Source organism: Lynx rufus, unplaced genomic scaffold (assembly GCF_022079265.1).
Source record: "Lynx rufus isolate CCGP_SWC_20201006 ecotype Redwood Valley unplaced genomic scaffold, mLynRuf1.p SCAF_5, whole genome shotgun sequence".
Taxonomy (NCBI): Eukaryota; Metazoa; Chordata; class Mammalia; order Carnivora; family Felidae; genus Lynx; species Lynx rufus.
This window is the reverse complement of record NW_025814867.1, coordinates 52,592,385-52,724,936: the sequence shown is the minus strand read 5'-3', so window position 1 is coordinate 52,724,936 and position 132,552 is coordinate 52,592,385. Positions and strand designations below refer to the sequence as shown.

The 132,552-nt window shown below is 40.4% G+C and overlaps 1 protein-coding gene and 1 long non-coding RNA gene across 2 annotated transcripts; one reads left to right on the top strand and one right to left on the bottom strand.

The window, feature by feature from the left end:
* Positions 1-61,046: 61,046 nt before the first annotated feature.
* On the top strand, positions 61,047-120,375 carry RARRES1 (retinoic acid receptor responder 1). The gene is made up of 7 exons (XM_047100410.1): positions 61,047-61,202; positions 62,564-63,286; positions 80,513-80,575; positions 83,304-83,487; positions 88,050-88,186; positions 118,991-119,053; positions 119,617-120,375. The coding sequence occupies exons 1-7, from the start codon at positions 61,047-61,049 to the stop codon at positions 119,764-119,766; spliced, it is 1,476 nt and encodes a 491-aa protein (XP_046956366.1). The 3' UTR covers positions 119,767-120,375.
* Positions 120,376-126,180: 5,805 nt separating this feature from the next.
* Positions 126,181-128,784, bottom strand: LOC124527047 (uncharacterized). Its single transcript, XR_006965793.1, has 3 exons — positions 128,503-128,784; positions 128,353-128,416; positions 126,181-126,568 (listed from the first exon to the last, which is right to left on the bottom strand). It is a non-coding gene; the product is annotated as an uncharacterized LOC124527047 (long non-coding RNA).
* Positions 128,785-132,552: the final 3,768 nt, after the last annotated feature.

Below are 132,552 nucleotides of genomic sequence, written 5' to 3'. Positions count from 1 at the left end.
GATCTTGGTTCCAGATATATGGAAATTCTTTGTATTAGTGTTACAAGTTTTCTGAGTCATATTACTGTATGACCTTTTACTAGTCAAGTAATTTGACTTACTTTATAATTATCAAGTGATGGAAAAATAAGAATGAGGGCATAGACACAGTTGGACTGGCCAGCCATTTTCATTGGTGTGGAGATGGCTGCAGTCTTCAGAGTAAAGTTAGCCCCACAAAAAGAAGAGAGGATAGAGTTTTCTCAAAATCTTAAGGTCCAGATCCAGCCTTCACATGCCTTTACTTCTTACCACTCCTCCAGAGGGCTGTGTGGTTCAGAATATTCCTCTTACCTCCATCTTATGTGGAAGCCAAGCTGGAAATCCCATAGTCCCTTTCAGTGCCTTCTTTCCCTCACAGTGTGAGTTTCTAATGTGGGACAAGAGTGAAGAGTGTCTAGTTCTGCTTGGGAGCCCAAAAGCAGTAATAAGTGAGCTTGATCTCTTAACCCCCCTGTTAAAGTATTTACAGCAAAAAGCAAAAGCAACACCATATACAAAGACTAAGAAAGGGATACAAAATCACATCAACTGCCGTATCAGCTTCATTATATTCTATGTGGAAGATGTGTAAATGAAAGCTTTGGAAGTCTGGTAAAAAATAACTATATTGATTTAAACCATGGGACTAAGTAGCATAAGATAAAATTGCTCTTATATTTTAGAGCTGAACTGGCAAAACTACTGGCCCAGATAATGGGGAGGCACCCACTAGGAGGTCTGGGGGAGCCTTGGCTAATTCATCTACTAATCATTCTTTAGCTGCTTCCTTTAGCTTTTTGGGGTTTTTTTGTTGTTTTTTAGGGTATTTTTGGGCATTACCATTTGTGGTCTGAGAATCTGTGTCTCCCACACATTTTGGTACCTGCCTTTGACTGTCTCCAGTGTAGAGAAAGCTCTTCCTCACCTTTCAACTCTGGGACTCCGGTATTGCTGTTTTTCATTCATTAACATTTCTCTCAGCAATGGATTGCAAAGAAGTCCATTCCCAATATCTACTTCCTTTGTCCAGAATAAAAAAGTTGAAATGATGTTCTTCCTTAAGCATGATTTTAAAAGTTGATTGAAATAGAAATGATTTTTCAGTGAGAAAAGACACGCAGTATGTGACGTGGACTCATTGCACATTTCTGCACCTTAATTTTTCCATCAGTAAAAATCATGTTTGTGCCCTGCATACTTTATTTGAATGTCAAGGTGACTGTGAGAATTTTAAGCATGTTAACGTCTTCATATGGAAAAAATATGAATGACAATGAGCAGTAAATACTAATCTTAATGTTTTTTAGATACAGAGTCTTGCATTTAAAATAATTAAAGCCTAGGGGTGCCTGGATGGCCCAGTCGATTAAGCCTCCCACTCTGGATTTTGGCTAAGGTCATGATCTCACAGTTGGTGAGATCAAGCCTCGCATCGAGCTCTGTGCTGGCAGCGTGGAGCCTGCTTGGGGTTCTTTCTCCCTCTCTCTCTGCCCCTCCTCCATTTGTGCACACATGTGCGCGCTCTCTCTCTCTCTCTCAAAATAAATATTTTAAAAATAATAATAAAATCATAAAATAACCAAAGCCAAACAGTAGTCTTCATGGATCTGACCCTCTGTGGTCAAACTTTTTAAAAGATCTGAAAGCATGCTTACATGCTCAATAAATAATGTTTTTTGGGGGTTTTTTTTTGTTCTTTTTTTAATTTTTTTTAATGTTTATTCATTTTTTGAGAGAGATACAGAGCGTGAGCAGGGGAGGGGCAGAGAGAGAGGGAGACACAGAATCCAAAGTGGGCTCCAGGCTCTGAGCTGTCAGCACAGAGCCCGACGCGGGGCTTGAACCCACAAACCGTGAGATCATGACCTGAGCCGAAGTTGGACACTTAACCGACTGAGCCACCCAGGCGCCCCAATAATGTTTTTTATCATATAGGAAAACACCTAGAAAGTGTTTAGATTTTATTACCTCTTATGGAATAATTCTGTTGTTTTCCTCATTTGTTTATGGCAAATTTGAGTCCTGAAAGAGCAGAATACATAATTCACTGGGGCTTCAACACAAATTAGTAAGTAAACAAAAATTAGATAGTAAATTGCTATCTTGAAAGAACTGGTTAAAAAAAAGGAGAGATTACAAAAGCTACTGTGTTAATATTTATGGCTATTCCACTGAATGAATATATTTATTACAAATATAAAAATTATAGAAATATTGGAAATATATGAGGCAATATGACAAAACAATAATAAAGAGAAATGCAATAAAGAATAACAAGATAAGAGGAAAAGATAAGAAATTAATAACAACAAAACCAGCCCCATGGAAAAACAGCATTAGAAAGTAAAGATGAGCATGCCCCTAAAGAAGCACAAGAGATTTCTTACTGGGAAAATTAGAAAATGGAAAGGAGAGAGCTCTTACACTAAGAGGTCAGAGCCACTGACCCTCAGATCCCAGTGTGACTGTTAGAGCTGCATGTGCATGGGTGTGAAGTGTTAAGAGTAAATATATGTTTCTATTCACATGAAGACCCTCAAATGGGTACATTCTTACTATGTTTTGAAAACTAATTAAAGAGAAGGGACCTCCCCTTAAGATATGAAATTCATAAGTATGTCAGGATGAAGAGGAGAAAGGCTGGCATATTGGGAACACAGATAGGTACCATGCCCAGGATGAGAGACCATCCCAAATTTCCCTAAATTTCTAATGCCAGTGACTACATTTATCCCCTACAGACTTCAATTTTTAATAAAAATATGTCTATCTTACTGTAATTGTCTTTAATCTATGTATGTATTCCTCTTTCAACCTATTTCTATGTTCTCCTCTTTCTGTATGTTTCCAGCTATACATTCATCCATATGCCTACATCTTCCTATACATTTGTCTATCTATTTATCTACCATGGTTATGGAAGTCTGTTTTATAGACTAATTGCAAAAATTAACTCACCATATTTTTCCTCATAACAGGTGAAAGGGCTCATGAAAGAATATGTAATATTAAATTTTATCATGGGAAAAACTCAAAAGAACTGGGGAAAATATACATGCATACATACTAAGCAACAAAAACTTTGCACATAATTATGAATTACATATTGGAGAAGAGAAAGACAAAGAATGAGAAAATATTTTAAAAATTAAGCTATTGGAGGAATAGCCATAGGAAATGTATAAGGACCTTCCTTACACAGGTTGTGGATTTACTGTCTTCACCTAGTCTGTGATAATTTAAAGGTTTCCATTGCAGAGGTGCCTGGGTGGCTAAGTTGGTTAAGCATCTGACTTTGGCTCAGGTCATGATCTTGCATCGTGTTGGGTTCGAGCCACGCGTCGGGCTCTGTGCTGACAGCTCAGAGCCTGGAGCCTGCTTCGGATTCTGTGTCTCCCTCTCTCTCTGCCCCTCCCCCACTTACAATATGTGTCTCTCTCTCTCTCAAGAATAAATAAACATTAAAAAAAAGTTTTTTTTTAAAGAAAAATGTTTCCATTTCAACTCGCACAATGTGAAGTTTTGCCGGTAGATGGCGCAGGAGAGACATCTCAAGCTGGAAGGATTTAGCCAGCAGTTGGCATGTGCTTGTTTCAGGGCTTGGTGTGTGCATAGCCTCTCCAGCACCTGGCTCCTGCAGCGCAGGTAAAAATATCCAGGAACCTACAGCTTAATAGAACAAATCTATAAAATTATTACTGTAACAAAAGTATACAACAAAGATACCTCTGAAATGTAAAGAGGAAAAAGAAAAAAAGGATGAGTAAAAATTAACCAGCCTGTTAGAAGAACAATAAGGACATATGAGCATACCAGTACAGAAGCAGGGAAGATTTTATAATTTGGGAGGTAATAAGGTCTTCTCTACTCTAGGGTTGAAATTTAAATCAACACACACCTATGTCAAAGAGATCATTGTAAAATCTAGAATGAACAAACTTACTAGACACTGGGCCATCTGCTGTCATCTATTCAAGTGTGATTTGTCTGTGAATACTGCAACATTGGCAGAGTCCATGTGTGGTTCAATTCATACATCTAAGCCTAAACACACTTTTATTATCTGTTTCAGATCCCTATGTATGTGTGTATGTGTGTGTATGTATGTATCTCTTTTTTGAGAGAAGCGATCTCCATCAAAAAGAATGAAATCGTCCCATTTGCAGTGACATGGATGGAGCTACAGTGTATTATGCTAAGCAAAATAAGTCAGTCAGAGAAAGACAAATACCTTATCATTCCTCTCATGTGGAATTTAAGAAACAAAACAGATGAACAAATGGGAAGGAAAAAAGGGAAGAAAACCATAAGAGACTCAACTATAGAGAACACAAATTGAGGGTTGATGGGAGGGGATGGGCTAAATGAGCAATGGATATTAAGGAGGGCACTTGTGATAATGAACAGTAGGTGTTATGCATAAGTGATGAATCACTAAATTCTACTCCTGAAACCAATATTATACGGTACATTAACTAACTAGAACTTAAATAAAAATATGGGGGGAAATCCCAATAAGAGAGAGAGAGAGAAAGAGAGAGCAAGAAAGTGACCTGCCACATATAGAGTACATTAGTGAATATGTCAGGAGGGCTGGCCCATGGAAGGCAAAGACAGTTCTACCTGTCTTAAAATGCCTTCCTCATCCATCTCTACCATTCCTGATTCACCACAAATTTCTACTACTAAAAATTTAAATTATACCTGGGTTCTGTCAAAAAACAGGATTGATACTGACGTCAATTGGTAAAAGTTGTTCCTGTCTAACCACATGTCCTGAAAAGTCCTCCATATCAGTTCTTATAAGATCTTACTTATTCTTTTTTTATAGCTGCATAACACTGTATTGTATATACGTACTGTAGTTTATTCAACCACTATTCTGTATTTGTTATTTATTAAGCTTTCCATGTTTTGCAATTACAAATCATGTTACAATGAATAATCTTGTGCGTATGTGTTTTCATATTGTTGGAAGTGTGTGTGGGAAGTCTGTGTTCAGGCTAACATGCAATTGTTGATCAAAGGATAAGTGTATATATAGTTTTGTTATATTCCAAATTTCCCTTTAGAGGGGTTGTAACATTTTGTGTTGTAAATATGTGTTTTCCCACAGCCTCACCAAGGGAGTATACTGTCAAGCTTTTGAATTTTTGCCTATCTGGTTCAGTGTGTGCAACATAAGACTTATAAAAATAACATGAATAAATGTATACAGTAGTAGATATAAATTCTTAAAGGCAGAAATCATTTGCTTTTGGATTGGCATATTCAGCTATTTAGAGCATCTGTCTCCCAATGTTCTTTCTTTGTTGCTCATCAGAGGTAAGCTGTCTCTCACAGCCACTAATGCTGTTTGGCCAGTGGGGGTCACTGTAGTGCTACTTTAAAGGATAGATTCTGGTACAGCCCTCTCAGTTCAGGTATCTTAGGACAGTAACTAAAACTCCACTGCATGTATTCACTACATAAACTAGGCAAGAGTTTCCAAGGGATAAGTCTTTTTTAAAAAAACCCAAGACTGGGGCGCCTGGGTGGCGCAGTCGGTTAAGCGTCCGACTTCAGCCAGGTCACGATCTCGCGGTCTGGGAGTTCGAGCCCCGCGTCAGGCTCTGGGCTGATGGCTCAGAGCCTGGAGCCTGTTTCCGATTCTGTGTCTCCCTCTCTCTCTGCCCCTCCCCCGTTCATGCTCTGTCTCTCTCTGTCCCAAAAATAAATAAACGTTGAAAAAAAATTAAAAAAAAAAAAAAAACCAAGACTAATATGCTTAGCAGGAAAAAGCTTTCTGAAGAGCTAAAGAAAAATAATTTAGCATGTTCTGATTAAACTGTGTGGTAAGTTTTGATCTAATAACTAAAATTAGCTAAATTAAAAACAAAATTCATGGGCAATGAGAACTAAACCATGATCATGTGGCTCATTAATACATATAAATATTAACAGATTTGAGGGTTTTGTCCTTGATGAAATGACCTCTACAGGTCCAGAAAAACTAGAGGGGGCCTTACCTTCACTCAGCAGACTCCTCTCCAGCCGAACACAACGGGTTTTTCACTTAGAACAGTCTCCAAACATGAAATGCAAATTTCTTAGCTCTTGCACTCCCTCTGCTAACACTGCCTTCATAAAATTGATCTTGTTGTCAATTCCTAAAGCATTTATGCATTAAGAAAATTGGCAAGGATGATCTTAAGGACCGGAGAATCCTTGCATTACTTGGTGGACTAAGAGAAGAGAGAAATCTTAGCAAATCTAGAATGTTAAACTATAGATTTTGAATATTCATTACTTCAAAAAGCAGTTAATTTTCAAACCAAAAAGAAAAGATATAAGTTCACAGATTAGAGCTGCTTTCAGGCATATTTGTTATCAAAATTAATCACATGTCATATAGATTGTATTTTTAAATAGATACTTTATCAGCAGAGTCCCACCAGAAAAATGAGAGCATAGGACTAGAGGATATATCAAAAAAAGGTTCTAAGAGTCTTAATAAAGATCGCCAAAGATGAGTTGAGAATAGCCAAACTCCCCATCCTAAAATAAGCACAATATTCAGTAAACAGAACCATGATCAATAAAACTGGCAACATGATACACACTGAGTTCTAATACCAACAGTTAAATCTCTTATAACCTTCAGCCAAGCATGCCTAAGAAATCATCTCCATTCCGAATTTCTCTGCACTGTGGAAGTTCTGCCAAACGCTGTCACCTGCTGGCTTAGTACCATTTGGGTGTTACAGCCTGTGTTCCAGTTGCCACACAGTCCTGAGTTCCTGCTTATGCTCTTATTCCAAGGTCACCTGAAGTGCAGTTTTCGAAAAGGAATTCCCAGGAGTGTCCTCTTCCTTCCACTGTGCTTGCTGAATGTCTGTTGCTCATCATACGTGACCACAGGAGTGGCTCATCTCCTTGTCTGTGTGTGGCCCTGTGGCCTCTGTGTGTGTCTAATTTGAGAATTCTAAGTTTTCTGGCCATGGCCTCTATGTTCTCCCCACAAGCAGTTATAGAAGGAGGAGTTTCTGCTCTGTAAATGTTAAGCTATTTTTTTAAAGGGAAGATTAAATTGTATAGGTGGTAGAAGATGACAGTGAGCTTAGAAGAGTTACCATTTTATTACCTTTCCATTTCTTGAACAAGAATTTCACTAAGTCTACCTAGCAACCTTGAATTTAGGAGTTGAACTGCTAAATCATTCACAACTGTTTGAGAGGAATAGTATTTTACATAGAACTCTTGAAATTTTTCAGAAGCTGAAATTGAAAATCAGCTGAGTTCCTGAAGAATCTATTGCCTTTCTAGTCTGCGAATGCATTTCAATGAGCAGGTTGAAGCAATCTAGGCATTCCAGTTTTTCTAATAAATACGCATATGCCAACTATTTATACATACATAATAATATTAGGTGCTTACTGTGTTCCAGGAAGTTTTAAGCACTTTACTGGTATTATCTGACATAATCCTCACAACAACCCTATGAGATAGGTACTTTTAATATCTTCATATTATAAATGATGAATTTCTAGTAATCATAAGGAAAATGCAAATTAAACTCATCATGAGATAACATTTTACACCTGTCAGAATGACTAAAACCAAAACCCCAAGAAATAACAAATGTTGCTGAAGATGTGGGGGGGCAGAAAGGAAGCCTCATGCACTGTTGGTGGGGATGCAAACTGGTGTAGCCACTGTGGAAAACAGTATGGAATTTCCTCAAAAAATTAAAAATAGAATTACCAGGGGAGCCTGGGTGGCTCAGTTGGTCAAAAGTCTGATTCTGGATTTCAGCTCAGGTCATGATCTCATGGTTCATGAGATTGAACCCCATATCGGGCTCTGCACTGAGAGTACAGAGCCTACTTGGGATTCTCTCCTGCCCTCTCTCACTCACTCTACTCTTCCCACTCATGCTTGTGGTCTCGCTAAATTAAACAAACTTTTTAAAAAATTAAAAATAAATAAAAATAGAATTATCATATGATCCATTAATTCCTCTATTTACCCAAAGAAAATGAAAACACTAATTTGAAAAGATATATGCACCCCTATGTTTATTGCAGCATTATTTACAATAGCCAGAATAGGAAAGCAACCCAAGTGTCCATCCACAGATAGACGGATGAAGAAGTAGTATATATATTATATACTACTATATATAATACTATATATAGTATATGCTACTATATATACTACTATATATAATATATATACACAAGGAATATTATTCATCCATCAAAAAGAATGAAATCTTGCCATTTGCAACAACGTGGTTGGACCAAGAGAGTATAATGCTAAATGAAATAAGTCAGAGAAAGACAAATACCGTATGATTTCATTCAATTTAAGAAACAAAACAAATGAACAAAGTTTTCAAAAGAGGCCAAAAAAAAAAACAGACTCTTAAATGCAGAGAAGCTGGTGGTTGCCAGAGGGGAGGTGAGTGGAGGGATGGATAAAATAGATAAAGGGGTACACTTTAAATAGATTAAGAATGCACTTATCTTGATGAGCCCTGAGCAATATATTGAATTGTTGAATCATTATATTGTACACCTGAAACTAATATAACATTGTGTTAATTATACTCAAAAAAAGAATTTAAATAAATGATGTATTTCTGGCTATGTAAGTAATAAAAGGTAGAATGAGGAAACTAAGTAATCCAGAGGTTCTGGGAAATGTAGGGACTCTACCAAGAGCAGGCAAGATGGATCAGCCCAGTGGACCTACACAATACCCAGATAAAAGAGTATCCCTGAGTATGTGGCCTAATGGTGGAGCCTATGTTCTGAGGATAGAAAGCCAGAGGTTCATGCTAGGTGCCCCTTCTATGGGAGAAGAAGCCTCCTATTGACCCTACTAATTAGCCTGGGCTAGTAAAGAGGTAAAACAAAAGAAACAGGAAACCCTAGCAGGACTTCCTATGACCAGGACTTGAAAGCAGAGAGGGGAGAATAGAGACCTTATATCTGTCTTCTATGGATAAGGCAAACTCTCCCTTATGTTCTCACTATACTGGGCCAGATTGCAGCTTCTAAAGGACTCTCCTGGGAGGCAAAGCCTCCCTCATGGGAATAAGGTACAAGAAACTCATCCTAGGGAAAGCAATGGGCCACATGTCAAATAACTGGGCAGTAGTCTTACATTCATCTTTGATTTCATGACTTTTAGGGGCTGTGGGAGAAGTGTCCCATCATATTCTCCACAAGAGTATACAGTTTCCATACATGCAAATCCAACCTCCAGCTGCAGCTCTTTGCTTCAGGGCTGGTTATGGACACCAGAGCCCACTGGGCCTGTGCAAAGGGTGGACTGGAAATTCCAGACAATTAATACCAGTTCTTTAGTTGGGTGATAAATATCACATCCTTCTTGCCACTTGAGTGGATAACTCTGAAGTACATCTTCTACACTTGTTCCAAAATTCCCCAGAAGAATTTTGCTCTGATTGCCCATTCTAGTAATATATGATAATATATCCTTTTAAGGGCCATCATTTCTTCCCTTCTTAGTGTCTTCTGGGATCACCTCCTGTGTTGAGGGTCTCCAAGACCACCCTTCTCAGGTTCAGTAATTCTCTAGGAGGATTCACACAGCTTAGTATATGGTCGTACTTATGGTTATGATTTAACGCAGCTAAAGGACAAAAAGCAAAAAGAAAAGGTGCATGAAATAAAGCCCAGAGGAAACAAGCTTCCAAAATGTCTCCTCCAGTAAATCACACAGGATGTGCTTTATTCCCACAGCAACAAATTGTGACAGTGTGTTTGAAAAGCTGTCTACCAGGGAAGCTCATTAGAGACTCCATGCCCAAAGTCTTTAACAAAAGTTGATCATATAGACACCCTCTGCTTGCTATGTGCCCAAATCCCAGACTCCCAGAAGGAAAGGTGTTTAGCACAAATCACATTGTTTGCATGCAACTTAGGCACAGTGAGCCACTTACCAGGGGTTTGGGAACCGTCTCAAAATCCAAGTTCCCTGATGCCAGCCAAGGGCCAACTTTGCAAGCAGAATAGCAGTCTTAGGCCTGGTGTGTTAATGCTTTTATCCACATAAAGTGAACCCTGATACAAAGATCTGAGGACAAGAGATATCCCAAGTAAATTTCTTGTCTTCAGATCTTTGTGTCAGGGTTCACTTAATCCATACTAATCCTGGAGTATGCTCCTCCTCTGAGATTACTGGGCAGTAATCATGTCGTAAACTCAATATATTTGATTTTTGAAAGTTACTAATGTGTCACTCTTTTTAAAAATTCTTTGGATTCATATATAATAATAATATACAAACCAAAAAGAACTGAAAATGTAGTATAATGGATAGATCTCTATTCTGGGAGTAGGGATCTTGACTTTAGTCCTTTCATACCTCACATAAGGATTGGCTAACATCAATGGATTTCAGTTTGTTGCCACCAAAGACCCCTTGTTAATTCCTGTTTTTATTAATTTGGGCTGCTATAACAAAATGCCGTAGATGAAGTAGCTAAAAATTATGTAAATTTATTTCTTACAATTCTGGAAGCTGGCAAATCCAAGATCAAGGTGCCAGCAGATTTGGTGTTGGGTTAGAGTCCACCTCATGGTTCTTTTCACTGAGGCCTTACATGGCAGAAGGGGCAAGCGAGCCCTCATGGTTATCTTTTGTAAAGATACTACTCCCATTCGTGGGGGTTCTGCCTTCCTGATCTGAGCACCTCCCAAAGGCTCTCCCTCCTGATATCGTCACATTAGGGACTAGATTTCAACATAAGAATTTTAGAGGGAAAGCAAACAATCTACAGAAATCCTCTCCCACAATAAACCTCATATTTCTTTGATTTTTTTCTAAAAAATTGTAATTACCTTTATTGAGGTATAATTTACGTTCGATAAAATTTATCCCTTGTCAATGTGCAAATCAATGATTCATGATAAATTTATACAATTATGTGATCACCATCCCAGTCAAGACAAAATAGACATCTCCCCAAAAAGTTTCTTCATGATCCTTTACAGTCAATCTTTTCCTCTACCCGCAGCCCAAATACTAGACATTGACTGATCTGGTTTCCTTCTTTATAGTTTACCTCTTCTAAATTTTCATGTAAATGGTATCATAAAATATGTAGTCTTTTTTGTCTATCTTCTTTCACTTGGCAAAAGTCATTTAAGATTCACCCATATTGTTGTGAGCACCAGTTGTTTATTCCTTTTTATTGCCGAGCAGTATTCCACTGAATGAATATAGAATGGTCTGTTTATCCATTCACCTGTTGATGAACACTTGAGTTCATTCCAGTTTGGGCTGTTGTGAATAAAATTGCTAAGAACATTCTTGGAAAAAACTTAGTAAAAACATATGTTTTTATTTTTCTTGAGTAAATCCCGTGAGTAGGATTGCTGAGTTGTGTGGTAAGTATATATGTAATTTTTTAAGAAGTGCAGGACTACTATGCAAAATAGCTGTGTCTTTTGCATTTCCAACAGAAATGTATGAGAAATCCACATCCTCTTGGACACTGTATATTGTCAGGTGTTTTTCTTTTAGTTTCAGCCATTCTAATAGATGTGTAGTAATAGCTCATGGTGATTTTACTATATATTTTCTTGATGATCATTGATATTAATTAAACAACTTTTCATGTGTTTATTTGACATGCATGTAACTTCTTTGGTGAAGTATCTGTTCAAATCTTTTCCCCATTTTTAAAAATTGAGTTGTTAGTGTTCCCAATATTTAGTTGTAAGAGTTCTTTACTTATTTAGGATATAAGTCCTTTAATCAGATTATATTTTGTAAATGTTTCCCAGTCTGTAGCTTGCATTTTCATTTTCTTAATGAAGTCCTTTAAAATAGCTTTATTAAAATATAACTCACATATCCTACAATTTACTATTTAAAGTATATAAATCAGTGGATTTTAGTGTATTCACAAAGTTGTGCAACCATCAGCACAATCCAATTTTAGAATATTTCAACACTCCAAAAAAATACCTAGTACTCATTAGCATTCACTCTCCCATTTCCCCTTACTGATCCCACATTACCCCCACCCCAGGGCTCTGTAATCCCTAGTCTATTTTCTGTATCTCTGGATTTGCCCATTTGGAACATTGCATACAAGTGGAATCATGTAATATGTAATATGCTGTGATTAGCTCCTTTCATTTTGTAAAATGTTTTCAAGTTTCATCCATGTTGTAGCATGTATCAGTACTTCATTCCTTAGAATTGCCAATAATAATCCATTGCGTGAACATATTACATTTTCTTTATCCACTCATCAGTTTATGGACATTGGGTTGTTTCCGCTTTTGGACTATTATGAATAAGCCTGCTATGAGCATTCTTATACAAGTTTTTGTGGACATATGTTTTCACTTATCACTAGTAATATATAAGGGTTCTAATTTCTCCACATCCTTGCCAATACTTGTTATTATCTTGTCTTTTTTATTTTAAGTCATCTTAGTGGGCATGAAGTCATACTACTTTGCTTTACATTTCCTAATGGCAAATGAAATTGAGCACCTTTTCATGTGCTAATTAGACCTCATACATCTTCTTTGGAGAAATGTCTTTTCAGAGCCTTTTCCCATTTTTAATTGGATTATCTTTTTATTATGGAGCTGTAAAATTTCTTTATATATTCTGGATATAAAACCCTTATCAGATATATGCTCTGCAAATATTTCCTCTCATTCTGTAGGTTTTACTCATACTTTTTGCAGAACAAAAGTTTTAAATTTTGATGAAATTCAATTTATAAACTTTTTCTCTTTTCTCTTAAAGTTTTGGTGTCATATCTAAGAAACCATTACCTAACACAAGGTGACAGAGATTTGCTTTCTTCTATGAGTTATAATTTTACTCCTTACATTTATGTGTTTGATCTATTTTGAATTAATTTTTGTGTGTGATACAAGGAAGGATCATAACTTAATTTTTTTTTGCATTTTTATATGTAGCTTATCTAGCACCATTTGTTGAAGATCATTTTCCCCCCATTGAATTGTCAAAAATCAATTGATCATAAATGTAAGGGTTTATTTTTGGACTATAAATTCTATTTCAATGATATGCATTTCTATCTTTCTGCCAATACTATACTCTTTGTAGTAAATTTTGAAATCAGGAAGTGTGACTCCTCTAGTTTGGTTCTTTTTCAACATTGTATTAGCTGTTCTGGGTCTATTGTATCTGTATGAATTTTAGTATCAACTTGTCAGTGTCTGTAAAGCAAACAAACAAACCAAAAAAGCCATCTGGGATTTTTAGTAGTGGTTGCACTGAATCTGTAGATCAATTTGAGGAATACTGCCATCTTAACAATATTGTCTTCTGATCCATGATTATGGGATATCTTTCTATTTATTTTGATTGTATTTAATTTTTTCCACGTTTTATACTTTTGAGTGTACAAATCTTGTACTCTTGTTAAATGTATTTCTTACTATTATTTTTGATGATATTAGAATTGTTTTCTTCATTTCATTTTCAGATTGTTTCTGATGTATATAAGTATAATTGATTTTTATATATAGAACCGATATTTTATCCTGCAGCCTTGCTGAACTCATTTGCTAGTTCTAGTGTGTATTACTGGATTATTTGAGATTTACTATACACAAGATCATGTCATCTGCAAATAGAGATCATTTTACTTCTTCCTTCCTGATCTGAATGCCTGTTATTTTTCATGCCTAATTGTCCTGGCTATAACCTCCAGTAAAATGTTGAATAGAAGTGGGAAGAGCAGACATCCTTGTCTTGTTTTACCATTAAGTATAATGTTGGCTGTAGGATTTTTTTGGTAGATGTCCTTTATCATGTGAAGAAATTTACTTCTTTTCCTGGTTGTTGTGTTTTTATCATGTTTTATCATGTTTTGTCATGAAAGGATACTAATTTTGTCAAATTTTTCTGTGTCTATTGAGAGAATCATGTGATTTTTACCCTTCATCCAATTGATAGAGTATATTACATTAATCAAATTTCATAAATTAAACTAACCTTGAGTTCTTAGAATAAATCCCATATGTACATGATTTATAATTATTTCTATATGTTCGTGGATTCAGGTTACTAGTGTTTTTTTGAAGATTTTTGCCTCTGTATTCACAAAAGATATGGGTCTATAGTTATCTAGCGATGTCTTTGTTTTTGGTATCAGGGTAATCCTGGCCTCATAGAATGAATTGGAAAATATTCCATCCTTTTTTATTTGAAAGTTTGTGAAGGATAGTTATTAACTCTTTAAATGTTTGGTAGAATTCACCATTGAAGCCATTTGGGCCTAGGCTTTCCTTTGTGAAAAGTTTATTTATTTACTCAATGTTTATTTATTTTGAGAGAGGGAGAGAGACAGAGTGTGAGCAGGAGAGAGGCAGAGAGAGAGGGAGACACAGAATCCAAAGCAGGCTCCAGGCCCTGAGCTGTCAGTACAGAACCCGATGCAAGTCTTGAACTCACAAGCCATGAGATCATGACCTGAGCCAAAATGGGACACTTAACTGACTGAGCCACCAAGGCACCCCTGTGGGAAGTTTTAAAATTACTAAGCTTTGGGGCGCCTGGGTGGCTCAGTCAGTTAAGTGTCTGACTTCTGCTCAGGTCATGATCTCACCGTTCATGGGTTTGAGCCCCGCGTCAGGTTCTGTGCTGACAGCTCAGAGCCTGGAGCCTGCTTTGGATTCTGTGCCTCCCTTTCTCTCTGCCCCTCCCCTGCTTGTGCTCTGTCTCTCTCTCTCTCTCTTTCTCTCAAAAATAAATAAACATTAAAAATTTTTTTTAATTACTAAGCTTTTATTTATTGTTAGTCTATTCAGATTTTCTCTGTTGAGTTAGTTTCAGTAGTTTGGGTCTTTCTAGGAATTTTTCCATTTTATCTCTCTAATTTGTTGGCATGCAGTTTTTTAAGGTATCCTCTTATATTTCTTCCTATTTCTTCTGCATGTAGCTGTCCACTTTTCCCAACACCATTTGTTGAAGAGGCTGTCTTTTTACCATTGGATATTCTTTCCTACTTAGTTAAAGATTAATTGCCCATATAATAATTTATTTCTGGGCTCTCTATTCTGCTGTGTTGATGTTATGCCAGTACCATACTGTTTTGATTACTATAGCTTTGAGTTTTTTTAATGCTTGGAAAGTTGTAATAGTTTAATCTATCAGCAAATGCCATCATTCCCAAAAACAAAAACCAGACTCTTTAATTATTAATGTTAAAGCAGTTCATATTTAAAATTACATATTTACAGAATTCAGTCTTTTGTGACTGATCATTGTGTCATGTAGATGAGGTATGCCCTTGATAATTTGCTACAGTACATAATGAAATACATTTTTCTATTAAAAAGAGATCATTTCAATCTTTTTGGTTCACATTGCCTTTTTAAATCAAGATATAGTTATTATTGATAAAACAATGTTAACTTATTAACAAAAAAGTATTTTCATTGATTGAGTGAAGAAAACTATATGCACCATGATAGTCTGAAAACCTGGAGGGTCTACTTAAAGCACTCAAAGCCTATGAAGCTGAAGAACCTATATTGAAAAAAAAAATAGTCACACTTGGGATTTGTGTTTCTTTGGACAGCAAGTAGTTGAGTCTTCTTTTTTTGTTGTTGTTCCATTTAAATATATACCAATATATTTTAGTATGTAATTTACATATGAACACAATGTAATAACTATTTTGTTAATGGCGATGATCACTGCAGCTTTGTAATATAACTTGAAGTCTGGAATTATGATACCACCAGTTTTGTTTTTCTTTTTCAAGATTTCTTTGGCTGTTCGGGATCTTTTGTGGTTACATACAAATTTTAGGATTGTTTATTCTACTTCTATGAAAAATTCCGTTGGTATTTTGATAGATTGTATTATATGTGTAGATTGCTTTGGGTAATGGAGACATTTTAACAACATTTGTTCTTCCAACCCATGGGCATGAAATGTCTTTCCATTTCTTTGTGTCCTCTTGAATTTCTTTCATCAGTGATTTATAGTTTTCAGAGTACAAGTCTTTCACCTCTGGTTAGGTTTATTCCCAGGTATTTTATTATTTTTGGTACAATTGTAAATGGGATTATTTTCTTAATTTCACTTTCTGCTGCTTCATTATCAATGTGTAGGAATGCAACAGATTTCTGTACATTGATTTTTGTATCCTGCAGCTGAATTCATTTATTAGTTCTAGCAGATTTTTGGTGGAGTCTTTAGGATTTTCTGTATATAGTACCATGTCATCTGCAAATAATGAAAGTTTTACTTCTTCCTTACTGATTTAGATGCCTTTTATTTCTTTTTGTTGTCTAATTGTTGTGGCCAGGACATACAGTACTACATTGAGTAAAAGTGGTGAGAATGGACATCCATGTGTTGTTCCTGACCTTAGAGGAAAAACTCAGTTTTCCCCCACTGAGTATGATATTAACTGTGGGCTTTTCATATAAGGACTTTATTATGTTGAGGTCCATTCCCTCTAAACCTACTTTTTTGGGGAGTTTTATCATGAATGGATGTTGTACTTTGTCAAATGCTTTTTCTGCATTTACTGAAATAATCATATGTTTTAATCCTTTCTCTTATTGACGTGTTGTATCACATTGACTGATTTCATATAAGCTTTTACATATTGTATTATGTTTTTTATTTATTTCAAAGGACTTTCTAATTTCCCTTGTGATTTCTTCTTTGACCTGTTAGTTATTTAGGAATATGTTGTTTAACTTACACATATTTGTGAATTTCCCAACTCTCCTTCTGGTATTGATTTCTAATTTTATTCCATTGTGCTTAGAAAACATGCTAGGTATGACCTAAATCTTTTTAAATTTACTGACACTTTCTTCGTGGCCTACTATATAATATATCTTGGGGAATGCACCATATGCACTTGAGAAGAAAGTGTATTCTGCTGTTGCTGGGGGGAGTGTTCTAGAGATACCGAGATCTAGTTGATTTACATTATTGTTCAAGTCTTTTATGTCATTCTTGATTTTCTGCCTAATTCTTCTATCCATTATTGAAAGAAGGGTATTAAAGTCTCCAACTATAATTATTGAATTGTTTATTTCTCCCCTCCTCACATGGCCTTTCCAGAAGTCTCATCGTCTATATTCTATGATTATATATATTTTTAATTTTGATGAATCCCAGTTAATCTATTTTTTTTCTTTTATGCTTTCTGCTTTTTGGTATCTTATCTAAGACATCTTGCCCTTACTCAGGATCACAAAACTTTTCTCCTCTTATTTCTTTTCATAAGTTTTACCATCTTAGCCTCTATATTTAGATCTATCTGGGTTATTTCTAGTTAACTTTTATATGTGGAGTGAGGTAAGGGCCAAGGTTCTTTTTTTTTTTCCTTTTTATACATCCAATTGCTCCAGTATTATTTATTGGAAATATAATCCTTTCCCCATTGAATTACCCTAGTACATTTGTAAACAATTAATTGGACATATATACATGGGTCTACATCTGGACTATCTATTGTATTCCATTTATCTGTAAGTCTATCCTTATTCTAAAACCATTCCATCTTGACTAATGAAGCTTTTTTGTACATCCTAGAATTAGGAGCATAAATTCTACAGATTTATTCTCCTTTTTCAAAATGTTTTGGCTATTCTGTATCCTTTGATATTCCACATATATTTTAGAATCAGCTCATTAAATTATACAAAGGATGCCTATGTTATAAGAATACCATAAAATTCAAACTAAAATTACAGGAAGGAGGGATATAAAATCATTTACCTGGAATCAGTCCTTCACCCTTTTTGTAAGAGTCTGTGTAAAGACTGACTAATACTGCAGAATCATAGAAGTATTGTAGTGTAGTGGTGGGGTGGAATCTGAAGCCCTTGTTTGGGACTCAGTTCTGCTACATTCATCATCTAAAATCCCTGAATCTTGGGGCACCTAGGTGGCTCAGTCAGTTAAGTGTCCGACTCTTGATTTCGGCTAACATCATGATCTCACGGTTGTGAGATAGAGCCCCACATCAGGCTCCATGCTGGGCATGGAACTTGCTTAAGATTCTCTCTCTCCCTCCCTGTCTGTGCCTCCCCAGCTTGTACACACACTCTGTGAAAGAAAGAAACAAAGAAAAAGAAAAAGAAAGAAAAAATTTTTAACAAAATCTCTGAGTCTTGATTTCTCCTGGACAGAATCAATAATTTTATCCATTCTTTTTTTTTTTTTCTTTATGAAAGAGAGAGGAAGAAAGAGAATCCCAAGCAGACTCCATGCTGTCAGTGCAGAACCCAACACTGGGCTCCTTCCCACAAACCATGAGATCATGATCTGAGCTGAAATCAAGAGCAGGATGCCCAACCAGCTGCCACCCAGGCACCCTCCATTCTTTTCTGATTATGCAAACTATACCAAAATTCAGTAGTTTAAGCAATAACCAATTTATACTATAGAGAGAAATACTTTGTAACTGGGGAAGACTTGTGAAAACATAAGAGATTATTACTACTGATATTTTTTTTAATCCAGGGCACCTGGGTGGCTTAATCAGTTAAGCATCCAACTTCAGCTCAGGTCATGATCTCATGGTTCGTGGGCTTGAGCCCTGTATCAGGCTCTGTGCTGACAGCTCAGAGCCTGGAGCCTGCTCCAAATATGTGTCTCCCTCTCTCTCTGCCTACCCGCCCCCCCCCCCCCGCTTGCACTCTGTCTCTCTCTCTCTGTCAAAAATAAATAAAACATTAAAAAAAATTTTAATCCAGACGAATTTAATTTTTTCTAATTCTAGCCTATTAACTTGGAAAGGAGTAAAATAACATCTAACACAATGCAGTATGAAACGTTCTGAGCTAACATATTCCTGACCATTGTCTAACCAGCAATATCCCATGTACACTCACCAGAGAAAAAAGGGGGCATAAATCCCCCTGTCCCCTCTCTCCAGAAAAGACAAACTGTGACAGGTCAGTACCCCTGGGAGGAAGAATATAAAAAAAGAAGATGTCAACGCAAGATGACACAAGAAAATAGAGATAAGGAGAAATGTAGCTCATTCATTCTTTTCCCCAAAACAACTGTGGCTGTCATGCTTCCCACACCTTGTCAAATACTCCTGTGTGGCTCAAGGATGATCCAGGTTCTAGCCTGTCCCTACAACTAACTTCTACATCACCTTGGACAAGTCAACTTCACCTCTTTAGGCTTCAATTTCCTTATTTTTTTCCAAGCTTAATTATGGTTTGGCTAACTATATATATTTAGGTATACAATGTGATGTTTTGAATTTGGTGTATATTGTGAACGTATTAATACAATTGATCTAATTAACATATCTGTCACTTCACGTAGTTTTCATTTTGTGTGTGTGTGGTGAGAACATTTGAAATCTACTCTTTTAGCAAATGTCAAGTATACAGTACATTATTGTTAACTATAGTCACCATGCTGTACGTTAGGTCTTCAGAACTTACTCATCTTAGAACTGAAAGTTTGTACCCTTTAGTCAATATCTCCCATTTTCTCCCACCCCCACCCCAGCCTCTAATAACCACACTTCTACTCTGTTATTGTAAGTTCCACTTTTTTTTTAATTCCGCATATAAGTGAGATCATGCTTATCTAGCTTATTTAGCTTAGCATAATGTCATCCAGGCTTATCCATCTAGTTGCAAATGACAGAATTTTCTTCTTTTGTAAGGCTGAATGGTATTTCATAGGTACTATGGTATCTCATAGTAATAAACAAACACATAAGAAAAAGTCTAAAGGATGAGTGGCTCAGTCAGTTAAGCGTCTGAGTCTTGGTTTCAGCTCGGGTCATGATCTCACAGCTTTGGGTGTTCAAGCCCTGCATCAGGCTCTGCACCAGCAGAGGGATTCTCTCTCTCCCTCTCTCTCTGCCCCTCCCCCCTCATGCTGTGTCTCTTTCAAAATAAATAATAAAAAAAGAAAATTTTAAAGGATGAGATTTTAAAATGAAAACAATATTTTAAATGTCTGATTAGCTGGATACCTCCTGTATCATTATCAGTATCTCAAGTCACAGTGTAGACTTTGTCAATAAGGATAGTAAATGTCAATCCATTTTTCAGATAGTATTCTTAATCTAAAAGTTTTGTGTGTCGGTTTTTGTTGCCGGGTTTTCTTTTTTCTCTCACTGGGAGAAAGAGGCATGTCTGCCTAGCCATTTCCATGTTCATTTGTCCCTGCTATGCAGTTTAGCTGAGAGTCAACAGACAACCTTTGTCTCTTACCCCCTGTGTTCTAAGATACAGCAGTTAGACATATGGAGATCAGAATGATAAGTAGTATGTACAGAAAAGAGTTAACATGGCAGGCCTAAGCTACTATCCTTGAAAAACTCCAACTTGCAAGGTTGCTCCTTCTCTGGCATCTAGAACTTAGATTTCAGGAGGGTTCCCACCCATTAACTGATAAATGTGCCTCACTGAACCCAACTGTGCAAATAATGTAGCTTATGCTGAACATCTGCTTTCCTTCTGGTAGTCTGGAATTTGAATATATGCTAGGTAAAGAATACTGTGTGACCAGCCCTCAAGAAAAGCTCCAAGCATTGACTTCTAATGGACTTCCCTCATTGGCAACATTATATATGTATTGTCACAACCTGATGCTGGGAGCATTCAGAGTGTCCTGTGTGACTATACTGGAAGAGGACTTTTAGAAGCTTGTGCCTGGTTTCCTCCAGACTTCACCCAATGCACCTTTTCCCTTTGCTAATTGTGCTGTCTATCCTTTCTCTGTGATAAATCAAACCCATGTCTCTGACTTATGCTGAGTCCTATGGGTCGTCCTAGAGAATAACTGAACGTGGTTGGTCTTGGGGACCTCATGGCATGGCCTGCTAACAATTCTTGACATAAGCTTACCTCAAATTGCAGCCTTCCCTTTGTTGGGTTATTTGAAAAGAAAGAGCCTTTGTCAAACTTTCAATTTGTGTGTGAAAACAAAAATAACCCTCCCCCCCAAAATAAAATAAACCCACATACTGTATCTTAAGAACAATATTCAAAGAAGGCAATACAGGGCACCTGGGTGGCTCAGTTGGTTAAGCACCTGACTCTTTATTTTGGCTCAGGTCAAAGTTTGAGCCCCACATCAGGCTCTGCGCTGACAGTGCAGAGCGTGCTTGAGATTCTCTTTCCTTCTCTCTCTGCCCCTCCCTCACTTGCTTGGTCTCTCTCTCTCTCTCTCTCTCTCTCAGAATAAATAAATAAACTTAAAAAAATAGAAGGCAATACAAATCTGTGCCACTAGCTGATGCAAGTTTTGTTTTTCCATGACTGTTGGGCTTACTCTGTATACACAGGATGAACTCAATAAATGCTTACAAACTGAATAACATACATTCTGCAAATGTAAAGTGAAAATGGAATCGTTTCATAAATTTTTCCAAATGTGTAACTAAAGCAGCTCTTAAATTCACATTAGGGAAATTGTGTGTTTTTTAATTATGCTGCCAACTGTCCTTTAGATGAACCAGTTGCACTTTGTCCAGACCTGCTCTGACACTGCCTAAAAGTAAACATCTCTCACTCTTTAATGTGGACTCAACTATAATGTTCCCTGTTATGAAGTTACTTTGAATTTAGACTCTTCTACTTTGGTATATATTGAAATAGTTCTTAAATTAATTGAATTATGCCACCCTAGTTGTAACCATGATGCTGAAATAAGAATGAGACAGTCCACATAAAATTGAACAGAACTCACAGGAATTGTGTTGAATTAAAAAAGAAAAAGCCAGTATCAAAAGGTTACAGACTGTATAATTCCATTTATACAGCATTCTTGAAATAACAAAATTACAGAGATGAAGAAAAGATTAGTGGTTGCCAGAGCTGGGGTATGGGGGAAGGAGGTGGGTATAAAAAAATAAAATAAACAGAATATGATTATTAATCAGGAATGTAGAAAGATGAAATCCTATATGTCACTTATTTTTAAAATATTTATCATTACCCATTTGATCTTTTTCATTTCCAACCATATATAGTTTTCACCTTGGTGATGACCTTGCTGGGTGGAAAACATAATATCTTTAATACATGAGTTAAATCTAAGATGATGTTCAAATGGACTGCAGGTAACTGTTTATGTCAATAATAAATACAGTAGATTACTTTTAAAACCCATACTTTGGACTTTTTATTACAGATGCAATTGCTGGCTTACCATAAATCAATGTGCTTAAAGTGCCATATGATATCAAATGTTTAGCTTAACAGCATAAAATTGAGCCGAAACTGTAAAACATGTTTTATAGGTGCTATAAAATCTTGAGGCTGGAGGTCCCGATTTTTGCATTACTCTGATCCATCAAGTCCACTGAAAATTCCAGATAGCCAATATACTTGGGAATTGCAAATTGGCTTTCAGAGTTTTGCTCACTTTGGTTATTATGACCTCCAGAGACAGTATCTTCTGTTTCCTAACATGAAGAGAGGAGCACAGGCTAGCATAGGACCCACAGATTTAAAACCTTGAATGCTTTACAATGCTCTTCTGTTACTCCATCTTGCTGAATCTGGCCTCTCCCCCACCCCCACACCCCTCAGCCCCAGTCCCTTGTGGGCGCCTCTTTAGCATCTGAAAAAAGGCCAATTGATATAGCTAGAAGGTATTCATTGTTTATCTTAAAATGTTTGTTTTCTGCCAGTAGTGGACGTGGAAAGTGGACGCTCCTTCATTTAGCAAATGGAGTTACCGCTCCACTTCACGGCATTCTGTGGTTAAGCAACAGAGAAGAGGTGGGGTCAGTGAGGAAGTGAAGATGGAGAGATGTGAGTAACTGTGAGGAACCTTTAAGATACAGAAGGAATCAGAGTTGGTGGTGAAAATGGGTGAGTAAGAGAGAGAAGTCAGATATGATGCCCAGGTTCTTGGCGGATGGTGGTGCTGTTGCCTGAGAGAAGAGGAGAGAGAGAGGGAGCTGGGGCAGTGAGTAAGGGAGGATACGTTGCATTGGAGATGCTCATAGGTAATCTGGTGGCAATTTCCAATAGCAATTGGTTGTATGGATCAAGACCAAAATACAAATTAAAGGAATCAACTGTAGTAAGCACCATTGATAGTGTTTTCTGTTGTTGCAAATGCAGTCCCCTCCATTATAAAACCGTGTATCTCACGGATCCCTTCAAAGAATTACCAGATTCAGCCCTCCATCTTTATTTATCCATCCAGCCATTAATTTCTAAGCTTAAACCATCTACTGCTCACCTTTTATAACTGGGAAAGTCTGCTACTTTTCCTCTTTAATCTGTGGAATCCAGAACATGGATTCTAACTAATGCCTTAATATGTTGTCAGACATCAGCACTGACGAAATGAAAATAGTCAATAAAGAGGACTATCACAAGTTAGTAAAGGGGCAAAATGGAATAATAAAAAAACGTACTAATCCAAAAAAATGAAAGGAAAAAAATGTAATACAAAGCGGGTGGGTTAATTAGAAAACAATATAAGTCACTATAAACTCAACTAAGTCAATAATTAATATAAATTCTCTAAATCCAAGTAAAAAGCTAAAACTGCAACACTGGATACAAAAAGCAATAGACACTCTTTTTATTGCAGTAGAGTCGACACACAATGTTACATTAGTTTCAGTTGTACAACATAGTGATTGGACACCTCTATATGTTATGCTACGCTCACCACAAGTATAGCTACTATCTGTCACCATAAAACATTATTACAGCACCACTGACTATATTCCCTATGCTGGCCTTTCATCCCCATGACTTACTCATTCTGTAACTGGAAGCTTGTACCTCCCACTACCCTTCACCCATTTTGCCCACCCTTCTAAGGCCCTCCCTATGGCAGGCACCAGTTTGCTTTCTGTATTCATCGATCTGTTTCTGCTTTGTTTGTTCATTTGTCTTGTTTTCTGGATTCCACATATAACTGAAATTATATGGTATTTGTCTTTCTCTGTTTGACTTATTTCACTTAGTGTGACACCCTCTAGGTCCATTTATGTTTTCACAAATGACGAGATCTCATTCTTTTTAATGGCTGTGTAATATATATATATAGATAGATAGATATAGATATAGATATATATATATATATCACTCTTCTTTATCCATTCATCTATCAGTGGACACTTAGGTTGCTTCCATATCTTAGCTATTGTAGATAATGCTGCAATGAACAGAGGGAGGCATATATCTTCTCCAATTAATGTTCTCTTTTTCTTTAGGTAAATATCCAGTAGTGGACTTACTGGATCTTATGATATTTCTATTTTTAATTTTGAGAAGGAACCTCCATACTGTTCTCCAGGTTACACTGCCACCAACAATGCACCGGAGTTCCTTTTTTTTCCACATCCTTACCAACACTTGTTATATCTTCTCTTTTGGATTCTAACCATTCTGACAGGTGTAAGGTGATATCTCACAGTGGTTTTGATTTGCATTTCCTGATGATGAGTGATGTTGACCATCTTTTAATGTGCCTGTTTGCCATCTGTGTATGTCTTCTTTGGAAAAATGTCTATTCAGGTGTTCTGCCCATTTTTAATTGGATTATTTGGGTTTGTTTGCTTCTTTGTTTTTTTGATGTTGAGTTGTATAAGTTCTTTATATATTTTGGATATTAACCCCTTATTGGATATCTCATTTACAAATATCTTCTCCCAATCAGTAGGTTGCCTTTTGCTTTGTTGATGGCTTTATTCTCTGGGCAAAAGCTTTTCAGTCTGATTTAGTCCCATTTGTTTATTTTAGCTTTTGTTTCCCCTGCCTGAGGAGATAAGCCAGGGTCAAAGAGATTACTATGTTTTCTTCTAGAAGTTGTATGGTTTCTGGCCTCATATGTAGGCCCTTAAACCATTTTATTTGCATTTTTTTATGTTTATTTATTTTGAGAGAGAGAGACAGATTGTAAGTGGGAGAGGGGCAGAGAGAGAGAGACACAGAATCTGAAGCAGGTTCCAGGCTGTGAGCTGTCAGCACAGAGCCCGACGAGGGCTGGAACCCACATACTGCAAGATCATGACCTGAGCCTAAGTGGACGCTCAACCTACTGAGCCACCCAGGCACCTCTGTTTGCATTTATTTTTAGATATGGTGTAAGAAAGTGGTCCAGCTTCATTCTTTTGCATGTAGCTGTCCAGTTTTCTCAACACCATTTATTGAAGAGATTGTCTTTCCCCCATTGTGTATTCTTGTCTCCTTTGTCGTAGATTAATTGACCGTGTAAGCGTGAGTTTATGACTGGGCTATACATCATGTTCCACTGATCTGCTTGTCTCTTTTTATGGCAGTACCATACAGTTTTGATAACTAAAACTTTGTAGTATATCTTCAAATCTGGGATTATAATACCTCCAGTTTTGTTCTTCTTTCTCAAGATTGCTTCAGCTCTTTGAGGTCTTCTGTGGTTCCACACAAATTTTAGGATTGTTTTTTCTAGTTCTGTGAAAAATGCTGTTTGGTATTTTGATAGGGATTGCATCAAATGTGTAGATTTCTTTGGGTCTACTTGCTCTTTTAAACCATGGCTTTTTTTTTTTTTCCTGTGCCCCAGAGCAACCCGGGCTAGTATAGACTGCGGATCTAGGGGCTGCTGAGGTGACAGACTGACTTTGGCACCTGGACCCTGTTCCCATCTGTACTGTTAAGGTGGAGAAGGAACACAAACTGGTGTTCGCCAGCCCCTCTGAGCCTGAAGAGAGTTCCAGCACCTCCCCTGCCATTTGGCAAGGTTCTAGGGCTGGTTCTTTTATACTGTAGTTACTCTTTTAAACTGCTCTTTTTTCCTGTACTATAGGGCAGATGAATCTACTCAAGGTTCCTAGGTACTGTCCCTCACCCCTGCAGTTCATAGCATCAGGGGTGGGGGTTCCCTTCATTACTGTGTCTCCATCTCTCTTGCCATTGTCTATGTGGTCTCTCTACCTTTTGTTGTGCACAATCTATTCAGTCAGACCTCAGTTCTTTTTCAGGAGGAATTGCTTTAGAAATAGGAGTTGCTTTAGAATAGCAATAGAATTGCTTTAGAATTGATGTGTCAGTGAGAGGTGAGTTCAGGGTCTTTATACATCCCTGTGTTGGACCCTCTCATTCAACTATAGACACATTTTTAAGTTTATTTATTTATTTATTTGTTTGTTTATTTTGAGAGCGACTAAAAGAGAGAATGGGCAGGGGAGGGGCGGAGAGAGAAGGGGACAGAGGATCCAAAGCCAGCTCTGTGCTGACAGCAGATAGCCCAATGCGGGGCTTGAACTCACAAACTGCAAGATCATGACCTGAGCCAAAATTGGATGCTTAACCAACTGAGCCACCCCTAGACACATTTTAAATATAATAACACAGAAATATTGAAACTGAGATATTGGAAAAAGAGTCATCATGCAGACATTCACCCTAAGGAGCTAGTATAGCTATCCTAATATCAGACAAAGTAAACTGTGAGGCAAGAAGCCACACCCCAAAGAAAGAGGGACACTTTATAATGATCAGGGAGTGAATCCAGTAGAATATAACACAATCCCAAATCCTTGAACATCCAATAACTTAGCTTCAAAATACAAAAAGTGAAAAATTGAAAAATTGACAGATCTGAAATCCACTGAGGGAAATCACTGATTAAGTTCAAAACTGATCTGAGTGAATTACTACTAATTCTGAACTCTTTATCACAAAGCACATGACTTGCCTAAGCACCAGTCGGCCATGAAGTTGCCTCAGGGACAGTTGGATAGGGGCAGCAGCTGGACAGTGAGCTGTATCCATCCTGCTAGATCTCTTGCTTAGTGAGATCTCTATAAAACATCTCCAGCACTTCAGTTGAAACACTGTGCAGCCTTTTGTAGCAACGTGGATGGAACTGGAGAGTGTGATGCTAAGTGAAATAAGCCATACAGAGAAAGACAGATACCATATTTTTTCACTCTTATGTGGATCCTGAGAAACTTAACAGAAACCCATGGGGGAGGGGAAGAAAAAAAAAAAAAAAGAGGTTAGAGTGGGAGAGAGCCAAAGCATAAGAGACTGTTAAAAACTGAGAACAAACTGAGGGTTGATGGGGGGTGGGAGGGAGGGGAGGGTGGGTGATGGGTATTGAGGAGGGCACCTTTTGGGATGAGCACTGGGTGTTGTATGGAAACCAACTTGACAATAAATTTCATATATTGAAAAAAAATAAATAAATAATAAAAATAAAAAACATATACAGAGAGAAAAAAAATAAAAAATAAAATAAAAACATCAAAAAATAAATAAATAAATAATTTACATTCCTCAAAAAAATGAAATTTGAACACAAAATTTGTTCAAAGAGATCCTCTGAAATTTAACAAATGAAAGATTAGGTTATTTGAAGATGAAGGAAGAAAAAAAATAAAACAATAAAACACTATGCAAATATTACATCCTTACCAAGACTGTTACATTCCATCTGCAATTTTCTAAGTGAATTCTATTCAATGTCAGCAGATCACCAGGCCAGGTCCCAGCCTTAGGATTCTCCAGTCCTGGTCTTATTGTCAAAAGATAAACATAATGTGCAGTTGCATCTTGGTACCTGGCCCGTCAGGAGTCCTCATCAGAGACTCATAACAGTGAAGAGCTCCAGGATTATGGTCCAAAGGATCATAAATATGTAGAGGATTTTAAAATGTGGGTCTCTTCCCCAGTAAGGAGCACATTACTCAGTTCCCTGTGTCATCACTAATTTCTGCCCCAAGAGCTGTTTTTCATGAGGATCCCTTGACTTCTCGATCCTGTCTGTTGTCACCCCACACATATGACCCTAATATACATTGCCCACTTGGGCAAACTCTCAAGTGATTGGTCATAATCTCTGCATCAAAACTTTTTTCCCCAGGAGGAGTAAATTACTCTGCTACATTTGCCTAACTTTAATCTTCAAAGATGGGGACCATTCTTTTGGGGTATCCCTTCTCCCACTGCCTCTCTGAGATGGGGCTTTGATCCTGGAGTTCACCTACTTCCTTTCACCCAAGGAAAAAAAGCCTCCTCCCCTTACTTTTCTTTAGTCCCTGGGACCTCCCTTGGGTTCTAGCCACTCCCCTGTCCCTAGAATTCTTTGTATTTCTGCCATCTCTGTAGGATCCTGCATAATCTGCCTCTAGTGGTTCAGGGAGTAAGCTCAGCTTCTCTTGCTGAGGGTAGGTCTGGGGGGTGGGTGCAACAGTGGGCAGGCTGTTATTAACAAACATGGCTAGATATTATCTTGAGATATTCATCTGTGGAGTTTTTTCCCCATTTCCTTGTACAGTGAGCAAGTGACCCCATGGAAGAGTAAAGTTCATAGAGAGGAACTGAGAAGAGCTGAGAATGGTTAATGCTGAGCTTTGTGACTCTGAAATAGCTTTTGAGAATCAAAAGGTGGGGCTTGGGTCATGAAGCACATAAAGAAACATGGAACAAGGAGAGAGGCTAGAGGAATTGTCAGACAACCACATCCCGGTGTCTCTAGGGGCACTAGTGTAGGTCTCCTGGATGGGTAAGGGGAGGGACAGGGAGGAGCGCACAGGAAAGAGTAGGTCAGCACTGAAAACCTGGGGAGCATCTTGGAGCATTTCCCATTACCACCCCTTCCCCCAGGAGGCCCTCAGCTGGCTGCATATCCCTGGAGAAGTTTGCTCTCATACTCCCCTGAATGGTCACCCTTTCCACTAAGTGTTTTGAGATTCTCATGAGCCCCATGTACACTAAAACCTTGGATTGCAAGTAACTTGTTCTGTGAGTGTTCCGCAAGATGAACAAGCATTTCTAATAAACTTTAACTTGATAAATGAGTGATGTCTTGCAATATGAGTAATACTTGATGCTGAATGTCACGTGATCACAACTAAGCCAATGTTTCTTGAAATTCACTTTGATATACAAGTGTTTTGAATTACAAGCATGTTTCTGAAATGAATTACACTCACAAACCAAGGTTTTACTCTATATGTTAGGAATACTCTCAGCTCTAAGCAACAAAAAAAATGTGATCAACAGTACCTTAAACATCAGAGGTTTGTTTTTTCATGTAAAAGAAAGGCTAGAGGTGGGCAGTTGCTTCATAAAAATTCAGATTCCCCAAGAACCAGTCCCTGAGAACAGGATTCAGTTAGTTCTGGAATGATCTCCAGGGATTTGTAATTCTAGAATCTTCCCAAGCAATCCTAATTTGCAACCAAATGTGGAAGCCACTGTTCCATAGTTTACTGCACCTGCTATACTCTCCCCTATTCTGAGTGTTCAGAGCCCTTTAGCTTCCCCAGGAGCTGGCAGCACTATCAGTGATCACCTGATATTATTCATTCAAATGAATTCATTCAAAGTAATTGCTCACCTTTTAAATGGCAGACACCAGCTCTATGAGCGTTGTGAACTGGGCACTAGAAACATGAAGGTTTAATAACATTCTCAAAGTGGGTAGAATTTCCATAGAATCTATTTTAAGTACTTTTTTTTTCCATTGAGGAAGGATGGGGTAACCATCCAAGTAAACATGGTGCATTAAACACACTTTTTTGCCTCTATTTCCTCTCAAAACCTAATTACAATATAAAGATTTTGTTAAAGGCAACAAGAATGGAAAGAGAGATGTGAACACAGTGTTGGCAACTGGAAAACAGATAGCCAATGATGAATGACTCAGAGACTGGGCATGGGGTGCAGAGAGGAGGCAGAAAGCTAACAGATCAGCCTCATAGAGCCCCTGAAAGGCATAGGATCAGAGGCACCAGGAACTGCTCAGGAAGTGGGGTCCTGGTTCAAAGCCTGTACTAAATGCAAGGAGATCCCTAGATCACTTCTTCACCCCACCAACCAGGCATCTCCCTCATCCAACAGAAAACATACTGGAGAAGGAGACTGAGGGCAAGGTGGCATGCTGAATGAATGGTGACAATCACTAGTAACTCTTCCCCATTGCTTCTGAGAATCTTGGTGGCCCGGCTTGGACACCTGAGGCAGCAGCCTCAAAGTTTCCTTCTTAGGGAAACTGAGTTCCTCAAAGAAAAAACTTACAGACAATGATTACTGGGAATCCTAATCAAATATAGAAATTCAGAGGAAACCAAGACAGCACAAAGAGCAGAATAAACTGTCAGGAAAATCACAGTATCTTCAGAAAGGTAATAAAAGATAATTGTATCAACAAAAAAAGAATAGACTGGCTTGTAGAAAAAATGTTTCTTGGTTTTAAAAAAATAAAAAAACAAGAAAATTTTTTTCAATAGAATCCAAGCATGCTTTAAAAGAAACTACCTGAGAATGTACTCCACCAAAATGAGGGAATAAACCAGGAAAAAAGAAGACACAGGATTCAAGAATAAGAGATCCAACACAGGGAAGTTGGATGATACATCAGAACAGGCCAGTGGGCTCCAGAGGGATTATGATAAAAATTTAAAAATAACCAGATTATTTGACATATTTGAACTATTACGAGATTAATGGTTTTGACAAAGAGTTGGAAGAGCATTAGGGACAGGTATTAACCAAGACATAAGATAATTTTGAAATCCAGGGATTTCCTTTGTATAATAATGTTTTGTTATTAGTTGCTGCATGCCGTAACTGGGGAAGATACTTAAAGTAATCACAACAGTGTTAACTGAAGAGTGATTTAACCAAATATTATGATATATTTATATTGGAAGAAGGAGGAGAACAAGGGTGCTAAATCCTCATCTTTCATAGGAGGAAGTCAAGAGTTTATATCTAAATCTTAAAAATCAATAGGGAAGCATATTATTTAGACACATGGAAGAAAGATCCAGAAGAAACAGCTTAGCTAGTTGAAAGTGACACTTCCGTGTCTCTGATGAGAAGGGCCATGTGGGAAATGGTAGTCTGTCAGACCACAGGGGATTTTTCTGGTCAAAAAATCCCAGACTTTAGTGATTCTTTCTCTCTAGTTCACTGAGTTCAGCCAAAGTACTCCCTTGAGATTTGCCAAGTAGAAGCCCTAAGGAACACACAAACACACACAATGAACTTCATCTGAACTTTGTTCATCCTTTTTTTCTAAGCCAAAAGTGTCATAACAAATAGGGAAAGAGCCAGAGCCCACACAGAGAGTTGGGGTGTTAGCACAGCAGGTCTATTCCCTGAGCCTCTCACATCTGTGTTTCCCATCAACATGAAGAACTACGAGTGGCTTCACTAGCCACCCACCATAGCGGGCACTCAGTACATGTTTGAATGAATGAAAGAAAGAATGAATGAACAAGAAAACTCATTATTTTTCATGCACTGTGAATGTCTAACAAACTAGGACCAACACTATTTTGCCTCTGTGCTTCTTTCTGATTCACTCAGAGTTAATGGCCTGTTGTGTGCTTTGTTATATATGAAGTGGGCACCCCTAATGTGCAAAGAACACTCCTGCTTTCAAAGATATTACAATCTGTTTGGGAAGGCAAAATGTACATAGATGAGTTTAAATAATTAGCCACAGACAGTGGGTGCAAGAGGAGATGTTACTATGGGATTTGAACTCATAACCTGAATGAGGGTCTGATGCAAGGAGGCATGAATTTCCCAATACTAGCTGAAAAGAGTCATTTCCAAGTATTTTGCTCACACTGAAGATGGGAAATGGGAAGATGGGAAGAGAGTGTCACAAAAGTCAACAAAGTTGACAAAAGTCAACAAAGCACATTGGGGCGCCTGGGAGGCTCAGTCAGTTAAGTGAAGTGTCGACTCTTGATTTCAGCTCAGGTCATGATCTCAGGGATCCTGAGTTTGAGCCTGCATAGGGCTCTGCACTGATGGTGCAGAGCCTGCTTCGGATTCTCTCTCTCTCTCTCTCTCTCTCTCTCTCTCTCTCACCTTTCAGTGCTCTCTCTTTCTCAAAATAAATACCAAAAAAAAGTCAACAAAGCACAGATTTGGCTGGCGCCCTACAATCATTCTCATATTTGCCTTAGTGCTTTCTCTTTAAAGCAGGAAAATAACAGTTCCTCTGGTGATGAAATCTCACCAGTCTTGCTGCCAGGAGGGCAATGACAGAGGTGTTGCTGTTTTCCAGCTCTGCTTACTCCATGGCTGCAGATGCCAATTGATTTCCCCCTTTGGGGTATTTCTTCCCAAAGAAACATTGGAACAATGATCAAACCATTATACATGAGTAACTAAGAGAACTTTCACTGCTTTGAGCTCATTTTGGTCTTTTCTAAATTCTGGAACTCTGCCTCAACTCCTGTGTCCTCCCATGGCACCACATCCACTGCCAGCCCTACCAGGTCCCACGAGAGTGCCCCTTCCATGTCCTAGGAGGAATAACCTAATAAAGGAGAATTCTTTGTCTCACTCTGCACTTCAGCTTTAGAGGCTTAGAACTTGAGGTTCAGACCTCAAAACATAAAGTCTTCATTTCCTTAGCTCTGGCTACTTTACTATTATTTACTTTTGCAGAAATATCCAGAGATGCAGTACTCTTTAAGTTTTATAAATATTTCATTTTAACAAAATGCATACCCTTGGCATTTAAATGTCCCTGCCTTTGTAATAAGATCATTACAAGAGGAGCTGAACCTTTAAAAGGCCCTTGAACTCTATAGGATGGTTATTTCTGAGGATCTGGTTGCTTTTGTGTGTGTAGAGTGCTCATTTCTGTGTGCATCCACAACAGAGCCTGGCATAAAAAAGTCCCTGGATAAGTATTTTTAGATGAATGAGAAATAAAAACCTTTCACCTGATTGCCATAAGCTTATCCTACCACAATATGAAAACATTGGAGAGTTCTATTTTGTGTTCTCTTCAAATATACTTGGCCGTCCTGCAAGCTTACATAGACTCTACCTATTTTGTTTGAGGCTACCCTGGGAACCAGCTTACGCTGATTAATCTAGTGCCTGTATGTCTCAAGTGTAAGGAAAAAACCCTGTCTCCTGGCTCTTCCAAATAATCTCCTCTGTGAGGCCAGCTCCAGGAGGATGGGGCTCCAGCTACCATTTTCTGTGAACTGCACAGGCTCGTTAGCATGGTTTGTGGTGTAGGAAAATCTCTGTGTGGGAGAAAGCAGCTGGATTTCTCCCCTTAGATTTCATTGGAAGAAGGTCTGCCACCACCACGCTCCATTTAAGGATTCTGCTCTGGGGGCTGAGCACCTACTATGTGTCAGTGAGAAACAAGACAGACACAATCTCTGCTTTTAAGGAACTTGTAGTCTCGTGAAAGAGGCTAGAAGTTAGAGTCCTATGGGGCACCCAGAGGGACACTTGGCCCAGACAAGCATGGACAGTGTCCTCTAAGAACTAAAACCTGGCCAAAGCAGGTGGGCCAGGAGAGAGCTCCAGCAGGGGAACAGCATGTGTTAAGGCTAATAGGTAAGAGATGCTGTCACGTATTGGGGTTAAGTCTGGAACAGAGAAAGCAAAAGGAGGAAGAAGAGATGAGAGAGGGTGAGAGACACATCACAGAGGGGGCACATCACAGAGGAAGCATGTTAGGAGGTTTGGGCTTCATGTTGAGAGAAATGGGAAGTCACTGAAGTATTTTAAGCAGGTTAGGAACATAATTACATTTGCATTTTAGAAATATCAAACCAACAGAGCAGCTGTGGAAATGAAGAAAAACAGCAGAATTTAAGTCTTTTAGGAGACAGAATATATAGTTGTGAGGAGAATGGATATGGTGGATGAGAGGTCGGGGGATTCATGATGAAGCTACAGGCTCCTAGAATTAACAGCTGGATAAACAGACATGCCATTCCCTGAGCTAGAGCTCACAGAGGAAAAGCAGATTTGAAGAAGGTAGGAAGATGATAGATTCAGTTTGAACCTGTTGAATTTGAGTTACCTGTAGAACAGCCAAGAAGAGACAAATAAATGTCCGTTAGATGGCTGTGTGTTTAGGTGTAGAGTTCATCAGAGAATCTGGGCTGAAGACATGGACTTGGACAGCATCAGCACAAAGAAGGTAACAAAAACCATGGAAGTAGATGTAAAAGGAGAAGAGAATTCAAGGACAAACCCCCGAGGAGCACCAATATTTAAAAGCAAGATGAAAGGGGCGCCTGGGTGGCGCAGTCGGTTAAGCGTCCGACTTCAGCCAGGTCACGATCTCGCGGTCCGTGAGTTCGAGCCCCGCGTCGGGCTCTGGGCTGATGGCTCAGAGCCTGGAGCCTGTTTCCGATTCTGTGTCTCCCTCTCTCTCTGCCCCTGCCCCATTCATGCTCTGTCTCTCTCTGTCCCAAAAATAAATAAACGTTGAAAAAAAAATTTTTTTTAAATAAAAAAAATAAAAGCAAGATTAAAAAAGAGATGGGGAGAGCATAGGAGGCTCAGTCAGTTAAGCATCTGACTCTTGATTTCGGCTCAGGTCATGATCTCATGGTTCATTGGATGGAGCCCATTCAGGCTCTGTGCTGACAGCATGGAGCCTACTTGGGATTCTCTCTCTCTCTGCGCCTCCCCTGCTCACATTTTCTCTCTCTCTCAAAATAAATAAATAAGCAGAGAGAGAGAGAGTGAGAGAGAGAGGAATCTATAGCATAGATTAAGAGGAAACAGCCAGAGAGGTGGGGGAAAAAAACCAGGAGTCACAGAAACAAGGGAGCTAGACTTGTAGGTGTGGGTGGACAACATTGTCTAGTGATGCTGAGAGATTAAGCAACATAAGGGTGGAAAAGTATATGTTGGACTTAGCACCAAAGCAGTTGTTTTGAGTTGAATTGTGTCCCCAAAATTCATATGTTGAAGTCTTAATCCCTAGTACCTCAGAATGTGACTGTATTTGGAAATAGGATCTTTGAAGAGTTAATTAAGTTAAAATGAGGTCATATGGATGCACTTTATCTGATATGACTGCTGTCATTATAAAAAGAAGATATTGGGACATAGATAAACAGAGAAGGATGACCATGTGAAGACACAAGAAGGCAGCTATCTGCAAGCCAAAGAAAGAGGTCTCAGAAGAAACTGGCCCCACCAACACCTTGATCTCAGACTTCCAACCTCCAGAACAATGAGAAACTAAATTTCTGTTGTGTAAGCCACACAGTCTATGGTACTTTGTGGTGGCAGCTCTTGAAAATGAACACAGCAGTTGTGGTGACTTTGATGAGAGGAGCTGCTTTGAGAGGAGCGTCATGGGAGGTCAGGTGGCAGGGACTGAGGAGTGAGCAAGAATGAGGAAATGTCCAACAGTTATAGAAAATGATTTTAAAATTCTGGGGCACCACAGGATGGCTCAGTTGGTTGAGCATCCAACTCTTGATTTTTGGCTCAGGTCGTGATCCCAGAGTCGTGGGATTGAGCCCCATGTGGGGCTCCATGCTGAGCATGGAGCCTGCCTGAGATTCTCTCTCTCCCTCTGCCCCTCTCCCCCATTCACACACACTGTCTCTCTAAAATAAAAAAAATAAATAAAATAAATTTAAAAATTTTTTAATGATTTTAAAATTCTGTCTGTGAAGGGAAAGAGAAAACATGATGATACCTGGAGGAAGCTGTGGGTTAATGAAAGGGAGTTGTTGACTAGTTAGTTGCTGGACTAGTTAGTTGATTTAAAAGTAATACAGGGTGCCTGGGTGGCTCAGTCAGTTGGGTGTCCGACTCTTGATTTTGGCTTAGGTCATGATCCCAGGGTCATGGGATCAAGTCCTGTGTCAGGCTCCATGCTGAGCATGGAGCTTGCTTGAGATTCTCACTCTGTCTCCCTCTGCCCCTCTCCCCAGCTTGCATGCATGCATGCACTCACTCTCTAAAATAAAAAATAATAAATAAAAAATTTGTAAGTGATACAACTAGTCATTAATAGCTCTCCGACTGAAGAATCAGAGCATATTTCAAGAAGGTCAGTTTAACATTCCAAGGATAGAGTTTAACCAAGCTAACACATCCATTCTGGTCAGGTCCCCAGAGCAGCACTCTCCAGTAAAGTAGGCACTGGCTGCATGTACTTATTAAAATATAAATTAATTATAGTTGAGTAAAATTTAAAATTCAGTTCCTCACTCACGCTTGCCTGTTTTCAGGTGCTCAATGGCCACAAATGGCTAGTGGCTACCATATTAGGCAGGACAGATTATAGAATATTTCCATCATCACAGGAAGGTCAATTGGACAATCCTGCCCCAGAGTTATTTAAGTTGTTGTCAAGTGAAGAGCTGCTACAAACCCCACAGTGTCACACGGTACAGTTTCAATGAATAGGGGAAGGTCAGCAAGAGAATGCATGTCATTCCCAAGTCACATGTCATTTGAGAAAGATGCTTTTGGCCAGACACAGCTGGACACAGCCTGGTTTATGCTCCAGAGAGAGAACCCCTATGGCCCTCCCTTTTGCCATGGACTTTGAGATTGAGAGCAGGTGGTAGAACCTGACTAAAGGTGTAACTGGAGGTTTTTATGGCCAGGAAGCCTAGTAGTGGAGATAAATTCCTACCAGCTGACTAGGGGTCCCTGTCCTGGGGGCCAGGAAGGAAGCTGAGTCATGAAAGTCCTGGGAGAGACTCCTGCACCCTGTGGCTTGTTGCCAGGAACCGAAAGGGACCCAAAAGGGTCATCCAAAGGACAATCCTACTTATGTCTCCTCAGTAAGTCTCCTTAAGTTAGACAAGGACTAGCCTCTCTGGAATTTCCACACACTAGAAAGGATGAAATGGTTTACTTTTCTTTAACCATTGTATTGGAAGCTTTTGTTATTGTCGTTAAAATTGATTTATTTGTTCCTTTTCATTTTTTAAGACATAGTCATGTCTGACTGTATTTTTTTCTTTTGTTATTGTATTGAAATATACATAACATAAACTTTACCATCTCAGTAATTTTTAAATTTTTTTAAGGCTTATTTTATTTTTGAGAGAGAGACAGACAGAGCATGAGTGGGGGGAGGGACAGAGAGAGAGGGAGACACAGAATCTGAAGCAGGCTCCAGGCTCTGAGCTGTCGGCACAGAGCCCGATGCAGGGCACGAACCCACAGACTGTGACATCATGACCTGAGCCGAAGTCGGACATTTAACCGACTGAACCACCCAGGCACCCCTACTATCTCAACCATTTTTTTTTTAATTTTTTTTTTTTTTTTTTTTTTTTAGCGTTTATTTATTTTTGAGACAGAGAGAGACAAAGCATGAACGGGGGAGGGTCAGAGAGAGGGAGACACAGAATCTGAAACAGGCTCCAGGCTCTGAGCTGTCAGCACAGAGCCCGACGCGGGGCTGGAACTCACGGACCGCGAGATCATGACCTGGGCCGAAGTCGGCCACTTAACCGACTGAGCCACCCAGGCGCCCCTATCTCAACCATTTTTAAGTGCACACACAGTTCAGTGGTATTAAATACCTTCACATTGTGCAGCTGTCATCACCATCCATCCCCATAGCTATTGTCATCTTGTGAAACTGAAACTCTATACTCATTAATCAATAACTACCCATCTCTCCTTTCCCCAGCCCCTGCCAACCATCATTATACTTTCTGTCTTAATAATTTTGACACTCTACATACCTCATGGAAGTGAATCATACAATATTTGTCTTTTTGTGAATGGCTTGTTTCACTTAGCATATCATCGAGGTTCATCCATGTTGTAGCATGTTACAGAATTTCCTTCCATTTTGAGACGGAATAATATTCCGCTGCATGTATATACCAAATTTTGCTTATCCAGTCATTTATTGGTGGGCACTTGGTTTGCTTCCATGTTTTAGCTATTGTGAATAATACTTCTATAAACATGGGTGTATAAATATCCCTTTGATACTCTGCTTTCAATTATTTTAAGTATATACCCAAAATGGAATTGCTAGGCCATATGGTAATTTTATTTTTAACTTCTCGAGGAACATCTATATTGTTTTCCACAGCAGCTTATCATTTTACATTCCCACCAACAGGGGTTCCAATTTCTCCACATCCGTGCCATCTTTTCTTTTGTGTTTGTTTGTTTGTTTGTTTTTGTTTAGAGCAGCCATCCTAGTGAGTGTGGGGTGGCCTTACTGGCAGTTTTTTGAATACTCTAGTTGAAATATGTCCATCCAAAACTGCCCACAGAGCTGACCAAACCAAGGTCTGTAAGCTCAGCTCACACTATCAGCATGGTTTGCTGCAGCCCATCATGCTAAAGGGGCCTATTACAAACAAACAACATGCACAAACACACACAAACTTTAAAGAAGTTTTCATTTTTTAAAATGTGATTGTGGTTAAAAAGTTCTAACAGTATAGAAGTATGTAAAATGAAAAGTAAAATCTCTTCCCACTGCTCCTGACCTCCAGCTTTCTGCCTCCCAGCGAGAACCACAGTCGACAACTTCCTGTGTATCCTTATGGAAATTTTCTATTCATTCCCACACACACCTTGTTTTATACAAACTGGCATAACTGATCAGGATGACACTGCTGATCTCATAAGTTTTGTCTTTTGCAAATATATCCTTGTGTAGGGGTGTCTGAGTGGCTCAGTTGGTTAAGCGTCCAGCTTGATTTTGGCTCAGGTCATGATCTCACAGTTGTCAGATTGGGCCGGGCATTGAGCTCTGAGTGGGGCTCTGTGCTGGGTGTGGAGGCTGCTTTAGACTCTCTTTCTCGCTCTCTCTCTCTCTCTTTCTCTCTCTCTCTCTCTCCCTCTCCCCCCCCCCAAAAAAAATATATCTGTGTGTATGTATACCTACACACAATCCACTCCCATGTCATGGTATCCCCCCCATATCACTCAAGGGCTCTCACCTAAGAAGAACTAATGCAGTCACCTGTGGGTCATGTCTATATGAACCCACGTATGTATTTCACACAAATGAAATCTTACCTCTATATACTTTCTGTAACTTACTTTTTTCTTTAACCTTAAAAATATCAGAGTGTGATAATTTATGTGCCAATTTGTCTGAGCCATGGGGTACCCAGATATTTGGTCAGACATCATTCCTGGGTGTGTCTGTGAAGGTGTTTCTGGGTGAGATTAACATGTGAATCAGTAGACTGAGTGAAGCATATTACCTTTCCCAGTACAAGTGGGCCTCATCCCATCCTTTGGACGTCTCTGTAGAACAAAGGGTGAAGTAAGGGAGAATTTGCTCGCTCCCTCTGGCTGTTTTCCAGCTGGAACATCGGTCCACTTGGGCACTTGAACTAGAACTACACTACCAGCTCGCCTGGATCTCCAGTTTGCGGATGGCAGCTCTTTTAATGATTCTCCATAGAATTCATGACCTACTCTCGCTGTCCTGACTTCAAGCTGCTCAACATTTTCATCTGATTAGCTTTTTCTCCGAGAATGGGTCTTACCTCTACCAGTATCATCGCATTAGAAAGGACTCTCCTGGGCCCCCATAAAAGGCCCCTTGGGGACAGCAGAGCAGCCTATCAGTGACCCACTGGGGAAATGGAGCAGATGGCAAGTGGAAGGACATTCCAGACAGACTGCCTTAGTGACATAAACGGCAGGTCAGAAGGAAAGACCCTAAAGTGTTTCCTTCACCTTAAAGCTCCATATTCTATTGTTTGTCCTTCCCAACACATCAGAATTTGATCTTTTGTTTTTTCAAGAGAAAAATGCACAGTTTTATTTACTTTTCAATAAGCTTAAATCCTTCAGGGGTACAACATGGCAAGGAATCTATGTGCAATGGCCTTAGCAGGAAGGCTGCTTTACAGTTTGGCAAAAACCATGCCACTGTTTCCACGGCATGAGTTGTCTTTCGCCAGATTCCTCCTGGTTTCCTGCCAAGAGTCACTGAGTTGTACTTTATGCTCATACACACATTTCTTGCCCAAATAGAATTCAGCTTCATGTCAGGCATAAACAAACAACTTCAATTTTAAAAAGAGTTGTGTATTCTATCTGGTTCTGGAGACATTGCCAGCAAAAATAGCCCTGGACCACAGCCTCCCTGACATAGTTACTGCTTTAGAAGTCCTATTCCTGGCAACCTTCCACGGGTTCCAAGATGATGGACAGAGTAAATTTGATCTCTTTTGATAAGATAAGAATCTCTCTAATTGGAGAGGAACAAAGTACTTTTTCAATACCATTTGTCCCCAAATAAACTATGTTGATTGCTGAATAGAAGGTTGGTACAATATTATCTTGTTGTTACTATTTATTATTTTGTGATGAGAAATTAGCACTACAAAAAAAGTAATAGCTCCACTAATAATTACACCAGAGAAAAATAACTTCACTTCTCCCTGTTATGGTTTAAAAGAGCATATCAGTTTACATGGACATTGCCTCCAAATTCATAATTAATCCCCAAATGATGTAAGTAAAAGTTCTGTGGGTCAGTAAAGAGGAAAAGAGAAATTAATTTCATGAAGTATTAAGATTGCTTAAGGTAGGGCCCATAGCCATGCCCCCTCGGGCTTTGTAGGATCATTTTCTCAGGCAAAGTGGAGTTAGGGTTGGAGAGAATTCAAACAGGACAAAAAGCACATGGGGTACAGCAGGACATGGTAGTTATTATTTAGGAGGCCTCATGCCCCTCGAGTCAGTAATAACAATATTTAGCACTCCTGGGGTGCTGTTGAAACCTTGGACGCCCCTCAAAGCCCTACCATAGGCCCAGGCCACCGAGTTGCTGAGAAAGGTTATTGCTACAAGTATCATGTAACCCGATGTTCTTCTCGCTGATGAATAAATTGGGGAGAGGAAGAAACCAATCCTGAGTGCCACATGTTGTAGTAACACCCTTCTCACTGAACTTCTGGGTGCCTTTTCCTATATGTTCCTAGCAGGGCAGCAAGACTGACTCTCTCCAGACACATTCTGATTGTGTCACACCTCTGCTAAACACTCAGGCCTCCTGTCAATCTTAGAACAAAGACCAAATCCTAATAGGGTGTTCAGGACTTGGTATAGACTCCTGCCCACTTCACCATCATCTTCTACTTTTTCTCCTGCACACTGGTCTTCTGTAAACTCCTCAGGCATCCCCTGAGGGCACTTCCTGTCACAGAGCTCTGTACGGGCTGTTCCCAACCTTCTAGCCCCACCCACCCTTTGCCTTGGCTCATGGCTCACGCTGGTACTTGAGATCAAAACTGAAAGGTCTGTTCCTTAATGAACTTCCCGCCCCAGATTAGTTTACCTCTCCCAGAACCAAGTATCTTCTCCTCAAGAATTTATCACATATGCAATTATGCAGTCATGTGCGTGATTATTTGATTAACATCTTCCTCTTCCATTCAAATGTGATCTCCATGAGGGCAAGGCTCACGTATGTTTTGCTTACCATGTTTTTTCCTAATGCCTGGCACAGGTTCATCACAGACTCAATAACTGCTTGATGCCTTAATAAATGGTAGAGTGCTGTTCCATCCCTTATAAATGTAATATTTGGGTTCACTACCCACCATTGCAGCACAAGCTATAATCAACATACAGATTTTTATCTGTATTTTTATACTGTAAAGGTTGACTTATATACCTTGTTCTCTGGAATTTAATAGTATATTGATTACTTCAATTCATGCATCTCCATCCTTCAAAAAGAAAGAAAATGATCATAGGCTCATGGTACTCAAAGGGACTCAGTTATTTTCACTGGACATTTTTTTCCATTTTATTTATTTATTTATATATTTTTAAATTTTTATTTTTATTTAAATCCAAGTTAGTTAACATATAGTGGAATAATGATTTCAGCAGTAGAATTTAGTGATTCATCACTTACATATAACACCCCAGTGCCCATTCCAACAAGTCCCCTCCTTAATACCCACCACCCATTTAGCCCATCCCCCCACCCAATACCTCTCCAGCAACCATCAGTTTGTTTTCTGTATTTAAGAGTCTCTTTAGGGCCCTTGGGTGGCTCAGTCAGTTGAGCATCTGATTTCAGCTCAGGTCATGGTCTTGTGGTTCGTGGGTTCGAGTCCTGTGTTGGGCTCTGTGCTGACAGCTGGGAGCTTGGAGCCTGTTTCAATTTCTGTGTGTGTGTGTGTGTGTGTGTGTGTGTGTGTGTGTGTGTCTATGCCCTACCCCACTGGTGCTCTGTCTCTATCTCTCTCTCTCTCTAGAAAATAAATAACACATTAAAAAAAATTTCAAGAGTCTCTTATGGTTTGCCTCCCTTTCTGTTTTTATCATATGTTTCCTTCCTTTCCCCTCTGTTCATCTGTTTTGTTTCTTAAATTCTACATATGAGTGAAATCATATGATATTCATCTTTCTCTGACTTACTTATTTCACTTAGCATAATACCCTTTAGCTCCATCCACATTGTTGCAAATGGCAAGATTTCATTCTTTTTGATCACTGAGTAGTAGTATTCCATTGTATATGTATACCATATCTCTATCCATTCATCAGTCGGTGGACATTTGGGCTTTTTCCATAATTTGTCTATTGTTGATAGCACTGCTATAAACATCAAGGTATATGTGCCCCTTCGAATCAGCATTTTTGTATTCTTTGGATAAATACCTAGTAGCACAATTGCTGGGTGTTAAGGTAGTTCTATTTTTAATTTTTTGAAAAACCTCCATACTGTTTTCCAGAGTAGCTGCACCAGTTTGTGTTCCCACCAACAGTGCAAGAGGGTTCCCCTTTTTCCACATCCTCACCAACATCTGTTGTTTCCTGAGTTGTTAATTTTAGCCATTCTGACAGGTGTGCCTGGACATTTTAAACATCAGGCAAATGTTGAGCAGTCTAGTCAACATAACTGAGCTTCCTAATTTTTTCTACCATTAGAGACCCTCTCACTGCCCCAGAAGTCTAGTGAAATGACACTTGAATCTGTATTCAGTCTATTAGACAAAGAAATTTCTCCTTGCTTTTCATGTACTATCCCTTTGACTGATCGGGAAATGAAAATCAACCAGTGTACCTGCTCATTCTTCAGAGCTCTCTGTGCAGCCGATGGGTTCCAAGACCTCTTTCCTCTGAAATAAGCCACTCCAATTTCCAGCTTAATTCCTTTATCTAAAGTGGTTTTTCTTCTCAACTTCTGTGGAGCTGTCAAAGACAATGTTGTCTGAAAAGAATAGCAGGGATAAGCCAGCTCTGCCAAGTATTAGATACATTATAAGGCTGTGATACTGTTGTGACTGGTCCCAAGACTTCTGTTTCAGTAGCCAAGATCCACTGGGCACCAGAAAACTAACAATAATTGGAGACCCATGATGTAAATCCTGCACACTGCCTGGTCAAGGCAGTGATCCACTGTGGCTCCTAGGAAGTAGTTCTTCACTTGACCCACTTGAGGCTGCCTCTAGGCCAAGGCCCCTATTTAAGAAGCACAGTTGCCTGGTTTCCCATAACTTCTGAACCTCTCTCATCTTCTGGCCATTATCCCTTTTATCCTCTGAGCCAAAGGCTTCGTCTCTTCTCTTCCCTCACAATATCTGTGGTTGGCCTATTGTTGGGAAGACTACTTATTGCCCAGTCAGATTAGTGAGGAACCCCAGTTGTTAATGACTGACCTCACCACTTCAGCTCTCAAGGGCAGATGGTGCTCATTCTTCATCAAACCCAACAGTCTAATCTTCACTCCAAAGAGAGAAGAGAATGTTGCCTCTCAGCCCTGGGGAAAGTTATCTTCACATCCAGAATGGACTGAATAACTCTTTACCATCCGGAAAGAAAAAGACAATAAAATTTGAGTATTTGTTTAAAGAGAAAATTTATATCCTGCTTTTCAGATCATGATCCATTTAATACCCATAAATATCTCTAACACACCCACAAAAAAGGTGATCACATTCATTATTTTTAAGAATTCCCCACAGAAAGACACTCATTTTTTGTATTTCGTTTAATGCTCAATTTATTAAAACCTACAAGTTTAATAATCAAAACTTTGAAAATCAAATTTTCCTTTAAATTCAAGCATTGGTTATTTATTTAAATTACCTGAAGTTATTTAAGCTACAATGACATTTTAGCATAACTAATTTCTGAACAGTTCAAACATAAACATGATGACCACAAAACCCTTAAAACTATTCTAAAATATAACCCAACTTATTTCCTAAGAATTGTTTAGAGAGAGAGAGAGAGAGAGAGAGCATGTGCAAGCAGGGGAGGGGCAGAGAGAGAGGGAGAAAGAGAATTCCAAGCAGGTTCCACCCTCCCAGCACAGAGCCAATGCGGGGCTCCATCTCATGAACCATGAGATCATGACCTGAGCCCAAATCAACAGTTGGACTCTTAACTGACTGAGTCATCCAAGCACCCCATCTCTTAAGTACTTTTTATACTTCTTATGCCTTCTCAGGTTTGTACAAAATGCAGTGTTACTTATTTAAATACGTTCCAAGGACCATTCAATATCCCAGGTCGAAAGAAAAGGTTGGCGTATCACTCAGTGTCCAGTTGGGAAAACCAAACCCACTTCGGGTATGTCAGACATAGGAAGTTTAACACAGACATTGGCAGTAGCAGGACACCATCACCCTCCAGCTACCAGAAGAGCAAAAGGAAAGTGGTGTTACCAGGGTGCACAACCACTGAGTGTCCAGGGCTCCGGAGCACCCCTGCTGCCACCACTGCCTTGCAGGAAACCCGAAGCCCCCCCTCCCACCAACACACAGAGCCCACCCCGTCAGTACCAGAGCTGAACTCAATGGTGCCCTTCACTCTCTCTCTTCACAGTCAGTAACAAGCACACATCCATACTCAGTGTTGGTAAGGAAATGTAGCCAAGTGAAGAAATAAAAGCCTGCATGTATTACTGTTCTCCTACTCATTACTATCAACACAAAATTAAACATGCATGATTGCATTCACTCTTTTACTATAACTTCCTTTTGTTCACTTTATATTAACCTTTTAAATATCTTTTTTTAATACCTTTACCAAGATAGCTGAGGCTAAGAGAGCTTATGTAATGTGTCCAGGATGACATCAGTAAGCAGCAGATTTCAAACCTGATCTATTTCTAAAGCTCATATTCTCTCCATTACACAGCACTTTGTGAAACAGAAGCTCTGGTTCTGGTCATTCATTAATTTACTCTATGAACCAGTCCTCCCTTACAGCTTAGGACTTGTCTTTCCTTCTTTATCCTCTGTCATGTGGTTATAAGGTGACTTAAGTATGTCCTGTCTGTTCTGGACATGCTGCTAAATGATCAAGGGAAGAAAAATTCCTGTAATTGCATCAAAGTGGGAAGTAATTATTTTAAACATTATTTTTATACCTTCAAGAACCATTCTCTCAAGGCGTCAAGTTACCTTACATTTCAAGGTCAAGGTCAGCATAAAGAGTAGAGTACAACAAGAGAAATTATTTGAACAATGCAAGCCAGCACAGCTACAGTAAATGAGGATTCAAATCTTGCCAAGCTGTAAATTTCAGAATAAAGGATCTGCTCTTTCTTCACAGAATTGGCATGAGGATCAAATAAGAGCCCATTTAAAGTATCTGTCATAGAGCAAATACTCAAAAATGTTGGGGATCATTAGTAGTATTACTTCTGTCTGAACCAGCCAGTTCTATGGATCACCTATAATGTGTACAGTATTTTGATGCAAACTGGGGGTTAGTATAAATCAACAATCCTGTTTTTCAAATAATAAAAATAATTATTTCGAAGATAAACTTTATTGATAAAAATGTTGATTAAAGTCACAAGGTGCTGTTTTGAGTTAGAGGAAGAAGATGGGCTGGCAGAGGGTGGGGTGAGTCAGCTCAGAGAGACAGGGTACATGTGATGTGCTTCAGTGGAGAGATTCCACCCCCACACAACAGCCTGAGAAAACCAAATGAGTCAAATAGTCACTGAGTTCAGAACTATGACAGGGTAAAGTAAATTAAATGTACACCCTTATTAAGTAGTAAGTCAAATGGTCTAAAGCACTTAAAATGAACTTGTCTTCATCAAGAACCCAAAGGGCTATCTTGTTTTTAGCACACGAAGACTTTACCTCACCCCAATCCTACTTCTTCCAAATATAGCACACTTTAATTACTGTGGTTTCTTCATTCAGAGGGATTATATTCCCAAACTGAGGTCTGCTGAAGTCTTCAATGGCCTCCCATCTGTGGGGATGGCAGATCCAATAAATTGCAATCAGCCCAGTAGGATGTAGTAATGCCATAGTAAAGAAAATTGGACAGTCCCTGTTCCACATATTATAAAAACCTTTAAAAAAAAAAACAGGAGGAAAATTCTCAAGCTGCTGGTACACAGCCAATCTGTCTTAGTCAAAGCTGATCTCAGTTTCTGTAGACAGTGGCACAAATTGACAATAAATAATTCCTTTCGGTTCCTAATTCCTCAAGTACAGAATAAGTTAGCTAGGATAGCTCAGTGTGACCTAACTGGTAACTGCAGCCAATTGGATAGAACTTTTTAAAGATAATTTTAAAATATTATATATAATTGAAGTCTTTCTATGAAGCTTAAAAGCAGTGTTGCAAATAGGTGTTAGGTTAAATGCTAAAGTGAAAACCTAAATATATTGTGTTATAAGTATTACACCTACTATATAATTATATGTATTATATAACTGGCACATCTATATCATCCAAGTGTTTATTGAGAGATTAGGCTCTCAGATTTATTAAATGAGTCTTTCTTCCTGCATTCTTTTTTTAAATGTTTATTTTTTTATTTTGAGAGAGAGAGCAGGGGAGGGGCAGAGAGAGAGAGAGAGGGAGAGAGAGAATCCCAAGCAGACTCCCCACTGTCAGCACAGAGTCTGACTCAGGGCTTGAGCTCAGGAACTGTGAGTTCATGACCTGAGCCAAAATCAAGAGTCAGAAGCTTAATGGACTGAGCCACTCCAGAGCTCCAGAGGAGCATGAGACTCTTGATCTCACGGTTGTAAGTTCCAGCCCTACATTGGGTGTAGAGATTACTTAAAATTTTTCTTTTAAATCTTAAAAAAGAGAGAAACAGTTTTCTAAATATTTCATGAATTAAAGAATAAATCGCTTAAAAATGATAAAATATTTAGAAGTGGATGCCCCCAAATTCTATATCCCATATGGAATGAAACTAATGCAAAACTTAGAAGAAATTAGATATATTAGAAAAGAATAAACATTTAAAACTTTAATTTTTTAATGTTTATTTATTGTAGAGAGAGAGAGAGAGAGTTAGAGAGAGACAGAGCATGAGTGGGCAGGGGTAGAGAGAGAGGGAGACACAGAATTCAAAACAGGCTCCATGCTCTGAGTTGTCAGCACAGATCCCGATGCAGGGATTGGCCTCACGAACTATGAGATCATGACCTGAGCCAAGGTCAGACGCTTAACTGAACTACCCCTAAAAACTTTAAAATGTAAGCATTCAGTTCAAGAAACTACTGAAATAATAATAAAATAAAATACAACAGAACTAATAAATATAAGAGCACAAATGAATGAAATTAAAAAACAAAGATAACTAAGGGCACCTGGGTGACTCAGCTGGTTAAGCCTCTGACTCTTGATTTCAGCTCAGATCATGATCTCACAGTTAATTGTGAGATTGAGCCCCGAGTTGGGCTCTGTCCTGGATGTGGAGCCTGCTAAAGACTCTCTCTCTCCCTCTCTCTCTGCCTCTCTCTCTCTCTCTCTCTCAAAAAATAAAAAAAAATTTTCAGTTAGAAATTCAAAAAAAAGATAGCTAAATAGGTTTAATAAAATCAAAAGCTGACTCTACAATGTCTTGTAAAATGGATAAACTCACAAAACTGGTCAATTACAATGAGAAAAGGCATAGATCAACATACAATATGGAAAGTAAATATAAATACTGGCATAGGAACCTTTTTAATGTCATGAAAGAATACTATGAACAATATGACAATAATAATTAGATATACTAGATAATTTTCTAGAAAAATATAAAAAATCAAGGAGAATAAAAAACCTGAAAATATCTGTATGTTTAAAAACAAATTGAATCACGGGGTGCCTGGGTAGCACAGTCAGTTAAGTATCTGACTTCAGCTCAGGTCGTGATCTCACAGTTCATGGGTTTAAGCCCCATGTTGGCTCTGTGCTAAGAGCTCAGAGCCTGGAGCCTGCTTCAGATTCTGTGTGTGTCTCTCTCTCTGCTCACCACCCCCCTCCCTGCCATGATTATGCTCTCTCTCTCTCTCTCAAAAATAAATAAACATTCAAAATTTTTTAATAAATCGAAATAAAAATAAGTTGAATCAGTAATTTAAAAAAAAGTCAACCCCTGAAAAAAGCAACAATCCTTCAAATGGTGCAGCTACTTTGGATGATAGTCTGAAGGTTTCTTACAAAACTATAAACATAATCTTATCATATGATCCAGCATTCATGCTTCTTGGTATTTACCCAAAGGAGCTGAAAACTTAGCCACACAAAAATGTGTACATAAGTGTTTATAGCAACTTTATTTATTATTACCCAAACTTGGAAGCAATTACCAAAACTTGGTAGCCAAATGAATAAACAAACTGGTGCATCTAGACAATGGAATATTATTCAGTGTTATCAAGCCATCAGCTATATAAAGCCATGAAAAGACATGGAAAAAAGTTAAATGCATATTACTAATGAAAGAAGCCAATCTGAAAAGGCTGCATACTGTACGATTCCAACTATCTGACATTTGGAAAAGGCAAAACTAAGGAGACAGTAAAAATATCAGTGATTACCAGGGGCTAGGGATTGGAAGGGAGGAACAGGCAGATCACAGAGGATTTTTACAGCAATGAAAATATTCTGTATAATATGATAATGGTGCATACATGTCATCATACATTTATCAAAACCCATAGAGAATGTATGACACCAAGAATGAATCCTAATATAAATTATGGACTTTGGGTGATAATGATGTGTCAGTGTAGGTTTATCACTTTATAATAAACTTACCACTCTGGGTTGTGGGATGTTGATAGTTGGGGAGGCTGGAGCTTTGATGGGAAAGAAAGGGAGTAGAAAGAACTTTCTGTTCTTTCTGCACAATTTTGCCATGAACCTAACACTGCTGTTTAAAAACAAGGAAAGTCTACTTAGAAGAAAGCAACAATCTTTGATGGTTTCACAATTGTTTTACCAAACATTTGAAGAAAGATAACAAAAATTTTAATAAAATATTAGCAAACTTGGGTGTCTGGGTGGCTCAGTCAGTTAAGCATCTGACTTTTGATTTTGGCTCAGGTCATGATCTCACGGTACATGAGCTCAAACCCCGTGTTGTAACCTGAGCCGAAATCAAGAGTTGGATGCTTAACTGACTGAGCCACTCAAATGCCCTTGAAAACCCACTTATGACAGAGGTGGTATTACAATTTAGACTAAAAAAATGTTCTGGGGCAACTGACTGTGGATTTGGGAAGAAAATCACTTTCACACACATATTCAAAATTATGTATGATAAAGACTCACGTGTGGAAAACAACATCTTAATATCTTTAGAAGAAAATAAGAGGTTATTTTTATGACATCAAAGTGGGAAAGAAATTTCCTAAATAAGATATAAAAGCAAAAACCATGAAAGAAAAATTTGATTACATTAAAATGTAAAACATATGTAGAACAAAAGTCAATACACATAAAATGAAAAAAAAAAACAATGCATAGACTGAGAGGAGATATTTTCAAGGCATGTAACTGACTACATCAAGAGCCCCATCCCACCCCCACTTTCTTGCTTCCATAGGGTTTATCAATGAAGAGCCCAATAGACTGGAGACAGGCAGATGTTATGAAGTCAGAGCATCTATTCTCTCAGTATCCATGGGTGTTCCCATAACTGGCTATGACTTTCAACCAAAGTCCACAGCTCCTGAAGGAGCCCTCTCCACATAGCCTCACTGTCCCCAGGTTCCTTCTGTGTCCTATCAGCCTAGGGGTACAATGGCACCCATATTAGGAGTTTGGTTTCCCTAAGCCCTGCCCACACCTTTTTTACACTTGCTCCTAACTGCTTAATTTGTTTGCCATCTGCTCTCTTCTGGGACACTGACTGGTGTACGTGGTACAAATTCTGCTTTTAACCTATTAGGCATGTTACTTAACCTGTCTGACCCCAATTACTTCATCTATAAATGGTGCCACCATGGGAATTAATTTAAATGATCTACATAAGCTCCTCAGTGCAGTATTCAGCATGATGACCAGTCAGTAAATTGTTACTATTATTATTGTGGTGGTGGTGGCTATATTGTTGTTTCTAATATTTCTTCATTGCTACTCAGTGATCTAAATGTCACCTAACCATAGCTGGGCAAAAACACCAAAGCTGAACCTAAACAGGATAGCTAAAACATAATTTGCTATCAGGCTTAAAGAACTTCTCAGGGTTTTCCTAAGCTCACTTTCATACTAATCAATGTGAAACCTTCTTCATCATGTGGAATTACATAATGTTGTTGTCTTCTGTCTACCTATGATGAATGGGCCAGTCCAGTTCATCTCCCGCAACAAAAGAAGCCTTCATTATTTGCAAGATGAGGCCGCACCAATCATTCACATTCCACAGACACCTGCAGGTATGTCAGCCACAGCAGTCAATGATGCTCTTACACATGCAGGTCTCCATAAATAGCAGCCAACACAAACCAGGGGTGGAGGCTGGCCAGCACCCACCCCTACACCTGTGTGCAACTCTCCCAGTTGTAGACCTCATGGGTCAGTTCTGCCAGTCAGTCACCATGATGTGGGTCCTTACATACCTAATGACATTCATGATCAGGAAGATTGTCTCCATTTCAATTCAATTTTATATACATATTTGAAAAATACTACATGTTACAACATGAAATAAATGCTTTAATTGGTATGACATACTGAACTATTTAAGGAAAATTACACAATGTGGTAAAACAACATAGTAAACACCTGTGTCATGAAAGGGGGTGGCAAATTTTAAACTGTATGTATTTATAAATCACATATATCTGTCTCATTTTATTTTTAGGGGATATTTATTCTCCTCCCGTTACAGTTGCATAGTGTCTAAGATCTGTTAGAGTGTTAGACCATAGAATTTGTGAGGAATGGGGAAGGGGACCATTCTAGGGTGATAGACATGATCTGTATTCTGATCAGAATGCTGGCTACATGGATCTATGCATTTTTCAAAACTCATAGAACTGCGCACTTACTATCTGGGCATTTCCCTATAGGTATTAACTCAATTTTAATTGAGTTTACAGGAACATGTAGAGGAATAAAAAAGTTAAAACACAAATTCTAAAAGGTTACACTGGAAGGTATATCCCATTGTACCAGTCTCTTTATGATGGAATACAATCTTGAAACACTAAGAAAATCAATCTCATCCCCCCAGAAGTTTGGTAAATAATGGAAGGTAAGAGGAGGTGAGTCAGAGACCTCAGAGTAGCAGTGGGAGTCAACTGAAGATTAGGCCTCTGCTGGGAGTGTACCGCCTACATAATTACAGGGTCAATGTCTCAATTATCTGTGCTCATTCAGAGTGGGGTTGACCCAATGACACCCTAGGCTTTCTGGAAAAGGCTTTGGCCCCTAAGGGATCCCAATTTTTTTATGAGCATGTGCGCAAAACCCTCTAGGGTTACCCCTGAGCGCCCAAACACAATTAGATCTATTCCAAGGTGGCTGAATGGGAAAACTATAAGTTATTGACTGACAGACCCTCAAGGTTCTTAAACATTTTAATCAACAATTTGGATGAGGGCATAGAAGATTCATTTACCAAATGTTCAGAAGCCACACACAGGGGTGAGACCACCGGTAAGAGGGGCCAGAGGCTCATAATTCACATCCCCTAAACAGGAACAATGACGGGGCCCAAGCCAAAAACTTAAACTAGAATAAATTAAAAACAAACTACCATCAGGTGCAAAAGCCAATTGCCAAATCCAGGGTGGGAGTGGGGACACCTGACTTGGCAGAAAAGAAACCCAATGGTTTTCACTGATCACACATGCAGTTGTGCATCAATGGTGTAGTACAGTTGGTTAAAAATTGAACACATTGACAGACAGGTCTGCTAAACTCAACACTGATGCTCTCCTTTTGTCACAGGTGCTACATCTTAAGAGTGACATTGACAAAGTGGAGTGTCTGCCAGAGAGGGGGATCAGGTGGAAGTAGATATCTGCTCTCCCAGAAACATTTTAGGAAATTCATTATTTAAGCTGAAAAAGAGTAAAGAGGTACAGGTTAGGTGACCGACCATCTTGGTTTGCCTGGGACTGAGGGGAGTTTCCAGACATAGAACTTCCAGGTTTAAAACCTGTGCAGTCTCTCTCCCTGGCTTGCAGGTGGTCACCTTCTCACCGTGTCCTCACATGGTGGAGAGAAGGAGCATGCTCTGGTCTGTCTTTTGCTAATAAGGACACTATCCCTTCATGGAGAATAGTGTTGCCCTCATAACCTCATCTAAACCCGATTATCTCTCAAAGGTTCCACCTCCAAATTTGTAACAGTGGGGGCTAGGGCTTCAACATATGAATTTGGAGGGTGAGGAACACAAACATTCAGTCCGTAACAGAGAGATACCAAGCTATGGGTGCCAGAGCCATGAACCTCAATACCCACCTCCAGACACCGAAGGCAGAAGCCTAGGAACCAGAGTTAGAGGGGTCAAGAGTCATGATGAAGGGTGGAGTGGTCAGACAGACTCAGGCCAGAATCCCACCTTCACCACTTCCTGGCTGTGTGATTTGGGCTTATTATTAAATTAAATACCCTCTGAGCCTTAGGTTTGTCATGTGTAAAATGACCAATCTAAGACATGGCATTGTACCTGACCTACAGTAAGTCCTCAGGAAAAGGTGGTTAACAATTGTCATCACCATCGTCGTCAGTATCAGGGAGCATGCTCACATACATCCCAAAGACTTCTCTTCTTTCCGGGACTTCATGCTCCTTGAGGCAGGCAGAGCCCTCACAAGTACCAAAAACCTGACGGAAAGAGGCCCTGTCCGGTCAGGGGTTAGTTTTCTCACATAAGAGAGTCTGGAGTCCTGCAGCTGCTTGCGGATACCACTAGAGAGGCAAGGTCCTTCTCTCTCCTGCTCCACCTCCCTCGGTGCATAGCTTCTGTGGTGGCAGAGTGGCTGCTGTATCTCCAAGCCTACCATCTGCATTCCAGGAAGGAAAAAAGAAAGGGGTGAAGGGCAAAGGTCCATAACAACACCCCAGCTAAGCCAAACCTCTTTATTTAAAAAATTTTTTTGATGTTTATTCACTTTTGAGACAGAGAGAGAGAGAGAGAGAGAGCACGAGTGGGGGAGGAGTAGAGAGAGAGGGAGACACAGAATCCAAAGCAAGCTCCAGGCTCTGAGCTGTCAACACAGAGCCCAATGCAGAGCTTGAGCCCATAGACCGAGAGATCATGACCTGAGTCAAAGTCGGACACTTAACCTACTGAGCCACCCAGGTGCCCCTAAGCCAAACCCCTTTTAAAAGCCATCCTGGAAGCATTGTGTGGAAACCCCTTGGATGTCATTGGACAGGATCAGGTCACACAGCTATCCCAGCTGCAAGGGCCCTGGTGCAGTATTCAATGGACACATAGCAATCCTGAACAATGCTGGGGTTGTTACCAGTTACAATGCTAGTAAGGAAGAAAAGGAGAATGGATATTGGGTAGGCAGAGAGCAGTGTCCCCCCCCCCCAGCTACCTCTTCTGCACTATACATTCGTCACCTCCCCACCTCACTTCTCAGGGAACAAAAAAAACCACTAGTCCTAATGGCACAGCCTGAGGATGCAGCCCTAAACAGGAGGGCACACGGACATCAAGAAGAGGATGAGTGCAGGCTGTAGTGCTGTGTCTTGGCAAGGAGCTCTGTGACTCCCAAAGCAGAGGTGGTCACAGTTAACATTGAGCCCAGGAGATTTTCCTTTAAGAAAAGCAGCACAGTTGGACATGGAAAAAGGATTGGGTAAGTCTTTTTTTTTCTCAAGACTTTGGTGGAATTGGCATAACTATTAAAAAGAATGTTCTTTAACGCAGGATCCTGTGTTCTAAAAACAAAAACAAAATGATTGAAGAGTGGGCTAAGAGGAAGCAGCCTTGTGCAGAGTGGGTAATATATGGCTTATGTCGCGATGAAGAAATACAAAACAGCTAGTCCTGGTTAGACGATTGACAGTTCTGACTGTCTTGCTCAGCCCATGTCAGCCCCTGCCTGGAAGGTGCCAACGAGTGTACCTACACTAACCAGGTTGCCTCCGGGCATCCCCCACACAGGCACTCAGAGATGAGATGTATACGAAGGTACTTCTCCATCATGTCAACTGCAACTTCCTGAACCAGTGGCGTTTGAAGTCTGATCCCTGGGGTGGTACCAGCAGCATCAGCATCCCCTGGGAACTGGTCAGAAGTGCAAAGCCTCAGGCCCATCCTGGACCTACTGGGATTCTGATGCATATACAGGTTTGAGAACCACTAGCCTAAGTCATTGTCCGATAGCAGGGATGTATTCAATAAGAGCAATAGTTCTATGGCTTTCTAACACATTTCACAAGAGACCCATTAAAGCCAATAAAAAGAAGGGGCGTCTGGGTGGCTCAGTCGGTTAAGCATCTGGCTTCAGCTCAGGTCATGATTTCACAGTTTGTGGGTTCCAGCCCTGCTGACAGCTCAGAGCCTGGAGCCTGTTTCAGGTTCTATGACTCCCTCTCTCTCTCTGCCCCTCCCCTGCTCATGCTTAGTCTCTTTCTCTCTCAAAAATAAATAAACATTAAAAAAAATTTTTTTAAGCCAGTAAAAAGTTAAATCAGGACTCTGAACTATGTAATAAATTCAGAGAGTTTAGGGTAGGAGATGAATCAGGGAAACCCTCCACAGACCTGTAATTAAATTTGTAGTTCTTAATGTTATTTTTTTTATTATTCTAATCACAACATGTCTTTTTATCTGTCTTGAAAGTTATAGCAAAAAATGATTTATTTACAAAAATTGATCTCATTAGAGTTTTGGCCCCAAGTATAGGGGTAAAATGCACTGAAAAGTTTTGCATATTCCCATCATTGTTATAGCCTTACTTAGTGAGACAGGCCCCAGTTTTAATATCATATCTATTCTGGGCTGAATTGTGTCCCCACCAAATTCATGTTGAAGTCCTAACCCCGAGTACTTCAGACTATATTTGGAGATAGGACCTTTAAATAGGTAATTCAGGTAAAATGAAGTCATTAGGGCAGGCCTTAATCCACTATGACTGGTGTCCCTATAAAAAGAGAGATTAAGACAGACACACACAGTGGGAAGACCACGTGAAGAGACAGCAAAAGTGGCTATCTGCAAACCAAGGAGAGAGGCCTCACATGAAACCAACTCTGCCAGGACCTTAATTTCAGACTTCTAGCCCGAGAGTTGTGAGAAAATTAATTTCTGCTGTTCAGTCCACCCAGTCTGTGGTGCTTTGTTATGGCAGCCCTAGCAGACTAAGATGACATACAAAAAGACTTATGAGTAAGTAGGGCCTTGCCTAATAATTACTGTTGTGGCAGACCTTTGTGCTGTTCCAAATATTTCCAGCTTGCCACTTCCTGGGAAACGTAATGATATTGTACCTTCCCACCCCCTGAAGAACTTAGGCATGGCCACATGACATGCTTTGGCCAATAAAATGTGACAGGAATTTTAAGAGCCTGAGCACGATTCCCCCTGCTCCTTTTCCCCTCCACCACAGCAAGGAACAATGCTCCCAAAGAGGCTGTACCTTCACCTGCTCCCTGGAACAAGTGATCCAGGCCAGCCCCCAGCCAACCTGTGATGGAGTGGTAGTGAAAGCAACACAATACACCTTTGCTGTTTTAAGTCCTGAGACTGACGCATTGTTCACTATTGCAGCATACCCTAGCCTATCCTGACTGCCACATTGCTTTACTCACAATCTAAAACATGAGCCATCTCATTTATCAAATTTCAAACATTTGATTGTCTCATTTAATTCAGAAAATAGGCATAAAAATTAAACTATCAGTCTTTTTTTGTTTGGATTTTTTAAAACCCCAAAAAAGCTGAAAAATAAATAAAATGTAGAGTAAATAAAAAGGAACTACTGAAGTATAAAATAATAATAAAATAAAATAGGTAATAAGTCCGTGTATGATACCTGCATGCTGGGGAGAGAGCATAGGGCTTCTTGTAGAGGGTGGGAAGATGTCACTGAGATTAGTCCAAAGGAAGGACAATCCAGCAAGCCTCTCCGCAATGGGGAGGCACAGCTAAAGGAGAGTATAATCACAGTGTTCCAAAGGTTCTTCCTTCTGATTATCATCTAATTTACCCCCAAACCAGCATCTTATACAGAAGAGGCTGAGGCCAGTTAGGGTGGCTGAGCTGGGCTAGAAGTCTTTCCTCCTGCCTCTCAGACCAGAACCCTCTGCACGCTTCTGTACTTTAAGTCCTTTAAGAATCAAAAGGTAGAGGGGTGCCTGGGTGGCTCTGTTGGTGGAGCATCCCTTGATTTCAGCTCAGGTCATGATCTCCTGGTTCATGAGATAGAGCCCCACATCAGGCTCTGCACTGACAGCATAGAGCCTGTTTGGGATTCTCTCTCTCTCTCTCTCTCTCTCTCTCTCTCTCTCTCTCTCTGCCCCTCCCCTGCTCATGCTCTCTCTCTCTCTCTCAAAATAATAGCCTATAGTCCATAATAGTGTCTGCTTATCCTAAAGTCTGATCATTTCTGTTATTTACCAGTGAAAACCATTTTTGAACTAGTTATTTATTTCCAAAAAAATAATGTTCATATAATCTAACTCACTTTGTGCACTGTGAATTCTTTTATTTATAATTTTTAAAAATTTTCTTTTAATGTTTATTTATTTTGAGAGAGAGAGAGAGAGAGAGAGAGAGAGAGAGAGAGAGAGAGAAAGCTTGTGAGGGAGAGACTGTGGGAGAGCGGGGGAGGGGCATAGAGCGAGAACCCCGAGCAGGCTCCACACTGCCAGCACAGAGCCCTACTCAGGGCTCAACTCACAAATACGAGATCATGACCTGAGCAGAAATCAAGAGTTGGACCCTTAACTGACTGAGCCACCCAGGCACCCCTGTGTACTGTGCATTCTTCTCAGCTAGGCATGTGGAAACTTCTGGGGGAACCTCTAAGAACAAAATGCCCTCTTTCTGGGCTTCAGGGTCTTCTGCCTTTTTCCTTTACCTCAGGTAGCCGCTGGCACCATCCCAGTCAGCGTCACTGCTGTCCTGAGCTTGGGCTTCCCTACAATTCATTCAGGCCACCCCTTCTGCCTGGAACAGTCCCCCAACTTGATGTTCTCACAGCTTGCTGACTCTTCTAAACCCACCACAAATGCAACTTTTCTGGAAGAACTTCCCAACTTGAAGCTACCCTTACTGCGTCATTACATTGCAAGGAACTTGCCAGACGTCTGCTTATATATAAGTTGTCTAGGCGATTGTGTCATCTATTTATCAGTCAGGTGATTTACTGTATCAGTATTCTGTTCTTACTATTAGACACATGCCCTGTCATGTACTCTGTGGAAAGAATGGTGAGAAGGGAAAAAAATACAATGTGGGTTTTCTAACACATTGTCCTGTTATCTAGGCTGCCATATGTGGGCAGATGCAGTCCTCTGCGGTATGCGGAATTGGTTTTAGTTGGCCCTGATAACATACTCTATGAAGTTTAGTGGTGAGCACTAGCATCATAAACAGAGTTTCAAAAATCGATCACTCCAGAGAGTTCATGGTATACAAATATGAACAATTACTAGGGATTTTTCTTTGAAAAACATAAAATCCTAAGTAGTACCGCCAGGGGGGGAAAAAAAACTTTAAAATTCTTTATTTCACTCTGTAATGAATATAGCATCTTCTCAAGAAAGAATAAACTTTACAATTTCAAGCTTTACTTAAATATCTTTTGCTTGGAAAATTAAAACAGTCCCAACTTGTCATTTATTTTACATCACAGTTTATAAATCAAGTAGAATGTTAATTCATTCTTGGAATGGCAAATATCCTGTCCTGAGTGATTGATGGAAGGACAAAATGCCAAGCAAAATTCATTAGAAAATGTATAATTGATGGGGTGCCTGGGTGGCTCAGTCGGTTAGGCTGCCGACTTCGGCCCAGGTCATGATCTCACGTTCCGTGAGTTCGAGCCCTGCGTTGGGCTCTGTGCTGACAGCTCAAAGCCTGGAACCTGTTTCAGATTCTGTGTCTCCCTCTCTCTGACCCTCCCCTGTTCATGCTCTGTCTCTCTCTGTCTCAAAAATAAATAAACGTTAAAAAAAATGTATAATTGATCTATAAAGATGTTGTATTCCTAACTAGCATTACATGCAAAAATGAGGACTTATTTGGAAAATTGCAAAATCCAATACCTTGGGTACTGACCACGTTCGTGTCATTACATTTTTAAAAACATCTGTTGGCAATTTTGTGTCAAAATGGGCTTGTCAAATCTTTTCAAAAGAAGAAATTTTTCTCAAAGCCACACCATCTAAATTACTTTCAGTTTGAACTGTGAACACATGGTGGATTTTAAAAGAATTGTTTCATACTCACGGTAAGTGGAACAGAGAACGGCCTAACAGTTCTATTAATCTGCTCAAATGTTGCAGTGATGCCGAATCAAGAGTGGTCAGGCAAATAGGTTGTCCCCACTCACTATGTACCTTAGCTAACAACCAGTGTTGCAATCACCAAATAATTTGAATATAGGAAGCTTGATGCTTTTTATTTTCTTTAGATGCCACCAGTTTCTGGCCATCCCAAATGCTCCTCATACAACATCCTAAGGCCCAAGCTGTTGAGTTCCTCCTGGGGGCCTGAAGTCTAGCCAGGCTCACTGAGATATAAGAGAAATGCCCACACATCACAACCAAGAAAAACCAGAATAAAAGGAAGCTTTCACTAGCGGTAACAGAGACAACCCACTACTCCCCTCTAAAAAAATGATCTTTGAATTTCACACTGAAGATTGAGTGGCTCCTTCAGTATTCTTCTCTCAAAACAAAATAATCCCAGCTCCTCTGACCACAAAGTCATATTTTCCCATCATTCTTTAGGCTTTTTGTTTTGTTTATGTAATCCAAACCCCTCCACCTTGAGTCTCTGGTTGTGGAATGTACAAAATAGTGCTTGGAGAAACAATGGGCCACACCTGAGTGTGGACCCCTTTCCTAACCCTTGCTGGTAATGAGACCTTGGGCAAATCGTGTAACCTCTCTCTGGCTTCTGGTTTAGTCCTCTAAACTGTGGAGATTGAAGGAGGTAATTCTGTTACAGAAAGAATGTAGCATCATATCTGAAACACAACTCCCCAAAATATTATTTTCCCTCTTTCCCCAAATCAACCCTGTAGTGAAGTCAGTTGTCCATAACTGTGCTGTCTAGTACGGTAATCAGCCACAAGGGGCTATATATATTTAAATCAATTAAAATTACATAAAATTAAAAATTCATTCTTCAGTTGCACTAACCACATTTCAAACACGTGGTAACTACACGTAACTAATGGCTCCCATATTAGACAATGCAAATAGAGGAACCTTTTCACTCTAAAGTTATTTTGGATGGTGCTGGTTACCTTACCCACTTGGATTTGGAGGCTTCCAGACATATCAATTTCAGTCTTTAACTAAACTATGTCATGTGAAATCTTTCCTTGGTGACAGTAATAAATGCAACTACTCTATTTTATATCACATCTCTTTTATTTTTTTTAGTTTTTAAAGTTTATTTATTTATTTTGAGAGAGAGAGAGAGAGAGCAAGCAAGGGAGGGGCAAATAGAGAGGGAGGGAGAGAATCCCAAACAGGTTCCACACCTGTCAGTGCAGAACCCAGTGCAGGGCTTGAACTCACAAACTGTGAGATCAGGACCTGAGCTAAAATCAAGAGTCAAACACTCAACCAACTAAGCCACACAGGCACCACCTTTTTATTTTTTTTATTTTATTTTTTCTCCAGCTAAGACAGCAGAAGAGTGGATTTTATTGTACGTGGGTCACATTCAACCACAAATGAAAACAGAATTAGTCCCAAAGGTCACAGGTCCAAAGCAAAGGATCAAAAGGGACTGTTTTGGTATGAGCAAGGCAAGTCTCTCAAAGGTGGTGGTTGCAATTAGATGGCAATGGGTGTTCTAGATCCACCGAATCAAGTTCTAGAAAGTAGGCGTGTAGTCCAACAATTGGTACCAGTGTCCCTGGCATCTGGCTTTCCTTATTTCTGCTCCTGTGGCTCCATGGGTGTACAAGCTAGCGGTTTACTCAGAATTCTACCTCATCTTTCTTCTTTTACACTTCAGCCTGCGCATTTACTTCTTCCTCCACTTGGCTCTCATGGTGCAGAGGTTTCCAAGAAGATGGTGCTAAGGCTGAGAAAGCGCCAGAGGCCCCTCACATCTTTTATAGAAAGAACCTTATCTCCAGTTCTGCATCTCAAAGAATTCATTCTTACTAGTTCAAGCTAGAAAGGCTCTCTCCTTAATCTCAGATTCAGACACGTATCACAGCCATCCCAACCCAGACCTGCATTCTAGAGCCCTTGACACTGTGGGTGCCCTCTGCCTGGCTACCGAGGATCTGGTGGGGTGTAGGTGTGATGCTTCAAGCCCTGGGTGTTGTTCCCATCTCTGGAAACTTGCTGCAGCCGGTGTGAGCATCAGGTAGCTTATGGGCCCGTGTTGAGGACAATGAATTTCTCCCTGAGTCCTAGGTATCTTCAAGGGAGAGATCAGAAAGCCAAATGTTGTATGCAAACAGCTCACTGTCGAGCAGGGCTTCTTTTCTTTCCTTGACCAGCAAAGTGCTTTCCTCCAGGGGTTTTAGGACAATTATTACATTACAGGCCTGGGGACATAGCATGGGAAATGTAAAGATCTATAGGGCTTAACTGAAACAAAACCTAACGTCACCTTAGAGCATGCAAGATGCAGACCCAGGAAACCAGGTGACCCACACTTTCTTCACAAGTGTCCCTGGTTCCAAGGCTCAGAGAAAAGGATCATCTCAGTCACACCTGAGCTTTGGTTAAACAGCTTTCAGTAGTCAAGGATTGATTATCCATATACTCCTCCCAATCCCACCTCCCTTCACTTTCACCTGCTGAAGAGAACAGAAAAGGGATATAGAATCACATTTTCTGGCTTGCTAATAGCTCTAATAATAGGTTAACAAGGCTAAAGAGTACAATCACGCACATAGCCATTACTGTGTGCCTAGCACCGTTGGAAGCGCTTTATGTATGTACAGATATTAGCAGATGCAAACCATTAGGAGGCACCGCAAAAGTGCAGAGCAGTTGAGTCACGCCTCAGCTCACACTAGTGAAGCTGGGGGTCTGGCTCCAAGTCCAAGCTCCCCACTGTTGCGCTACCAGCAAGAGATGATGGCAAAGAACCAAAGACTTGCAGTTAGAGTAAACCCCTCCCACCCCCAGCTCCCTCTTGCAGAGGCAACTACTGTTAGCAGTTTCCAATTGTCCTTCTAGACGTTCTGCGCAAATGTCCAGAAAGGAGTTGTGGTGTTACATTCTGTGGCCTCACTCATGTCTGAATAGGAAATGTTTTCATCATTTTCCTAATAATTGATATCATCTGTGCTTTCTAATCATTGATTTCATCTGTGTGGGGATGCTTGCAACTGGTGGTATCAGGGGTGAGGGACGGGGAGAAAACTAAGTTGTCAATAAAGAGTACTGAGGCCTTTACAAAACAGTCCATCCATCCCAGTGCTTCTGGATGGGACTTTTCGCCATGGTCCAGGTTCAAGTCTCTAGCAGATTCCTTCTCCTCCTGCAGGGTCTTTTCCCCCTCCCACTCCTCCTGATCTGCTCTTCTTAGAGAAGAGCCTGAGAGACTGGAGCTGACCATTTTCCAGCCTGGGAGCTGTCACTCCTTAAGGACCAGCCTGGCCTTAACCAGCTTAAGCTTCACCAGCTGGCTCAGCCCAAAGTTGGTGGGATCTGCCAATAGGGTCTTCTCAAGGTAGGGAGTAGCTGAGGTAGTCCCAGACTGTCCTCCAGTGCTGGCACAAGCAGACCCCTTACACACACACACACACACACACACACACACACACACACACACACGGCAGCCTTATAACTTTGGTTCCTGCTAGTAGTATCTGCCTTAGCAGAAAAATTAGGAATTCTTCAACTGTTACAACAAAATCATGCTCAAGTTGGCTTAAACAATACATTTGGTTTATTGGTTCTTAAAACTCTAAAGTCTAGAGCTAGGACAGGCTTCAGGTGGGTCTTGAGTCAGCAGGACTTCATTTCACCTTGAAATCATCTCCAAGGACTTGATTTCTTTCCATGTCTCATCCCTGCCTTCCACCCCCCCCCCCCCGTTGTCTTCACCCTGATGCCTACTTTCCTGAGGGTGGCAAGATGGCACCAGCACCTTCTGGGGCTACAGGCTTCCTCTCAAAGGCGCAGCAAGGGGAAGCTCGCTCTCTAGAGGAGCAGCTTCCCTCCAAGACCTCACCAACAATTCATGACTCACTCACCCAAATAGGGGCCTGAGTCTACACCTGAACCACCCCCACCCCCGCAATGACCAGGGGGTGAAGGTCCTGCTGACCACTTACAGCCTCCTCTCCAGCCCCAGCTTTCTGAAGACCTATCCCAGTTCCAACGTCACTGTGCCACATGGACCCCCCATCAATGCTGGCTGCGTCTCTCCCACTTCTCTCCACGGTCCCCAATTTCACTGTGTGCGAAACCGAAGTTCCAAGCCTTGGAGAACTGAAGCAGGTTCTCTCTAAAACCCGAAGGGTTTCGAAATCGCAGCAACTGCAGAGGAGAGAAGCCGGCTCACGGACTGGGCTGGGGGCGCGACGCAGGATGGCGGCGGGCAAGTCGTGCTCCCTCGGGGAAGGAGTCTCCATTGCCCCCCTCGTCCCCTGCCAGCGCAGCCGGGGCTGGACATCCCCGGCCCCGCGCCGCGGAGGCGCCGCCGCGTCCCGGCATCGAGCCGGAAAGCTGGGGCCCGGGCGGAGTGGGGCTGGGGCCCGGGCGGAGTGGGAGTGGGGCGGGGCGGAGGGGCCCAGGGGCTGGAAGCAGCGCCGAGAGGGCGCGGCCGGGCACGGACCCGGGCTCCGGGCAGCGGGCCGCCCCGAGGGCGGAGGGGAGTGGCCCGCCGCGGCCTTATTTCCTCGAGCGCCGGCGCAGCTCACTTGGAGCCTGTCCGTCGAACGCCGTGCCCGCCTGCGTCCATGCCGCCCCGCCTGCAACCGCCGCCGCCCGCCTCTGGGACCAGGCGCCCGCGCGCCGCGGTTCTGCCGCTCGCGCTGCTGCTGTCGCTCGCCCTGCAAGGGGTGGCGGCGGCACCCGCGGGGGCCGGGGAGCCCGAGGACTCCCTTCGGCGCCGGGACCCGGAGCTCCCGCGCGGACTCCTGGAGCAGGCGGCGCGCGCGGCGCTGCACTTCGTCAACTTCCGCGCGGGCTCGCCCAGCACCCTGCGCGTGCTGGCCGACGTGCTGGAGGGCCGCGCCAGGGTGAGTGCTGGCGCCACGCGGCGGCGCACCGTGGGGGCAGTGACACTTCTGTGCGCGCCTGCCCGCCCAGCGGCGGATCCGAGAGTGGGTCTGTGAGGAGTACGGCGTTGGGGGAGATCGGCGGCCGCGAAGCGTTCAGGCCGTGGAGCGGTCCGTGGTTGTGCGCAGTTCGCAGAAAGCTGGGTGGCCCTTTCGGCATGTATGAGACCATAGATTTTTTTTACAGGGCAGCTCCCATTCCTGGGAAAGAGGTGCATGGGGAAACTGAAGAACAGGCCCCAAAGGCAAGGCTGGATCTTGTCTGGGAGTACCCAGAGGTGGTTGTGAAGGGGGTGGGGTGGTCGCTGCGCGGCCCACCACGGCCCCAGCAGAAGTCCTGGGCGGGATTTCCAAAAACTATGCCAGTTCCCCTGTGGACCGTGGACGGAGTGCCTTTTAATTGCAGACGACCCTGCAAGGGCTTCAGGATAATGTGGTTGGAATTTACGCGTTGGCCTGGGCAGAAACCTTGGTAATACTGGCGTCTGCTTTAAGGGGAGTGAATGCACCAGAGCTGTTTTCCCTGTGAATGCAATGAATGAGAATTTGGCAGCTCGTTATTTGGTTGCTAATTTCCAGGCTCTGGCTGTAGGAACCATGAGATCATGACGTGAGCTGAAACCAAGAGCATGACCCTTAACGACTTAACCGACTGAGCCACCCGGGAGTTCCTATAAATTAGTTCTAAAGAGTGGCAGTAGGATTTTTGTTCTAGATTGCTCTAGACTTGGTGTCAGATACAGAGGTGGAGAGGACATTTTGGAAACTCAGCCGTGGTTCGTCAAAGACTTAATCTTGTACCTGAGGTTGTTAAATTTATTGACCGCTGAAATAAAATTTTTCCTAGAAAAAGGCAACCTACTCTCCTCACCTGTTTTGACAATCCTTACTGGCTCAGGGAGAAAGTTGTTCAGTTTTACTAGTCCAACAGAGAAGTGCAGAAACAGAGCTTGAGAACTTTCTATCCAAGTAGCCACCTCCCAGAGCCCAAAAATACTGTCCCTGAAGATTTGCTCCCTGGTTTTCATTGAGGAGGGTTCCTTACAGAAAACCAAGCTCGGTTTTCAAATTCAGGAATTATTTTCTTCCTTCCAAAACCATAAAAGCTAAATAATAACACTTTGCTTTTTTATGCATTTAGTCATCCCCTTGAAGGAAAGATTAAATACTTGGCATCTTTCACAAAATAAACTAAGCTCTCAAAACACAAGTGAGTTAAGTAAAAATTCCTCTTCTCTTCCACAAAGAACTCAGTGTTTTTCATCAGTAATAGTATAACGTTCCTGAATTTTAAGGAGATTCTCCTTTTGACGAAAACAAACAAACAAAAAACCGGTGGGGGAGTAAATCAACACATTAGAGGCAGATATACATGAGATGGGGGAGGAAGAGTTAATAAGTAGGGGAATCCAGGGCATTGACCCTAAGAAAGGATAACTTCCTATTGTCATTTGGTTTACCTTTACATTTCTTCTGAAAATGGTTATACATGTTTTAAAAAAATTTTTTTAATCTTTATTTTTGAGAGAGAGAAAGAGTGCAAGTGGGGGAGGAACAGAGAGAGAGGGAGACACAGAATCAACCCAAAGGAGGCTCCAGACTCTGAGTTGTCAGCACAGAGCCTAATGCAGGGCTCGAACTCACGAACCACCAGTTCATGACCTGAGCCTATCTGATGCTTAACCGACTGAGCCACCCAGGAGCCCCACAAGTGTTTTTAGATCAAGGAGCCAGGAAAGCGAGCTCAGTGACTTTCAGGGCCAAGAATTTCCAGAGGCTAAAGTGTTTTCAGTTTTTCCCAGCAATTTGGTGAAATTTTCCCTCCATTCCTCTGCCACCTCGAAACATCACCACTAAGTGAAGACAGGACCTCCCCCCCCTTCAAGGGTGATCAAGGCAGCCAGGGGCAAAGTGTGTCTTAATTTGTGGCAGTGGCCTGCCAGAATCCTGCGGGGTAGCAGAAGCAGAGCAGGGGGCGGCTTGAGTGTGTGTGCTGTTTCTACTGGGGAGGTGCCATGGGTTGCCTTTCCAGAATGTGGGTGACCAGTTGGTGTGGTGTTGTAGGGAACCCGTATTCTAGCCCCTGTTTTACCTCCAGTGAGCCACACAACCTAGAGAAGAAAGATCATGTCTTCTCTGGTTATACCCTCATTTGGAGTGGAAATAATCCATGTTCTGCTGACCATGCTAGGCAATTTTTAAGAGTTCTTTCTATAAGATGATACAAGTACCAGTGGTAAAGTATAAAAATGTGAGTTACCATTATACTGTCTGAGGGTTATCCATTTATCTATGAGTTATTTGTTGAGCACTTACTATGCGCCAGACACTGGGCTACACATTATGGCCCCAATTCAGATTGGGCTGGGATCATCGGGGAAACCCTCTTTGAGATTCACTCAGTTTTGAAGCAGTGCCTCAGCTACCTGAATGAGGAGCACAGACACCAACCACCTGCATGGAACTTTCAGCATAGTGGCTTAAGGAATTTCTGCTTTAATTACAAGAACAGTCATAGTATGGACAAGAAGTAAAAAATAGTAGATCCCCAAAACGGGTCTGCATTCTTGATTCAATCAGTGCATTTCCAGAGTGAGTGCTCACTTGCTACACAATGTCCCTCATCCATGACTGAGCCCAGGGTGAGCAGGTGGCTGGGTATGTGTGAGAAGTGTAGCCAGTAGGGAGCCCTCTCCACCCATGAGGTCCCTGCACCCCTTTGTAAGATGAGAAGCAGGGACCAAGTCAGGAGTTTTCAAAATAATGGCCCCCATAGTGGGTTAAGAAATCAGTTTAGTAGGTTGTAGATGTTTTGACAAAATTGTTTAGAATACAGACTACCGGAGTGTGTTGTGAAAGTAAGAGTAAATAGTATCTAAAATGTGTTTCAAATATACATGTATGAACTAGGTCATTATGGAGAATGAAATTCTTGATTTTGGTTTCAGCTAAGAAGATTTGGAAAGCCAGTAAACCATATGATTTTTAAGATCTCTTCTAGCCTGGAAATTTCCTGGATTCTAAGTGATTTCTTAGTTCTGCAAAAATCCCTCATTTTAGAAACACTGTTGCCCTCTCGTGGTGAAATGCAGTGATAGCTGTGGTAGGAAATGTAGCCAAGTTTTGAAAAGAAATCAATGCTAGCTGCTGAAAGAGGCATTCTGGTTTGTTTACGAATTGTAGGGAGAGATCACACACCACAGCTTGTGTTCCTTCACTGCCCTACCTGGTGGCATCTCTTTTCTGGCTTTACACTACCCTCCACCACCAAAGGAACTTCTGTTTTTCTGATACCATGTAGCACAGCCTCATTACCCACAGTGCAGAGTGGTGGGAGAGTTTGGGGTTGATAACCAGGATATCCTGGATCAGCCCCACTCCTGACTCCTCCCTCCCCTTAAGAGGCTGCCCCTTACACTGAGACAAGTCTCAGCAAGTACTGAGACCACTTCCCCTAGCAGTTGATGAGAGGCCAGCCAGCCCTTCCCTGACATTTAAAGATCTTTGTGTGCACATACTTCATGAGAAAGGCACCCATTCAGGAATCAGCCATTGTTTGAGGATCGGTCACTTACGGTGAATGCCCTCTTACATTTCTTGGTTCATTTGTTTGGGGGAGGGAGGTTAGGCCCATACCCCAAATGTTTCTATTTAAATTAAAATCAATAAATATAAATGAATCACCTATTTTTTGGTACAGGGCAAGGGCCTTTTAACTGTCACCCCTTGCAGTTTCTGTAGCAAGAAAACTCAGCCATTATGGATCACCCATGTCTTTCATTTTGGTTTACTTACAGTGCAGGGGAGCACTTGCAAAGGATACAGCGCATAATCCTCTACTTTTACCCTTTTTTCTTCTTTCTTGCTCAGTCTTGACTCACCCACACCCAATTCAACAGCAAGAGTTTTAGAGACTTCATCAATTCCTTCTACAAATTTACCTTGGATTTTGTGGACATGACACTTCTATTTCACACCCACGCTTCACCAGTTTACCTGACACTTAATTTTCAATTAGGTAATAGCCACACCTGGCAGGAGCAAGTTTGGGAGCAAAACAATGGACTTTTGGTAAGTCTCGGGCCACCAGTGGGACAGACAGACTGGGCTACTGTGGGTACCCACCCACAGAGCCTGTCTGCTGAGCCACAGGCATTTAGGAGAGCACTTGCTCTACTAAGAAAAGCCTTCCTTTATCACTTTCCAATCTATACTTTCACTTAAGGAAGTCTCCTAACTGCTTTTACAGCCATCAGGAAAGAACCCGGGTGGGATTTGCAAGATGAGCATGGTGTTCCTCACTGCCCTCACCCTGCTCTGGGAAATGAAACATAATGATCCTGAGACCACAAAACAGAGATACACTCTCTCCTTCTTTCCCAGGCATCCCTTGTGCTGAAAAGGCACAGGTGCACCCAAGGTCTCCACCCAACCTCTCACTACAGCACCCATCTGGTCTGCAGGCTCTGACTGCAGAGTCTGGGTTTAGCATGGGATGGGAAAGGCCATCTGGCCCAGATGATAAACTTAGGCCTTGGCCTCTTTGGCACTTAGCCCCACTCACCCAAGCCAACTGCACCCCGATGAGCTAGTAAGTAGGAATGCTTTTGACCAGCTTGTAATGAATTGTTTTTGAACCATAAACATTTTTTTACCATCCCACAACACTTTCCACTTGTCTCGCCACATGTGGTGTCATAGCCAGGGATGTGTGTGATCACAGATTATGAGCAGCAGCCCCATTTAAAGATCACTGGGTGGGTCATGAACCTAACCACCAGGAGTCTGGCTTGGTTGCACATCCTTCCTTGAACAGCCTAGGCTGTTCTGCTGGAGATAGAATATAAATTCTCAACACTAAAATGACTGATTAATGAGGCACAGAATGTTAAATACACACACACACAGTGTCCCAAATCCAACCTGACCTTTGACCTCAGTGTACGGACAATGAGTCACCCTAGAGATTTATCCTCTCACATGCACCCTTGGCATTTAGTTGCCTTTGCAGTGGTGCCTCAATTGAAGGAGTTTTTACAGAGCTGGTCCCACAGGAGTGGTTGAGAACAGTAGCCATAGCAAGTCTGCACTCTAAGTGACTTCTTTTGGTTATTCAGGATGTTTCTAACCAGTAAAGTCAAGTTATCAAGGGGTCTTGTAACTGTGTGCAAGGGGTATGTAAAACCATGATGGTCACAAAAGGACCTGCCCATGCAGAACACATAAAGAATCACTAATATTAGTGGGTGGCTCAGTTAAGCGTCAGACTTTGGCCCAGGTCTTGATCTCCCAGTTCATGGGTTTGAGCCCCGCACCGGGCTCTGTGCTCACAGCTCAGAGCCTGGAGCCTGCTTTGGATTCTGTGTCTCCCTCTCTTTCTGCCCCTTCCCTGTTCACTCGCTCGCTCCCTCTCTCAAAAATAAACACTACAAAAAAATCTTAAAAAGAATCCCTAACATCTATATCTAGTTTCATTGCTGTAACAAATACCCACAAACTTTGTAGGTTAAAAAACTCCACACGTTTATTCTCTTACAATTCTGGGGGTCAGAAGTCCAAGTGAGTCTCCCTGGGCTAGATCAAGGTGTTGGAAGGGCTGTGTTCCTTCTGGAGACTCTAGGGGAGAATTTGTGTCCTTGCCTTGTCCAGTTTCTTGGCTCATGCTTCTATCTTCCAAGCCAGCAGCAAAGCATCTCCTGAGTACAACACTACCATCTGCTTCTTTTCATTTTCTTAATGTTTATTTTTGATAGAGAGAGAGACAGAACGTGAGCAGAGGAGGGTCAGAGAGAGAGGAAGACACAGGTGCCTCATTTCTGTCTGCTTCTAATAACTCTTGCAAATATTCCACCTGGGTAATCCAGGATGTCTGCCCGTCTTAAGATCCTTAACTGGAGGATCCTCAAGCCTCAGGTTGGTGAAGTCCCCTTTGCTATGTTAAGTAATATATTTACAGGTTCCAAGAATTAGGAGGTGGGCATCTTTGGGGGCCATTATTCGGCCTACCTCACCCAGTTTCTGGGGTAGCTGTGGGCTCATGCAAGTACTTACCACACTGCTGGACATGGGACTGTCCCCAAGAAATGGCAGCTCTTGCTCACACCTCTTGTCTGGCTGATGTCTGCAGACTTGGTGATCTCCTCGCCTCCAAACATGTCTGCCCTTTACACACAGTCTTGGTACTTGACCGTAGGCAGCTTTGTTCTCGCTCCTCAACAGGAGTATGTCTGTTTCTATACTATGGAAGACAACCTCTCTGTTTCCTCCATTCTTCTGACAGAGGGTCCTGTAAGAGACAAATTATTATGTATTTGTTCAATGAAATTAAAGGTAACTGGAAGGGTGATGGGACCATTGGCCCTCTGGAACACAAGCTAGGCCAGGCCCTGTCCTATTCCAGCCCTTCTAGAGGAATGAGGGGGACCCAACACTTAGTATCCCTCTTACAACCTCCTTTTCTAATCAGCCACACCCTGAGCTAGAGGGGAAACCAAGGGTAACACTGTCTCTGGCCACTTCCACTTTAACTTCTTTAGAAGGGTCAAGAACTTGTAACCAGAGTTGGCTAAACAGCATTCTGTGTCTTTCTATCCACTGCTACTTAACCTAATAAAGCAAAGTGTCCACGTGCAAAGGTCTCCTTGGACCCCATGGGATGGAGCGTGATCTGAAGGTCACTGACTTTTGCTCCATATACTATTTGCTTTATCTGGCATTGCCTAAGAGACAGAAAATGCAGTAATTCCAGAGTATAATGTAATACACTGAAGCTCTTTCTGTCCAGAACATAAGAACAGCACAGCAATTTTTATCCACAAATGATTTGTTTGCTTGTCTCCAACTAAGCCTGACTCATAAAACTAACCTTACAAAATGAAGAAGTTTGCTTTTACTGAAATGGCATGGCATTTATATTTTCTTACCAAATGTGAAGGATGGAGGGGACATTTAGAAGTGGAGTCTGTCAGGCCAGCAAGGCCCAGTGTGTGTGGGAAGGGATATTAGAATCACCTGGGAACTGGTTGCCAGCTAGAGGCGTCCCCACCACCCACTCCCTTGACCTGAAAGCATGACGCTTAAAGTTGTCACCACTGCCTCTAAAGCAACATGAAGGGACTGTGGTTAGCAACCAACTGCAAAGAGAGGAAAAACAAGGACAGCGTTTCTCCAAAGCACAGGGTTTTGTTTTCTAAGGATTAGCTTTTGGCAGAATCGTGTCTTTAAAAACCCCCAGAGTCCCAGAATTTTCATGGCCTCCCCATGGCAGGTGACAGCAAAGCTTCTTGGGGATGCCATCCCTGCTCTTTACTTGGCTCCAAGTTTTGAGTGAGTTTAAAGGCAGTCTTAGGTTTCTAAAATGGAATAAATAGGGGCGCCTGGGTGGCGCAGTCGGTTAAGCGTCCGACTTCAGCCAGGTCACGATCTCGCGGTCCGTGAGTTTGAGCCCCGCGTCGGGCTCTGGGCTGATGGCTCGGAGCCTGGAGCCTGTTTCCGATTCTGTGTCTCCTTCTCTCTCTGCCCCTCCCCCGTTCATGCTCTGTCTCTCTGTCCCAAAAATAAATAAAAAACGTTGAAAAAAAAAATTTAAAATGGAATAAATAAATATTCTCTATCCCTCATTAAGTTCCTCAGGTTTATTTCTAATATCCACATCAATATTTCAGTGACTTGACTTTAAACAAACAAACATGGGGTAGTATCTAATATAAAGATAGTCCAGATACACGCTGGAAGAAAAATCTTTGATCCATTGACGTGAAAACAAACATTTGTGTTTTATATTAAGCAGCTTTTTTACTGAAAATAAGCCATGACTTCGTAGAGTATTAGAATGGATAGTTTTAACTTCTTGATGCGTATGTAAATGTCTTTACATGTCAAAGTAGCTCTCCATGTAATAGGAGGCAGGGAATGAACTTTCTTCAATGTTTTGTTAATTGGAACTATTTCTGTCCAGAGTGCCTTCTTAGAATGCTCCTGCTTGCAAAAGAGCACATCCTGTGTTGGCATAGAGCTTACCGATTACACTCCCTGAAACGGGGGCTAGACCCGCCATCTTCACTTTCTTTTTTTTTTTTTTCCTAGAGTATTTTTTTAAATTTATTTATTTAAATCCAAGTTAGTTAACATATAGTATACTGATGGTTTCAGGAGTAGAATTTAGTGATTTATTACTTACATATAACACCCATTACTCATCCCAACAAGTGTCCTCCTTAATGCCCATCACCCATTTAACCCATCCCCACTCCCCACCTTCCAGCAACCCTGTTTGTTCTCTATATTTAAGAGTCTCTTATAGTTTTCTTCCTCTGTTTTTATCTTATTTTTCTTTCCCTTCCCCTATGTTCATCTCTTGTGTTTCTTCAGTTTCACATATGTGTGAAATCATATATTTGTCTTCCTCTGACTGCTTTTGCTTACCATAATGCCCTGTATAGTTCCATCCACATTGTTGCAAATGGCAAGATTTCATTCTTTTTGATGGCTGAGTAATATTCCAAGTAATATTCCATTCTGTGTGTGTATATATATATATATATATGTATATATATACACATACCACATCTTGTTTATTCATTCATCAGTTGATGGACATTTGGGCTCTTTCCATAACTTTGCTATTGTTGATAGTGCTGCTATAAACATGGGGGGGGGGTGCATGTATCCCTTCAAATCAGCATTTTTGTAGCCTTATCCTTTGGATAAGGCCCCATGACCTAATTGCCAGAAGCACTACATCAACCAAACCTTGAGTTCACATTCCTCCGTTGCATTTGGTCCTCATGATAGCCTCTGGCCCTCAGAATTGTCCTGTGCTCAGTAACCCATTCGGCTGTATTCTAGTGACTGTCACATGGAGAGGTACTTGTCACTTCTACCCCTCCCTCAGAGCCCCAGTGATTTCACTCTGCGCCTAGAGAGAAGGCCTCAAATGGTCGTCCCCAGAGCAGCAGCAGCAGAATCCCCTGGAACTCATTGATGTGCACATTCTCAGGGCTCATCCCACGTTTGCTGAATCAGAATTCTGGAGGTGAGGCCCAGCATGCTGTGCTTTAGCAGGCCTTCTAAGAGTCTCTGTTGCAGCTTGTTTTAGAGCCATCACTCCAGAACAAAGTCTCCGTAAGAGGCCTTCTCTAAGCTGGCCCCAATCTACCCTCTTAACCTTGACTCCAAGTATATCCCTCAATGAACTTGCCAATTTCCCAACCTGGCTGCTCACCTCCATGCCAGGGCTCACACTCCCTTCCTTGTACTGGGTGTCTGCTCCCTTTCTCTCGGTCTCTCTCCTCCCTGGAGAATTCCCCACCTGCACTGGCTCGTGCGCCCCTTTATACCTTACCTGCCACAGTGTATCCAGGGCTGCTTGCAAAATCTCAGATCATCTTCACTTCCATGCTGTTGTGGGTTGTGGTGTCCTCAAAAAAAAATATATTGAAGTCCTAAGCTGCCTACCTGTGATCATGACCCTCCCTGGAAATAGAGGCTCTGCAGATGCAGTCGGGTTAAGATGAGGCCATACCGGATTAGCGTGGGCTCTACATCTGATGATTGATGTCCATAGGGGATGACCACATGAAGACACAGAGAGGAAAATGCCATTTAAAGACAGAGCAGAGACTGAAATGTTGCAGCTGCAGCCAAGGGATGTTGGGGATTGACGGCCACCACCAGAAGCTAGCTGGGGAGAGGCATGGAGGGATTCCACCCAGTGTCTCCAAGGGAGCATGGCCCTGACAACAGCTTGATTTGGGACTTGTAGCCTTCAGAACTGTGAGAGGATCAGTTTCTGTTAAGGCACCCAATTTGTGGTTCTTTGTTACAGCAACCCTGGGAGACTGATACACATGCCGGGTCTGGCTGTCTCCCTTCTAGGCTTGGTGGTCTTGTCTGTGGGAACCAGTCAGTCTCCCTCCTCCTGCCCCCTCCCCTCCCCCCACCCCATGCACACATTACAGAGCTTTCTTTCCACCCTCTCTTGGAGGATGCTGGTTCTGTTAGTACAACCTCCGAGCCATATAAGGGAGAAGCAGCAATCAGGAGCCAGACTTTATTATTTACTAGCTCTGTGACTTTGGGTGGTTGACTCCATTTCTTCATCTTTAAAACGGGCAACGGTAGTATCTACCCCAAAGGGCTCTTGTGATGTGATCATACAAGGCACTGTGTAGAACCACAAGAAGCATGTAGTGAGAGCTTATTGTATATATTATAGCTTTATCATTGTCCTTTCCTGGTGGCTTAGCAGGGTGCTTCACATGCGAGTACTTGATACTGATTAGGTAAGGATTCGAGGAGCATTTCTCTTACCCTGCCCCCAAAAGCCTAGTGTGCTGAGTTCAGTCATCCTTTGTATACTTTCCTTTGTACGCTTTCTCAAACAGGACTTTAAAAGCAGCCTGTTTCCCTCCCTACTGAAAGGGAAGCCCAAAATCAAAGTGCTAATCATTCCCCTAAAGAGCCCTTGTGAGGCTCAGCATGTGGAAAGTACACATGGGAGGTGGCTGCCTTTCCTCGTGGCCAGAGGGGACAAAACCAAGAAACCTAGGAAATAACACACACACACACACACACACACACACACACACACACACACACCAGATTAGATATAATCCATGTCATTAGTTCCTGATTATAAAGCATTTTGTTCCAGGCTATAGCCCATAAATCCTACTTTATACATAATTAAAAAATCTGTAGCAAAGAGCTGCTAATTCATTCAGGTTATACAGTCACATGGTCATTTGCTTTGTTTGCTGACTTTTCATGAAAGAAAGAATATTCCAGAAAATATTAGAACAATGTGTTGTACCTCTTGCTGTGCTTTAAGAAACAGATATAAAACTTCCTAATGTGTCTCCTATTTGGACACTTGGGCAATGTGGGGACATAAGGGTATGAACACCGTGACCTGCTATTCCAGGAACACTTCTTCCCTCAGAAAAGCCAGAACTGTTGTCCCAGTTTTAGGTTGGGCTCTTTCAAAAAATGTCTATTTAGCTTTTTCTTTTTTTTTTTTAATAGCTGTGAATGAATGGATTAGCTTTGCACCATGTGGCTGTAGCAACCCTCGTGCCAGCTGCAGAGGGAGGACCACCCAACCTGAAGAGGTTGGCTTCATGCCGGGAACAGAACTTCTAAATTCAAAACCACGTATAGTGAGTTTACCAAACTCCTCAAATCTAATCCCACTAACTGTGAAAAACAAAGACCTAAGTTTCAGATATGGGGTGAGGATATCCATACTGTGTTACTTTGGACTCAACATTTTTATTTATTTTTTAATGTTTTTATTTATTTTTGAGAGAATGAGAGAGACAGAACCTGAGTGGGGGAGGTGGAGAGAGAGAGAGAGGGAAACACGGAATCCAAAGCAGGCTCCAGGCTCTGAGCTGTCAGCACAGAGACCGACACGGGGCTTGAACTCAGGAACCGCAAGATCATGACCTGAGCCAAAGTTGGAGGCTCAACTGACTGAGCCACCCAGGTGCCCCTCGACTTAACATTTTTTATTTTTATCTTTTTTTAATGTTTGTTTATTTTTGAGACAGAGGGAGACAGAGCGTGAGTGTGGGAGGGACAGAGAGAGAGGGAGACACAGAATCTGAAGCAGGCTCCAGGCTCTGAGCTGTCAGCACAGAGTCTGACATGGGGCTCGAACCCACGAACCGTGAGATCATGACCTGAGCCAAAGTCGGATGCTCAACTGACGGAGCTACCCAGGCACCCCTGGACTTAACATTTTTAAATGACTTTCAGTCTTTTTAAAAGCCATTTCATGTGCTCTTGGTCCCAGGTACAAAGCTGAGGGAGGATCATGCCTCAGATCAGGGTCTGTTTTTTTCTTTGGTCTGTGGAGGCTCCCCTCTGGAATTTATTCTTCTATCTCCATTCCCATTCACACCACCCTCCCACGGGCATCCACTCAAAAAAGTCTGGTTGTATATTCATCTGTTTGTAAGTATTCTTATAAAAGATACTGTTGGTTTGGGTGCAAATTTTTATTTAAAATTTATTTGCAAATGGTATCCTGCCATACATGTTTTTGTTTCTGTTTTCACTCACAGCATTTAGAATCTACGTACATTGCTGTATGGGCTAGTGTGCTTCCTGTCCCCGCCCCCCCCATCCTGCTGAACATCACTCTGTGGCGGGCACTCCCATTTTACCTGCCCACCCCCCAGGGATAGACACCAGGTCGCCTCCCAACTCCTACCCCTTGAAGCAGTGCCTCGAGGAGCCTCCTCCTGAGTCCCCTGGAACCAGTATCACCGTTTCTCTGGGATGCATACCCAGAAGTGGGGTATTAGCTTGTAGAGTATATGGAAGCTTCATCTGGCCAAGTGAGCCAGACTGCCTCCTAGCCAGGCTGCGCCGGGCTACTCTGCCACCAGCCGAATGGCAAGCCCCCAACCCTGGCCAGCAGCTAGCCTGACCCACTTTCTAACTTATTGTCAGTCTAATAGTTGTACAGTGATACCTCATTGATTCTTTAATTTGCATTTCTGATTACTCATGAGTTTGAACCAGCCTTCAGAGCTGTTAGCATAGTTAAGACATGTGAAGTGCTTAGAACAGTACTCAGCACAGACCTAACAGGGTGTCTGTTGTTGTTCTGTAAATACAAGCATCATTTAAATGACGGTTTAATAATGTTGTCCTATTCCGAAGCTTATATTTTAGTGGCTATTTCTGGCCTTGAATTCATTCATGGTGTACCTTCTAGTGTAGCACTCCTTTCTGTCCACTGTCCACTTCTCTCCATGTCCACTGTCCCCACGTTGTTTCATCCACCCCCTCCGCCAGCCTTCGACAGTCACTCTGGACAACTCCGCACTCCAACACCAACTCTCCACACCACAGCTAGAGGGATCTTTTAGAAATCTCTCCTTTCTGTCCGTGGTTTCCCATTTCTCTTATGATGAAGTCCTCAGCATAGCTTGCCAGGAAGGCGGCCCCTCCTGGTCCCAGCTCCGGTCTCTCTGCCCTCTGGTCCCACTCGCCGTCCCTCAGGGCCTTCCTCCTCACTGTTCCTTCCATGTGGAATGATTTGCCTGCACCGCCCCCCACCCCACCAAGTCCCTTCCTTCTCAATCTTCACAGTTCAGCTTAGATTTCATTTCCCTGATTCTTAGACTGGAGCAGCCCTCCAGTTCTCCTGTCACAGCTCTTCCGTCCTCTTTAATCAAATCACCAGCTCTACAGTGATCCACTTGAAGCCCTTCTCCCCTGCTGATTGCCCTGAGGGCATGGGCTACCACTGTTCTGCCTCCGTGTTCCAGCACCCAGCACAGTGCTATGAATCCTGCACTGGGTGTTGAACAACCAAGGCCAGGTTACCACAGAACAGTTTTAATCAAAGACAGCCAGAGTAGGGACGCCTGGCTGGCTCAGTCAGAGCATGCAACTTTTGATCTTGGGGTTGTGAGCTCGAGCCCCATGTTTGGTGTAGAGATTACTTTAAAACATAAGACATTTAAAAAATTTTTTTTAATATTTTTATTTATTTCTGAGAGAGAGAGAGAGAGAGAGAGAGAGAGAGAGAGAAAGAGAAAGAGAAAGCCAGCAGAGGAGGGGCAGAGAGAGAGGGAGACACAGAATGTGAAACAGGCTCCAGGCTCTGAGCTGTCAGCACAGAGCCCGACATGGGGATCAAACCCATGAACCATGAGATCATGACCTGAGTCAAAGTTGGATGCTTAACCAACTGAGCCACCCAGGTGCCCCTAAAACATAAGATATTTAAAAAAATAAAAGGGTACCTGGGTGGCTCAGTTATTAAGCATCTGACTTTAGCTCAGGTCATGATCTCATGGTTCATGAGTTTGAGTCCTGCTGCAGGTAATGCAGAAGCCCCACTTTGGGTAAGCACCAATTCTTTCTCTCTCTCTCTGTCTCTCTCTCTCTGTCTCTCTCTCTCTCTCTGCCCCTCACTCACTTGTGCCCTCTCTCTCAAAAAAATAAATACAGCCAGAGTGAAACACAGTCCTGCAGCAGGCAGGCCAGATGAGCACGAGACACTGTCCCAGATAGAGAAGGCACTGGCTCCTGCTGCTGGTGCCCATAGGCCTTATCTCACGAGGACTGGCAAAGCTACCTCAGAGGAGCTCGTGACTCATCAAGGGAGGAGGGAGAGGCCTTTTTGGGAGATAAAAGCGCTGCGTCTTGATAAATGATAAAGTCCAACCCAAAATATAAAAATCTTATTTTGGACAAAACGTAGATGCTTTTAAGAGTGCCTCATTAAAACAAACTAAGGAAATCAAATCAGCAAGGAAAATAACTCTTCAAATGGACAGGCTCCATTCTGACTCAGCTCGCAGCCTTTGTTAATCAAGTTGTTTCTTTCCCTACAAAGAGTATGTACCTCACTTTGCCCCCATGTGTTTTCAAAAAAAAAATTGTTTTCAAATACTATCTTGGGTAGTTTATTTAAAATCTGCACAGTTGTGTCAAGGATAAGAAAGACCTTTGTGAATCCTTGTGTATGGTGAATAAGCATGCCCTAATGTATTATTGATCTGAAGGTTGGTGGTCCTCAGGATTCTTCTCTATGTACACGTATGTCTCCCCTGGGGGTTTGCATCCAATTCCCTGGCTTCACCCACTCTACCTCCACTGAATCTACCTCTGTAACATTCAGCTGCCCTCAGACTCCTCTCCCATGTTCCTGGGCACCAAAGGTTGTACCTGTCAACTCTGCCTCCTCCTGCTTTTCTCATGAATGGTCTCACTGCCCATCCCACCCATCCCCCCACTAGCAGCCTGAGGGGGTCCCTGACTCCTGTGCAGGAGGGCTGCACTCAGGGGGCCTCTGTGCAGATGAAAGGTCTCCCATGTAGCTGGGGAGAGGGCCCCAGGGCTGGTGCAACAAATGATTCAAGGCATAGAACCTGCTGGCAAGCAGAGGTGCTGCCTTCTGAGAGGACTGGTCCTTTGTGGGTGCCGGTGTGGTGTGGGAGTCACAGGCAGCAAGCCCACAGTTCCCTGTGTTTCTTTAACTTGGGCAGCAAAGACCCCAAACTTCTGGAGTTTTGGAGACAGGGAGCTCCAGGCAGGAGTAAACCAAAGTAAAAGCAACCTTGAGACTGTGTTGACATTCTTCCGTAGCCTGGAACGTGGCCAGACTCTCGTTTCTAGCACAGATTTTTTTCTCTCCTTCATGTCTATAGATTTTACTAACGATAAGTGAACATACACTGAACTTTTACCCTGACCCAGGCACTAAGCCCTTTTAATACCCTATCTTAGGCTTCCCAACACTCTAACTACTGTAGTTATGTTTACTGGGACACCCCCAAGTTCAGGATGAAGTTCCAAATTCTCTTCATTTAAAAAAAATAAAAAAGAAGTGAGGGGTGCCTGGGTGGCTCAATCAGCTAGGCATCCAACTCTTGGAGTTTGACTCAGGTCATGACCTCACGATTCATGGGTTGGAGCCCTGCATCAGGCTCTGTGCTGATAGCACAGAGCCTGCTTGGGATTCTCTCTCTCTCCTTCTCTCTCTGCCCCTCCTCTGCTTGCATGCTCTCTGTCTCTCTCTCTCTCTCTCAAAAAAAAAAAAAGACTTTCCATGACCTTGTGCCAACCTCCCACACAGCCTTTTTTCTAGCTTCATTGCCTCCCCTGGAATGCCAGCCCCTATATTTCTGTTCCCACACCCTTGCCTGGTCAGTACCTCTTCCTCAAAGAACTGGTTCAGGCCCTACTCTCCATAGAAAGCCTTCCGCACTTAGCACCCTGCACCTGTGCAGCTGTCAGCCACACTGATGAGCACTCTATGTCTCTCTTGACTTGCCTGTTCCCACACAAGAAGTAGGTCTCTGGTAAGGCTGGACTGGATGTTGTACTTCTTTGTATCCCATTCCCCACTCCACCCCCACCCTGTGATTGGCATGGTCTGCGGCAAACAGTGAAAGAGAGTGAAGATAAATTTGTGTGTATGAATTCTGTAAACTGAAATCAATATTTCAACTTACACCAGAACTTTTTCAAGGTTGAAAATGAGCCCTAAGAAAACTGCCCCTGTGTGGTGCTCTTGGGGCTCCCTCTGCCCCAGGAACATCTATACATTCACATGTTTAAATATTCTTTACACAAACAGTTGCCAGAGAATCCTATCCCTCCATTCTCCAGCTTTCTAGAATTTTTTAAGGATCTGAACTAGGAGTGGATGATATCTGCCTATTTAAAATCACAGTCCTGTTTGGTTGTTGTGTTCCTGGGCTAAGATTCAAAGGAAATCAATGTTTCCAAAGTCTACCTTAAGACTATATGAAATAACTTCAGCTCCATGCAGCAGAAATATCCTCTAGAAAATATTCCTTGTACTGAATGATCATTTTTCTCTGAAAAAAAAAAAAAAGGTTAATGGCAAATAGCATAAAGCTCTTCTAAACCGTTTACATTGCCTCAGTGATATGGCTTTGTATACTCTAAAAATAGGCATTTGAAGTGATTACAAAGTCTAAAAGGCTAAACAGGCATTCCCAAAGTTTAGAAGTGTGCCTGCTGGTGAAAGCTGCTGGGGGAAGGAGAGGGCATAAAGCTGAGGACTTCTTCAGCGTCAGGGTCGGTACTCCATCCTGTCCCAGACTTCCTGACTCGCTGGCAGGTCCTGTCTGCCTGCTGGGTCTGGGGGCGGCTGCTTCCCTGCTGTCCCTTCCAGCTCAGCTGAGGCCCCCTTCAGGGCAGCTCCTCAGCCGCCTTAGAGAAAGTAGCCACTCCTGCCCCACATCTCTGTCTTCACTTCTCGCCATCAGAAAACCCCTTATTTATTACCGGGTACACCCTTGTTCCTGGCTCCCCTGTTGACCACCCCTGCCGCCCCCGCCTGCCTCACAGCTTCAGCCCTGCGCCCAGGGAAGGCCGTGGAGAGGTGCTCACCCCCAACCCGCATGCACGTGTCTGTTTCTCATCTAGCTGCTCTCACAAAGTCACCTGGCTGCCTCAGTACAACCATTTCCCTTTCTCAACCCCCCTTTGTAGGTGTCAAACTACCAAGCAGAGTGTCATGATGAGACCAAAATTTGAGATATTCTCTCCTTCTAAAAAGCCATTGATTTTATTCCAGTATAAATGCTATAGCTGCCATTTGCATGCCATGGTATCCCAAGAGAGTGATTCTTGGATAGGAAGATGTTAACAGAACTTCTAACAGGCTAAGATTCGGTTTCTATGTTTCAGGTTAATCCAAAGAAGGAATGTCAGGTTGACCTGGTGTTTACCACAGATCGCTATAACCCAGAGGTAAGCTGCCATAATTGGTGAAGTATCCAATTAGCAACTCCTATGGATTTATTTTTTTAAAGGGGGAAAATCTGGGGGTGCCTGGGTGGCTCAGTCGGTTGACCATCTGACTTTGGCTCAGGCCATGATCTCACAGCTCCTGAGTTTGAGCCCCATGTCGGGCTCTGTGCTGACAACTCAGAGCCTGGAGCCGGCTTTGGATTCCATATCTCCCTCTCTCTCTGCCCCTCCCCCAGCTCACTCTGTCCCTCTCTCAAAAATAAATGTTAAAAAAATTTTTAAAAAACAGAAGGTGAAAATCTGAATATATAGTGACCCAGAGGTTTGCATTTGTTTTGTTCTGCTTCGTTTTCTATTCTCCAGAACTGGAGAACGGAGCTGGGCAGGAACTCAGTATTTAAGGCCTTCGACATCATGGCCTTATGCAGGGCTACTTTTAAAACAGCCCACAGAGCCACCATCACCTCCTTCTTTTGCCCCTGGGAGGAAATTTCACAGTCCCCTTGGTGTCTCTTCTAGCAGCTCTGAATGCTTAGAATGACACACTCTCAAATGTCAACCTGCCTTCCTCCTGTCAGCTGGTGACATTTCTTGTTAGCGGGCTGACTTAGCACGAGGCCAACCCAGGAGCTTCCATACAGAAGTCTTCTGTAAAACACAGAGCAGTACCAATGTATGCCATAGGCATTGTTAGTCCCTACAATCCTGACCGAGTGGGCCATGGTTTGCCAAGTTTCCTTTACCCGTCCATTCTTGGGAAGGGAGTAACCAGAAGACTCACACAGAAATAAGAGCCAGATGAACTTCCATGTGCTGGGCCAAACTGGGCGTCAGCAGCTGGAACATGGGTGGAGAGAAGACCAGCCTAGATGCTCTCTGTGTGGTGCTGAGTCAGAGCAGGCAGCATCACATTCAAGTGTCTCAGAGGGGCAGAGCTTCCTTCCTGGGGGGTGAGGGGGGCAGGACCCCCACCTCGCAACCCAGACTGAGTCTTCTCTAGGAATGCTTACCAGTCTATAGAAACAAGTTGTAACAAAATAACAATGTATTCTGACTTTGCTACTTCACCTAAGAATTAAGCATTTTCTTAAAGCTTAAAGAAGACCCCTTTGATTCTAGCGTTGCAAACTGCAAGTGTTAGATTAAAGCTAAAGGGAAAACATTTCCTAGATCATTTTGACCGGCAATAGGTTTCTGTAAAGAGCATAGCTAGCTAATTGAAATGTTCCATTTCAGAGGATGAGAGTGCTTTGCTTTGATTCTGTGGAGCTGTTTTGAGGGGACAAAAAGGAAAGTAAAAAGAAAACAAAACTGGTTCCTTTTCTCTTCCCTGGAAACGGCTTAGACATCAAAGGAGATTGTGTGCCAGCCCTCTCTTCTGCCTTCCATAAGCCTCTTCCAGATGCCCCCTTCACCTTTTTTCTATGTTGTGCCGATAATTCAGATTTTAATGTACCACCAAAGCTCCTTCTCATTCAAACCAGCACTCATGGGATTCGGGGTGGGGGAGAGGGGAGTCAACCACTGGAAAGCACACCTCAGTTTTTTTGAGTTAACACTGTGCTAGAAATGGGCTTATTAAGCAGATCCAATTTTGATTGAAATTTGTTTGTGCTTTTTTGTTTCTTTTTTGGTTGAAACCAAAATAGTTTTGGGCGTTTCTTTTTTGGTTGTTACCATCCAGGTTAAACGACCATCCAGTGTAAACAACTGTAAAAGTACAAAGACGTGAACTGCTCAACCAAGCACTCTGTAACAGGAGTTCTTAACCAGGGCCCATGGATGGGTCTGGGTGGGGCCATGACGAGTGGCCACAAACTTCCTCAAATTCTAGGCCCAGTGTTGATGCTCTGAGCATACATGCAATTTTCTGGGAATAGGTTCCTGGCTTTTTTGTTGTTGGGGTAATGAATCTGTGACCTGTAAGGATGGAGAAGGACTGTCTGACAGTTGAGTCCTACATTTGATGTTTACTTACAGCACCCAGTTGTCCAGATCCAGATGTCTCTGGATTGGAAACCAAGTGAGGATGATCCCAGAATACTCATATGTCTGCATTTAAATGTGAATGCAAAAAACATCCCTTGAATTAGTCCCATTTGGGTGGCATCTGCCTACATTCCTTTCAGATGAGATCCTGGAGTAGAGAGATGGAATTAGTATAGAGGCAGGGCTCTGGCATCAGACAGACAGGAGCTCAATTCCTGGCTTACCGTTTACTAGCTGTGAGACATGGAGTAAATTCCTCTTTAGATTCAGTGTCTCGCTCTGTAAAATTGGAATAGGAGGACCGACTTCATAAAGCAGTATGAGGCTGTTGTCATTTTTGTTAATGGGGACAGCGTCATCTTTTCGTTTGAGTTAGCAAGCTTGAGGTCCAGCTAAGCATTTTGTTGGTCCACGGTAGAGAATCAAGTACTCACTATCCTTGAGGTTTGAACCAAGTAGTACTCAATAGACATCAATGATATTTCTTTGGAGTAAGCCCAGCATGATTATATAAGGGGGTTGTCAGAAGCACTTTAAATAACAGCAAATAGTGAAGGACTGTTGTATTCAGTTGTGAGCACACAAATCACTTTCTACAAAGCCAAGACTCCTGCATCTATTAATGCCAATGCATCCTGCCACATATAGGGAATTTCTCAGTCTTCTGTGTATCTGTGTATTGGAGTGGGTGGGGAGGGATTAGTAGCCATTGTGTTTAATTCCAAAATCTTTATTTCAGGAAGGTGAGGAACGTTTGGGGAAATGTTCCGCTCGAGTGTTTTTCAGGAATCAGAAACCCAGACCGGCCGTTAATGTGACTTGTACACGACTCATTGAGAAGAACAAAAGACAACAGGAGGATTACCTGCTTTACAAGCACATGAAGCAACTCAAAACCCCCTTGGATGTAGTCAGCATACCTGGTATGAATCAGTGTCTGGAATTTCTATATTAAGGAATGTATATAATTGCTAAATCTTAAAAAGAATGATTATTTATGGGGCACCTGGGTGGCTCAGTCGGTTGGGCGTCCAACTTCGGCTCAGGTCATGATCTCACAGTCTGTGAGTTCGAGCCCCGTGTCGGGCTCTGTGCTGACAGCTCAGAGCCTGGAGCCTGTTTCGGATTCTGTGTCTCCCTCTCTCTCTGACCCTCCCCCATTCATGCTCTGTCTCTCTTTGTCTCAAAAATAAATAAAAACATAAAAAAAAAAATTAAAAAGAAAAAGAATGATCATTTAAATTTTTATCCCCATAGTGGCACTTGAACTCAGAATGTGGTAGACCTTGTTACTGAAACAAAATGCAGAGGTATCCTTTTCCTATTCTTTATCTCCAGGAAGCTATAGTAACGCCCTCAAGAGCTATCAGTACCCCTTAATCTCCCCACTTCCCATCCTAGACAAGGTTCAGCAAGAGCTGAACCTTCAAAGAAAAGGTAGAGGTCTTTGTAATAGGATATGCACGTAGGGGTGCAGTTTTCCAAGTTGAGCCCAGAGCCTGAGGCAACGTTTCTAAAGATTTCTGGTAGCGGCTTTGGAAACTTTAAGTGATTAGACACCATTCCAGATCCCCACTGTGCCCATCACAGACTTCCACACCAGGGCTGGGAGAGCCAACCTGTCTCAGGGCCTTGCTCGGAGGCTGCAGTGGAATCAAGTTTATCTCCTTTTAGGTCAAGAGCTAATGGGCAGTGGAGCCGTCTTTAATAAGAAATGAGCCCTGCCCTCTGAAGTGACTCAGCTGAAGCGCAGCACAGCTCGTTTGTTCTGGCGCTCAGGAGAGCATGTGGGCGGCCGTTGAGACTGCACTTACTGGAAAATCCAATTTTCCAAACCACAAAAGTCATCTCTGGACTTGTGCTTGGGTATTGAGCTCGACATATGACCGCTCTAGCACTGCGGCTTCCCACCCCCCCGCCCCCGCCCCATCCCACACTCTCTCGCAGCTCACTCGTTCGCCCAGCAACAACAGACCCGTGTCAACGTGGAAGGACCGTAGGTCTTCACTCCTGAGTGCGTCCGTGCTCTGTCCAGTGTTCTTAAAAACCTGCAGGCAGGGGCGCCTGGGTGGCTCAGTCGGTTGAGCGTCGGGCTTTAGTGCAGGTCATGATCTCACAGTCCGTGGGTTTGAGCCCCGCATCCGGGTTTGTGCTGACAGCTCAGAGCCTGGAGCCTGCTTTAGATTCTGTGTCTCCCTCTCTCTCTGCCCCTCCCCTGCTCATGCTCTATCTCTGTCTCTCAAAAATGAATAAACATTAAAAAAAAAAAAAAACCTGCAGGCAGAATACTGCTCCTTGCCTTTCTAAAATTCAGAAGCTTTAGGATGTTTCTCATAGTAATTCTCTGACAACTCCGCTTGAATTCTGTTCCAAAGAATTGTGAGGAACAATTCAAATCTTATATTGTGGTAGAATTTGTGTGTATTTATTTTTTTTTTAATTTTTTTTTCCAACATTTATTTTTTATTTTTGGGACAGAGAGAGACAGAGCATGAACGGGCGAGGGGCAGAGAGAGAGGGAGACACAGAATCGGAAACAGGCTCCAGGCTCTGAGCCATCAGCCCAGAGCCTGACGCGGGGCTCGAACTCACGGACCGGGAGATCGTGACCTGGCTGAAGTCGGACGCTTAACCGACTGCACCACCCAGGCGCCCCTCTAGTTTGTTTTTAAACAATTACTAAGAAGGTGGCAGTGATCAGCCATTTATCTTTATCTCTATCTCTATGCTTCATTATGCCAGTTTTTTAAAAAAATTTTTTTAATGTTTATTTATTTTTGAGACAGGGAGCGACAGCATGAACAGGGGAGGGTCAGAGAGAGAGGGAGACACAGAATCTGAAACAGGCTCCAGGCTCTGAGCTGTCAGCACAGAGCCTGACGCGGGGCTCGAACTCATGGACCGCGAGATCATGACCTGAGCTGAAGTTGGACGCTTAACCGACTGCGCCACCCAGGCGCCCCGAATTTGTGTGTATTTAGTAGTGTCTGAAATAAATGGGCTAATGACTAATGCTTAAAATCTACAGTTATTTAGGGATTTTTTTTTCTCTTTTAGCATTGGCTGGGGAAATAAGATTTTATATATTTTCCTTAGAACACAAATTTTAGAAATTGTATAGGACCTTTTCTTTGAATATTTGCTATAGGATCACTAGGTTTTGGACACTTTTTCTTTTTTGGAACTATTTATTTTTGTGAGGGAGAGAAAGTGCACTCGCAGGCACACATGTGCAACTAGGGGAGGGGCAGAGAGAGAGAGAGAGGGTCAGAGGCTCTGAAGCAGCAGCAAGCCTGACTCGGGGCTGAAACTCACAAACCGTGAGATCATGACCTGAGCCAAAGTCGGATGCCTAACCAACTGAGCCACCCAGGCGCCCCTGGACACTTTATGATAGTGCAGATAAACTGCATTATGTTCAGTTAATAAGTCCTATGTGCCCACAAGAATCATTCTGTAACAATGTAACTTAATGTGGCTTGAAGCTCCAAAAAATTTTTTAATAGAGGGCACCTTTTTATTAACAGAATTTACAAGTTCTGTTAGCATTTTTAAAATTATTTTTAATGTTTACTTTTGAGAGACAGAGCATGAGCAAGCAGGGGGGGGGGCAGAGAGAGAGGGAGACACAGAATCTGAAGCAGGCTCCAGGCTCTGAGCTGTCCGCACAGAGCCCGACATGGGGCTTGAACCTATGAACTGCGAGATCATGACCTGAAGTCAAACACTCAACCGACTGAGCCACCCACACGCCCCTCTGTTGTCATTTTAAATTCAGCGGAAGCATATGATGGCACTATTTATAGCTTGTCTGTAAAACTATTAAAATGGAAAGGGCTCGGTTTTAGACAAAAGTCAGTCAAAACTGTGGCAGTCTCCTCGGATTAACCAGTTCAAATCCCAGCAGCTTCTATTCAGCATTTACTCCCCCAGGACCTTGGGGTTTTGTAGTCCAGCTTGCTCTACAGTTGCTAGGTGAGGCTATCTAAATCCATTTCAGGATATCCTTGCTCCAAACTATTTTTCCCCAAAAAAGGTATTTGTGTTTTTTTTTTTTTTTATGAGTACAGTTTTCACTTTTTCTGATGAATTTACAAACTTCCTATACATGAGCCCAAGTACTCTACAGAGGAAAAGACTGAAGACCTGGGACAACCAGCCAGAGTCCTGTCACCTGAGTGATTCTATAGCAGCACTGCCAGCATTTATACTTTCAATTGTCCACGCTGTTCACAGTGTTTGGGGTAACCGACTTGCTTTCTAGTAACGGGTTTTGTTGAACTCACAATGGCACTGGAAGATGAATCATGTGATGGGGAGCTGGATGAAGGAAGCTTTCACTGTCTCCCTCCCATCCCTACATACACAACAGGAATCCAGGGCTCAGCTCAAATCTCATCCCTGTGAAGTTTGCCCCAAATGTCTCCAGCCCAAAGGTCCCTCTCCCTTCCGTGTGCTCTATCAGATCTTTGATCCTCCTTCTCTTGCGGAAGGTATCAGCTGTGTTTCTGCACTGTCGACAAGTAGAGGGTAGGGACCCATCTTCGTGTCCCTCCCATCACCCCTGCAGTCTGTGAATGATCTTTGAATTGATTACCATTACAAACCAGCCAAGTTCCACAGTACAGAGAAGAATTTATGCTAATGATTATTTTACCAAGAAGGATTAGTTTCCTAGTAAGTTTGTTCTTATTCCTTACATATTATACTATTATTGGGCTTATATTTAAGCCAAGAATATCTCCACCATTTTTCATGAAATGTTGGTCCATGAACAGTTATCTCATAAATTAATCACTTGCTAAAATTTGAGTTCCTAAAAGTCACAAAAAATAATGTGTTAATGTAATGTACTAACCCCACCTCAAGCAGTGTAGTTAAGTAGGTTTTTATAAGTGTTTGCTGAAATAAAAAGATTGCAATTCCAAAAACAATACCACAGAAAAAACCCTCTTGATTTCTGCATGTGTTCAAAATCACTGACAGAAATACTACCAATTCATTGATTAGCTTTAAAGCCAATGATCAGATAAAGATATTTGGAGATTGGCAAAGACCATCGATCACATTGACTGTAGACCCAGACAGAAGGTAAGGTAGCAAAAATAATTGATAGACTTTTCCATCTAATTTAAAGATGCTTCTCAACTAACAAGACTTCAACTTTGAGTATCTTTATAGCTCTTACTTTGCCTTAATATCATACATTTGTACTAGTGTACTATACTGGTGCACTAATATAGTACATTGATATAGTACAGCAAATAAGATTTTTATAGTGGCTTTACTCAGTAGGACAAATTGAAGCACATAAATCTTCATATGATGTAGAAACAGGTAAGAACAAGTCATGTGTCCAGCTCAAGGTCTTGCTGTAAGAGATGATGGATGTGACTTAAGGTTACGCCCCTATTTCAGTATTGAAACATTTGAAATTTTGTCCCCAAAATATAACACAAATGTGTTTTCGTTTTCTTTCTCTCAGATAGCCATGGACATATTGATCCCTCTCTGAGACCCATTTGGGATTTGGCTTTTCTTGGTGGCTCTTATGTGATGTGGGAAAAGACAACCCAGTTTTTACATTACTACATGGCACAGCTCAGCAGTGTTAACCAATGGGTAAGAAAAAAACTGAAAGTCATTTTTATGTCACAAGAGATACAACCAATGCAGTTTTCTAAAACTAAATTAATGTGAATTTCTAATTTTATGCCAACAGTTTCATTCATTCAATAAATATTTCTGTGCCTGCAATGGGCCAGGTATAGTTTTAGAGACTGTGGACATAGCAGTGAAGAAAAAACACAGTGTAGCTGCGGTCATTGAAACTCTAGTGAGAGAAGACAAAGACGGTGAACTAATAAATAATTCATATGTATCAAAAGGTGGTAGTGATTGCTATAGAAAAAAAGTAAGGGAGAAGGGAATGCAAGGTGTTGTTAGAATTACTACTTATATTGTCTAAAATAAGGCCCCTCTAATTTGAGCAGGGTGACAGTGGGGCAGAGGCCTGGGAGAAGTGAGTGAGCCAAGCCTCCACAAGGGAAGATTTTTTTCAGGCAGAGGGAACTGAAGCATCAATGTGGCTGATGGGTTGGAGAAATAGCAGTGAGGTTACTGTGGCTGGAACAGAGTCAGCAAGGGGAGGGTACTGGGAAATGAAATCAAATGGAGAGGACCAGTTCCTGTAAGGCTTTGCAGGCCAGTGGAAGGACCTTGTATTTTACTCTTCAGAGGTTTTTAGCTCAGGAGTGATATGATCTGACTTACAATACCATCATTGTGGCTGCTATGTTGACACCAGACCACACAGAGACAAGAGCGGAGTCAGGGAGACCAGCAAAGTATTGCAAAAATCTAGGCAAGGTCTGGGGATGCCTTGGACCAGGTGGTAGCCATGGAGGTGGTGAAAAGTGTTTGGATTCTTATATATTTTGAAGTTAGACCAACCCTATTTGTTGATGTGGGTATATCTGAGAATGAGAAAAGTCACGGAGAAAAGAGTCACGGAGAAAAGAGTCATGGAGAATGAGAAAAGTCTTACAACTTTGGCCTGAGTAACTGGAAGGACAGAGTCTTCATTTACTGACTGGGGAAGACTGCAGGAGGAACAGATCTGGGAAGAAATTAGCTTGATTTGGGGCATTCTAAATTCTACTAAACTACCACATGTGTAGTATTTAAAGCCACAAAAGTGGATGACATCACAGAGAATGTGTAGATAGAGAAAAGAAGGTCTGTATTGAGAGAGTCCTGCTACACTTGTAACTTTAGAGGTTGAAGATATAAGAAAAGAAGGTGTTTTAAGGATGAGGCTTGGCTGTATCCAGTGCTGCTGGAGAATTGTGTGTGAAGAGGCCTGAGACTGACCATTTGATTTAGGCTGTCAGAAGTCATTGGAGAGCTTGTCAAGAGCTATCTCACTGGCACATTGCAGGCAAAAGCCTGAGCGGAATATGTTGGGAGAGACTGGGAAAAGAGAAATAGACATTCCATCTCTTTCAAGAAATTTAGCTGTAAAGGGGAGTATAGGAAAGCAAGGGGCGGAGGAGCCAAGATGGCAGAACAGCATGGAAGTTTTTTTGTGTGTCTCACATCCATGAAATACAGCCAGATCAACACTAAACCATCCTGCACACGAGGATCAACAGAAAACAAGGGGCTATAGCTACAGGATGGGTGAGCATAGGGTTGAAAGAGAGTTTGTTTTCTGTTGTATTTTTAGGCTGGGAGATTTAACAGCGTATTTATGTGGTGCTGAGAAAAATCCAGTCGAGAGGGGCAAAGTAGGACTTACAGGAAAGCAAAGGAAGAATTGTTGGAGTTCCTATCTTTGAGTAGGCAAGAGAATAGGATCAATCTAGGAGCTGCTTTTAGACAGGAATGTGAGGAGTTCACCTGGAGGGAGGGCAGACAAGCAATGGCATAGTTGCTGATAGGGGGCTGGATATCCTGGTGGGAGCCCCTGGAAATTCTCCCTGCTTCTGTGCTCTCAGTGAAAGAGACAAAGTCATCAGGTCGGAGAAGGATAAGAGCGGAGGTGTTGGAAGTGTGGGGGATGCATGGACCTGGCATTGTGCGCCGCTGCAGGCCCCTTGAAGATCTGGGCTCGTGAATTTCAAGGAGGACCAGTCATGCCGAGCTGTCTGGGTGTGGGCATGGAGTAGGCCAGAGGTGGATGTAGCCCAATATGGGGTTCCTGTTAGGCAAGTGTGATGGGGGGGGGGGGGCATTTGCACAGTAAACAAAGTCAACTACTCCAAGAGAGGCAAGCTCAGATAACCTTAAGTACAAATTTCTAAAATCCATTTTCTTCATGGATGCATGAAGCCATAGATTCACCTATGGATGGATCGTCAGTGAATATCTTCTGAGCACAAAGATTTGCCCATCATCGAATAAGCATTTAAAAAAAAATTTTTTTTATTATTTCAGTATAGTTGATAATATTATATTAGTTTCAGATGCACAACATAGTGATTGGACAATTCTACACATTAGTTAATGCTTACCACAAAAACTGTTGTTAGCACATCTATAACCATTCAACGTTATTACAGTATTATTGACTGTACCCCATGTGCTGTACTTTTCATCTCCACAATTTATTTATTTTATGACGAGAAGTTTATACCTCTTAATCCCCTTCACCTAATTCACCCATTTGCCCATTCCCCACCTCTGAAAACCACCAGTTCTCTGGATTTCTGAGTCTGTTTTCTTTGTTTTGTTTTTCTACATTCACATATAAGTGTATGTGTCTTTCTCTGCCTTACTTATTTTATTTACTATAGTACCCTTTAGGTCCATCCATGTTGTTACAAATGGCAAGATCTTCTTCTTTTTTATAGCTCAGTAATATTCCATTCCATACCACACCACATCTTTCTTATATATGCATCTATTGATGGACACTTAGATTGCTTCCATATGTTAGTTAATTGCTGCAGTGAACAAAAGGTGTGTATATCTTCTCCACTTAGTATTTTCATTTTCTTTGGGTAAATACCAAATAGTAGAATTATTGGATTATGTGGTATTTCTATTTTGAAATTTTTTGAAGAGCCTCCATACTGTTTTCCATAGTGGTTGCAGCAATTTACATTCACACCAGCAGTGTGTGAGGGTTCTCTTCTCTCTACCTCCTCGCCGACACTTGTTATTTCCTATCTTTTTATTTTAGCCATTTTGACAGGTATAAGGTGATATTTCATTTTTGTTTCGATTTGCATTTCCCTGATAATGAGTGATGTTGAGTATCTTTTCATGTGTCTGTTTGCCACCTATTTATTTTCTTTGGATAAATGTCCATTCAGGCCTCTGCCCAATTTTAATCAGATTGAATTTTTTTGTGTGTTGAGTTGAAAGAGTCCTTTATATATTTTGGATATTTATTCCTTATCTGAGAAATCATTTTTAAATATCTTCTCCCATTCAGTAGGTTGCCTTTTTGTCTTATTGATGTTTTTCTTTGCTGTGTAAAATCTTTTTATATTGGTGTAGTCCCAAAAGTTTATTTTTGCTTTTGTTTCCCTTGCCTCAGGAGATATATTCATAAATATGTTGCTAAAAGCAGTGTCTAAAACATATTGCCTGTGCTTTCTTTTAGGAGTTTTATGGTTTCGGGTGTCACATTTAGGTCTTCAGTCCATTTTGAGTTTATTTTTGTGTATGGTGTAAGAAAGTGGTCCAGTTTCCTTCTTGTATGTAACTGTCCAGCTTTCATTTGTTGAAGAAACTGCCTTTCCTCATTGTCAAGTTTTGACTTTGTCATAGATTAATTGACCATTTAGGTGTGGGTTTATTTCTGGGTTCTCTGTTCTGTTCCAATGATCTATGTGTCTATTTCTGTGCAAGTACCATGCTGTTTTGATTACTGTGGCTTTATAGTATATCTTGAAACCCGGAATTGTGATACTTCTAGTTTTGTTTTTCTTTGTCAAAATTGCCTTGGCTCTTTGTGGTTCCATACAAATTTAGGGTTGTTTGTTCTAGTTTTGTGAAAAATACTATTGGTATTTTGATAGAGATTACATTAAATCTGTAGATTGCTTTGGGCAGTATGAACATTTTAACAATATTAATTCTTCCAGTTCCTAAACATGGTATACCTTTCCATTTGTTTGTGTTGTCTTCAATTTCTTTCATCAGCAGTATCTTATAGATTTCAGAGTTTAAGTATTTCACCTCCTTGGTGAAATCTATTCCTAGGTATTTTATTCTTTTTGGCATAATTGTCAGTGGGATTGTTTTCTTAACTTCTCATTCTGCTACTTCATTATAAGTGTATAGAAATGCAACAGATTTCTGTAATTAGTTTTGTATCCTGCAGGTTTACTGAATTCACTTACTTTGATCATTTTTTTGGTAAAATCTTAATGGTTTTCTACATACAGTATCATGTCATCTGCTAATAGTGAAAGTTTTACTTCTTCCTTATCAATTTGGATGATTTTATTTCCTGTCTAATTGACGCAAGTAGGACTTCAGTACTATGTTGAATAACAGTGGTAAGAGTGGACATCCTTGTCTACTTTTTGATCTTAAAGACAATCTTTCAGTTTTTTACCATTGAGTATGATGTTAGCTGTGGGCTTTTCATATGTTGAGGGATGTTTCCTACTTTGTTGAGAGTTTTTAATCATGAATGGATGTTATATTTTGTCAGATGTTTTTCCTACATCTACAGAGATGATCATATGGTTTTTATCCTTTCCCTTGTATCATGTTGATGTGATGTATCATGTTGCTTGATTTGCGAATTTTGAACCACTGTTGCATACCTGGAATAAATCCCACTCGATTGTTGAATGATCTTTTTAATGTATTGTTGATATCAGTTTACTAATAATGTTAAGTATTTTTGCATCTATATTCACTAGAAACATTGGCCTGTTAGTTTTCTTTGTAGTGTCTTTATGTGGTTTTGGTATCAGGGTAATGCCGGCCTGGTTCTGACTTTTGTTGGGAGTTTTTATTATTACTGATTGAATTTTATTACTAGTAATTGGTCTGTTCAGATTTTCTGTTTCTTCCTGGTTCAGTTTTGGAGAATTGTATTTCTAGAAATTTATCCATTTCTTCTAGGTTGTCTAATTTTTGGCACACACTTTTTCATAATATTCTCTTCTAATCCTTTGTATTTTTGTAGTGTCATTAGTTATTCTGCTTCATTTCTGATTTTATTTGAGATCAATATTTTTTTTATTGATGATTCTGGCTAAAGAGTTATAAATTTTGCTTATTTTTTCAAAGAAGCAGCCCTTGGCTTCATTGATCTTTTCTGGTTTTTGTTTTTTTGTGTTTTTTTAGTCTCTATTTCATTTCTTTCTGCTCTAATATTTCTTTCTTTCTTCTATTAGCTTTGGCTTTGTTTGTTCTTCTTTTTTTTAGTTCCTGTAGGTATAAGCTTGTTGTTTGAGATTTGTATTTCTTTTTATCATTGGTTCCTTTAAAAAGTTATTTTCCATATGAAGTTCCTCTTTTTTTTTCATCATTGGTTTTGATGTCTGTTATTCTATTATTAATATTAAATTGATTAATAAAATTTGACAAAACTTTTTAAAGAATATGTGACATTCCTTTTGTACAGTCATTTTGTTAGTTCCTTCATGCCATTTGATAACACTAAACAAACTTGACTTTATTAACCCCCAAAATAAATCCCTTCTTTCAGGAAAAGTTATTCAAGAGATACCAATTGGGGGCACCTGCGTGACTTAGTCAGTTAAGCATCCATCTCTTGATTTTGGCTCAGGTCATGATCTCACGGTTTGTGAGTTCAAGCCCCGCATCAAGCTCTGTGCTGTCAGCTGCTTGGGATTCTCTCTCTCTTCTCTCTCTCCTCCTCCTCCCCCACCTCTCTTTGTGTCTCTCTCTCTCTGTCTCTCTCTCTTAAAATAAATAAATAAATGTAAATTCAATTGGTATATCTTTTTTTTTTAATCTCAGATGTTTGTTTATGCAGGCATTCTTTGTAGTTCGCTTACTTTGAAATATCTTTGTGTGTTTTAAATAATAATTCCAGTATAGCTGGGGCATCTGGGTGGCTCAGTTGGTTAAGTGTCCAACTTTGGCTCAGGTCATGATCTCATAGTCCATGAGTTCAAGCCCTGCATAGGGCTGTGTGCTGACAGCTCAGAGCCTGGAGCCTGCTTCGGGTTCTGTGTCTCCATCTCTCTCTGCCCCTCCCCCACTCATGCTCTCTCTTTCTCTCTCTCTCAAAAATACACATTAAAAAAATAAATAATAAATAAATTATAATTCCAGTATAGTTAACAGTGTTATATTAGTTTCAGGTGTACAATATAGTGATTCGACATTTCTGTACGTTACCTCATCATGATAAGTACATGCTTGAATCCCCATCACCTATTTCACCCATCCTCCCACCCTTCTCCCCTCTGGTAATCATCTGTTTGTTTTCTATAGTTAAGAGTCTTTTTATTTTTGGTCTCTTTTATTCTTTATTCATTTGTTTTCTTAAACTATACAAATGAGTGAAATCATATGATATTTGTCTTTCTCTGACTGACTTATTTCACTTAGCAGTATACTCTCTAGCTCCATCCATGTTGTTGCAAATGGCAAGATTTTATTGCTTTTATTCAACTATATGTATATATACCACATTTTTTTATCCATTTATCTATCAATGGACACTTGGGCTGCTTCCATAGTTTGGCTATTGTAAATAATGTTGCAGTAAACATAGGAGTGTATATATCTTTTCAAATTAGTGTTGTTGTTTTTTTTAATTTTTTTTTCAACGTTTATTTATTTTTGGGACAGAGAGAGACAGAGCATGAACGGGGGAGGGGCAGAGAGAGAGGGAGACACAGAATCGGAAACAGGCTCCAGGCTCCGAGCCATCAGCCCAGAGCCTGACGCGGGGCTCGAACTCACGGACCGTGAGATCGTGACCTGGCTGAAGTCGGACGCTTAACCGACTGCGCCACCCAGGCGCCCCTCAAATTAGTGTTTTTATATTTTTGGGTAAATACCCAGTAGTGGAATTACCAGATCGTATAGTAATTCTATTTTTAATTTTTTTGAGGAACCTCCATACTGTTTTCCACAGTGGCTGACCTGTATGTCTTTCTTTCTCTCTGTCTTTTTTTTTTTTTTTTTTAGAGAGAGAGCATGAGCAGGGGAGAGGGGCAGGAGAGAGAGAGAGAGAGAGAAAGAGAGAGAGCGAGCCAGCAGGCAGGCTCTGCGCTCAGTGCAGAGCCTGAAACAGGGCTCCATCCCATGACCCTGGGACCATGAACTGAGCCAAAATCAAGAGTTGGATGCTCCACTGACTGAGCCACCCAGGCACACACCCTGTGTGTCTTTTCTATAGAAATGTCTGCTCATGTTTTCTGCCCATTTTTAATTGGATTATTCAGTTTTTTGTGTGTGTGTTGAGTGGTATCAGTCCTTTTTATTTTTGGATACTAGCCCTTTATCTGACATGTCATTTGCAAATATCTTCTCCCATTCCATAGGTTGCCTTTTAGTTTTGTTGATTGTTTCGTTCATTGTGCAGAAGCTTTTTATTTTGATGTAGTCCCAATAGTTTATTTTTGCTTTTGTGTAAATTTAAAAGAGAGACAAGCTTGACATGGGGCTCAAACTCACAGACCGTGAGATCATGACCTGATCCTGTTGGATGTTCAACTGACTGAGCCACCCAGGCACCCCTATTTTTGTTTTTGTTTCCCTTGCCTCAGGAGTCATATCTAGACAAATACTGCTATGGCCAATATCAAAGAATTTAATGCCTGTGTTCTCTTCTAAGATTTTTATGTTTTCAGGTCTCACATTTAGGTCTTTAATCTGTTTTTAGTTTACTTTTGTGTATAGTGTGAGAAAGTGGTCCTGATTCTTTCTTAAATATAGATGTCCAGTTTTCTTACCACATTTGTTGAAGAAACTGACTTTTTCCCATTGTATATTCTTGCCTCCTTTGTTGAAGGTTAATTGACCATATAATTATGGGTTTATTTCTGGGCTTTCTATTCTGTTCCATTGTCTGTTTTTGTGCCAGTACCATACTGCTTTGATAACTACAGCTTTGTAATATATCTTGATACCTGGGATTGTGATACCTCCAGTTTTGTTCTTCTTTTTCAAGATTGCTTTGGCTATTCAGGGTCTTTTGTTGTTGTTTTTGTTGTTGTTGTTTTTCCATACAAATTTTAGGATTATTTGTTCTAGTTTTATGAAAAAGGCTGTTGGTATTTTGATAGGGATTGCAATAAGTGTAGAGATAGCTTTGGGTGGTATAGAAATTTTCACAATATTGTTCCTTCCAATTCATGAGCACGGACTGTCTTTACTTTTTTATCTGTAATCTTCGATTTCATTAATCAATTCTTTATAGTTTTCAGAGAATAGGACTTTTACCTCCTTGATTAAGTTTATTCTTAGGTATTTTATACTTTTTGGTGCAATTGTAAATGGAATTGTTTTCTTAATTTCTCTTTCTGCTGCTTCGTTATTAGTGTATAAAAATGTAACAGATTTCTGTGCATTGATTTTTGTACCCTACAATCTTACTGAATTCATTTATCAATTCTAGTAGGGTTTTTTGGTGGAGTCTTGAGGATTTTCTATATGTAGTATCATGTCATTTATAAATAGTGAAAGTTTGGAGTGGCTGGGTGGCTCCATCAGTTGAGCATCTAACTCTTGATTTCAGCTCAGGTCATGATCCCAAGTTTGTGGGATCAAACCCCATGGTGGGCTTTGTGCTCAGCATGGAGCTTAACATTCTCTATTTCTCTCCCTCTGCCCTTCTCCTCAACTCATGCTCTTTCTCTAAAATTAAAAAAAAAAACAAAACTACAAATAGTGAAAGTTTTACTTCTTACTTACCAGTTTGGATGCCTTTTATTTCTTTTTCTTGTCTGGCTGCTGTGTACACCCTCCAGTACTGTGTTGAATAAAAGTGGGAAGTCCTTGTCTTATTCCTGATCTTAGGGGAAAAGCTCTGTATTTAATCACTGAGTATGATGTTTGCTGTGGGTTTTTCATACATGGCCTTTATTATCTTGAGGTATGTTCCCTCTAAGCCTATTTTAGTGAGGCTTTTTATCATGAATGTATGTTGTGCTTTGTCAAATGCTTTTTCTGCATCTATTGAAATGATCATATGGTTTTTATCCTTTCTCTTTTGATGGGATGAATCACCGTAATTGATTTGCAAATATTGAACTACCTTGCAACCCAGGAATAAATCCCACTTGATTGTGATGGATGCTTTTATAAATGTATTGTTGGATTCAGTTCCATAATTTTTGTTGAGGGTATTTGCATCTTTGTTCATCAGAGATATTCACCTGTAGTTCTTTTAGTGTCTTTATCTGGTGTTGGTATTGGGGTAATGCTCATTAAATGAATTTGTAAGCTTTCTTTCTTGGTAATATTTTGTTGAGGGTGTTTGTGTCTATGTTCATCAGAGATACTGGCCTCTAGTTCTTTCTTTGTAGCATCTTTATCTGGTTTTGGTATCAAGGTAATGCTCATAAAATGAATTTGGAAGCTTTCTTTCCTCTCCTGTTTTTTGAAATAGCTTTGAGAAGAATAGGTATAAATTCTTTTTTTAAATGTTTAGTAGAATTCACCTGTGAAGGCTTCTGGTCCTAGACTTTTGTTTGTTGGAAGTTTTTTGATTACTGATTCAATGTTATTGCTAGTGATCAGTTTGTTCAAATTTTCTATTTTCTTCCTGATTCAGTTTTGGGAAGTTACGTGTTTCTAGGAATTTATCTATTTCTTTTAGGTTGACCAGTTTGTTGGCATATAATGTTTCATAATATTATAATCTTTTATATTTCTGTGGTGTCAGTTGTTATTCCTCCTCTTTTAATTCTCATTCTTTTTGAGTCTTCTTTCTCTTTATTTTAATGAGTCTGACTAAAGATTTATCAATTTTGTTGATTTTTTTCAAAGAACCAGCTCCTGGTTTCATTGATCTATTGTTTTTTGTAGTGTCTATTTTGTAGTGTTTATTTCTGCTCTAATCTTCATTATTTTCTTCCTTATACTGGCTTGAGTTTTGTTTTTTTCCTCACTCCTTTAGGTGTAAGGTTAGGTTGTTTGAGATTTTTATTGTGTCTTGAGGTAGGCCTGTATAGCTATCAACTTCTCCCTTAGAACAGCTTTTGCTGCATCCCAAAGATATTGGACTGTTGTATTTTTATTTGTCTTCGTGTATTTTTTTATTCCTCTTTGATTTCTTGGTTGATCCATTCATTGTTTAGTAGCATATTTAACCTTCATGTGTATGTGGTCTTTCCAGATTTTTTCTTCTGGTTGCTTTCTAGTTTCATAGCATTGTGGTAAGAAAAGATGCATGGTATGACTTTGATCTTTTTGAATTTGTTGAGACTGATTTTGTAGCCTAAAATGTGATCTATTTTGGATAATGTTTCATGTATACATGAAAAGAATGTGTATTCTGCTGTTTTGGGATGGAATACTCTGAATGTATATGTTAGATCCATCTGGTCCAATGTTTGATTCAAAGCCACTGTTTCTTTGTTGATTATCTGTTTGGATGGTCTATCCATTTATGTAAGTTAGGTGTTAAAGTATCTTACTCTTACTGCATTACTAGCAGTTACTTACTTTATGTTTGTTATTAGCTGGTGTATATATGTTTGGTGCATAAATATTTACAACTTTTATAACTTCCTATTGGATTATTCCCTTTATGAGTGATTGCATACTGTCCTTCTTTGTCTCATTAAAGTCTTTGTTTTCAAAAGTATTTTGTCTGATATAAGTATTGCTATCCTTTATTATTCTCTCAATTTGCATGATAAATGCTTTTTCTATATCTTCACCTTCAGTCTGCATGTGTCTAGGACTGAAATGAGTCCCTTGTGGGAAGCATAGAGATGGGTCTTGCTTTTTTATTCATTCCATCACCCTTTGTCTTTTTTTTTTTTTCTTTAGGTTTATTTATTTTGAGAGAGAAAGAGAACAGGGGAGGGGCAGAGAGAGAGAGGGAGAGAGAATCTCAAGCAGGCTCCGCACCAGCAGCATATTTTTTGTTGAGAGGTTTCTCTGAGGCCACCACAGGCACACTGATGGATGGGACCAGTAGTCAGACCAGGTGTCTTCAGTCTGCCTCTCTGTCACGGCTGCAGGCATACCCAACATGGCAAGACTTGATCCATGGGCAGCTAGCAAAGAGGACTGGCTGCAGGAACTGTAGGCTTTCCAGTGTGTGGGGTTGTCTCCCCACCTCTCCAAGGGCAGGAGTCACTTTGGAGTGGTGGTACCCGTACCAGCTGAGAGTTGCTTGCAGGGTGTGGTAGGGCAGGACCTGCTTTGGAGGGACACCTGCTGCTGGTGGTGAGTTGCTTGGGGCAGGACCTATCATGTTAGCAAGATAGATGGAGAGTATTAGCACTGGCTCCTGCTATCTAGCCTGGGGGAGGGGAAGAGAAATGGCAGTACCAGCACTTTTGTTCCTGGAAAAATCTCCTGAAGATCCCTATTCCTCCAGGGCATGTTCTTAGATTAGTAAATGCATGTTTTTCATGTAGCCCCCAGGTACTTTTCAAACTGAAGATTATGTATTGTGTTTCAGGCCAACCATATTACTGTATTTCTACCTTTATATCTTAATATTTGTGAGTTTCTACCTTTATATCTGTTAATGTTTGTTGAATGTATTTAGGTGCTCCTATATTGGTTGCATAGGTATTTATAATTGTTACCTCGTCTTGTAGGATTTGTCCCTTTATCTTTATGTAGTATCCTTCTTTGTCTCTTGCTATATAGTCTTTGTTTTAAAGTGTATTTTTGTCTGATGAAAGTATTGCTACCATGGCTTTTTTGTTGCTTCCATTTGCATGGAAGGAGTATCTTTTTTTTTTTTGATCATCCCTGAATGATGGGAATATTTTTTTCAGTATGCTTGTGTCTTTAGGTCTGAAGTGAGTCTCTTGTAGGTAGCATAGAGATGGGTTTTTTTAAAATCTGGATTTAAAAATACGTTTTTATTGGAGCAATTAGGCCATTTACATCTGAAGTTATTAATTGGTATGTACTTAGTGCAGTTTTGTTCATTGTTATGGTTGTTTTGTATTTCTTCTCTATTCCTCTTGTTCTCTTTCTTTGTGATGACTTTAAAAAAAATTTTTTTTTAATGTTTATTTTTTGAGAGAAATAGAGTGTGAGCAGGGGAGGGGCAGAGAGGGAGACACAGAATCTGAAGCAGGCTCCAGGCTCTGAGCTGTCAGCATAGAGCCCAAGGCGGGGCTGGAACCCATGGACCCTGAGATCATGACCTGAGCTGAAATCGGATGCCTAACTGACTGAGCCACCCAGGTGCCCCTGTGATGACTTTCTTTAGTGTTATGCTTGGATTCCTTTCTCTTTATTTTTTTGCTATCTAGTACAGGTTTTTCACATATGTTTACTATGTGATTCACATATAATCTAAATATATTGTAGTCTCTATTAATTGATGGTCTTGACGAAGTTTTGAGGTGATAGGGGCAATCTGGAGCTGACTGCCAAGAAAGAATTCTTGAAGACGTCTTTGGTGCAAAATGGTGATTTTATTAAAGGACAGAGACAGGACCTCTGGGCAGGAAGAGCTGTACTGTGGGGGACAATCTGTTTTATGGAGTCCGGATCAAGAGGGAGTTTCCAAAGATACTTTCACTTGCTAAAGATTTACTGGAGGTCTAGCTATTGTTAAGCTAAAGTTGTTTTCCCCTCCAGCAAGACATTAACATTAAGACAGTAGGGAGTTCCTGGACTTTAAGCTATGATGATACTGCCTTTTTCTTGTAAACTGGTAGAGACTGTTAGCAGTTTGACCTTTTTTTTTTTTTTTGTCCTTTCCCATTTTTGGGTAGCTGGGAGTGTCCAAGGAATATCACACATATCCCATCTGTGGGGGTGGGGTGTGTGCTAAGCTTATGCTTTGTTCTCGGCCTACCTCCTGCTCCCTCATCAGTCACTCAAGTTCACACACATTCTAAAAGCACTATAGTCTTATTCCCCCATTTTATGTATATATTGCCATAATTTACATCTTTTTATTTTACGAGTCCCTAAACTAATTTTTTTGATATAATTGATTTTATTACTTTTGTCTTTTAACCTTTTTTTTTTTTTTAACGTTTATTTATTTTTTTTGGGACAGAGAGAGACAGAGCATGAACGGGGGAGGGGCAGAGAGAGAGGGAGACACAGAATCGGAAACAGGCTCCAGGCTCCAGGCTCTGAGCCATCAGCCCAGAGCCTGACGCGGGGCTCGAACTCACGGACCGCGAGATCGTGACCCGGCTGAAGTCGGACGCTTAACCGACTGCGCCACCCAGGCGCCCCTGTCTTTTAACCTTTGTACTAGTGTTACCTGTGATTGGTCTACAAACTTTATTGTAAGCTTCCTTTTGCTCATGAATATTTTCCTTTTACATTTTTCTTCTACTTAGGACCTTTTTTTTTTTTTTTTTTTCCATTTAAGGAAGTCCCTTTAACATTTCTTATAAGGTCACTTTAGCAGTGGTAAGCTCCTTTAACCTTTGTTTGGGAAACAGTTTATTTCTCCTTTTATTCTGAATGATGACCTTGTCACATATAGTATTCTTGGTTGTAGGGTTTTTTTTCCAGGATTTTGAATGACCCACTTCTGGCCTGCACATTTTCTGCTGAAGTATCAGCTGGTAACTATGGGATTTCCTTTGGACATAACTAGTCCCTTTTCTCCTGCTGCTTTTAAGATTCTCTTTATCTTTAATCTTTGACATTTTAATTATTTGTTTTGGTGTACTTCCTTGTGTTCATCTTGTTTGGGTCTTTCTGTACTTCCTGGAACTGTATGTCTGTTTTCTTCCCCAGATTAGCCAAATTTTCACCTGTTTTTTCTTCCCATAAGTTTTCTGCCCCTTTCTCTCTTCTTTTTCTGGAATCCCTATAATGCTAATGTTAGTATACTTGATGTTGTCTCAGAGATCCCTTAATCTGTCCTGATTTTATTTTCATTCTTTTTTTTTCTTTTGCAGTTTTGCTTGGTTGCTTTCCATTTCCGTGTCTTCCAGATCACTGACCCATTCTTCTGCATCTGCCAATCTGATGTTGATTCTCCCCAGTGTGTTTTTTCACTTCAGTTATTGTATTCTTCAACTATGATTAGTTCTATTTTTATATTTTCTATTTGTTGAAGATCTCACTAAGTTCATCCACTCTTCTCTACAGTCTGGAGAGAACTGTCTTTGAACTCTTTATCTGTGGCTTTTTTTTTTTTTTTCCTGTGGCCCAGGGCAGATGAATTTGTTCCCAGTCCATCAGTATTATCCCTTCTCACTGCACTTTGCAGCCTTGGGCCTGGGGTTCCCAAGGTTACTGTGTCTCCTGCGATTTTCTCTGTGGTCCCTTTATCTTTTGTTGTATATAAGTTGTTCAGTCACCCCTCAAGCTCCTTAAGAGGAATTGTTCTCTATATGGGTGTTGACTCCGTGTATCCATGGAGGAGGTGAGTTCAGGGTCTTCCCACATTGCCATACTGGACCCTCACACAAGGTCAAGTAAGCATTATTAACGATGGTAAGTTTGGTGTGTTGTTCAAGGGCCACTTGTAAAACAGACAATGAGAAATACATTTTTTTATTAATTATTAAAATTGGGTCAATATATAACAAAATCCTGGTGCCAGGCAGATGGTTGTTAATGGCAGACATGCGGCCATGTGGCACCTCATCTGTTTATCTTAGCTAGCCTAGGGTATAAGACAGAGCATGCTACCTCAGGGTCAGCAAGGCACCTTTCTTTTGCTAATTAGTTCTGCTCTGGGCAGCTTCACCCTTCAGCAGTCTATAGCCCTATTTACCTGTTTACCTAATTTGGTTCTTCCTTCCTGTGAAAGCAGCTTTCTGCTATAGTACTAAATTGGGGAGGGGGGGCGGGTATCTGCCCTGAATACCTAATCTTATTTACCTCATATACCTTTGTATTGGGGCCTTTGCCCCTCCCTCTCTATACTTATTTACCTAATGTTGTTTACCCAAACTTGGGTGTGAGCATCCTATGGCTTTGTAATTCTTTATGCCTTATTAACCCATCAGTGCAGGCTCAGGGAATTCCTAATATATAACCTCACAATGGTTATATATACAAGAGACTTTTACCTTAACTGGAAGTTTAGGGGAAACTTTTTGGTTTGCAGTGTAGAAAATTATGCCAAGATAATTTAGAATAAATTTTAATGAATGTGAGACAAAAACACAATAAGAATACAGCAATATAGACACAACAGAGGGAAAAAATGAATTTTTTTCAAACACTTTTTATTTTATTGAAGTGATTTATTTACTTATTCAAGTATAGTTGACGTACAGTGTTCATTAGTTTCAGGTAAACAATATAATGATTCAACAGGGCTATACATTACTGCTTGTCACTATAAGAATAGTAACCATTTGTCAAAATACAGAATTTAATATTGACTATATTGACTATGCTATACTTTCCATCTGTGACTTATTTATTTTACAACTGGAAGTTTGTACCTCTTAATGGTCTTCACCTATTTCCCTACTGCCCCCACCTCCCTCTCCTCTAGCAATGAGCAGTGTGTGTTCTCTGTATTTAAGTATCTGTTTCATTATTTTTTACATTCCGTATATAAGTGAAATCATATGGTGTATGTGTCCTTCTCTGCCTGACTTAATTCATTTACAATAGTACTCTCTAGATTTATCCATGTTATTACAAATGGCAATTTCATTCTTTTTTTATGGCTGAGTAAAGTTCCCTGTTCTATTATCCATTCATCTATAGATGGATACATAGGTTGTAGCCATATCTTTGCTACTATAAATAATGCTGTAATTAACATAGGGGTGCATTTATCTTTTCAAATTAATGTTTTCATATTGTTTGGATAAATATCTAGGAGTGGAATTATTGGATCGTATGGTATTTCTATTTTAAATTTTTAAGGAACTTCCATACTGTTTTCACAGTGGTTGCACTAACTTACATTCCCACCAACAGTGCGTGATGGTTGCCTTTTCTCCACATCCTCACCAACATTTTGATACTAGCCATTCTGACAGGTGTGAGGTGGTATCTCATTGTGGTTTTGATTTGAATTTCCCTGTTGATCGGTGATGTAGAGCATCTTTTCATGTGTCCATTGGCCATCTGTAGGTCTATTTGTGAAATGTCTATTCATGTCCTCTACCCAGTTTTAAAAAATGTTTGGGGGAGGGGGGGTGCTATCAGCACAGAGCCCAACGTGGGGCTTGAAGTCACAAACTGAGATCATGACCTGAGCTGAAATGAAAAGTCCAGCACTTAACAGACTGAGCCACCCAGATGCCCCTCTTCTGCCCATTTTTTCATTGGAATGTTGGAGGTGTTTGTTTTGTTTTGTATTTTGTGGGTTTTTTTGGTGTTGAGTTGAATGAGTCCCCTTATTGGATAAATCATGTAGAAATATTCTCCCATTCAGTAGGTTGCCTTTTTGTTTTGTTAATTGTTATGTTTTCTTTTAGGAGTTTTATGGTTTCAGGTCTCACATTTTTGGGTCTTTAATCCATTTTGAATATATTTTTGTTTATGGTGTAGAAAAGCTCAAGTTTCATTCTTTTGCATGTAGTTATCTCATTTTCCCAGCTTCATTTTTTGAAAAGACTGTCTTTTTCCCATTGTATATTCTTGCTTTCTTTGTTGTAGATTAACTGACCATATAAGTGTGGGTTTATTTCTGGGCATTTTATCATGTTCCATTGATCTATGTGTCTATATTTGTGCTAATACCATACTGTTCTGAATATTGTGGCTGTGTAGCATATCTTGAAATCTGGAGTTGAGATATTTAAATCTTTGTTCTTTTTCAAGATTGCTTTGGCTATTTGGGGTCTTTTGTGGTTTTAAATAAAATTTAAGGTTATTCTAGTTCTGTGAAAAATACTGTTGGTATTTTGATAGGGATTGCACTGAATTTGTAGATTGCTTTGGGTATTAGGGACATTTTAATGATACTCATGCTTCCAATTCATGAAGATATATATCTTTCCATTTGTTACATCTTCAATTTCTTTCATCAATGTCTTGTAGATTTCAGAGTATATCTGAAATCTTGTTTAAATCAATTCCTATGTACTTTATTCTTTTGGTGCAATCATCAGTGGAATTATTTTCTTAATTTTGCTTTCTACTAATTTCTTATTAGTGTAGACAAATGCAACAGATTTCTGTATATTCATTTTGTATCCTACAAATTTACTTCAGTTGTTTCTAAGTTCTAATAGTTTTTTGGTGGAGTCTGTAAGGTCTTTTTATATAGAGTATCAGGTTATCTTAAAATATCAAAAGTTTTACTTCTTCCTTACCAAGCTGGATGCTTTCTATTTCTTTTTCTTGCCTGATTGCTGCAGCTAGGACTTCATGTGACTTTATGCTGAATAAAAGTGGTGAGACTGCACATCCTTCTCTTCTTCCTGATCTATTATGATGTTAGCTGTGGGTTTTTCACATGTGACCTTTATTATGTTGAGGTATGTTCTCTCTAAGCCTACTTTGTTGAGGTTTTTTATCATGACCAGATGTTGAATTTGCCAGATATCTTCTCTGCATTTTTTGGAGTAATAATATATGGTTTTTATCCTTCCTCTTGTTAACGTGTTAACATTGATTTAAAAATACTGAACCACCCTTGCATCTCTGGAATAAATCCCACTTGATTGTGATGAATGATCTTTTTAAAAAAAAAATATTTATTGTTTAATTTACATCCAAGTTCATTAGCATATGGTGCAACAATGATTTTAGGAGTAGATTCCTTAATGCCCCTTACCCATTTAGCCAATCCCCCTCCCACCACCCCTCTAGTAACCTTCTGTTCTCCATATTTAAGTCTCTAATGTTTTGTCCCCCTCCCTGTTTTCTATTATTTTTGCTTCCCTTCCCTTATGTTCATCTGTTTTGTCTCTTACAGTCCTCATATGAGTGAAGTCATATGATATTTGTCTTTCTCTGACTAATTTTGCTTAGCATAATAATCTCCAGTTCCATCCATGTAGTTGCAAATGGAAAGATTTCATTCTTTTTGATTGCTGAGTAATATTCCATTGTATATATACACCACATTTTCTTTATCCATTCATCTATCAATCGACATTTGGGCTCTTTCCGTACTTTGATAGAGCTGCTATAAACATGTGCCCCATTCAAAACAGCACACCAGTATCCTTTAGATAAATACCTAGTGTATGATTGTTGGGTCATAGAGTAGTTCTATTTTTATTTTTTTGAGAACCTCCGTACTGCTTTCCAGAGTGGCTGCACCAATTTGCATTCCCACCAGCAGCGCAAAAGAGATCCTCTCTCTCTGCATCCTCACCAACATCTGTTGTTTCCTGAGTTAATGTTGCCATTCTGACTGGTGTGAGGTGGTATCTCATTGTTGTTTTGATTTGTATTTCCCTGATGATGATTAATGTTGAGGATTTTTTTCATGTGTCTGTTGGCCATCTGGATGTCTTCTTTGGAGAATTGTCTGCTCACATCTTTTGCACTTTTCTTCACTGGATAATTTGTTTTTTTGGGTGTTGAGTTTGTCAAGTTCTTTATAGATTTTGGATACTAACCCTTTATCTGATATGTCATTTGCAAATATCTTCTCCCATTCTGTCAGTTGCTAACTTTTAGTTTTGCTGATTGTTTCCCTCGCTGGGCAGAAGCTTTTTATTTTGATGAGATCTCAATAGTTAATTTTTACTTTTGTTTCCCTTGCCTCCGGAGACATGTTGATTAAGAAGTTGCTGTGGCTGAGGTCAAAGGTTTTTGCCTGATTTCTCCTAGAGGATTTTCATGGCTTCCTGTCTTACGTTTAGGTCGTTCATCCATTTTGAGTTTATTTTTGTGTATCGTGTTAAGAAAGTGGTCCAGTTTTCCCAGCATCACTTGCTGAAGAGACTGTCTTTATTCCACTGGATATTGTTTACTGCTTTGTCAAAGATTAGTTAGCCATATGTTTGTGGGTCCATTTCTGGGTTCTCTATTCTGTTCCATTGATCTGAGTGTCTGTTTTTGTGCCAGTATCTTATGTCTTCATGATTACAGCTTTGTAATATGTCTTAAAGTCTGGGAATGTGATGCATCCAGGTTTGGTTTTCTTTTTCAAGATTGCTTTGGCTATTCGTGGTCTTTTCTGGTTCCATACAAATTTTAGGATCGGGGCACCTGGGTGGCTCAGTCGGTTAAGTGTCCGACTTTGGCTCAGGTCATGATCTCACAGTTCATGAGTTCAAACCCTGCATTGGGCTCTGTGCTGACAGCTTAGAACCTGGAGCCTGCTTCGAATTCTGTGTCTCCCTCTTTCTCTCTCTGCTCCTACCCCACTCATGCTCTGTCTCTCTTTCTCCTTCAAAAATAAATAAAAACATTTTTTAAATTTAGGATTGTTTGTTCTAGCTCTGTGAAGAATGCTGGTGTTATTTTGATAGGGATTGCATTGAATATGTAGATTACTTTGGGTAGTATCTACATTTTAACAGTGTTTGTTCTTCCAATCCAGGAACATGGAATATTTTTCCATTTTTTTGTGTTTTCTTCAGTTTCTTTTATAAGCTTTCTATAGTTTTCAGTATACAGATTTTTCACCTCTCTGGGTAGATTTATTCCTAGGTATTTTATGGTTTTTGGTGCAGTTGTAAATGGAATTGATTCCTTGATTTCTCTTTCTGTTGCTTCATTATTAGTGTATAGAAATGCAACAGATTTCTGTGCATTGATTTTATATCTTGCAACTTTACTGAATTCATGGATCAGTTCTAACAGTTTTTGGAGGAATCTTTTGGATTTTCCATGTAGAGTATCATGTCATTTGCAAAGAGTGAAAGTTTGACCTCCTTCAGGCTGATTTGGATGCCTTTTATTCCTTTGTGTTGTCTGATTGCTGAGGCTAGGACTTCCAACACTATGTTGAATAACAGTTGTAAGAGTGGACACCCCTGTTGTGCTCCTGTCCTTAGGGGGAAAGCTCTCAGTTTTTCCCCACTGAGGATGATATTAGCAGTGGGTCTTTCATATATGGCTTGAATGATCTCGAGGTATGACCCTTCTATCCCTACTTTCTTGAGGGTTTTTATCAAGAAAAGATGCTGTATTTTGTCAAATGCTTTCTCTGCATCTATTGAGAGGATCATGTGGTTCTTGTCCTTTCTTTTATTGATGTGATGTATCACATTGATTGTTTTGAGGAAATTGAACCATCCTGCATCCCAGGTATAAATCCCACTTGGTCATGGTAAACAATTCTTTTAATGTATTGTTGGATTGGTTGACTAGTATCTTGTTGAGGATTTTTTGCATCCATGTTGATCAGGGAAATTGGTCTATAGTTCTCCTTTCTAGTGAGGTCTTTGGTTTCGGAATCAAGGTAATGCTGGCTTCATAGAAAGAGTTTGAAAGTTTTCCTTCCATGTCTATATTTTGGAACAGCTTCAAGAGAATAGGTATTAACTCTTCTTTAAATGTTTGATAGAATTATGCTGTAAAGCCATCCAGCTCTGGACTCGTTTTTTGGGAGATTTTTGATTACTAATTCAATTTCTTTACTGGTTATGTGTCTGTTCAAATTTTCTGTTTCTTCCTATTTCAGTTTTGGTAGTATATATATTTCTAGGAATTTGTCCATTTCTTCCAGATTGCCCATTTTATTGGCCTGTAATTGCTCACAATATTCTTATTATTGTTTGTATTTCTGCAGTGTTGGTTGTGATCTTTACTCTTTCATTCTTTATTTTATTTGTTTGGGTCCTTTTCTTTTTCTTTTTGATCAAACTGGCTATGGGTTTACCAATTTTGTTAATTCTTTCAAAGAACCAGCTCCTAGTTTCACTGATGTGTTCTACTGTTTTTTGTTTTTTGTTTTTTTTGGTTTCGATAGCAGTGATTTCTACTCTAATCTTTATTATTTCCTGTCTTCTGCTGGTTTGGGGTTTTATTTGCTATTCTTTTTCCAGCTCTTTGAGGTGTAAGGTTCGGTTGTGTATCTGAGACCTTCCTTCTTTAGGAAGGCCTGGATTGCTATATACTTCTCTTATGACTGCCTTTGCTGTGTGCCAGAGGTTTTGGGCTGTGGTGTTATCATTTTCATTGGCTTCCATGTACTTTTTAATTTCCTCTTTAATTTCTTGGTTAGCCCATTCATTCTTTAGTAGGATGTTCTTTAGTCTTGAAGTATTTATTTTTCCAAATTTTTTCTTGTGGTTGATTTCAAGTTTCATAGCATTGTGGTCTGAAAATATGCATGGTATATATAATCTTGATCTTTTTGTACTTGTTGAGGGCTGATTTGTGTACCAGTATGTGATCTATTCTGGAGAACGTTCCATGTGCACTGGAGAAAAATGTGTATTCCGATGCTTTAGGATGAAATGTTTTGAATGTATTTGTTAAGTCCATCTGGCCCAGTATGTCATTCAAATCCATTGTTTCCTTGCTGATTTTCTGTTTAAATCATCTGTCCATTGCTGTAAGTGGGGTGTTGAAGTCCCTTACTATTATGGTATTATTATCAATGAGTTTCTTTATGTTTGTGATTAATTGATTTATATATTTGGGTGCCTCCATGTTTGGAGGATACATGTTTACAACTGTTAGGTCTTTTTGGTGGATAGACCCCTTAATTATGATACAATGACATTCTTTATCCCTTGTTAGTGTCTTTATATTAAAATCTGGATCATCTGATATTAAGGATGGCTACTCCAGGTTTCTTTTGGCAACCATTAGCATGATAGATGGTTCTCCATCCCCTTACTTTCAATCTGAAGGTATCTTCAGGTCTAAAGTAGGTCTCTTGTAAACAGCATATAGGTGGGTCTTGTTTTCTTATCCATTCTGTTACCCTGTGTCTTTTGATTGGAGCATTTAGTCCATTGATGTTTAGAGTAAGTACTGAAAGATACGAATTTATTGCCATTATGTTGCTTGTAGAGTTGGAGTTTATGGTGTATCCTCTGGTCCTTTCCAGTCTTTGTTGCTTTTGGTCTTTTTTTTTTTTTTTTTTTTTTTTTCCATCTTTTCTCCTCTCAGAGAGTCCCCCTTAAAATTTCTTGCAGTGCTGGTTTAGTGGTCACAAACTCCTTTAATTTTTGTCTGGGAAGCTCTTTATCTCTCCTTCTGTTTTGACTGACAGCCTTGCTGGATAAGAATTCTTGGCAGCATATTTTTCCAATTCAGCATATTGAATATATCCTGCCACTCCTTTCTGGCCTGCCAAGTTTCTGTGGATAAGTCTGCTGTGAACCTGATCTGTCTTCCCTTGTAGGTTAAGGACTGTTTTTCCCTTGCTGCTTTCATGATTCTTTCCTTGCCTGAGTATTTTGTGAATTTGACTATGATATGCCTTGTTGATGGTTGATTTTTGTTAAATCTAATGGGATTCCTCTGTGCTTTCTGGATTTTGATGTCTGTGTCTCCCCAGGTTAGGAACATTTTCTGCTATGATTTGCTCACATAAATATTTTCTACCCCTTTTTCTCTCTCTTCATCTTCTGGGACCCCTATGATTCTGATGTTACTCCTTTTTAATGAGTCATTGAGTTCTCTAATTTTTATTTCATGCTCTTTTGCCTTAGTCTCCTTTCTTTCTGCTTCATTATTCTCCATAAGTTTGTCCTCTATATTGCTGATACACTGCTCTGCCTCATCCATCCTTGCCGCTGTGGCATCCATTAGAGATTGCGGCTCAGTTATAGCATTTTTTATTTCATCCTGACTAGCTTTTATGTCTTTTACCTCCACAAAAAGGGATTCTAATCTATTTTCAACCCCAGCTAGTATTCTTTTTATCATGAGTCTAAATTCTGGTTCAGACATCTTGCTTGTATCTGTGTTAAGTCCCTGGGTGTCATTTCTTCCTGTTCTTTCTTATGGATGAATTCCTTTGTTTCATCATTTTGGAGGAAGAAAAGGAATTAATAAAGTAAAAAAATTAAAAATTAAAAACAACAGAAAGAAATCAAATGAAGGATGCTAGATCCTAGGTGTGTTTTGGTCAGGTTGTTGAAAGAAGCTTGATAGATTAAAGGGAAAGATGAGAAAAGAAAAGAAAAAAGGAAAACATTTGAAAAATTTTAAAAATGACTACAATAAAATATAATAAAATGAAATGATGAAAGCAAAGTAGAATTTAAAAATTTACAAAAGTAAAACATATAGTAGAAAAAATTAAAGAAATATCTTAATAAAAATGGAAAATAAAAATATATATTTTTTCTTTCTGTATTCAAGAATAAGAAAAAATGTTGAATAAAAGGACCAGCAAACAATGAAATACAATTGAAATTACAGCAGGTTTCCCGTAGAAGTCAAGCTATGAAGCACTTTATAGTCCATAAACTAAGCAGGCAGAGAGACTTGTGTTTGTCAAGAGTGCTGTTGGCCAAGTTGGATGGGGTTTAGTGTAATGACTCCATTATCCACTAGATGGCACTGCTCAGCTTACTGGGGTGGATTGCTGTGGCGGTGTAGGCGTGTATGCGCATGTGCGGGAGGAGTGAAAATGGCGTCACCCAGCTACCCAGCCTCTAGTATTGGAACTCTGTGCTCTCCACGACTGGCAATCGGGCATCCCTCCTTTGTCTCCAGCTTCCGTCTACTCCCCACTTCTATACTGTCTGTGACCAAGCAGTCAGCCTGCCACGAAGCACCTCTCTCCTGAGTTTTATCTCAAATGGGCTGTTTCCCAAACCCTCACTTCCAAGGGACTGCGGCTTTGACCCGCTCAGACCTTTGGGGGATGGTCTCACTGAGCAATGGCCAGGTGCTGGCCCTCCCCCAGGAACAGACGAGACTGCACTGCTGCCAATGCCCAGAGACTGCGGCTGGGTGCCAGTCTGCCCCAGAAAAAGTTAGTGTGGTCTTGTAGCAGCAGCGTTTCAGGGTTTATGGAAAATCACAACACATGTCTGGCACCAGGCTTTCCCCTTAACATCCTTCTTCTAGCACCAATGAATATGGTGGTTCTCTGGGGTCCGCTGGGACCTTTGCCTCTGGGGTAGCCACACAGCCTTTACCAAATGTCCTCCCAGCAGGGGAACTGCCTCTCCCCTGTGTGGCCCGAAGACCCCTTGGACCTCACTCTCTGGTGGGAAGGGCGAATCCCCAGGAGCAGAGCACCACCAGGTATCAAGCTGTGGAGTTTCAGACTCTGTGCTCCCCCTGTTTGTAGAGTCTTAATGGAATTTAGACCCTTTCCTTTCTCCTTTTTTTGTTCAGTCCCAGCAGCTATTTCCACTTTTCCACTTTCTGTCCAGCTGCTTTTGGGTGTGTGTGGGCAGAGCTTTTCCCATACTCTCCCCGTCTCCGTCCTCTCTCCACAAGCAAAAACAGCTCCCTGCCCTCCGTGGCTTCTCTCTCAACTAGTTCACCTCTCCATGCTGTGTACCTGCCAAGTTCTGTGGTTCAGGTTGGGCAGATTGTTGTGTTAATCCTCAAATTAGTTTTCTAGGTGTGCAAGATGGTTAGTGTTGATCGGGCTGCATTTCAGGGACGACAGACATAAAAAAAAAAAAAAACTTCCATGCTGTTCCTTCATCTTGGCCCCTCCCCCTGAATGATCCTTGTAATGTATTGTTGAATTCAGTTTGCTGATATTTTGTTATTTTTCTATCTATATTCATCAGGAATATTGACCTATAGTTTTCTTTTCTTGTAGTGTCTGGTTTTGGCATCAGGATAATTCTAGACTCAGATTAACTTGCTAGTTGTCCCTCCCCTTCTATTTTTTATAACAGTTTGAGGAGAATTTGTATGAATTCTTCAAGTGTTTGGTAGAATTCACCTATGAAGGCTTCTGGTCCTGGACTTTTGCTTGTGGGGTGATTCTTTTTTTTAACTGATTCAATTTTGTTACTAGTTATCAGTCTGTTCTGACTTCTATTTCTTCCTGATTCAGTTTTGGAAGATTGTATTTTTCTAGGAATTTACGCATTTTTTTAGGTTGTTCAATTTGTTGGCATTTAATTTTTCTTAGTATTTTTTTTTATAAACTTTTGTATTTATGTGGTGTCACTTATTATTTCTTTCATTTCTAATTTATTTGAGTCTTCTCTACTTGTTAATGAGCTTGGCTAAAGGTTTATGAATTTTATCTTTCCAAAGAACCAGGTCTTGGCTTCATTGATCTTTTCTATTTTTTTTTTCTTATTTCCGTCTAGTCTTTATTTCCTTCTAATGACTTTGAGCTTTGTTCTGTGTACACAGAATATTACATCCAAAAACATAATTTGGATATACACAAATCGTTTTCTAGTATAGACCACATTTTAGGCCACAAAACAAATCTCAACAATTTAAATCCATCTGGTCTAATATGTTGATCAAAACCTGTTTCCTTATTGATTTTCTGTCTGGATGATACATTTAGTGATGTAAGTGGGGTGTGAAAGTTCCCTACTATTATTGTGTTTTCCCTTTATGTCTGCTAATACTTGCTTCATGTATTTACATGCTCCTATATTCGTTGCATAGATGTTTACTAATGCTATATGCTCTTGTGGAATTGATTATGTAATGTCCTTCTTTGTCTCTTGCTACAGTCTTCGTTTTAAAGTCTATTTTGTCTAAGTATTGCTGCCCTGGTTTTTTCATTGCTTCCATTTGCATTTAATATTATTTTTCATCTCTTCACTTTCAGTCTGCTTGTGTGTTTAGGTCTGAAGTGAGTCTCTTGTACGTGGAGTATAGATGGGTCTTGCTTTTTTATCCACTTAGTCACTCTCTATCTTTTGACTGGAGCCTTTAGAGCATATATTTAAAGTAATTATTGATGGACATGTACTTATTGCTATTTTGTTTATTGTTTTCTGGTTGTTTTTGTAGTTCTCTGTGTTCCTGCTCTTGCTCTCTTCCCCTGTGGTTTAATGGTTTTCTTTAGTATTATGCTTGAATTGCTTTCTCTTTCATTCTGTGTATGTATTACAAGTTTCTGATTTGTGGTTACCGTGGTATTAATGTATATTACATATATATGTATATTATATATATAACACATACATATATATGTATAATATATACATTATACATACATTATATATAGCTGTATTAAGTTGATGGTCACTTAAGTTTCTGTGATTTTTGTCTTACAGTTAGGATATATTCCTCTGTCTCCTCATTTTGTCTAGGTCTTTTGGGGCTTGAACGTAGTAGCCTTGTATAGAAGCAGTCCTGTGATATCCTGTAGCACAATCCCCCCAACCCATCTTCAGAATCACATGCTCCAGGGATGTCCTCCTGTGTGGGCTGTGTGCACACCTGTTTTTTTGCCAAGATGTGATTGCTGTAGGCATGCCAGTGATCCGGGCTGGCCCTCAGCCCAGCTGGTGCAGTGACCTGTTTTGCCTATTGCGGGCACACTGGGCAAGGTTTGCTCTTCATGCTGTTGAGAGTCCTGTCTATAGTGGCTGTGGGATCACTAGTGGGCAGGGCTGGCCCTCAGCATGGCTGTATGCAATTAGCCATTGCACAAACTGTAGGCACACAAAGTGCGAGGGGGCTTTCTCCCTGCACAGATGAGAGGCCCAGCCCCAGGAAGTGTGGGTATGCTGGTTTGTAGGGTTATCTCTGCCTCCCCTCCCCAGGGTAGGAATCACTTTGAGGGGGCCCTGGTCCTTACCAGCATTGCCTGCTGGGTGGGTCTACAAAAGAACTCCAGGTTGGGCACATGGTCCTGGCGAAGTAGATGGAAAGTATCAGAACTGGCTCCCACAAGCATCTGACTGTCTAGGCTGAGGAGGACAAGAAAATGACACCCACCACTTTTGTTCCTGGAGAAATCTTCTGTAGATCCCTGTCCCTTTGGCCCATGTCCTAAAATCAGTCAATAAATCCCCTTCACATATATGCCAGGTGCTTTGCAAAGTGCTCCTTTTGTGCTATGTCTTGGCCTTATTATTTAGCATCTTGGCTCTTGAAGGGCAGAGACTTTATTTCCTGTGGCCCCTCCATCTTTCCCAGAGTTAAGCCCCACTTATTTCGTAGGTAAATGTTATGGAGACTCTTTCCAGGGTGGATGCCCAGGGCCAGGGGTGCCTGGTGTGGGGTCTGATCCTTTCACTCTTCTGTGCTTGTGATATCCCTGTCATTTGTGCTTAGTCATGTCAGGTCTGCTTCCCAACTGTGTCTCCACCTCTGCTCGTCTTTTTTTTTTTACATTTTTTAATAAATGTTTATTTATTCATCTTTGAGAATGACAGCACAAGCAGGGGAGGGGTCAAGAGAGAGGGAAACACAGAATCCGAAGCAGGCTCCAGGCTCTGCACTGACAGCAGCAAGCTCGACGTGGGGCTCGAAATCACGAACTGTGAGATCATGACCTGAGCCAAAATCAGATGCTTAACCGACTGAGTCTCCCAGGCGCCCCTCTGCTGGCCTTTTTGATGTGGCCTCCTCTCTACAACCAGCTGTGGAAGCTCTATTCTGCAGGCTTCAGGTTGTTTTCAGAGTGAGCTGTAACATATGTGGTTGTTGCTTGGGTGTGTCCATGACATTAGGGAGCTCAGGGTCCTCCCACTCTGGCATCTTCCCCGCTCCTTAGGATCTTTTAATGTCAGTGCTTTCTTTTCATTTGCCATTGTACATAACACACTACCAAACTAACAACCACTGGGACACAGTATGGCCAGATACAGCAGCTCCATTTCTGTCTTGTAGCTGGCCTTTGATGTCTATCATGTGTCCATTAATATCACTCACCCAAATTGGGACCGACGTAATTGTAGAGTTAAGGAAACAAAAATGCAGGGGGCGCCTGGGTGGCTCAGTCGGTTGGGCGTCCGTCTTCAGCTCAGGTCACGATCTCACAGTTTGTGAGTTCGAGCCCCACGTCGGGCTCTGTGCTGACAGTTTAGAGCCTGGAGCCTGCTTCGAATTCTGTGTCTCCCTCTCTCTCTGCTCCTCCCCCGCTCATGCTCTGTCTCTGTCTCTCCTTCAAAAACAAATTAAAAACATTAAAAAAAAAATTTTTTTTAAATGCAGAGGGAGAACCATCACTTAGGAAATTTAGGTTTTGTTTTTTTTTTTGTTTTTTTTTTCCCCTGTGGGATTTTGGTTTTAGACAACTAATAATTGAGTAATGTTACTGGCTTGCTGTGCCACCAAGGCAGATGACTTCATCTCTTAGGACCTATTAAGTGAGGATGAACAAATTTACTGAAGTCTTTGAAATTAACAAAAATCTCAATCACTGAATCACTTGGTAAATTTGATTTCAAAGTTGATACACATTTAGATATGTCATTTGCAAATATTTTCCCATTCCATCGGTTATCTTTTAGTTTTATTGATTGTTTTCCTTTGCTGTGCAGAAGCCCTTTATCCTGATGAGTTCCCAATAGTTCATTTTTGCTTTTAATTCCCTTGCCTTTGGAGGTGTGTCGAGCAAGAAATTGCTGTGGCTGAGGTCAAAGAGGTTGTTGCCTGCTTTCTCCTCTAGAGTTTTGATGGTTTCCTGTCTCATAGGTCTTTCATCCATTTTGAGTTTGGTATGGTGTAAGAAAGTGGTCTAGTTTCATTCTTCTGCATGTTGCTGTCCAGTTCTCCCAGAACCATGTGCTGAAGACACTTTCTTTTTTCCACTGGATACTCTTTCCTGTTTTGTCAGTTTCCTTAAAGAAAAGTATGCACATATCCACATAGATTTTCGGATTTTGCTATTTGGTAGCCACTAAGGATTCTCATGATCTCTCAGCAAAAGAAGCAATGCACAAAAGAAGCAACGCAGCAACAAGCACAACAAGAAACAGTGTTTAAAAAGTCACTGAGATCAGATCTATATACTGTTCTAGGAGACGAGCTACAGGAAGGTGGTGGGGCTGATAAAGCCAAGACAACACAGAGGCAGGAAGTGACTGCAGGTGCCCTGTGGCTTAGCAAAGTATAGAGATTATAGTTTTTCAAAAGCTTTTTAAAGGGTGGGAATTATTACCTTTACACTCAGGGTTAAAGTCTCCTTTTAATGCAACAGTGTAAGGAAGTGCAGGCTTACAAACTCAGTTCCAAATGAACAAGGCCTGAAAGAAGAGGGGGTAACGACTAAAATACAGATACAAAGTAAGACCCATCTGACTGGCACAGTTACTACTTTGGAAATCAAGAGCGGGTGTTATTCCTAATGCCATAAGGACCGTGCCAAGGGCAAGGGAGGTATTTGGTGGCTAGGAAAACAAAACAAAACAGATGAGGACTTTCCCTACACGCTTAACCTTTAAGTATGAATTGAGAAAAGGAAAAGTGAGCATTGTTGTAACTCTTATCTGTCCATACCAATCACTATCAGCACCCCAAACTATTCCACGCACTAGCAGTCAGCCCAAGGCCTTCCCCTACCTAGAGGCCCCTGCTAGCCAAGGGTGCATTATAGAAACCTTGTTATCTACCTTATTTATTCGACTAAGAAGTCTACTTTGGATAGCATATACTAATAATATAAGCCTACTGACTCAACTAAAACCACACTGGTTGTGGTGGAGATCACAAGTAAGGAAGAGGGAACAGACAAAACACTTCCAGTCTGCCTCTAGGAAGATGAAAGTGCTGAATTACTGGAAAATGTGACAGGAAATCATCAATTTGGATTATAAGGCTTTGGCATTTGTGATAATTTGAATAGAAGCCAAGGAGATTATATCTGAATAACATTAAAAATAACTACTTCTCGGCAGAGCTTGCCTTGGTGGGGGCAGCCCAACCCGGGAATACTTTGCCAGGCTGGGATGTGCAGCGTCCCGTTCTCTGGGTTTTTTAATAAGCTCTGCTTTTGGGCTTGAGGTAAGAGTGCTTCCTCCTGGAGGAGGCAGAATCTATAAAACCAAAACTGTAAAGGTTTAATAATGTTATTGAGGAAGGTCTTAATTAAATGGTACAGGGTTTAAAAGCATTATAATAATCCAAACTTTTGTATTAAAAAATATGTAACACTGTGTATTTAGCAATAGAGTTTATAAAATTAAGTTGGAAACTCATCATTTCAGGATTTGCCTAAACTCTAGACACTGCTAGGATTTTCTTCAGGATTACTATTTTCCAAAACAGAATAAAAAGGTATTGGCTTGAGAAAATACTTCAAGTTTATAAGTAAAACTAATTTTTAAACTATACAAATACATAGTCTGCCTGCCTACCTATAAATACCCAGCATACAGCTTTTAGAAGCAGTGCGTAAGGAATGTGGGTTGCTGGAAGGTAAAGGGGGTGGGGTGGGATGAATGGGTGATGGGCATTCAGAAGGGGACCTGTTGGGATGAGCACTGGGTGTTTTATGTAAGTGATGAGTCACTCAACTCTACTCCTGAAACCATTATTACACTATATGTTAACTAACCTGAATTTAAATTAAAAGGAAAATTGTAAATCAGGGTTCAAATCCCCATTTTTCACTTACCAGCTGTAACCTCAAGTTACTTCCCCTGTAAAGCCAGGCTCGTAGTACATATTCTTACAAGGCAGAGAATTACATGACGAATGTATAAAGTTTTTAGCACAGAACTTGGTCCATGGTGGCATTTTAGAATGCCACCTGCCCTGCCCCTTGTCCAGGTGTCTGGCATATTGGTGTTAACATACAAATGCAGGTGCATCTACAGTATTTAGACTCCAAAGGCTGTCCAAAGATTCTCCCTACTCCCATAGGACTTAGCCATACATATTAGAACAAGTGATAGTAAGACAGTCAACTAGATTTGCATCTAACTTGGTGACAAAACAGTAAGGAACCCTGGCTTTCATTTTTGCCTGCAGGCTACTACTAAAGGAGCTGAGGCTAGGATTGAAGAGGCAGCAGGAGATTCAAGGCACTCGTCCAAACAAGAATTTATAATGATAGAAGCCCTCCAAACTCTGAGCTAATATAAATCTATCCCGTTTATTACACTAATTCTCTTTTTCTTTCTCTAGAAAACAAATGATGATGCAATTGATTTTGATTATACCGTTCTACTCCATGAATTCTCAACACAGGTAAAACATAGAATTGTATGTAGGTTAGAAGGTAGAGGAGGGAAACAGTAAAGTATCGTACAAACTGATAAGGCACTTGGAGACCAAAAAACACAGCAGGCAGCTGCACCCAGTTTACACGGAGTTTTAGTCAGGGTGACTTACTGACGGGAGGATCGGCAGGTGATGACCGAGGCGCTGTGCAGCTGTTCTCTGCAAAGTCTGGACTGTTAGTGCACAGATTTTATAGAGCAAGGGGATGTGCAGAGGTCACTGTGGTGAGGTCAGCGGTCTAATATTTTCACAGACCTCGTGGTACCATCAGGGTTGGGGGCATGGGCACTAGGCAAGCTCTGCTAGTTACCAAAACATTAGGGGAGATCAAGACAAGCCTTCCTGCACTTGGGGCAGGGCATATTACCTCCAAGGGGCCTGGAACATGTTCCTGAGGGAGGTCAGTGCACAGACATAAGCAAGACAGAGGGTCAAAGACGGAGTCAGTATTGTCAGCACTCCTCTGATACAGAAATGCTTTTGCCAGAAATTTTTGCAGATCATAGTACTTTAGAACTCTTATTTTCCAGGAAATCATTCCTTGTCGTATTCACTTGGTCTGGTACCCTGGCAAACCACTTAAAGTGAAGTACCACTGTCAAGAGCTACAGACACCAGAAGAAGCCTCTGGAACTGAAGAAGGTTCAGCTGTGGCACCAACAGAGCTCAATAATTTCTGAAAAGAAAAAAGGTCTGCTTATACCAAATTCTAAACAAAATGACTCTATTAAATAGTGTAAATCATTATTCTGGCAAAATAGGTAAGGTATAAAGTATTGTAATATTTTTTAGAAAGCCTACAATTATAATACTTAACAAAAGATGCTGGGGTTTTTGTTTTTCGATTGGTTTGGTTTATTTTGTTAATTCTGGGAACACAGGCATACTGAACTCTGCTCAGTGCTAAACAGTTTACTCCACAAGTTTCTCAGGGTTTCAGCCCTAAAATGTAAAAGAACAATCAATTGGTATATACTGTAATTGGATCAATAAGTATTTAGCAAAACAAAAATTGATGGTCTTACCTTTTAAGCTGTATTTCTCATTACTTTGAACATAGCAAAGCCAACTATTTTCTGTTGCTAAATTCCTTCTACTTAGTATATAAAAAATATAGTTCAATGAAAGCAAATTGCAGGGAAAATACCAGTTTAGAACAAACTAATTTTTTTTTTATCATTTCAAGCAAGTATTCTTTTTTTGATATCTACTTTTCTATATAAAATGTGTTCAGTGTGTGTTTATAGAGATTTGTATCCATAAGCAAAATTTGTGCTAAACTGAATTAAATGAACTCTTAATATTGCTTAATTCAAATTTTATAAATAAAGTGTTTCATGGATAAAGCGGAGTGTCTGCAAATGTATTAAATGGAATAGTGATGTAACTGAAATTCTATCAAATATGTACAATTTTCATCTATAATGACAATTTGTACCCCAGTGTTGGCCTAAATTAATTTATAAAAGTAAATATAATATGTACCGTAATCAAATTCAGTGGAGTACCTCCCCAAGGCAGGAAGAAGTGATCCAGGAAACATAGCCATCATTTGCCTCTCAAAATTCCTATCCTTTGTAGGGGGAGAATTTAAATTTGCTTCTACCCATCAAGGTTCTTCCAGCTGGTCTAAGAATTAAAGGGGAAGATAAACAGGAGGAAAATAAAACAGTTTTACTACATGTGCAGAGAGGCTCAATAATGCACTTGAGACCTAAAGAAATGAAGGCAGTCAATTTTTATACTTTGAAGACAGAGTATAAATCTATAAGGACTTGACAGGACAAAGAAAACTTTGGGAGTTTCAATTGCTAAGGAATTCTTTTTTTTTTTTTTTTTTTTTACTGTTAGAGTGTGAGCAGGGGAGGGGCAGAGAGAGAGAGGGAGACACAGAATCTGAAGCAGGCTCCAGGCTCCGAGTGGTCAATACAGAGTCAGATGCAGGGCTTGAACTCACGAACCGTGAGATCATGACCTAAGCTGAAGTAGGACACTTAACCGACTGAGTCACCCAGGCACCCCAATTAATAAGGAATTCTAAACAATTTGGGTTCAGGTAGTCAGTAACAAGTAACAAACGTTTTCTGTACAGACTTCTTTGCTCTAAATTTCCTATCTCTGATAAGGATGTCTCTTTACCTTGTGATACAGGAAGGGTATTTATTTCCTTTTCACATGGGGGGGGGGGGGTTATTTCCTGCTTTCAGGAAGACAGAAGGGAATCCCAGTGTCTCTCCTGCATGGTCTTAAGTAATTTTTACTTAAAATAATATACCACAGTAGGACATTTTGGGGCGGCCTGCCCTTGGCTCCTACAGTTCCTTCCACCGAAGCTTCCCTGGAAGTTTCACACATTACAAGTTGAGCTGGTAGACTATTCCTTCTTGTTGAATCAGTGTCTTAATACTGACAATAGGTCAACCAACTTAAACTCATTTCAGAACACAGGTGTCTTCTCAACGTTAAGCCTATGGTTCAAAAAATCATGTAATAAGAGGCACTTTTATGGAAATAAAAGAAAAACAATGGTTAACGATTGAACCAAATTGTGAACCCATTTCTGAGTTCTGAGGGTAGCTAGTCAAGAGGATTTCTAGATGCAGGCTTAAAGCATCTTCAGATAGATGCTTTTAGGGCAGGTCTGGCAATGTGACAGATTTTCTTTGTAGTTTGCACGTTTCTGGTGATGGTTTTGAGTGGCCCATAGAACAACAGGCATGAAGATTATATATGAGCTGTTATGGTGATCTGCTATTCAGTTGGCAGGGCTTCAAGAAAAAGAAGTTTTAATTCTCAAATGATTCCAAGTCAAAAGGATGGGAAAACAATAGAAGACATTCATTCGCTCATTTGAAGGGCGGTAGCCAGGCACTAGAGGAAACTAAAAGGAATCAGGATCTAGTCCAGTTTATAATGAACTGTATTAGAATCTAATTTACACAAAGGTGTGTTAGTGAAATAAAATTCTTCCCTCTATATTCACCCTTATTTTTACCAGAGTAAGGCTAATTTATTTGCAGAATAAATATAGTTTCAATAAACTTGGCTTGATTATTTACAGAAGTACAGCAAGAATAGTGATGGATCATACAGGCTCTTTTAAATCTGCTTTGCTTAAACTTTTTGTAAGGAATCTCTGACTGGACTTTTAACAGCCTTTGAAGGCCCAGAAGCCAAGCCAAATATTTGCCATCAGACCTCGCCTGTAATACCTATCGTTTGGGGTTAAGTCCTCTCTTCTTGAGGTCCCCAAAGAATCCTGAGGTTCTTGCACCTGCAACGAAGTGACCTTCTTTACTCACTTAGACTGCTTGGGACACCTGTATCCAGCTTTTTCTAAGGAGCTTTATTCCATACAGTCAACCTTAAAGCTGTTCTGGTCATGTCTGAGTCTATGCATGTCTCCCTCAAATATGACATTTCAGTGAAAACTTTGGTAATACAACCAATGTTTCCAATTGTGTCCTGTTACAAGGAGAACAGATTTTTACTGAACTTACGGAAATAAAAATTATTATGAAAATGTAAGAATACTCACTGAGAGTTTAGGAACTCTGGAACAATCAGGTAGGGGGAAAAAAGATAAAATATACCTTTGTGAACAAATTGAAACATTTATCAAATTGCTGTAAGTCATAATGTAAGAGAAAAACTTCCCTTAAATTTGAAAAAAAAAAACCCAAAACATTAAAAAAAATCACTAATGGTTCTAATAAAAATGTCATAGAAATTATAATCTTCCTCTTCAGTTCATTCAGGCTCATGTTATTATTTCTTCTGCTGCTTGAATCCAATTTTTCCACTAGTTCCAGAAATTCTTACCCAGTTCAGTTTTATAATCTTAAGGTCATCAGAAACCTATACTCAGAATTGTTTCCACAAGTCTCACTGAAGATGAAACCCATCTGCAGGAAGCTTTTGTAAAAGCATCTAAGTAAAAGTAGAATTGTTTGTATATGAGAAAAGATTTAAAAATGGCCACGATGAGGGGCGCCTGGGTGGCTCAGTCTGGTAAGTGTCTGACTTCAGCTCAGGTTGTGATCTCATGGTTTGTGAGTTTGAGCCCCACATCAGGCTCTGTGCTGTCAGTGCAGATCCTGCTTTGGATCCACTGTCTCCCTCCCTCTCCACCTCTCCCCTTCTCATTCTCTCTCAAAAAATAAAAACATTTAAAAAAATGTTGAAAAAAAATGGCCATGGTAAAATATCTGATTAGAATGAATTGTAATGCATTTGACGAATAAATTTGGTTATTGCTGTGACAACTAACACATCAAGATAATAACATACTAGCACATATAAGATTTCATTCAACTTTGAAAACATTTTAATAACATATCTACACAAATATAATCTAAGAGGGTTTAGTATCACTTCTTTGACAATTCTTCCAATGTAACTGAACATGATAAATAAGCCCAATTAGCTTAATACTTACTTTTTTATATGGAGAACAGATCTTCTGAAATGTTCCGTGGGCCCTCTGGAATATTTCAGTTAGATTGTGGTCAAAAGAGGGGCACCTACCTGGTTCAGTCGGTTAAGTGTCAGACAGGCTCAGGTCATGATCTCACAGTTCGTGGGTTTGAGCCACAGCTCAGAGCCTGAAGCCTGCTTCGGATTCTCCCTCTCTCTGCCCCTCCCCTCACTCATGCTCATGCTCTCTCAAAACTAAATAAATGTTAAGGAAAAAAAAAAAAAAAGGTTGTGGTCAAAAGACTTCATTTTAGACTTTAATCCTGGCAAGTTTCTCAAAAAATAGCAGAAGGTTTGAACATTTGATTAAATAGGCTCACAGAACATTCTGAAACCATACTTGTCTGTTTAACCAAAGTGATAAAAGATTTCAAAGGCAAGTGCAGAAGGTTATATAGTTGTGAGTAAAGCTTAGCTCTTTTAATAGTAAGACGAGACTTGGGTTTTTTGATAATCAAAGACCCAACAGAGACAAAACATAGAATCTTTGTTTTTCTAGGCAGATTACATTAAAAGTAAAGGAAAACTTTGTATACAAATTTTATAAAAAGCAAATCAGTAACTTAAGAAAAGGTTTTCCTTTTTAAATTTTTTTTATTTTTAATGTTTATTTTTGAGAGAGAGAGAGTGCAAGGAGGGGGAGGGTTAGAGAGAAAGGGAGACACAGAAGCTGAAGCAGTCTCCAGGCTCAGAGCTGTCAGCACAGAGACGGACACCAGGCTCAAACTCATGAACCACAAGATCATGACCTGAGCCAAACTTACTGAGCCATCCACGTGCCCCCGTTTTCAACAGAGAAAAACCAAATTCTAATTTTGCAACAGTGTACTTTTGATAAAACACATCCTTAAGGAAATTTATTTTAATCTTAGCCAGTACTGGACACAAATAAAATTCCTTTCCAAAGCTTCTTTTGCTATAAACCTTTCACAACATTTAAAAAAATAATTTTATTTATTTATGAGAGAGAGCCAGAGAACATGAGCAAGCAGGGGAGGCGCATAGAGAGAATCCTAAGCACGTTCGGAGCTGCCAGCGCAGAGCCAGACGCGGGCTCTATCTCACCAACTGCGAGATCAGGACCTGAGCAGAAATCTAGAGTTGGACGCTTAACCGACGGAGCCACCTAGGCACCCTGAGATATACTGGCTTCTTATCACAGGTGCCAGAGTCTCAGCATAACAGCCTTTTTAGCAGTTTTTATTTCAAAAAAGCCTCTTTTCCCTTTTTAAAATTCTATCTCCAGTGAAATAAAAGCAAAAATAAACTATTGGGACTACATCAAAATAAAAAGATTCTGCACAGCAAAGGAAATAAGCAACAAGACTAAAAGACAAACTGTTGAATGGGAAAAGATATTTGCAAATGACATATCTGATAAAGGGTTAGTATCCAAAATATATAAAGAATCGATACAACTCAACACCCCAAAAACAAATAATCCAATTAAAACCAGGCAGAAGACATGAACAGACATTTCTCCAAAAAGATATACAGATGGCCAGCAGATACATGAAAAGATGCTCAACATCACTCATCATCAGGGAAATACAAATCAAAACTACAATGAGATATCACCTCACACCTGTCAGAATGGCTAAAATAAAAAACACAAGAAACAACAAGTGTTGGAGAGGTTGTGGAGAAAAAAAAAAAAACCCTTGTGCACCGTTAGTGGGAATGCAAACTGGTATACCCACTTTGGAAAACACTATGGTATTTCTCCAGCAAGTTAAAAATAGAACTACTCTATGATCCAGTAATTGCACTGCTGGGTATTTACCCCATAAATATAAAAACACTAATTCAAAAGAGTACACGCACCCCTATGTTTATAGCAGCATTATTTACAATAGCCAACACATGGAAGATGAATGGATAAAGAAGAGGTAGTACACACACATAGCAATATCATTTAGTAATAAAGGATGAATTCTTGCCATTTGCAATGACATGGATGGAGCTAGAGGGTATAATGCTAAGAGAAATCAGAGAAAGACAAATACCATATGATTTCACTCATATATGGAATTCAGGAAATAAACAGATGAGCAAAGAAGAAAAAAAAGAGACAAACCAAGAAACAGACACTTAACTATAGAGAACTGAGAACAATAATGGTTACCAGAGGGAAGGTGGGTTGGCAGAAATAGGTGAAGGGGATCAGAGTTCACTTACCATGATGAGCACTGAGTAATGTGTAGAATTGTTGAGTCACTATATTGTACACCTGAAACTGATATAATACTATATTCTAACTATACTAGAATTAAAATTTAAAACCTAAAAAAAAAAAACCCAGGGTGGGCCTGAATGGTTTCTAGAGTTCCATTTCTGGTTTTATAGCAATGTGTAAGACAAAGACTGTTGTTTCCAAGTCCCTCAAAGAAATGAATTATAGCCTAAATATCTATGGGTTGACCTGCCTTTTCCTTTTTAAAAGTTTTTATTTTCTTATTTATTTGGAGATAAAGTGGGGGAGGGGCAGAGAGAGAGGGAGACGGAGAATCCCAAGCAGGCTCTGTGCTGTCAGAGGGGGGTTGGATCCCATGAACCGTGAGATCATGACCTGAACCAAAATCAAGAGTCAGACGCTTAACCGACTGAGCCACCCAGGCACCCTGATCTGCCTTTTTAATTAAAGTTTTAGTTTTTTATAGCAGGAAGATTTTCAACTAAAAAGGGAATCAAAAGATTTATTATGCCTTTGTAAAATCTGTATCAAGCATTTTAACAAAAGCCTTTTTTCTGAGTATAGAATTTAACCTTGGCTTCTATTAGTGCCTGAAAATTGGTCTTCCCCAATTCATTCGTAGGAGGGCCATGAGAAATTTTGGTCTTCTGTTTCCTCTCTGAAGGGAGGGTTTCTCCAGGGGCCTGCCTGGACTAATAACCATAGTATAATCATGGGGTGGTAGAACTCACCTTAGAAGCCAGTCAAGGTCTCTGTGAGTGGGGTTGTAAATAACCATTAATCTAATTCTTCTCTGAATTTGGTAGGATCTTCTGAAAGTGGAGGAAAAAAGGCTTTTTAATTCACAGGATCTGCTGCTGTTCAGGAGACATGCAGTTTTTATAATGGCGGGGTCTAGGATACATCTGTGAAGGTCACTGCGCAGAAATGCCTAAAGCTGAAAGAGCCTGATTGCAGCAAAGCGAGCCCTATGGCCTGTCCCAGGTGCTTCTGCTGAATTCCCTTTCTAGCTTTCAGCGTTTGCACGACTAGCCTGAGTAGCCTGTCTACTTTAAAACTAGAGATTAGACCAGAGTGTTCTCTGTAAATCTTCTAGGGAAAGTTAACACAGGCAGATGGGGCTGGATTTTAAAAAAGGGAATTTATGTTGGATTTGGACATTAATGTCTTTTTTTTTTTTTTTTTTGGGAGGGAGAGGTTGGGGGGGGGAGAGAGAGAGAGAGAGAGAGAGAGAGAATACACAAGTAAGGTGGGAGGTGGTGCAGAGAGAGAGAGAGACCCAGAATCCAAAGCATGCTCCAGGCTCTGAGCTGTCAGCACTGAGCCCGATGCGGGGCCTGAACTGGTGAACTGGGGGCTCATGACCTGAGCTGAAGTTGGACACTCAACCGAGTCACCCAGGTGCCCCTGGACATTAATGTCTTAAGTCTAATTTTTTTTTTTTCGTTTCATCCAGGGAGTCCCTCAGGTTAGTCATTACACTAATCAGATAATCAAGAACTCTCCATAAATAATTTTTTTCTTTCAAATTCAGCCAATTCAAAGGATCTCTCTTCTGGACACTGACAAGTAGCATCTTATTAATTTCAGTAGCAACTCAAAACAATAAGACCTTTTATGGCTTAATCAAAGGTGCAAGATGTGTCCCTAGACAGGGCATAGATGATGCAACCCCTGTCATACAAAAGTTTACTCCCCAAAATTATCTAATTAAGCAAAGGACTTTGTTGCACAGGCAGTAAGGATGCTGTAGTGAAAATGGTGTTGCCGGTCTCCCACAAAAATGAATAGATCTGCTAATCTGTGACACCAGGCAGGCACAACTACAATGGAATTTTCCAACACTAACAAGCAACGAAGGACAAGACGACAAAGGCTCAGGACCTTATGGACCAGGACGTTTTATGAGAAACTCCCCTTGAGAACTGGCACAGCCAAAGTTCTTATAAAAAGTACAAAGTGCTGCTTGTAACTGCACATATCAGAACCCAGGTCTATTTGGCCACCAAGGTGCCCCCAAGTAAGTACCATCCAGGCAGCGAAGACCAGAGAGAATATTCTTACTGACCACAAAGTCAAGCTCTTAGGACATATGACAGGATAAAAGGAAAAATCTCGTCTGGTCTTTCTAAGCTTTAGCTTAGTGTTGGGTCTCTCAGAGCCAAATACCCAGGAGGGATGTGCCGTGCGGTTGTGGATTGTGTGGTGTTTGGCAGATGACTTACTGTCAATCTAACCTGTTCTGTGACCAACTTTCCTAACATAGGGGAGTCCCTGAGTTCGGTGGTGAGCACTCTAACAGCTTTTAAGTGCTCAACCCATTTTGCCCACCCATTTTGAAGCTTTGGCTTCCAAGATTTCCTCTGGCAACAGCCTTTCCCTCATGTGCACATTAACCCACAGCAAAGTTTATCTAAACAGACAGCAGTCTGATAAGAACCATTAATTCATCATTCTGTGAGGTTGGCTCAAACAGCAGGCTTCTAGAACCTATGCCTGCTTTCTGCCCTATGATTTGTTTTCATAACAAATGACACAAAAGACACAAAAGAGACAAAGGAAAACCAAGACCATCTCTGGGAGGAGATGTACTCACCCACATTTTTACCAAGACTTGCTAAGCCCAATGACTTAGTTCCACATTATTTTTTCCTGATAATCTAAAGGAAAAAAAAAAAGATTCTCATTACTCTCACTCCACTAGATTCTGCAGATTCTGGGAGGCTAACATGGTAAAAAATCTTACCTTCTGCTGGTTGTAGATCAGATGTCCCAATATTTCAAAACTGCAGAATCTTCACAGCAATTCTCCAGTGGAAGTTGATCCTGCCAAATATGCCAACTGTAGGGGAGGAATTTAAATTTTATTCTATCCATCAAGGTTCTTCCAGCTAGTCTAAGAATTTAATTGGTATGAGACAGATTAACAAGAGGGGGAAAAAAAGGTTTTTTTACATGTGCAGAGAGGCCCAATAATGCAACTGAGACCTAAAAAATGGGCAGGTTTGTTTTTGTTTTTTTTTTTTACTTTATAGACAATCTGTGAGGAATTAACAGGATAAAGAAAACTTTGGGAGCTTCAATTAGTAAAGAATTCTAACCTGAATTTGGGCTGGGGTAGTAAATTAGTAACAAGTAACAAGGGTTGTTTGTATAACTTTCTTGGCTTTGGCTCTAAATTTCCTATCTCTGGTGATAGGCTGTGTCTTTACCTTGTGTTATAGAGAGGGTGCCTTTTTGCATGATTTATTTCCTGCTTTCAGGGGCATAGATGGTGTGGTCCAAGTGTCCTTGTGCCTAGTCTCTTAAGCAACTTTTATTCAAAACAATCAATATACCAAAGCGGGACATTGTGGGGTGGCTTGCCCTTGGCCATTTAATGGAATGCTTATATCAGTCTCAAAACTTGTTAGCCAGGTTCCTTGGCCAGTAACTGAGTAAGAGGCATCAGCTTTAAAATATACCAAAATATTACTTTTAAGTCTACACTGTTAGAAAATTAGAAGAGTTTATACTGAAGCAAAAAATTTTATAGACATGGACTATTACAAAATAAAAACTAGGATGATACGGTTACTTTTTAGATCTAGTTTATATATTTTTACTTTTTAGATCTAGTTTATATGTTTTTCTATTTAAACCCCAATCCTTTGGATTCACCTTCCCAAAATCTGCCTGATTTAAAGAACCATTAAGTATTCTGAAGCACAGGAAACAATCATTTAAATGAAACACCAGATCTCCCACCTATATAATAATGCAAAGAAAAGACCTTTTCTAAAATATCAGTCTAGGGGCGCCTGGGTGGCTCAGTCGGTTAAGTATCCGACTTCAGCTCAGGTCATGATCTCGCAGTTCGTGGGTTCAAGCCCCACATCGGGCTCTGTGCTGACAGCTCAGAGCCTGGAGCCTGTTTCATATTCTGTGTCTCCCTCTGTCTCTCTGACCCACCCCTGTTCATGCTCTGTCTCTGTCTCAAAAATCAATAAACGTTAAAAAGAATTAAAAAAAATAAAATAAAATGTCAGTCTACAACGATTAAATCATGACAAGACCAAGTCAAAACCAAAACCTCTACCTGAAGTTCCCTAAGTAATCTTCAAAAAAGGTCTGGAGAGCATTATAGTACTAGCATATTCAATGTCCTGTGATCTTTAATCAACTTTTTAGTATCACATTAAGGGCCAGAAAGGGCTTTCAGCTTTCTAGTCTCCCTTATCTCAAAGTCCTCTTCCTCATAAAAGCATTTTTTACATTAGTGAGATTAAGCTCACAAATATGACCATTATTCAATCAGATATTAACCCTTTTACAGATCTCAGTATAACAGATTATGAAGAGGAATTCCACACAGACAACACACAAACACAACTAATTGTCTAAATTTATAAAACATCCAAAATTTAAACCAACTAAATATTCCTAATATCACTACTAGAACATCTTAAATTGCTGACCAAATTTTACTAGTATTGATTTTGTCAGCTAACTGCAGAGAAAAATTACTTCATCTGCCTTGACATAAAATGAAAAACTCTTAAAATCCCTAAGTCTTCTTTTCATTAAGAGTCTAAATTCTTCCAGGGCACCTGGATGGTGCAAGTTGGTTAAGGGTCCGACTCTTGATCTCAGCTCAGGTCATGGTCTCACGGTTGGTTAGTTCAAGCCCCGTATCAGGCTCTGCACTGATGTTGCAAAGCCTGCTTGGGATTCTGTCTCTACTTCTCTGACCCTCCCCCACTTGTGCTCTTTCTCAAAAGAAATAAACTTAAATTGAAAAAAGAAAAAGTCTAAATTCTTCCGAGTCACTGAGCCAGTAACAGGTATATACAGCATCACATTTATTTTCCTTATCTCTAGAACTTTCAAAATTTTAAGACACACAAAATAATACCAGGATTCTGTCTGCATTCCATTGCCTTCTACTTTCATTTTTCTTACCTGGATTATTAATTGTTAGAAATGAAACACATTCTGAAAGTCAGTTGGAAGTTTCTATATTTGCTCCTGAATGACAGTTCTTCATGACGTAAGAGTTTATTCTAGTTTCCCTCAGGTTAGAAAATTCTATGACCTGTTCTGTGACCTTTCCTAGCTTTCAAAGTCATACTTTCACCTAACTTGCTTCCTGGCACTTATTTGAATGGATAAATGAATGAATGAATGCTCACAATAAATTGTAAATACAACAGACTATTTCAAGGATGCACTCCAGTGTTAGTTATTTGAAGACACTTTAAAAGCAACAATTAAAGCTCTCATTCAACAATTTATAGTGTTAGCAATGCAAATAGGTGTCTTCTATAAAGGGATATACTTCTGCATGTCACAATTTACTACTACCTCGTGGATGTCTAGTTCCATTTGCATCAATTTAAAAACTCATCTGGATTTTTAAAATATTAAAGATGAAAAAGTCTAACACTTCAGAATTGATAAAATTTTAGTGATTTAAAACTAAACAAGTGAGCAAGGAGGAAAGAAATGGCAGAAAAGTGACCATATTTCTTTAAAGGTAAAGTTATCAAACTGAGAACCTATATCCCAAACTCTAACATCATACAAAAGAACAATAATACAACACATCTAAACAAATCTTCCATTTCATGTCTTGGAGGTGCAAGAAATACTGGTCTTTAAACTTTCCTGTATATTCGAATCAAGTGGAAAACTTTTAATGATTTGTTTAACTTTTAATGTTTATTTTTGAGAGACAGAGAAAGAGAGAGAGAGAGAGAGAGTTGGGTGCTGAGCTGTCAGCACAGAGCATGACACGGGGCTCGAACCCCTGAGCCATGAGATCATGACTTGAGCTGATGTTGGAGGCTTAACTGACTGACCCACCCATGCGCCTCTCAGGTGGAAAACTTTAGATCTTGAATCCAAAGGATCCAAGTATCTAGGGGCTGGAAATGGGAGTTTCTTCTTAAACTCCCCATGTGACTTTTAAAGTGCAGTCAGAATTAGTGGGTTGGGAATCACTGCAATACTGACTACCTAGAGCTGTTACTTGTCTCCAACACAAGTAATACGGTCTTTCTTGCAGCGCCCTCTTCGGATCCTCTCTCCCCTTCTCTCTCTGCCCCTCCCGGCTTGCACTCTCTCTCAAAAAAACAAATAAAACATTAAAAAAATATTAGCCAACAATTATCCTTCATTAGAGTAATAGATAAAAACCCTCATTTATGAATATTCTCTTTTTTTTTTTGGCTACAGACTTTGGTTCGGATGCGGTCTCTTCCAATTTTAACCAAACTAATTAGCAAGAGATGGCAAGAGATGCAGGTTCTGTTCCTACATCTGTCCCTACGTGATCCCACTCTTGTTACTCCCATCAGCCAGGCCTGTGTTTTTGCCTATGAAATGCTGGTGTTAGATTAAATATCTAGGTTCTTTTCTGATGGTCTATCTTTATAAGCAGAATGTTTACCAAGTTAAAAACACATCAAAATTTATCCATCACAGTTCCGATATTCCTAACTAATGGCAATAGCCAGAGAAACTGAGCTAAATTCTAGGAAGGTATTTCCTCATCGGGAACAATTTTCGAAGTCATCATTAATAGTACAAGAGGCTGATGAAATGCCAAAGCAACAGTATTATTCAGGCTTGATGCTACTATACAGCAACACACATATTCATAGGGAAAATGAACTTGGTTTGATGAATACAGCTATTTATCAACTTGAAAATTTAACAAGCTGTGTGGTTTTAGATGAGTTATTTACCTTCTCTGTGCTTTTGCTTCCTCTATTACAAAACAGACACAGTAATAGTACTAACTTTCATAGGGTTG

What these genes read in the sequence shown, in the direction of transcription:
- RARRES1 (XM_047100410.1), top strand. Translation starts at nt 61,047, where the DNA reads ATGCAAACCATTAGGAGGCACCGCAAAAGTGCAGAGCAGTTGAGTCAC. An exon ending in TGCTGGAGGGCCGCGCCAGG is followed by an intron (nt 63,287 to 80,512) that starts GTGAGTGCTGGC and finishes TCTATGTTTCAG; the next exon opens with GTTAATCCAAAGAAGGAATG. An exon ending in TCCATGAATTCTCAACACAG is followed by an intron (nt 119,054 to 119,616) that starts GTAAAACATAGA and finishes CTTATTTTCCAG; the next exon opens with GAAATCATTCCTTGTCGTAT.